This window comes from Salmo salar, chromosome 17, assembly GCF_965601325.2.
Source record: "Salmo salar chromosome 17, fSalSal1, whole genome shotgun sequence".
NCBI classification, from domain to species: Eukaryota; Metazoa; Chordata; class Actinopteri; order Salmoniformes; family Salmonidae; genus Salmo; species Salmo salar.
In genome coordinates this window covers 86,929,119-87,046,618 of record NC_138307.1, presented here as the reverse complement: position 1 = coordinate 87,046,618, position 117,500 = coordinate 86,929,119, and the positions used below count along the sequence as shown (strand labels likewise).

General features: G+C 48.4%; 2 protein-coding genes across 4 annotated transcripts in view; one reads left to right on the top strand and one right to left on the bottom strand.

Annotated features, from left to right (window-relative positions):
• The first annotated feature begins 18,519 nt into the window (after positions 1 to 18,519).
• On the top strand, positions 18,520 to 88,730 carry LOC106609832 (stimulated by retinoic acid gene 8 protein homolog). Of its 2 annotated transcripts, XM_082964351.1 has the most exons (9): positions 18,520 to 19,120; positions 19,343 to 19,517; positions 59,112 to 59,187; positions 59,261 to 59,342; positions 60,599 to 60,763; positions 68,911 to 69,205; positions 76,118 to 76,179; positions 86,757 to 86,868; positions 88,059 to 88,730. In XM_082964351.1, exons 2-9 carry the CDS (start codon positions 19,344 to 19,346, stop codon positions 88,137 to 88,139), a joined length of 1,047 nt encoding a protein of 348 aa, XP_082820477.1. In that variant the 5' UTR covers positions 18,520 to 19,120; position 19,343; the 3' UTR covers positions 88,140 to 88,730. The 2 variants fall into 2 exon arrangements, with proteins under 2 accessions (XP_082820477.1, XP_082820478.1); XM_082964352.1 differs by lacking the exon at positions 18,520 to 19,120 and having other exon boundaries at positions 19,192 to 19,517.
• Positions 88,731 to 103,981: 15,251 nt separating this feature from the next.
• The window catches only part of large1 (LARGE xylosyl- and glucuronyltransferase 1), a 188,860-nt gene continuing 175,341 nt past the window's right edge, over positions 103,982 to 117,500 (bottom strand). For both annotated transcript variants that reach the window (XM_082964349.1, XM_082964350.1), the window contains exons 13-15: positions 110,582 to 110,728; positions 107,934 to 108,129; positions 103,982 to 104,749 (exon numbers count right to left, since the gene is read on the bottom strand). In XM_082964349.1, coding sequence (XP_082820475.1) covers positions 104,552 to 104,749; positions 107,934 to 108,129; positions 110,582 to 110,728 — 541 coding nt within the window. In that variant the 3' untranslated portion in view covers positions 103,982 to 104,551. The remainder of the gene's footprint in view (positions 104,750 to 107,933; positions 108,130 to 110,581; positions 110,729 to 117,500) is intronic.

Below are 117,500 nucleotides of genomic sequence, written 5' to 3'. Positions count from 1 at the left end.
ATTCATCACACAGCTCCCTCCTCTGTCTCTTCCTCTCTCTGCTCCAAGGGGTTAGACGTTCTCATCATCCCAGACCAGATGGGGCTCTAAAGGCCCTGGGTTTGTCTCCCAAACGGCACCCTATTCCCTATGTAGTGCACTACTTTAGACCAGAGCCCTATTCCCTATATAGTGCACTATTTTAGACCAGAGCCCTATTCCCTATGTAGTGCACTACTTTAGACCAGAGACCTATTCCCTATATAGTGCACTACTTTAGACCAGAGCCCTATTCCCTATGTAGTGCACTACTTTAGACCAGAGCCCTATGGCACCCTATTCCCTATATATAGTGCACTACTTTTGACCAGAGCCCTATGGCACCCTATTCCCTATGTAGCGCACTACTTTAGACCAGATCCCTATGGCACCCTATTCCCTATGTAGTGCACTACTTTTGACCAGATCCTATAGGGTGTCATTTGGGAAGCAGATCTCTAGTGTTGTGCTCCTGGGACTTCTAGCTGTAAATAAGGAGGGAAGAGTGTAGAGGTTGGAGGTCACAGCAAGACACACACACACACACACACACACACACACACACACACACACACACACACACACACACACACACACACACACACACACACACAGGACATAAAGGAGCTAACATGTAGGAAGCTTTTGTTTCGCTGTGTGGGGAGGGGATTTATGGCCAAGTGCTTTTAGGGGAGAGAGGACAGCAGAGCCTTGTCCTGCATGGTGGACTGATTTGATCCGGGATCCGATGCATATGATGCTCTGCAATGGATTGGACTGATCCTACTCAATGACTCATTCATAACTACAGGAGATTGGGCTGGGGGTATAGGACTGGGGTATAGGGCTGGGGTATAGGGCTGGGGTATAGGGCTGGGGTATAGGGCTGGGGTATAGGGCTGGGGGTATAGGACTGGGGTATAGGGCTGGGGTATAGGACTGGGGCTATTATATGGCTGGGGTATAGGGCTGGGGTATAGGGCTGGGGTTAGGGCCGGGGTATAGGACTGGGGCTATTATAGGGCTGGGGTATAGGGCTGGGGTATAGGGCCGGGGTATAGGACTGGGGCTATAGGGCTGGGGTATAGGGCTGGGGTATAGGGCTGGGGTATAGGACTGGGGCTATTATAGGGCTGGGGTATAGGGCTGGGGTATAGGGCTGGGGCTATCCTAGGGCTGGGGTTATCATAGGGCTGGGGTATAGGGCTGGGGTATAGGGCTGGGGTATAGGACTGGGGCTATTATAGGGCTGGGGTATAGGGCTGGGGTATAGGGCTGGGGTATAGGGCTGGGGTATAGGGCTGGGGTATAGGGCTGGGGTATAGGGCTGGGGTATAGGGCTGGGGTATAGGGCTGGGGTATAGGGCTGGGGTTATCCTAGGGCTGGGGTATAGGGCTGGGGTTATCCTAGGGCTGGGGTATAGGGCTGGGGTATAGGGCTGGGGTATAGGGCTGGGGCTATCATAGGGCTGGGGTATAGGGCTGGGGTATAGGGCTGGGGCTATCCTAGGGCTGGGGTTATCATAGGGCTGGGGTATAGGGCTGGGGTATAGGACTGGGGTATAGGGCTGGGGTATAGGGCTGGGGTATAGGGCTGGGGTATAGAGCTAGGGTATAGGGCTGGGGTATAGGGCTGGGGTATAGGGCTGGGGTATAGGGCTGGGGTTATCCTAGGGCTGGGGTATAGGGCTGGGGTATAGGGCTGGGGTATAGGGCTGGGGTATTGGGCTGGGGTATAGGGCTGGGGCTATCCTAGGGCTGGGGTTATCATAGGGCTGGGGTATAGGGCTGGGGTATAGGGCTGGGGTATAGGGCTGGGGCTATCCTAGGGCTGGGGTATAGGGCTGGGGTATAGAGCTAGGGTATAGGGCTGGGGTATAGGGCTGGGGCTATCCTAGGGCTGGGGCTATCCTAGGGCTGGGGTATAGGGCTGGGGTATAGGGCTGGGGTTATCCTAGGGCTGGGGTATAGGGGTGGGGTATAGGGCTGGGGTATAGGGCTGGGGCTATCCTAGGGCTGGGGTATAGGGCTGGGGATATCCTAGGGCTGGGGTATAGGGGTTGGGTATAGGGCTGGGGCTATCATAGGGCTGGGGTATAAGGCTGGGGTGATCCTAGGGCTGGGGTATGGGGTGGGGTATAGGGCTGGGGTTATCCTAGGGCTGGGGTATAGGGGTGGGGCTAGACTAGGGCTGGGATGATACAGGGCTGGTGCTAGTGTGCCACTGTCTGGCCCCAGCTGCAGCACTACATCCCCTTCCCCACCACCTCACCATCACCCCTCCCTCCCTCCATCACCCCCCATTCTCACACTTCCCCTCCCCTCCATCACCCCTCCTCTCCATCACCCCTCCCTCCATCACCCCCCATTCCTCACACTTCTCCTCCCCTCCATCACCCCTCCCTCCATCACCTCCATTCCTCACACTTCCCCTCCCCTCCGTCACCCCTCCATCACCCCTCCCCTCTAACACCCCTCCCCTCCATCACCCCTCCCCTCCAACACCCCTCCCCTTCATCACCCCTCCATCACCCCTCCCCTCCATCACCCCTCCATCACCCATCCCCTCCAACACCACTCCATCACCCCTCCCCTCCATCACCCATCCATCCCCCCTCCATCACCCCTCCATCACCCCTCCCCTCCATCACCCCTCCATCACCCCTCCCCTCCCCTCCATCACCCCTCCCCCATTACCCAACTGTTTTTACACTCAGCGGCCATTATCTCAGAAACGGCCTTCCGTTTCTAGGGTTTACTGAGAATGGTGCGACAAACTAGAAACATCCAGTCTGCTCAGTCCTGCGGGTGAAAACAGCTCGTTGATGAGAGGTCCGAGGAGAAGGGCAAGAATCATGCAAGCTGACAGGCAACTAACGGCACAGTACAAATCTAATCAAATGTTATTTGTCACATTCGCCGGATAAAACAGGTGTAGGTGCCTTACCATGAAATGCTTACCTACAAGCCCTTAACCAACAATGCAGGTTTGAGAAAATAGACTTATATATTTACAAAATAAACAAAAGTAAAATTTAAAAAATGACAATAAAGAGGCTATTTACAGGGGATACAGAGTCAATGTGCGGGTGTACAGGTTAGTGGAGGTAATCTGTACATGTAGGTAGAGGTAAAGTGACTATGCATAGATAATAAACAGCGGGTATCAGCAGTGTAAAAACGAAGGGGGGGGGGGGGGGGGTCAATGTAAATAGTCTGGGTGGCCATTTGATTAGCTGTTCAGGAGTCTTATGGCTTGGGGGTAGAAGCTGTTAAGGAGTCTTTTGGACCTAGACTTGGTGCTCCGGTACTGCTTGCAGTGCGGTAGCAGAGAGAACAGTCTATGAATGGAGTCTCTGACAATTTTTAGGGCCTTCCTCTGACACCGCCTGGTATAGAGGTCCTGGATGGCAGGAAGCTTGGCCCCAGTGATGTACTGGGCCGTACTCACTACCCTCTGTAGCGCCTTACGGTCAGATGCAGAGCAGTTGCCATACCAGGTGGTGATGCAACCAGTCAGGATGCTCTCGATGGTGCAGCTGTAGAACTTTTTGAGGATCTGTGGACCCATGCCAAATCTTTTCAGTCTCTTGAGGGGGAAAAGGTTTTGTCATGCCCTCTTCACGACTGTCTTGGTGTGTTTGGACCATGATAGTTCGTTGGTGATGTGGATGCCAAGGAACTTGAAACTCTCGACCCGCTCCACTACAGCCTCGTTGATGTGAATGGGGGCGTGTTCAGCCCTCCTTTTCCTGTAGTCCAGGATCACCTGGTTTGTCTTGATCACGTTGAGGGAGAGGTTGTTTTCCTGGCACCACCCGGCCAGGTCTCTGACCTCCTCCCTATAGGCTGGTATCATCGTTGTCGGTGAACAGGCCTTCCACTGTTGTGTTGTCAGCAAACTTAATGATGGTGTTGGAGTCGTGTTTGGCCATGAAATCGTAGGTGAACAGGGAGTACAGGAGGGGTCTAAGTACACACCCCTGAGGGGCCCCCGTGATGAGGATCAACGTGGCAGATGTGTTGTTACCTACCCTTACCATCTGGGGGCGGCCCGTCAGGAAGTCCAGGATCCAGTTGCAGAGGGAGGTGTTTAGTCCCAGGGTCCTTAGCTTAGTGACGAGCTTTGTGGGCACTATGGTGTTGAACGCTGAGCTGTAGTCAATGAATAGCATTCTCACATAGGTGTTCCTTTTGTCCTGGTAGGGAAAGGGCAGTGTGGAGTGGCAATAGAGATTGTGTCATCTGTGGATCTGTTGGGGCGGTGTGCGAATTGAAGTGGGTCTAGGGTTTCCGGGATGATGGTATTGATGTGAGCCATGACCCGCCTTTCAAAGCACTTCATGGCTACAGACGTGAGTGCTACGAGGCGGTAGTCATTAAGGCAGGTTACCTTCGCTTTCTTGGGCACAGGGACTACGGTGGTCTGCTTGAAACATGTAGGTATTACACAACGGTACAATCTCGGGATGAACAACTCGTCGGTCGTTGTTATGGATAAGCTATTGCAGCAGACGACCACAATCAATATCTGCGTGAAATATACAGTGTCTGACCATCTATCAGATAATAATCAGTCATCTCTTTCTCTCTCTCTCTCTCGTCCTAACAGAGGCAGCCCAGAATCCCCACGTCAGGACATGCCAAGAAGGCTCCTCTCGACCTGGACAGACAAGACAACCATGTATTCTGCAACAGCAGTATTGGATCAGGACAGACAGACAGACGGACGGCCTAAGGATCTGCCCCGACCACCACCCTTCTGATCAGGACAGACAGACAGACAGACGGACGGCCCAAGGATCTGATCAGGACAGACAGACAGACGGCCTAAGGATCTGATCAGGACAGACAGACAGATGGCTGTCCCAACCACCACCCTTCTGGAAACCTGTGCCTTTAACCAACTCCATCACATCCATTTTGCTTTTGTTTTCTGATTGTTGTCCAATTTTGGGTTGGAGCTCTGCTACTGGATGCATCTCCCGTACTGTCCTGCCCTCTAGTGGACAACTGGATACATCTTCCGTACTGTCCTGCCCTCTAGTGGACAACTGGATACATCTTCCGTACTGTCCTGCCCCCTGGTGGACAAGAGGATACATCTCCCGTACTGTCCTGCCCTCTAGTGGACAACAGGATACATCTCCCGTACTGTCCTGCCCCCTAGTGGACAACTGGATACATCTCCCGTACTGTCCTGCCCCCTGGTGGACAACTGGATACATCTCCCGTACTGTCCTGCCCCCTGGTGGACAACAGGATACATCTCCCGTACTGTCCTGCCCCCTAGTGGACAACTGGATACATCTCCCGTACTGTCCTGCCCCCTAGTGGACAACTGGATACATCTCCCGTACTGTCCTGCCCCCTAGTGGACAACTGGATACATCTCCCGTACTGTCCTGCCCCCTAGTGGACAACTGGATACATCTCCCGTACTGTCCTGCCCCCTAGTGGACAACTGGATACATCTCCCGTACTGTCCTGCCCCCTAGTGGACAACTGGATACATCTCCCGTACTGTCCTGCCCCCTAGTGGACAACTGGATACATCTCCCGTACTGTCCTGCCCCCTAGTGGACAACTGGATACATCTCCCGTACTGTCCTGCCCCCTGGTGGACAACTGGATACATCTCCCGTACTGTCCTGCCCTATGGTGGACAACTGGATACATCTCCCGTACTGTCCTGCCCCCTGGTGGACAACAGGATACATCTCCCGTACTGTCCTGCCCCCTGGTGGACAACTGGATACATCTCCCGTACTGTCCTGCCCCCTGGTGGACAACTGGATACATCTCCCGTACTGTCCTGCCCCCTGGTGGACAACAGGATACATCTCCCGTACTGTCCTGCCCCCTAGTGGACAACTGGATACATCTCCCGTACTGTCCTGCCCCCTAGTGGACAACTGGATACATCTCCCGTACTGTCCTGCCCCCTAGTGGACAACTGGATACATCTCCCGTACTGTCCTGCCCCCTAGTGGACAACTGGATACATCTCCCGTACTGTCCTGCCCCCTAGTGGACAACTGGATACATCTCCCGTACTGTCCTGCCCCCTAGTGGACAACTGGATACATCTCCCGTACTGTCCTGCCCCCTAGTGGACAACTGGATACATCTCCCGTACTGTCCTGCCCCCTAGTGGACAACTGGATACATCTCCCGTACTGTCCTGCCCCCTAGTGGACAACTGGATACATCTCCCGTACTGTCCTGCCCCCTGGTGGACAACAGGATACATCTCCCGTACTGTCCTGCCCCCTGGTGGACAACTGGATACATCTCCCGTACTGTCCTGCCCCCTAGTGGACAACTGGATACATCTCCCGTACTGTCCTGCCCCCTAGTGGACAACTGGATACATCTCCCGTACTGTCCTGCCCCCTAGTGGACAACTGGATACATCTCCCGTACTGTCCTGCCCCCTAGTGGACAACTGGATACATCTCCCGTACTGTCCTGCCCCCTAGTGGACAACTGGATACATCTCCCGTACTGTCCTGCCCCCTAGTGGACAACTGGATACATCTCCCGTACTGTCCTGCCCCCTAGTGGACAACAGGATACATCTCCCGTACTGTCCTGCCCCCTAGTGGACAACAGGACTACCACTACTGCCATATGCTGTTGTTGACGGCTTGGGATCAAACCGTTCTCTCTCTCTCTCTCTCTCTCTCGGGAGAAACACTCAACTCTTAACAGGATCATGTCACCTTGAATCATCATTCTGAAGTCCTAAACATGTGTGTTTTGAAACATTTCAACAAAAACTTGCTTCATATCGGAAGGAGGAATCGCTCTATGTTCAATACCAGTCAGTCCATCCATACTAACACTGTGTAAAATTGTCACGTGGAAATAGAACATTTTGTTTATTTTTTTTGTAATGCAGTTTATTTTTTACATTTTTTGTTGTGGTTGATCTTCTGATTTATATTTTTCTAAAATGATCATGTTAAAGAAAAAGCAACTGTAATATAAAATATAAAAATATGACTGGTGTAAAATAAAATCAGGGCCAAAAGCTATAGTCTATCTCAGATATACGTCAAGTCAAGGGGTGTTAGGGTCATACTGTCTGGTCAGGAACACACCCATGTCCCTAACAGGAAATACTTTTGTGATGTTTTATCACCTCTGGTAATTTCCCTTAAAAAAGGCGATGGAGGACCTGTTTGTTTCTACGTCAGGGGATTTAAATATGAAGGAGTAATTTATCCCTTCTCTAACTTCCTGTGGCCTGTTCTTCTTACAAAGCATCAAGTAATCCTGTACGTATTCCTGCATAACAAGGCATTATGTGGTGTGTGTGTGTGTGTGTGTGTGTGTGTGTGTGTGTGTGTGTGTGTGTGTGTGTGTGTGTTTTGATCCGAAGGAAGGTTTACAGGTAGACTGTTTGGATCCTGTTTCTGCAGTGTTGAGTTGTGATACCTGTAATATAATTTAAGGTGCTATCCTTGTACATTGCAGACTGGGCCTGATGTTATCCAGCCTTATTCCTTAGCGATGTAATCCCACCGATGCCCTTAAATTAGCAATCCATAGTCCATATCACTCCATACTGTACCCCAGTCAGATTATAGTCCATATCACTCCATACTGTACCCTAGTCAGATTATAGTCCATATCACTCCATACTGTACCCCAGTCAGATTATAGTCCATATCACTCCATACTGTACCCCAGTCAGATTATAGTCCATATCACTCCATACTGTACCCCAGTCAGATTATAGTCCATATCACTCCATACTGTACCCCAGTCAGATTATAGTCCATATACTCCATACTGTACCCCGGGTCAGATTATAGTCCATATCACTCCATACTGTACCCCAGTCAGATTATAGTCCATATCACTCCATACTGTACCCCAGTCAGATTATAGTCCATATCACTCCATACTGTACCCCAGTCAGATCACTCTTCAGAGGTACAGGCTTCTCTGCAGGCAGTATTTACTCAGTACTATATCTTCAGAGGTACAGGCTTCTCTGTGCTCCAGTAGTTGGTACCAACATGTAGTAATAACATAGTACAAACAAAGTACAAATATATGGTGTATTGTAACTGAGTAAATATTACTGTGGAAGGGTTGATTGAATATGGTCCCTCCTCGTCCTTCACCATCTCACCCAGGCCAGAGATGATGAGTGTGTATGATCTCGTAAGCCATAATGCCATTGTTACACGTCAGGGGTAGGTGGGAGAAGAGATGCCCAAACACCTCCAAAATGAAGGTACACATTGTATTTCAGGGTGCTTCATAGTATCTGAGTTAACGTTTGCTTGGCTCTTCTCAGTTTAATTCCATAAGTGTAACACCGACGTTCACTGAGGTAGTGTTCTCCCTGTGAGCCAGTCAGCCGTCCTGTCCCAATCCGTTAGTAGAGTATTCAGCCAGCCGTCCTGTCCCAGTCCGTTAGTAGAGTATTCAGTCAGCCGTCCTGTCCCAATCCGTTAGTAGAGTATTCAGCCAGCCGTCCTGTCCCAATCCGTTAGTAGAGTATTCAGCCAGCCGTCCTGTCCCAGTCCGTTAGTAGAGTATTCAGCCAGCCGTCCTGTCCCAGTCCGTTAGTAGAGTATTCAGCCAGCCGTCCTGTCCCAGTCCGTTAGTAGAGTATTCAGCCAGCCGTCCTGTCCCAGTCCGTTAGTAGAGTATTCAGCCAGCCGTCCTGTCCCAGTCCGTTAGTAGAGTATTCAGCCAGCCGTCCTGTCCCAGTCCGTTAGTAGAGTATTCAGTCAGCCGTCCTGTCCCAATCCGTTAGTAGAGTATTCAGCCAGCCGTCCTGTCCCAGTCCGTTAGTAGAGTATTCAGCCAGCCGTCCTGTCCCAGTCCGTTAGTAGAGTATTCAGCCAGCCGTCCTGTCCCAGTCCGTTAGTAGAGTATTCAGCCAGCCGTCCTGTCCCAGTCCGTTAGTAGAGTATTCAGCCAGCCGTCCTGTCCCAGTCCGTTAGTAGAGTATTCAGCCAGCCGTCCTGTCCCAATCCGTTAGTAGAGTATTCAGCCAGCCGTCCTGTCCCAGTCCGTTAGTAGAGTATTCAGCCAGCTGTCCTGTCCCAGTCTGTTAGTAGAGTATTCAGCCAGCCGTCCTGTCCCAGTCCGTTAGTAGAGTATTCAGCCAGCCGTCCTGTCCCAGTCCGTTAGTAGAGTATTCAGCCAGCCGTCCTGTCCCAATCCGTTAGTAAAGTATTCAGCCAGCAGTCCTGTCCCAATCCGTTAGTAGAGTATTCAGTCAGCCGTCCTGTCCCAGTCCGTTAGTAGAGTATTCAGTCAGCCGTCCTGTCCCAGTCCGTTAGTAGAGTATTCAGCCAGCCGTCCTGTCCCAGTCCGTTAGTAGAGTATTCAGCCAGCCGTCCTGTCCCAGTCCGTTAGTAGAGTATTCAGCCAGCCGTCCTGTCCCAATCCGTTAGTAGAGTATTCAGCCAGCTGTCCTGTCCCAGTCCGTTAGTAGAGTATTCAGCCAGCCGTCCTGTCCCAGTCCGTTAGTAGAGTATTCAGCCAGCCGTCCTGTCCCAGTCCGTTAGTAGAGTATTCAGCCAGCCGTCCTGTCCCAATCCGTTAGTAGAGTATTCAGCCAGCCGTCCTGTCCCAGTCCGTTAGTAGAGTATTCAGCCAGCCGTCCTGTCCCAGTCCGTTAGTAGAGTATTCAGCCAGCCGTCCTGTCCCAGTCCGTTAGTAGAGTATTCAGCCAGCCGTCCTGTCCCAATCCGTTAGTAGAGTATTCAGCCAGCCGTCCTGTCCCAGTCCGTTAGTAGAGTATTCAGCCAGCCGTCCTGTCCCAGTCCGTTAGTAGAGTATTCAGCCAGCCGTCCTGTCCCAGTCCGTTAGTAGAGTATTCAGCCAGCCGTCCTGTCCCAGTCCGTTAGTAGAGTATTCAGCCAGCCGTCCTGTCCCAGTCCGTTAGTAGAGTATTCAGCCAGCCGTCCTGTCCCAATCCGTTAGTAGAGTATTCAGCCAGCCGTCCTGTCCCAATCCGTTAGTAGAGTATTCAGCCAGCCGTCCTGTCCCAGTCCGTTAGTAGAGTATTCAGCCAGCCGTCCTGTCCCAGTCCGTTAGTAGAGTATTCAGCCAGCCGTCCTGTCCCAGTCCGTTAGTAGAGTATTCAGCCAGCCGTCCTGTCCCAGTCCGTTAGTAGAGTATTCAGCCAGCCGTCCTGTCCCAATCCGTTAGTAGAGTATTCAGCCAGCCGTCCTGTCCCAGTCCGTTAGTAGAGTATTCAGCCAGCCGTCCTGTCCCAGTCCGTTAGTAGAGTATTCAGCCAGCCGTCCTGTCCCAATCCGTTAGTAGAGTATTCAGTCAGCCGTCCTGTCCCAATCCGTTAGTAGAGTATTCAGCCAGCCGTCCTGTCCCAGTCCGTTAGTATAGTATTCAGCCAGCCGTCCTGTCCCAGTCCGTTAGTAGAGTATTCAGCCAGCCGTCCTGTCCCAGTCTGTTAGTAGAGTATTCAGCCAGCTGTCCTGTCCCAGTCTGTTAGTAGAGTATTCAGCCAGCTGTCCTGTCCCAGTCTGTTAGTAGAGTATTCAGCCAGCCGTCCTGTCCCAGTCCGTTAGTAGAGTATTCAGCCAGCCGTCCTGTCCCAGTCCGTTAGTAGAGTATTCAGCCAGCCGTCCTGTCCCAGTCCGTTAGTAGAGTATTCAGCCAGCCGTCCTGTCCCAATCCGTTAGTAGAGTATTCAGCCAGCCGTCCTGTCCCAATCCGTTAGTAGAGTATTCAGCCAGCCGTCCTGTCCCAGTCCGTTAGTAGAGTATTCAGCCAGCCGTCCTGTCCCAATCCGTTAGTAGAGTATTCAGCCAGCCGTCCTGTCCCAGTCCGTTAGTAGAGTATTCAGCCAGCCGTCCTGTCCCAGTCTGTTAGTAGAGTATTCAGCCAGCCGTCCTGTCCCAATCCGTTAGTAGAGTATTCAGCCAGCCGTCCTGTCCCAATCCGTTAGTAGAGTATTCAGCCAGCCGTCCTGTCCCAATCCGTTAGTAGAGTATTCAGCCAGCCGTCCTGTCCCAGTCCGTTAGTAGAGTATTCAGCCAGCCGTCCTGTCCCAGTCCGTTAGTAGAGTATTCAGCCAGCCGTCCTGTCCCAGTCCGTTAGTAGAGTATTCAGCCAGCCGTCCTGTCCCAGTCCGTTAGTAGAGTATTCAGCCAGCCGTCCTGTCCCAGTCCGTTAGTAGAGTATTCAGCCAGCCGTCCTGTCCCAGTCCGTTAGTAGAGTATTCAGCCCATCTCTCTGTGTGTCTGTGAGAGTGGATTAACGTCATGTCTGTCACCATACATCCCTAAAGGCACCCTATTCCCTATGTAGTGCACTGGGATTTACTTTGACCAGTAGGGCTCTGGTCAAAAGTAGTGCACTATATAGGGAATAGGGTGCCAATTGGGATAAAAGCTTGATCATCATCCATCCAGTACCTTTGTTGAAACGTTCCTCCTAAAACAAAGCTGCCAAATTGGTTTGAAGCCAAAAGTTGTGTTTCTCTGTGTGTTTAACTGGTTTAAGTGTTTCAGTTTAAACCTCGTCCCTTTACAATGTTACATTGTTGTTTTTATTGGAAAATGATATTTGTTTAATTGTTGATATCTTCAGAAGATCATAAGAGTTGTGGAATAAACTGAAAACCAGATGTAGTTGTTTTGTTGATGGTTGAATGTTGCTACATGGACATTGGCCTTTTCTCATTTGGGAAAAAGTCCGTCCCCCGTCCCTTCTCCTACGCCCACCCTCCTCCGTCCTGTCCCCTCTCTCCCCCTCCCTCCTGTCCCCTCTCATCTGTCCCCCCCCCTCCCTCCGTCCTGTCCCCTCTCCTCTGTCCCCCCCCCCTCCGTCCTGTCCCCTCTCCTCTGTCCCCCCCTCCGTCCTGTCCCCTCTCCTCTGCCCCCCCCCTCCGTCCTGTCCCCTCTCCGTTCTGTCCCCTCTCCTCTGCCCCCCCCCTCCCTCCGTCCTGTCCCCTCTCTCCCCCTCCCTCCTGTCCCCTCTCATCTGTCCCCCCCCTCCCTCCGTCCTGTCCCCTCTCCTCTGTCCCCCCCCTCCCTCCGTCCTGTCCCCTCTCATCTGTCCCCCCCCTCCCTCCGTCCTGTCCCCTCTCCTCTGTCCCCCCCCCCCCGTCCTGTCCCCTCTCCTCTGTCCCCCCCCCTCCGTCCTGTCCCCTCTCCTCTGCCCCCCCCCTCCCTCCGTCCTGTCCCCTCTCCTCTGTCCCCCCCCTCCCTCCGTCCTGTCCCCTCTCCCTCCCCTCCTCCGTCCTGTCCCCTCTCCTCCCCTCCCTCCGTCCTGTCTTCTCTCCCCGTCCCCTCCGTCCTGTCTTCTCTCCCCCGTCCCCTCTCCTCTGTCCCCTCCCTCCGTCCTGTCCCCCCCTCCCCCCCTCCTGTCCCCTCCCTCCGTCCTGCCTTCTCTCCCCGTCCCCTCCGTCCTGTCTTCTCTCCCCCGTCCCCTCTCCTCTGCCCCCCCTCCCGTCCTGTCTTCTCTCCCAGTCCCTTCTCCTCCGTCCTGTCTTCTCTCCCCGTCCCTGGAGAGAGGATGCAGGAGAGAGAGGATGGAGGAGAGAGACGATGGAGGAGACAGAGGATGCAGGAGAAAATCTAATTGAGATAAGGCCATTGACATTATAAATGACATGTGTCTCAGCTGCCTCTGGGTGGCGACATTTACCACCGTTTCATATGAACAGCACGGAAAGAGGAAGACATGACCAACCAAACACTATCACACCGCCATACTAAATCAATGGAATCTCAATGGAGAATTCAAAACTGTCTGCTTTTATCATTCGAAGCAGTCTTTATCATAAGCCTTATAGTAAAGGGACTAGGGCCTTGGTAAAACAGTCTTTATTATAAGCCTTATAGTAAAGGGACTAGGGCCTTGGTAAAACAGTCTTTATTATAAGCCTTATAGTAAAGGGACTAGAGGCCTTGGTAAAACAGTCTTTATTATAAGCCTTATAGTAAAGGGACTAAGGCCTTGGTAAAACAGTCTTTATTATAAGCCTTATAGTAAAGGGACTAGGCCTTGGTAAAACAGTCTTTATTATAAGCCTTATAGTAAAGGGACTAGGGCCTTGGTAAAACAGTCTTTATTATAAGCCTTATAGTAAAGGTGACTAGAGGCCTTGGTAAAACAGTCTTTATTATAAGCCTTATAGTAAAGGGTTTAGGGCCTTGGTGATAATACAAAAACGATAGTTAATTTAGGGTAAAAAGTGTAGACTGATTCCATAATATTAACTCTGAAAATTAGTCAAGGCATTTTGATGTAGATATAATTGTGAAAGACATAACGTGGGCAGTGCTCAGGCTGGGCAGAATAAAGTTACTCTCTCCTTCCTGACTGGACATCAACCACTTTTAAAATACCGGTAAGTAAATACGGTGGATCAGCTAAGAATATGACCAAACACCATTTTTTTTTTTTTACCGTTTTAAATAAAAGTGTGACTTTCGATATCACAAACAATGTCGCTAGCTAGCTAAATGATCGACCTGGCAGAGTTGTTTCAACACGACAACACGACAACTTACTGACCTCTGCTACCCTGCTTCTGCTACCCTGCTTCTTCTACCCTACTACTCCTACCCTACTTCTGCTACCCTACTGCTTCTACCCTACTGCTTCTACCCTGCTTCTGCTACCCTGCTGCTTCTACCCTACTGCTTCTACCCTACTGCTTCTACCCTACTGCTGCTACCCTGCTGCTATCTACTGTGCTACCCTGCTTCTTCTAACCCTACCTCTGCTACCCTGCTGCTTCTACCCTGCTGCTTCTACCCTACTGCTGCTACCCTACTTCTGCTACCCTACTGCTGCTACCTACCTACCACTGCTTCTACCCCTACTGCTGCTACCCTACTGCTGCTACCCTAGCTGCTACTGCTTCTAACCCTACTGCTGCTACCCTGACTTCTGCTACCCTACTGCTGCTACCTACTGCTGCTACCTACTGCTGCTACCCTACTGCTGCTACCTACTGCTGCTACCCTACTGCTGCTACCGACTGCTGCTACCCTACTGCTGCTACCTACTGCTGCTACCCTACTGCTGCTACCTACTGCTGCTACCTACTGCTGCTACCCTACTGCTTCTACCCTACAGCTGCTACCGTACTGCTGCTACCTACCGCTTCTACCTACCGCTGCTACCCTACTGCTGCTACCCTACTGCTGCTACCCTACTGCTGCTACCCTACTGCTGCTACCCTACCGCTGCTACCCTACTGCTGCTACCTACTTCTGCTACCCTACTGCTACTACCCTACTGCTGCTACCCTACTGCTGCTACCTACTGCTGCTACCTACTGCTTCTACCCTACTGCTTCTACCCTACCACTGCTACCCTACCGCTCTCTACCCTACTGCTGCTACCTACCTGCTTGCTACCCTACCCTTCTACCCTACCGCTCTACCCTACTGCTGCTACCCTACTGCTGCTATTTACTGCTGCTACCTACAGCTGCTACCTACTGCTTCTACCCTACCGCTGCTACCCTACTGCTGCTACCTACTGCTGCTACCTACTGCTGCTACCCTATCACTGCTACCAACTGCTTGTACCCTACTGCTGCTACCTACCGCTGCTACCCTACCCTACTACCCTATCCCTGCTACCAACTGCTTCTACCCTACCTGCTTCTACCCTACCGCTGCTACCCTACAACTGCTACCCTACTGCTGCTACCCTACTGCTGCTACCTACCGCTGCTACCCTACTGCTGCTACCCTACTCCTGCTACCCTACTGTCTCGCTACCCTACCTGCTCCTACCCTACTCGCTGCTATCTACTGCTTCTACCCTACCGCTGCTACCTGACGCTGCTACCTACTGCTGCTACCTTACCCCTGCTACCTATCGCTGCTACCCTACTCGCTGCTACCTACTGCCGCTTCTACCCTACCTCTGCTACCCTACTGCTGCTGCCTACTGCTGCTACCTACTGCTTCTACCCTACCGCTTCTACCTGGCGCTGCTACCCTAACGCTTCTACCCTACCGCTTCTACCTACCGCTGCTACCTACTGCTTCTACCCTACTGCTTCCTACCCTACCGCTGCCTACCCTACTGCTTCTACCTACCGCTGCTACCTCTACTGCTTCTACCCTACTGCTGCTACCCTACCGCTGCTACCCTACTGCTGCTACCTGCCGCTTCTACCTGCCGCTGCTACCCTACTGCTTCCACCCAATCTCTGCCTACCCTACTGCTGCTACCTACCGCTGCTACCTGCTGCTGCTACCCTACCGCTGCTACCCTACCTGCTGCTTCTACCCTACCGCTTCTACCTGGCGCTGCTACCCTACTGCTGCTACCCTACTGCTTCTACCTACCGCTGCTACCCTACTGCTGCTACCCTACCGCTGCTACCCTACTGCTGCTACCTACTGCTGCCTACACCTACCGCTGCTGCTACCCTACCACGCACTCGCTGCTACCTGCCGCTGCTACCCTACCACTGCTACCAACCGCTGCTTCTACCCTACCGCTTCTACCTGGCGCTGCTACCCTAACGCTACTACCCTACCGCTTCTACCTGCCGCTGCTACCTACTGACTGCTGCTACCCTACTGCTGCTACCTACTGCTGCCTCTACCCTACCGCTGCTGCTACCCTACCACTGCTACCAACCGCTTCTACCTACCGCTGCTCCTACCCTACCGCTTCTACCTGCCGTTTCTACCCTACCACTGCTGCTCTACCGCTGCTACCCTACTGCTGCTACCTACTGCTTCTACCCTACTGCTGCTACCTACCGCTGCTACCCTACTGCTTCTACCCTACCTGCTTCTACCTACCGCTGCTACCTACTGCTTCTACCCTAGCTGCTTCTACCTGCCGCTGCTACCCTACTGCTGTGCTACCCTACCGCTGCTACCCTACCGCTGCTACCTACTGCTTCTACCCTGCCTGCTTCTACGCTACCGCTGCTACCCTACTGCTGCTACCTACCGCTGCTACCCTACCGCTGCTACCCTACCGCTGCTACCCTACCGCTGCTACCCTACTGCTGCTACCGGCCGGTGCTACCTGCCGCTGCTACCCTACCGCTGCTACCTACCGCTTCCACCCTATCTCTGCTACCTACCGCTGCTACCCTACCGCTGCTACCAACCGCTGCTCCTACCCTACCGCTGTCTACCTGGCCGCTGCTACCCTACCGCTGCTACCCTACCGCTGCTACCTGCCGCTGCTACCTACTGCTGCTGCTACCCTACTCGCTGCTACCCTCTACTCGCTGCTACCTACTCGCTGCCTCTACCCTACCGCTGCTGCTACGCCTACCACTGCTACTTGCCGCTGCTACCTGCCGCTGCTACCTACCACTGCTACCTACCGCTGCTCCTACCCTGACCACTTGCTACCTGCCGCTGCTACCCTACACGCTACTACCCTACCGCTTGCTACCTCGCCGCTGCTACCTACTGCTGCTGCTACCCTGTACTGCTGCTACCTACTGCTGCCTCTACCCTACCCTGCTGCTACCCTACCATTGCTACCAACCGTTCTACCTACTGCTGCTCCTACCCTACCGCTGCTACCTGCCGTTTCATACCCTACCACTGCTACCCTACTACTGCTACTCTACCGCTGCTACCCTACCAGCTGCTACCGCCGCTCCTACTGCTGCTTCTACCCTACTGCTGCTACCTACCGCTGCTACCCTACCGCTGCTATCCCTACCGCTGCTACCTACTGACTGCTACCGCAGCTCCTACCTGCCGCTGCTACTCTACTGCTGCTACCTGCCTGCTGCTACCCTACCTGCTGCTACACTACTACTGCTGCTACCTACCGCTTCTACCCTACCGCTCCTACCTACCGCTGCTACTCTACCGCTGCTACCCTACCGCTGCTACCTGCCGGTGCTACCTGCCGCTCCTACCCTACCGCTGCTACCTACCGCTGCTACCTACCGCTGCTCACCCTACCGCTGCTACCTACCGCTGCTATCCCTTCCGTTGCTACCTACCGCTGCTACCTACCGCTGCTACCTGCCACTGCTACCTACGCTGCTACCTGCCGCTGCTACCCTACCGCTGCTACCTACCGCTGCTACCTGCCGCTGCTACCTACTGCTGCTACCTACTGCTGCTACCTACTGCTGCTCTACTACCTGCTGCTACCCTACTGCTGTCTACCTACTGCTGCTGCTACCTACTACTGCTACCTACCGCTGCTACCTACTACTGCCTCTACCCTACTGCTGCTACCTACTGCCGCTGCTACCTACTGCTGCTACCTACCGCTGCTACCTACCGCTGCTCCCTACCGCTGCTACCTACTGATGCTAACCTACCTGCTGCTACCTACTGCTGCTATCTCCCCTACTGCTGCTACCTACTGCTGCTGCTACCTACCGCTTCTACCCTACCGCTGCTACCTAGCTGCTATCTCCATACCGCTGCTACCTACTGTATCGCCATACCGCTGCTACCTAGCTGCTATCTACCATACCGCTGCTACCTACCTGCTACTCTCCATCCCCGCTGCTACCTACTGTATCGCCATACTGCTGCTACCTACTGTATCTGCATACTGCTGCTACCTACTGCTATCGCGCATTACTGCTGCTACCTACTGATCTCCATGCGCTGCTACCCTACTGTACTCTCCATACTGCTCTACCTACTGCTATCGCCATACTGCTGCTACCTACTGTATCGCCATACCGCTGCTACCTACTGCCTACTCTCCATACTGCTGCTACCTACTGCTCTACCATGCTGCTGCTACCTACCGCTTCTACCCTACTGCTGCTACCTACTGTATCTCCATACCGCTGCTACCTACTGTATCTCCATACCGCTGCTACCCTACCAGCTGCCACCTACTGTATCTCCATACCGCTGCTACCTACTGTATCGCCATACTGCTGCTACCTACTGTATCTCCATGCTGCTACCTACTGTATCGCCATACTGCTGCTACCTACTGTATCGCCTACCGCTCTCTACCTGCCGCTGCTACCTACCGCTTGCTACCCTACCTGCTGTACCTGCAACGCTGCTACCTCTACTGCTGCTACCTACCCTACTGCTGCACAACTACTGCTGCTACCTACTGACTGCTCTGCTACCCTACCCTGCTGCTACCCTACCACTGCTACCCATACCTGCTTCTACCCTACCGCTTACTACCTGCCTCCTCTACCCTACTGCTGCTACCCTACCCTATCTACCTGCCGCTGCTACCTACCGCTTCTACCCTACCGCTGGTACCTGCCGCTTCTACCTGCCGCTACTACCTGCCGCTGCAACCTACCGCTGCTACCTACTGCTGCTACTACTACCGCTGCTACCTACCACTGCTACCTACCGCTGCTAACTACTACTGTCTGCTACCCTACTGCTGCTACCTACTCGCTGCTACCTACCGCTGCTACCTACTGCTGCTCCTACCCTACTGCCGCTACTACCTACCGCTGCTACCTACTACTGCTGCTACCTACTGCCGCTGCTACCTACTACTGCTAACTACCGCTGCTAACTACTACTGTTCTACCCTACTGCTGCAACCTACTGCTGCTACCTACTGCTGCTACCTACCGCTGCTAACTACCGCTGCTACTTACTGCTGCTGCTACCTACTGCTACCCTACCACTGCTACCTACCTCCATACTGCTGCTACCTGCTGCTGCTACCTACCGCTGCTACCTACTACTGCTAACTACCGCTGCCATCTACTACTGCTTCTACCCTACTGCTGCTACCTACTGCTGCTGCTACCTACCGCTTCTACCCTACCGCTGCTACCTACTGCTGCTACCTACTGTATCTCCATACTGCTGCTACCTACTGTATCTCCATACCGCTGCTACCTACTGTATCGCCATACTGCTGCTACCTACTGTATCGCCATACTGCTGCTACCTACTGTATCTCCATACTGCTGCTACCTACTGTATCTCCATACCGCTGCTACCTACTGTATCTCCATACTGCTGCTACCTACTGTATCTCCATACTGCCGGTTGAGGAGACGGTTAGAGTCTACCGCGGTTCATGTAGCTACATCCTGCATGAAAAATAACACACACACACAAGATCATTTGCCATAACAATTAACAGAAAACGTGGGCAGTTTTATAACATACATTTATAAAGGATTTCAAAGGTAAGGAAGTAACATATTAAGGTCTTTGGCTATATTTTCGAAATCTATACTAACAGTAGCTAAAACGTTAGCTAGTTAACCATTAGCATCTAACGTGACCGTTAGCCATCAGTGCTAGGTCGCCATCTTGTTTTCCCCCCTCCCGATCGATATATAACCCTAACAACGGGAAGAGAAACAACTCGATTAACCAGTGTGGTGTCGCATTTTACCGTCCATCAGGATGTCCAGTCGAGGTTGTGCGGGTCCGTCTGGGCTCCGGAGGAAGCGGGACACCGAGGAGCACCAGAAGGAGAGGAGACGGGCTCTGCAGGCCCGACACCGAGCCAACCTAGCCACTCTGTTCGAGACGCTCAAAACCGTCGTCTGTCCCACATCCAACAAGATGCCTGCTAAGGTAGCTAACTAGATGGCTAGCAATCTGAACTATCATCCTGTCCTCTCCTTCATGTGTAGCTACTGGTGTCAAAACATTTTTGGTCAGTTACTATGGAGCAACTAGTTAGCTAGCTAACTGTTGCTGGGTAGAGAGGGTGTGATTTGGGGCTAGCTAACTAACTGTTGCTGGGTAGAGAGAGTGTGATTTGGGGCTAGCTAACTAACTGTTGCTGGGTAGAGAGAGTGTGATTTGGGACTAGCTAGCTAACTGTTGCTGGGTAGAGAGGGTGTGATTTGGGGCTAACTGTTGCTGGGTAGAGAGAGTGTGATTTGGGGCTAGCTAGCTGTTGCTGGGTAGAGAGGGTGTGATTTGGGGCTAGCTAACTAACTGTTGCTGGGTAGAGAGGGTGTGATTTGGAGCTAGCTAACTAACTGTTGCTGGGTAGAGAGGGTGTGATTTGGGGCTAGCTAACTAACTGTTGCTGGGTAGAGAGGGTGTGATTTGGGGCTAGCTAACTAACTGTTGCTGGGTAGAGAGGGTGTGATTTGGAGCTAGCTAACTAACTGTTGCTGGGTAGAGAGGGTGTGATTTGGGGCTAGCTAACTAACTGTTGCTGGGTAGAGAGGGTGTGATTTGGAGCTAGCTAACTAACTGTTGCTGGGTAGAGAGGGTGTGATTTGGAGCTAGCTAACTAACTGTTGCTGGGTAGGGAGAGAGTGTGATTTGGGGCTAGCTAACTAACTGTTGCTGGGTAGAGAGAGTGTGATTTGGGGCTAGCTAACTAACTGTTGCTGGGTAGAGAGAGTGTGATTTGGGGCTAGCTAACTAACTGTTGCTGGGTAGAGGGTGTGATTTGGAGCTAGCTAACTAACTGTTGCTGGGTAGAGAGAGTGTGATTTGGGGCTAGCTAACTAACTGTTGCTGGGTAGAGAGGGTGTGATTTGGGCCTAGCTAACTAACTGTTGCTGGGTAGAGAGAGTGTGATTTGGGGCTAGCTAACTAACTGTTGCTGGGTAGAGAGGGTGTGATTTGGGGCTAGCTAGCTAACTGTTGCTGGGTAGAGAGAGTGTGATTTGGGGCTAACTGTTGCTGGGTAGAGAGAGTGTGATTTGGGACTAGCTAGCTAACTGTTGCTGGGTAGAGAGGGTGTGATTTGGGGCTAACTGTTGCTGGGTAGAGAGAGTGTGATTTGGGGCTAGCTAGCTGTTGCTGGGTAGAGAGGGTGTGATTTGGGGCTAGCTAACTAACTGTTGCTGGGTAGAGAGGGTGTGATTTGGAGCTAGCTAACTAACTGTTGCTGGGTAGAGAGGGTGTGATTTGGGGCTAGCTAACTAACTGTTGCTGGGTAGAGAGGGTGTGATTTGGGGCTAGCTAACTAACTGTTGCTGGGTAGAGAGGGTGTGATTTGGAGCTAGCTAACTAACTGTTGCTGGGTAGAGAGGGTGTGATTTGGGGCTAGCTAACTAACTGTTGCTGGGTAGAGAGGGTGTGATTTGGAGCTAGCTAACTAACTGTTGCTGGGTAGAGAGGGTGTGATTTGGAGCTAGCTAACTAACTGTTGCTGGGTAGGGAGAGAGTGTGATTTGGGGCTAGCTAACTAACTGTTGCTGGGTAGAGAGAGTGTGATTTGGGGCTAGCTAACTAACTGTTGCTGGGTAGAGAGGGTGTGATTTGGAGCTAGCTAACTAACTGTTGCTGGGTAGAGAGGGTGTGATTTGGGGCTAGCTAGCTAACTGTTGCTGGGTAGAGAGGGTGTGATTTGGGGCTAGCTAACTAACTGTTGCTGGGTAGAGAGGGTGTGATTTGGAGCTAGCTAACTAACTGTTGCTGGGTAGAGAGGGTGTGATTTGGGGCTAGCTAACTAACTGTTGCTGGGTAGGGAGAGAGTGTGATTTGGGGCTAGCTAGCTAACTGTTGCTGGGTAGAGAGGGTGTGATTTGGAGCTAGCTAACTAACTGTTGCTGGGTATAGAGAGTGTGATTTGGGGCTAGCTAACTAACTGTTGCTGGGTAGAGAGAGATTTGGGGCTAACTGTTGCTGGGTAGAGAGGGTGTGATTTGGGGCTAGCTAACTAACTGTTTCTAGGTAGAGAGAGTGTGATTTGGGGCTAGCTAACTAACTGTTGCTGGGTGGAGAGGGTGTGATTTGGGGCTAGCTAACTAACTGTTGCTGGGTAGAGAGAGTGTGATTTGGGGCTAGCTAACTAACTGTTGCTGGGTAGAGAGAGTGTGATTTGGGGCTAGCTAACTAACTGTTGCTGGATAGAGAGAGTGTGATTTGGGGCTAGCTAGCTAACTGTTGCTGGGTAGAGAGGGTGTGATTTGGGGCTAGCTAGCTAACTGTTGCTGGGTAGGGAGGGTGTGATTTGGAGCTAGCTAACTAACTGTTGCTGGGTAGAGAGAGTGTGATTTGGGGCTAGCTAACTAACTGTTGCTGGGTAGAGAGAGTGTGATTTGGGGCTAGCTAACTAACTGTTGCTGGGTAGAGAGGGTGTGATTTGGAGCTAGCTAACTAACTGTTGCTGGGTAGAGAGGGTGTGATTTGGGGCTAGCTAGCTAACTGTTGCTGGGTAGAGAGGGTGTGATTTGGGGCTAGCTAACTAACTGTTGCTGGGTAGAGAGGGTGTGATTTGGAGCTAGCTAACTAACTGTTGCTGGGTAGAGAGGGTGTGATTTGGGGCTAGCTAACTAACTGTTGCTGGGTAGAGAGGGTGTGATTTGGAGCTAGCTAACTAACTGTTGCTGGGTAGAGAGGGTGTGATTTGGAGCTAGCTAACTAACTGTTGCTGGGTAGGGAGAGAGTGTGATTTGGGGCTAGCTAACTAACTGTTGCTGGGTAGAGAGAGTGTGATTTGGGGCTAGCTAACTAACTGTTGCTGGGTAGAGAGAGTGTGATTTGGGGCTAGCTAACTAACTGTTGCTGGGTAGAGGGTGTGATTTGGAGCTAGCTAACTAACTGTTGCTGGGTAGAGAGAGTGTGATTTGGGGCTAGCTAACTAACTGTTGCTGGGTAGAGAGTGTGATTTGGGGCTAGCTAGCTAACTGTTGCTGGGTAGAGAGGGTGTGATTTGGGGCTAGCTAACTAACTGTTGCTGGGTAGAGAGGGTGTGATTTGGAGCTAGCTAACTAACTGTTGCTGGGTAGAGAGGGTGTGATTTGGGGCTAGCTAACTAACTGTTGCTGGGTAGGGAGAGAGTGTGATTTGGGGCTAGCTAGCTAACTGTTGCTGGGTAGAGAGGGTGTGATTTGGAGCTAGCTAACTAACTGTTGCTGGGTAGAGAGAGTGTGATTTGGGGCTAGCTAACTAACTGTTGCTGGGTAGAGAGAGATTTGGGGCTAACTGTTTCTGGGTAGAGAGGGTGTGATTTGGGGCTAGCTAACTAACTGTTTCTAGGTAGAGAGAGTGTGATTTGGGGCTAGCTAACTAACTGTTGCTGGGTGGAGAGGGTGTGATTTGGGGCTAGCTAACTAACTGTTGCTGGGTAGAGAGAGTGTGATTTGGGGCTAGCTAACTAACTGTTGCTGGGTAGAGAGAGTGTGATTTGGGGCTAGCTAACTAACTGTTGCTGGATAGAGAGAGTGTGATTTGGGGCTAGCTAGCTAACTGTTGCTGGGTAGAGAGGGTGTGATTTGGGGCTAGCTAGCTAACTGTTGCTGGGTAGAGAGGGTGTGATTTGGAGCTAGCTAACTAACTGTTGCTGGGTAGAGAGAGTGTGATTTGGGGCTAGCTAACTAACTGTTGCTGGGTAGAGAGTGTGATTTGGGGCTAGCTAACTAACTGTTGCTGGGTAGAGAGGGTGTGATTTGTAGCTAGCTAACTAACTGTTGCTGGGTAGAGAGGGTGTTATTTGGGGCTAGCTAGCTAACTGTTGCTGGGTAGAGAGGGTGTGATTTGGGGCTAGCTAACTAACTGTTGCTGGGTAGAGAGGGTGTGATTTGGAGCTAGCTAACTAACTGTTGCTGGGTAGAGAGGGTGTGATTTGGGGCTAGCTAACTAACTGTTGCTGGGTAGAGAGGGTGTGATTTGGAGCTAGCTAACTAACTGTTGCTGGGTAGAGAGGGTGTGATTTGGAGCTAGCTAACTAACTGTTGCTGGGTAGAGAGAGTGTGATTTGGGGCTAGCTAACTAACTGTTGCTGGGTAGAGAGAGTGTGATTTGGGGCTAGCTAACTAACTGTTGCTGGGTAGAGAGAGTGTGATTTGGGGCTAGCTAACTAACTGTTGCTGGGTAGAGGGTGTGATTTGGAGCTAGCTAACTAACTGTTGCTGGGTAGAGAGAGTGTGATTTGGGGCTAGCTAACTAACTGTTGCTGGGTAGAGAGAGTGTGATTTGGGGCTAGCTAACTAACTGTTGCTGGTAGAGAGGGTGTGATTTGGAGCTACCTAACTAACTGTTGCTGGGTAGAGAGTGTGATTTGGGGCTAGCTAACTAACTGTTGCTGGGTAGAGAGAGTGTGATTTGGGGCTAGCTAACTAACTGTTGCTGGGTAGAGAGTGTGATTTGGGGCTAGCTAACTAACTGTTGCTGGGTAGAGAGGGTGTGATTTGGAGCTAGCTAACTAACTGTTGCTGGGTAGAGAGGGTGTGATTTGGGGCTAGCTAGCTAACTGTTGCTGGGTAGAGAGGGTGTGATTTGGGGCTAGCTAACTAACTGTTGCTGGGTAGAGAGGGTGTGATTTGGAGCTAGCTAACTAACTGTTGCTGGGTAGAGAGGGTGTGATTTGGGGCTAGCTAACTAACTGTTGCTGGGTAGGGAGAGAGTGTGATTTGGGGCTAGCTAGCTAACTGTTGCTGGGTAGAGAGGGTGTGATTTGGAGCTAGCTAACTAACTGTTGCTGGGTAGAGAGAGTGTGATTTGGGGCTAGCTAACTAACTGTTGCTGGGTAGAGAGAGACTTGGGGCTAACTGTTGCTGGGTAGAGAGGGTGTGATTTGGGGCTAGCTAACTAACTGTTGCTGGGTAGAGAGAGTGTGATTTGGGGCTAGCTAACTAACTGTTGCTGGGTGGAGAGGGTGTGATTTGGGGCTAGCTAACTAACTGTTGCTGGGTAGAGAGAGTGTGATTTGGGGCTAGCTAACTAACTGTTGCTGGGTAGAGAGAGTGTGATTTGGGGCTAGCTAACTAACTGTTGCTGGATAGAGAGAGTGTGATTTGGGGCTAGCTAGCTAACTGTTGCTGGGTAGAGAGGGTGTGATTTGGGGCTAGCTAGCTAACTGTTGCTGGGTAGAGAGGGTGTGATTTGGAGCTAGCTAACTAACTGTTGCTGGGTAGAGAGAGTGTGATTTGGGGCTAGCTAACTAACTGTTGCTGGGTAGAGAGAGTGTGATTTGGGGCTAGCTAACTAACTGTTGCTGGGTAGAGAGGGTGTGATTTGGGGCTAGCTAACTAACTGTTGCTGGGTAGAGAGAGTGTGATTTGGGGCTAGCTAACTAACTGTTGCTGGGTAGAGAGGGTGTGATTTGGGGCTAGCTAGCTAACTGTTGCTGGGTAGAGAGAGTGTGATTTGGGGCTAACTGTTGCTGGGTAGAGAGAGTGTGATTTGGGACTAGCTAGCTAACTGTTGCTGGGTAGAGAGGGTGTGATTTGGGGCTAACTGTTGCTGGGTAGAGAGAGAGTGTGATTTGGGGCTAGCTAGCTGTTGCTGGGTAGAGAGGGTGTGATTTGGGGCTAGCTAACTAACTGTTGCTGGGTAGAGAGGGTGTGATTTGGAGCTAGCTAACTAACTGTTGCTGGGTAGAGAGGGTGTGATTTGGGGCTAGCTAACTAACTGTTGCTGGGTAGAGAGGGTGTGATTTGGAGCTAGCTAACTAACTGTTGCTGGGTAGAGAGGGTGTGATTTGGAGCTAGCTAACTAACTGTTGCTGGGTAGGGAGAGAGTGTGATTTGGGGCTAGCTAACTAACTGTTGCTGGGTAGAGAGAGTGTGATTTGGGGCTAGCTAACTAACTGTTGCTGGGTAGAGAGAGTGTGATTTGGGGCTAGCTAACTAACTGTTGCTGGGTAGAGAGAGTGTGATTTGGGGCTAGCTAACTAACTGTTGCTGGGTAGAGAGAGTGTGATTTGGGGCTAGCTAACTAACTGTTGCTGGGTAGAGAGAGTGTGATTTGGGGCTAGCTAACTAACTGTTGCTGGGTAGAGAGGGTGTGATTTGGGGCTAGCTAACTAACTGTTGCTGGGTAGAGAGAGTGTGATTTGGGGCTAGCTAACTAACTGTTGCTGGGTAGAGAGGGTGTGATTTGGGGCTAGCTAACTAACTGTTGCTGGGTAGAGAGGGTGTGATTTGGGGCTAGCTAACTAACTGTTGCTGGGTAGAGAGAGTGTGATTTGGGGCTAGCTAACTAACTGTTGCTGGGTAGAGAGGGTGTGATTTGGGGCTAGCTAGCTAACTGTTGCTGGGTAGAGAGAGTGTGATTTGGGGCTAACTGTTGCTGGGTAGAGAGAGTGTGATTTGGGACTAGCTAGCTAACTGTTGCTGGGTAGAGAGGGTGTGATTTGGGGCTAACTGTTGCTGGGTAGAGAGAGGTGTGATTTGGGGCTAGCTAGCTGTTGCTGGGTAGAGAGGGTGTGATTTGGGGCTAGCTAACTAACTGTTGCTGGGTAGAGAGGGTGTGATTTGGGGCTAGCTAACTAACTGTTGCTGGGTAGAGAGGGTGTGATTTGGGGCTAGCTAACTAACTGTTGCTGGGTAGAGAGGGTGTGATTTGGGGCTAGCTAACTAACTGTTGCTGGGTAGAGAGGGTGTGATTTGGAGCTAGCTAACTAACTGTTGCTGGGTAGAGAGGGTGTGATTTGGGGCTAGCTAACTAACTGTTGCTGGGTAGAGAGGGTGTGATTTGGAGCTAGCTAACTAACTGTTGCTGGGTAGAGAGGGTGTGATTTGGGGCTAGCTAACTAACTGTTGCTGGGTAGAGAGAGTGTGATTTGGGGCTAGCTAACTAACTGTTGCTGGGTAGAGAGAGTGTGATTTGGGGCTAGCTAACTAACTGTTGCTGGGTAGAGAGAGTGTGATTTGGGGCTAGCTAACTAACTGTTGCTGGGTAGAGAGGGTGTGATTTGGGGCTAGCTAACTAACTGTTGCTGGGTAGAGAGAGTGTGATTTGGGGCTAGCTAACTAACTGTTGCTGGGTAGAGAGAGTGTGATTTGGGGCTAGCTAACTAACTGTTGCTGGGTAGAGAGAGTGTGATTTGGGGCTAGCTAACTAACTGTTGCTGGGTAGAGAGGGTGTGATTTGGGGCTAGCTAACTAACTGTTGCTGGGTAGAGAGGGTGTGATTTGGAGCTAGCTAACTAACTGTTGCTGGGTAGAGAGGGTGTGATTTGGGGCTAGCTAACTAACTGTTGCTGGGTAGAGAGGGTGTGATTTGGGGCTAGCTAACTAACTGTTGCTGGGTAGAGAGAGTGTGATTTGGGGCTAGCTAACTAACTGTTGCTGGGTAGAGAGGGTGTGATTTGGGGCTAGCTAACTAACTGTTGCTGGGTAGAGAGAGTGTGATTTGGGGCTAGCTAACTAACTGTTGCTGGGTAGAGAGAGTGTGATTTGGGGCTAGCTAACTAACTGTTGCTGGGTAGAGAGAGTGTGATTTGGGGCTAGCTAACTAACTGTTGCTGGGTAGAGAGAGTGTGATTTGGGGCTAGCTAACTAACTGTTGCTGGGTAGAGAGGGTGTGATTTGGAGCTAGCTAACTAACTGTTGCTGGGTAGAGAGAGTGTGATTTGGGGCTAGCTAACTAACTGTTGCTGGGTAGAGAGAGTGTGATTTGGGGCTAGCTAACTAACTGTTGCTGGGTAGAGAGAGTGTGATTTGGGGCTAGCTAACTAACTGTTGCTGGGTAGAGAGGGTGTGATTTGGGGCTAGCTAACTAACTGTTGCTGGGTAGAGAGAGTGTGATTTGGGGCTAGCTAGCTAACTGTTGCTGGGTAGAGAGGGTGTGATTTGGGGCTAGCTAACTAACTGTTGCTGGGTAGAGAGGGTGTGATTTGGGGCTAGCTAACTAACTGTTGCTGGGTAGAGAGGGTGTGATTTGGGGCTAGCTAACTAACTGTTGCTGGGTAGAGAGAGTGTGATTTGGGGCTAGCTAACTAACTGTTGCTGGGTAGAGAGGGATTTGGGGCTAACTGTTGCTGGGTAGAGAGGGTGTGATTTGGGGCTAGCTAACTAACTGTTTCTAGGTAGAGAGAGTGTGATTTGGGGCTAGCTAACTAACTGTTGCTGGGTGGAGAGGGTGTGATTTGGGGCTAGCTAACTAACTGTTGCTGGGTAGAGAGAGTGTGATTTGGGGCTAGCTAACTAACTGTTGCTGGGTAGAGAGAGTGTGATTTGGGGCTAGCTAACTAACTGTTGCTGGATAGAGAGAGTGTGATTTGGGGCTAGCTAGCTAACTGTTGCTGGGTAGAGAGGGTGTGATTTGGGGCTAGCTAGCTAACTGTTGCTGGGTAGAGAGGGTGTGATTTGGAGCTAGCTAACTAACTGTTGCTGGGTAGAGAGAGTGTGATTTGGGGCTAGCTAACTAACTGTTGCTGGGTAGAGAGTGTGATTTGGGGCTAGCTAACTAACTGTTGCTGGGTAGAGAGGGTGTGATTTGTAGCTAGCTAACTAACTGTTGCTGGGTAGAGAGGGTGTTATTTGGGGCTAGCTAGCTAACTGTTGCTGGGTAGAGAGGGTGTGATTTGGGGCTAGCTAACTAACTGTTGCTGGGTAGAGAGGGTGTGATTTGGAGCTAGCTAACTAACTGTTGCTGGGTAGAGAGGGTGTGATTTGGGGCTAGCTAACTAACTGTTGCTGGGTAGAGAGGGTGTGATTTGGAGCTAGCTAACTAACTGTTGCTGGGTAGAGAGGGTGTGATTTGGAGCTAGCTAACTAACTGTTGCTGGGTAGAGAGAGTGTGATTTGGGGCTAGCTAACTAACTGTTGCTGGGTAGAGAGAGTGTGATTTGGGGCTAGCTAACTAACTGTTGCTGGGTAGAGAGAGTGTGATTTGGGGCTAGCTAACTAACTGTTGCTGGGTAGAGGGTGTGATTTGGAGCTAGCTAACTAACTGTTGCTGGGTAGAGAGAGTGTGATTTGGGGCTAGCTAACTAACTGTTGCTGGGTAGAGAGAGTGTGATTTGGGGCTAGCTAACTAACTGTTGCTGGTAGAGAGGGTGTGATTTGGAGCTACCTAACTAACTGTTGCTGGGTAGAGAGTGTGATTTGGGGCTAGCTAACTAACTGTTGCTGGGTAGAGAGAGTGTGATTTGGGGCTAGCTAACTAACTGTTGCTGGGTAGAGAGTGTGATTTGGGGCTAGCTAACTAACTGTTGCTGGGTAGAGAGGGTGTGATTTGGAGCTAGCTAACTAACTGTTGCTGGGTAGAGAGGGTGTGATTTGGGGCTAGCTAGCTAACTGTTGCTGGGTAGAGAGGGTGTGATTTGGGGCTAGCTAACTAACTGTTGCTGGGTAGAGAGGGTGTGATTTGGAGCTAGCTAACTAACTGTTGCTGGGTAGAGAGGGTGTGATTTGGGGCTAGCTAACTAACTGTTGCTGGGTAGGGAGAGAGTGTGATTTGGGGCTAGCTAGCTAACTGTTGCTGGGTAGAGAGGGTGTGATTTGGAGCTAGCTAACTAACTGTTGCTGGGTAGAGAGAGTGTGATTTGGGGCTAGCTAACTAACTGTTGCTGGGTAGAGAGAGATTTGGGGCTAACTGTTGCTGGGTAGAGAGGGTGTGATTTGGGGCTAGCTAACTAACTGTTGCTGGGTAGAGAGAGTGTGATTTGGGGCTAGCTAACTAACTGTTGCTGGGTGGAGAGGGTGTGATTTGGGGCTAGCTAACTAACTGTTGCTGGGTAGAGAGAGTGTGATTTGGGGCTAGCTAACTAACTGTTGCTGGGTAGAGAGAGTGTGATTTGGGGCTAGCTAACTAACTGTTGCTGGATAGAGAGAGTGTGATTTGGGGCTAGCTAGCTAACTGTTGCTGGGTAGAGAGGGTGTGATTTGGGGCTAGCTAGCTAACTGTTGCTGGGTAGAGAGGGTGTGATTTGGAGCTAGCTAACTAACTGTTGCTGGGTAGAGAGAGTGTGATTTGGGGCTAGCTAACTAACTGTTGCTGGGTAGAGAGAGTGTGATTTGGGGCTAGCTAACTAACTGTTGCTGGGTAGAGAGGGTGTGATTTGGGGCTAGCTAACTAACTGTTGCTGGGTAGAGAGAGTGTGATTTGGGGCTAGCTAACTAACTGTTGCTGGGTAGAGAGGGTGTGATTTGGGGCTAGCTAGCTAACTGTTGCTGGGTAGAGAGAGTGTGATTTGGGGCTAACTGTTGCTGGGTAGAGAGAGTGTGATTTGGGACTAGCTAGCTAACTGTTGCTGGGTAGAGAGGGTGTGATTTGGGGCTAACTGTTGCTGGGTAGAGAGAGAGTGTGATTTGGGGCTAGCTAGCTGTTGCTGGGTAGAGAGGGTGTGATTTGGGGCTAGCTAACTAACTGTTGCTGGGTAGAGAGGGTGTGATTTGGAGCTAGCTAACTAACTGTTGCTGGGTAGAGAGGGTGTGATTTGGGGCTAGCTAACTAACTGTTGCTGGGTAGAGAGGGTGTGATTTGGGGCTAGCTAACTAACTGTTGCTGGGTAGAGAGGGTGTGATTTGGAGCTAGCTAACTAACTGTTGCTGGGTAGAGAGGGTGTGATTTGGGGCTAGCTAACTAACTGTTGCTGGGTAGAGAGAGTGTGATTTGGGGCTAGCTAACTAACTGTTGCTGGGTAGAGAGAGTGTGATTTGGGGCTAGCTAACTAACTGTTGCTGGGTAGAGAGAGTGTGATTTGGGGCTAGCTAACTAACTGTTGCTGGGTAGAGAGAGTGTGATTTGGGGCTAGCTAACTAACTGTTGCTGGGTAGAGAGAGTGTGATTTGGGGCTAGCTAACTAACTGTTGCTGGGTGAGAGGGTGTGATTTGGAGCTAGCTAACTAACTGTTGCTGGGTAGAGAGAGTGTGATTTGGGGCTAGCTAACTAACTGTTGCTGGGTAGAGAGAGTGTGATTTGGGGCTAGCTAACTAACTGTTGCTGGGTAGAGAGGGTGTGATTTGGAGCTACCTAACTAACTGTTGCTGGGTAGAGAGGTGTGATTTGGGGCTAGCTAGCTAACTGTTGCTGGGTAGAGAGGGTGTGATTTGGGGCTAGCTAGCTAACTGTTGCTGGGTAGAGAGGGTGTGATTTGGAGCTAGCTAACTAACTGTTGCTGGGTAGAGAGAGTGTGATTTGGGGCTAGCTAGCTAACTGTTGCTGGGTAGAGAGAGTGTGATTTGGGGCTAGCTAACTAACTGTTGCTGGGTAGAGAGGGTGTGATTTGGGGCTAGCTAACTAACTGTTGCTGGGTAGAGAGAGTGTGATTTGGGGCTAGCTAACTAACTGTTGCTGGGTAGAGAGGGTGTGATTTGGGGCTAGCTAGCTAACTGTTGCTGGGTAGAGAGAGTGTGATTTGGGGCTAACTGTTGCTGGGTAGAGAGAGTGTGATTTGGGACTAGCTAGCTAACTGTTGCTGGGTAGAGAGGGTGTGATTTGGGGCTAACTGTTGCTGGGTAGAGAGGAGTGTGATTTGGGGCTAGCTAGCTGTTGCTGGGTAGAGAGGGTGTGATTTGGGGCTAGCTAACTAACTGTTGCTGGGTAGAGAGGGTGTGATTTGGAGCTAGCTAACTAACTGTTGCTGGGTAGAGAGGGTGTGATTTGGGGCTAGCTAACTAACTGTTGCTGGGTAGAGAGGGTGTGATTTGGGGCTAGCTAACTAACTGTTGCTGGGTAGAGAGGGTGTGATTTGGAGCTAGCTAACTAACTGTTGCTGGGTAGAGAGGGTGTGATTTGGGGCTAGCTAACTAACTGTTGCTGGGTAGAGAGGGTGTGATTTGGAGCTAGCTAACTAACTGTTGCTGGGTAGAGAGGGTGTGATTTGGAGCTAGCTAACTAACTGTTGCTGGGTAGGGAGAGAGTGTGATTTGGGGCTAGCTAACTAACTGTTGCTGGGTAGAGAGAGTGTGATTTGGGGCTAGCTAACTAACTGTTGCTGGGTAGAGAGAGTGTGATTTGGGGCTAGCTAACTAACTGTTGCTGGGTAGAGAGGGTGTGATTTGGAGCTAGCTAACTAACTGTTGCTGGGTAGAGAGAGTGTGATTTGGGGCTAGCTAACTAACTGTTGCTGGGTAGAGAGGGTGTGATTTGGGGCTAGCTAACTAACTGTTGCTGGGTAGAGAGTGTGATTTGGGGCTAGCTAACTAACTGTTGCTGGGTAGAGAGGGTGTGATTTGGGGCTAGCTAACTAACTGTTGCTGGGTAGAGAGGGATTTGGGGCTAGCACTCGTTGCTGGGTAGAGAGGGTGTGATTTGGGCTAGCTAACTAACTGTTGCTGGGTAGAGAGGTGTGATTTGGGGCTAGCTAACTAACTGTTGCTGGGTAGAGAGGGTGTGATTTGGGGCTAGCTAACTAACTGTTGCTGGGTAGAGAGGGTGTGATTTGGGGCTAGCTAACTAACTGTTGCTGGGTAGAGAGAGTGTGATTTGGGGCTAGCTAACTAACTGTTGCTGGGTAGAGAGGGTGTGATTTGGGGCTAGCTAGCTAACTGTTGCTGGGTAGAGAGAGTGTGATTTGGGGCTAACTGTTGCTGGGTAGAGAGGGTGTGATTTGGGACTAGCTAGCTAACTGTTGCTGGGTAGAGAGGGTGTGATTTGGGGCTAACTGTTGCTGGGTAGAGAGAGTGTGATTTGGGGCTAGCTAGCTGTTGCTGGGTAGAGAGGGTGTGATTTGGGGCTAGCTAACTAACTGTTGCTGGGTAGAGAGGGTGTGATTTGGAGCTAGCTAACTAACTGTTGCTGGGTAGAGAGGGTGTGATTTGGGGCTAGCTAACTAACTGTTGCTGGGTAGAGAGGGTGTGATTTGGGGCTAGCTAACTAACTGTTGCTGGGTAGAGAGGGTGTGATTTGGAGCTAGCTAACTAACTGTTGCTGGGTAGAGAGGGTGTGATTTGGGGCTAGCTAGCTAACTGTTGCTGGGTAGAGAGGGTGTGATTTGGGGCTAGCTAACTAACTGTTGCTGGGTAGAGAGGGTGTGATTTGGAGCTAGCTAACTAACTGTTGCTGGGTAGAGAGAGTGTGATTTGGGGCTAGCTAACTAACTGTTGCTGGGTAGGAGGGTGTGATTTGGGGCTAGCTAGCTAACTGTTGCTGGGTAGAGAGAGTGTGATTTGGGGCTAGCTAACTAACTGTTGCTGGGTAGAGAGAGTGTGATTTGGGGCTAGCTAACTAACTGTTGCTGGGTAGAGAGGGTGTGATTTGGGGCTAGCTAACTAACTGTTGCTGGGTAGAGAGGTGTGATTTGGGGCTAGCTAACTAACTGTTGCTGGGTAGAGAGAGTGTGATTTGGGGCTAGCTAACTAACTGTTGCTGGGTAGAGAGGTGTGATTTGGGGCTAGCTAACTAACTGTTGCTGGGTAGAGAGAGTGTGATTTGGGGCTAGCTAGCTGTTGCTGGGTAGAGAGGGTGTGATTTGGGGCTAGCTAACTAACTGTTGCTGGGTAGGGAGTGGGTAGAGAGAGTGTGATTTGGGGCTAGCTAACTAACTGTTGCTGGGTAGAGAGGGTGTGATTTGGGGCTAGCTAACTAACTGTTGCTGGGTAGAGAGGGTGTGATTTGGGGCTAGCTAACTAACTGTTGCTGGGTAGAGAGGGTGTGATTTGGGGCTAGCTAACTAACTGTTGCTGGGTAGAGAGGGTGTGATTTGGAGCTAGCTAACTAACTGTTGCTGGGTAGAGAGGGTGTGATTTGGGGCTAGCTAACTAACTGTTGCTGGGTAGAGAGGGTGTGATTTGGAGCTAGCTAACTAACTGTTGCTGGGTAGAGAGAGTGATTTGGGGCCTAACTGTTGCTGGGTAGAGAGGGTGTGATTTGGGGCTAGCTAACTAACTGTTGCTGGGTAGAGAGGTGTGATTTGGGGCTAGCTAACTAACTGTTGCTGGGTAGAGAGGGTGTGATTTGGGGCTAGCTAACTAACTGTTGCTGGGTAGAGAGAGTGTGATTTGGGGCTAGCTAACTAACTGTTGCTGGGTAGAGAGAGTGTGATTTGGGGCTAGCTAACTAACTGTTGCTGGGTAGAGAGAGTGTGATTTGGGGCTAGCTAACTAACTGTTGCTGGGTAGAGAGAGTGTGATTTGGGGCTAGCTAACTAACTGTTGCTGGGTAGAGAGGGTGTGATTTGGGGCTAGCTAACTAACTGTTGCTGGGTAGAGAGAGTGTGATTTGGGGCTAGCTAACTAACTGTTGCTGGGTAGAGAGAGTGTGATTTGGGGCTAGCTAACTAACTGTTGCTGGGTAGAGAGGGTGTGATTTGGGGCTAGCTAACTAACTGTTGCTGGGTAGAGAGGGTGTGATTTGGAGCTAGCTAACTAACTGTTGCTGGGTAGAGAAGGTGTGATTTGGGGCTAGCTAGCTAACTGTTGCTGGGTAGAGAGAGTGTGATTTGGGGCTAGCTAACTAACTGTTGCTGGGTAGAGAGGGTGTGATTTGGGGCTAGCTAACTAACTGTTGCTGGGTAGAGAGAGTGTGATTTGGGGCTAGCTAACTAACTGTTGCTGGGTAGAGAGGGTGTGATTTGGGGCTAGCTAGCCAACTGTTGCTGGGTAGAGAGAGTGTGATTTGGGGCTAACTGTTGCTGGGTAGAGAGAGAGTGTGATTTGGGACTAGCTAGCTAACTGTTGCTGGGTAGAGAGGGTGTGATTTGGGGCTAACTGTTGCTGGGTAGAGAGAGTGTGATTTGGGGCTAGCTAGCTGTTGCTGGGTAGAGAGGGTGTGATTTGGGGCTAGCTAACTAACTGTTGCTGGGTAGAGAGGGTGTGATTTGGGGCTAGCTAACTAACTGTTGCTGGGTAGAGAGGGTGTGATTTGGAGCTAGCTAACTAACTGTTGCTGGGTAGAGAGGGTGTGATTTGGGGCTAGCTAACTAACTGTTGCTGGGTAGAGAGGGTGTGATTTGGAGCTAGCTAACTAACTGTTGCTGGGTAGAGAGGGTGTGATTTGGAGCTAGCTAACTAACTGTTGCTGGGTAGGGAGAGAGTGTGATTTGGGGCTAGCTAACTAACTGTTGCTGGGTAGAGAGAGTGTGATTTGGGGCTAGCTAACTAACTGTTGCTGGGTAGAGAGAGTGTGATTTGGGGCTAGCTAACTAACTGTTGCTGGGTAGAGAGGGTGTGATTTGGAGCTACCTAACTAACTGTTGCTGGGTAGAGAGTGTGATTTGGGGCTAGCTAACTAACTGTTGCTGGGTAGAGAGAGTGTGATTTGGGGCTAGCTAACTAACTGTTGCTGGGTAGAGAGTGTGATTTGGGGCTAGCTAACTAACTGTTGCTGGGTAGAGAGGGTGTGATTTGGAGCTAGCTAACTAACTGTTGCTGGGTAGAGAGGGTGTGATTTGGGGCTAGCTAGCTAACTGTTGCTGGGTAGAGAGGGTGTGATTTGGGGCTAGCTAACTAACTGTTGCTGGGTAGAGAGGGTGTGATTTGGAGCTAGCTAACTAACTGTTGCTGGGTAGAGAGGGTGTGATTTGGGGCTAGCTAACTAACTGTTGCTGGGTAGGGAGAGAGTGTGATTTGGGGTTAGCTAGCTAACTGCTGCTGGGTAGAGATGGTGTGATTTGGAGCTAGCTAACTAACTGTTGCTGGGTAGAGAGAGTTTGATTTGGGGCTAGCTAACTAACTGTTGCTGGGTAGAGAGAGATTTGGGGCTAACTGTTGCTGGGTAGAGAGGGTGTGATTTGGGGCTAGCTAACTAACTGTTGCTGGGTAGAGAGAGATTTGGGGCTAACTGTTGCTGGGTAGAGAGGGTGTGATTTGTGGCTAGCTAACTAACTGTTGCTGGGTAGAGAGAGTGTGATTTGGGGATAGCTAACTAACTGTTGCTGGGTGGAGAGGGTGTGATTTGGGGCTAGCTAACTAACTGTTGCTGGGTAGAGAGGGTGTGATTTGGGGCTAGCTAACTAACTGTTGCTGGGTAGAGAGAGTGTGATTTGGGGCTAGCTAACTAACTGTTGCTGGGTAGAGAGGGTGTGATTTGGGGCTAGCTAGCTAACTGTTGCTGGGTAGAGAGAGTGTGATTTGGGGCTAACTGTTGCTGGGTAGAGAGAGTGTGATTTGGGACTAGCTAGCTAACTGTTGCTGGGTAGAGAGGGTGTGATTTGGGGCTAACTGTTGCTGGGTAGAGAGAGTGTGATTTGGGGCTAGCTAGCTGTTGCTGGGTAGAGAGGGTGTGATTTGGGGCTAGCTAACTAACTGTTGCTGGGTATAGAGGGTGTGATTTGGAGCTAGCTAACTAACTGTTGCTGGGTAGAGAGGGTGTGATTTGGGGCTAGCTAACTAACTGTTGCTGGGTAGAGAGGGTGTGATTTGGGGCTAGCTAACTAACTGTTGCTGGGTAGAGAGGGTGTGATTTGGAGCTAGCTAACTAACTGTTGCTGGGTAGAGAGGGTGTGATTTGGGGCTAGCTAACTAACTGTTGCTGGGTAGAGAGGGTGTGATTTGGAGCTAGCTAACTAACTGTTGCTGGGTAGTGAGAGATTTGGGGCTAACTGTTGCTGGGTAGAGAGGGTGTGATTTGGGGCTAGCTAGCTAACTGTTGCTGGGTAGAGAGGGTGTGATTTGGGGCTAGCTAACTAACTGTTGCTGGGTAGAGAGGGTGTGATTTGGAGCTAGCTAACTAACTGTTGCTGGGTAGAGAGGGTGTGATTTGGGGCTAGCTAACTAACTGTTGCTGGGTAGGGAGAGAGTGTGATTTGGGGCTAGCTAGCTAACTGTTGCTGGGTAGAGATGGTGTGATTTGGAGCTAGCTAACTAACTGTTGCTGGGTAGAGAGAGTGTGATTTGGGGCTAGCTAACTAACTGTTGCTGGGTAGAGAGAGATTTGGGGCTAACTGTTGCTGGGTAGAGAGGTTGTGATTTGGAGCTAGCTAACTAACTGTTGCTGGGTAGAGAGGGTGTGATTTGGGGCTAGCTAACTAACTGTTGCTGGGTAGAGAGAGATTTGGGGCTAACTGTTGCTGGGTAGAGAGGGTGTGATTTGGGGCTAGCTAACTAACTGTTGCTGGGTAGAGAGAGTGTGATTTGGGGCTAGCTAACTAACTGTTGCTGGGTGGAGAGGGTGTGATTTGGGGCTAGCTAACTAACTGTTGCTGGGTAGAGAGGGTGTGATTTGGGGCTAGCTAACTAACTGTTGCTGGGTAGAGAGAGTGTGATTTGGGGCTAGCTAACTAACTGTTGCTGGGTAGAGAGGGTGTGATTTGGGGCTAGCTAGCTAACTGTTGCTGGGTAGAGAGAGTGTGATTTGGGGCTAACTGTTGCTGGGTAGAGAGAGTGTGATTTGGGACTAGCTAGCTAACTGTTGCTGGGTAGAGAGGGTGTGATTTGGGGCTAACTGTTGCTGGGTAGAGAGAGTGTGATTTGGGGCTAGCTAGCTGTTGCTGGGTAGAGAGGGTGTGATTTGGGGCTAGCTAACTAACTGTTGCTGGGTAGGGAGAGAGTGTGATTTGGGGCTAGCTAACTAACTGTTGCTGGGTGGAGAGGGTGTGATTTGGGGCTAGCTAACTAACTGTTGCTGGGTGGAGAGGGTGTGATTTGGGGCTAGCTAACTAACTGTTTCTGGGTAGAGAGGGTGTGATTTGGGGCTAGCTAACTAACTGTTGCTGGGTAGAGAGGGTGTGATTTGGAGCTAGCTAACTAACTGTTGCTGGGTAGAGAGGGTGTGATTTGGGGCTAGCTAACTAACTGTTGCTGGGTAGAGAGGGTGTGATTTGGAGCTAGCTAACTAACTGTTGCTGGGTAGAGAGAGATTTGGGGCTAACTGTTGCTGGGTAGAGAGGGTGTGATTTGGGGCTAGCTAACTAACTGTTGCTGGGTAGAGAGAGTGTGATTTGGGGCTAGCTAACTAACTGTTGCTGGGTGGAGAGGGTGTGATTTGGGGCTAGCTAACTAACTGTTGCTGGATAGAGAGAGTGTGATTTGGGGCTAGCTAGCTAACTGTTGCTGGGTAGAGAGGGTGTGATTTGGGGCTAGCTAGCTAACTGTTGCTGGGTAGAGAGGGTGTGATTTGGAGCTAGCTAACTAACTGTTGCTGGGTAGAGAGAGTGTGATTTGGGGCTAGCTAACTAACTGTTGCTGGGTAGAGAGAGTGTGATTTGGGGATAGCTAACTAACTGTTGCTGGGTAGAGAGGGTGTGATTTGGGGCTAGCTAACTAACTGTTGCTGGGTAGAGAGAGTGTGATTTGGGGCTAGCTAACTAACTGTTGCTGGGTAGAGAGGGTGTGATTTGGGGCTAGCTAGCTAACTGTTGCTGGGTAGAGAGAGTGTGATTTGGGGCTAGCTAACTAACTGTTGCTGGGTAGAGAGGGTGTGATTTGGGGCTAGCTAGCTAACTGTTGCTGGGTAGAGAGAGATTTGGGGCTAACTGTTGCTGGGTTGAGAGAGTGTGATTTGGGGCTAGCTAACTAACTGTTGCTGGGTAGAGAGAGATTTGGGGCTAACTGTTGCTGGGTAGAGAGGGTGTGATTTGTGGCTAGCTAACTAACTGTTGCTGGGTAGAGAGGGTGTGATTTGGGGCTAGCTAGCTAACTGTTGCTGGGTAGAGAGAGTGTGATTTGGGGCTAACTGTTGCTGGGTAGAGAGAGTGTGATTTGGGACTAGCTAGCTAACTGTTGCTGGGTAGAGAGGGTGTGATTTGGGGCTAACTGTTGCTGGGTAGAGAGAGTGTGATTTGGGGCTAGCTAGCTGTTGCTGGGTAGAGAGGGTGTGATTTGGGGCTAGCTAACTAACTGTTGCTGGGTAGAGAGGGTGTGATTTGGAGCTAGCTAACTAACTGTTGCTGGGTAGAGAGGGTGTGATTTGGGGCTAGCTAACTAACTGTTGCTGGGTAGAGAGGGTGTGATTTGGGGCTAGCTAACTAACTGTTGCTGGGTAGAGAGGGTGTGATTTGGAGCTAGCTAACTAACTGTTGCTGGGTAGAGAGGGTGTGATTTGGGGCTAGCTAACTAACTGTTGCTGGGTAGAGAGGGTGTGATTTGGAGCTAGCTAACTAACTGTTGCTGGGTAGTGAGAGATTTGGGGCTAACTGTTGCTGGGTAGAGAGGGTGTGATTTGGGGCTAGCTAGCTAACTGTTGCTGGGTAGAGAGGGTGTGATTTGGGGCTAGCTAACTAACTGTTGCTGGGTAGAGAGGGTGTGATTTGGAGCTAGCTAACTAACTGTTGCTGGGTAGAGAGGGTGTGATTTGGGGCTAGCTAACTAACTGTTGCTGGGTAGGGAGAGAGTGTGATTTGGGGCTAGCTAGCTAACTGTTGCTGGGTAGAGATGGTGTGATTTGGAGCTAGCTAACTAACTGTTGCTGGGTAGAGAGAGTGTGATTTGGGGCTAGCTAACTAACTGTTGCTGGGTAGAGAGAGTGTGATTTGGGGCTAGCTAACTAACTGTTGCTGGGTAGAGAGAGTGTGATTTGGGGCTAGCTAACTAACTGTTGCTGGGTAGAGGGTGTGATTTGGAGCTAGCTAACTAACTGTTGCTGGGTAGAGAGAGTGTGATTTGGGGCTAGCTAACTAACTGTTGCTGGGTAGAGAGAGTGTGATTTGGGGCTAGCTAACTAACTGTTGCTGGGTAGAGAGGGTGTGATTTGGAGCTACCTAACTAACTGTTGCTGGGTAGAGAGTGTGATTTGGGGCTAGCTAACTAACTGTTGCTGGGTAGAGAGGGTGTGATTTGGAGCTAGCTAACTAACTGTTGCTGGGTAGAGAGGGTGTGATTTGGGGCTAGCTAGCTAACTGTTGCTGGGTAGAGAGAGTGTGATTTGGGGCTAGCTAACTAACTGTTGCTGGGTAGAGAGGGTGTGATTTGGGGCTAGCTAACTAACTGTTGCTGGGTAGAGAGAGTGTGATTTGGGGCTAGCTAACTAACTGTTGCTGGGTAGAGAGGGTGTGATTTGGGGCTAGCTAGCCAACTGTTGCTGGGTAGAGAGAGTGTGATTTGGGGCTAACTGTTGCTGGGTAGAGAGAGAGTGTGATTTGGGACTAGCTAGCTAACTGTTGCTGGGTAGAGAGGGTGTGATTTGGGGCTAACTGTTGCTGGGTAGAGAGAGTGTGATTTGGGGCTAGCTAGCTGTTGCTGGGTAGAGAGGGTGTGATTTGGGGCTAGCTAACTAACTGTTGCTGGGTAGAGAGGGTGTGATTTGGAGCTAGCTAACTAACTGTTGCTGGGTAGAGAGGGTGTGATTTGGGGCTAGCTAACTAACTGTTGCTGGGTAGAGAGGGTGTGATTTGGGGCTAGCTAACTAACTGTTGCTGGGTAGAGAGGGTGTGATTTGGAGCTAGCTAACTAACTGTTGCTGGGTAGAGAGGGTGTGATTTGGGGCTAGCTAACTAACTGTTGCTGGGTAGAGAGGGTGTGATTTGGAGCTAGCTAACTAACTGTTGCTGGGTAGAGAGGGTGTGATTTGGAGCTAGCTAACTAACTGTTGTTGGGTAGGGAGAGAGTGTGATTTGGGGCTAGCTAACTAACTGTTGCTGGGTAGAGAGAGTGTGATTTGGGGCTAGATAACTAACTGTTGCTGGGTTGAGAGAGTGTGATTTGGGGCTAGCTAACTAACTGTTGCTGGGTGGAGAGAGTGTGATTTGGGGCTAGCTAACTAACTGTTGCTGGGTAGAGAGAGTGTGATTTGGGGCTAGCTAACTAACTGTTGCTGGGTAGAGAGGGTGTGATTTGGAGCTACCTAACTAACTGTTGCTGGGTAGAGAGTGTGATTTGGGGCTAGCTAACTAACTGTTGCTGGGTAGAGAGAGTGTGATTTGGGGCTAGCTAACTAACTGTTGCTGGGTAGAGAGTGTGATTTGGGGCTAGCTAACTAACTGTTGCTGGGTAGAGAGGGTGTGATTTGGGGCTAGCTAGCTAACTGTTGCTGGGTAGAGAGGGTGTGATTTGGGGCTAGCTAGCTAACTGTTGCTGGGTAGAGAGGGTGTGATTTGGGGCTAGCTAACTAACTGTTGCTGGGTAGAGAGGGTGTGATTTGGAGCTAGCTAACTAACTGTTGCTGGGTAGAGAGATGGTGTGATTTGGGGCTAGCTAACTAACTGTTGCTGGGTAGAGAGTGTGATTTGGGGCTAGCTAACTAACTGTTGCTGGGTAGAGAGGGTGTGATTTGGGGCTAGCTAGCTAACTGTTGCTGGGTAGAGAGGGTGTGATTTGGGGCTAGCTAACTAACTGTTGCTGGGTAGAGAGGGTGTGATTTGGAGCTAGCTAACTAACTGTTGCTGGGTAGAGAGATGGTGTGATTTGGGGCTAGCTAACTAACTGTTGCTGGGTAGGGAGAGAGTGTGATTTGGGGCTAGCTAGCTAACTGTTGCTGGGTAGAGATGGTGTGATTTGGAGCTAGCTAACTAACTGTTGCTGGGTAGAGAGAGTGTGATTTGGGGCTAGCTAACTAACTGTTGCTGGGTAGAGAGAGATTTGGGGCTAACTGTTGCTGGGTAGAGAGGGTGTGATTTGGGGCTAGCTAACTAACTGTTGCTGGGTAGAGAGGGTGTGATTTGGGGCTAGCTAACTAACTGTTGCTGGGTAGAGAGAGATTTTGGGCTAACTGTTGCTGGGTAGAGAGGGTGTGATTTGGGGCTAGCTAACTAACTGTTGCTGGGTAGAGAGAGTGTGATTTGGGGCTAGCTAACTAACTGTTGCTGGGTGGAGAGGGTGTGATTTGGGGCTAGCTAACTAACTGTTGCTGGGTAGAGAGGGTGTGATTTGGGGCTAGCTAACTAACTGTTGCTGGGTAGAGAGAGTGTGATTTGGGGCTAGCTAACTAACTGTTGCTGGGTAGAGAGGGTGTGATTTGGGGCTAGCTAGCTAACTGTTGCTGGGTAGAGAGAGTGTGATTTGGGGCTAACTGTTGCTGGGTAGAGAGAGTGTGATTTGGGACTAGTTAGCTAACTGTTGCTGGGTAGAGAGGGTGTGATTTGGGGCTAACTGTTGCTGGGTAGAGAGAGTGTGATTTGGGGCTAGCTAGCTGTTGCTGGGTAGAGAGGGTGTGATTTGGGGCTAGCTAACTAACTGTTGCTGGGTAGGGAGAGAGTGTGATTTGGGGCTAGCTAACTAACTGTTGCTGGGTGGAGAGGGTGTGATTTGGGGCTAGCTAACTAACTGTTGCTGGGTGGAGAGGGTGTAATTTGGGGCTAGCTAACTAACTGTTGCTGGGTGGAGAGGGTGTGATTTGGGGCTAGCTAACTAACTGTTGCTGGGTAGAGAGGGTGTGATTTGGGGCTAGCTAACTAACTGTTGCTGGGTAGAGAGGGTGTGATTTGGAGCTAGCTAACTAACTGTTGCTGGGTAGAGAGGGTGTGATTTGGGGCTAGCTAACTAACTGTTGCTGGGTAGAGAGGGTGTGATTTGGAGCTAGCTAACTAACTGTTGCTCTGTAGAGAGAGATTTGGGGCTAACTGTTGCTGGGTAGAGAGGATGTGATTTGGGGCTAGGTAACTAACTGTTGCTGGGTAGAGAGAGTGTGATTTGGGGCTAGCTAACTAACTGTTGCTGGGTGGAGAGGGTGTGATTTGGGGCTAGCTAACTAACTGTTGCTGGGTAGAGAGAGTGTGATTTGGGGCTAGCTAACTAACTGTTGCTGGGTAGAGAGAGTGTGATTTGGGGCTAGCTAACTAACTGTTGCTGGATAGAGAGAGTGTGATTTGGGGCTAGCTAGCTAACTGTTGCTGGGTAGAGAGGGTGTGATTTGGGGCTAGCTAGCTAACTGTTGCTGGGTAGAGAGGGTGTGATTTGGAGCTAGCTAACTAACTGTTGCTGGGTAGAGAGAGTGTGATTTGGTGCTAGCTAACTAACTGTTGCTGGGTGGAGAGGGTGTGATTTGGGGCTAGCTAACTAACTGTTGCTGGGTAGAGAGAGTGTGATTTGGGGCTAGCTAACTAACTGTTGCTGGGTGGAGAGGGTGTGATTTGGGGCTAGCTAACTAACTGTTGCTGGGTAGAGAGGGTGTGATTTGGGGCTAGCTAACTAACTGTTGCTGGGTAGAGAGAGTGTGATTTGGGGCTAGCTAACTAACTGTTGCTGGGTAGAGAGGGTGTGATTTGGGGCTAGCTAGCTAACTGTTGCTGGGTAGAGAGAGTGTGATTTGGGGCTAACTGTTGCTGGGTAGAGAGAGTGTGATTTGGGACTAGTTAGCTAACTGTTGCTGGGTAGAGAGGGTGTGATTTGGGGCTAACTGTTGCTGGGTAGAGAGAGTGTGATTTGGGGCTAGCTAGCTGTTGCTGGGTAGAGAGGGTGTGATTTGGGGCTAGCTAACTAACTGTTGCTGGGTAGGGAGAGAGTGTGATTTGGGGCTAGCTAACTAACTGTTGCTGGGTGGAGAGGGTGTGATTTGGGGCTAGCTAACTAACTGTTGCTGGGTGGAGAGGGTGTAATTTGGGGCTAGCTAACTAACTGTTGCTGGGTGGAGAGGGTGTGATTTGGGGCTAGCTAACTAACTGTTGCTGGGTAGAGAGGGTGTGATTTGGGGCTAGCTAACTAACTGTTGCTGGGTAGAGAGGGTGTGATTTGGAGCTAGCTAACTAACTGTTGCTGGGTAGAGAGGGTGTGATTTGGGGCTAGCTAACTAACTGTTGCTGGGTAGAGAGGGTGTGATTTGGAGCTAGCTAACTAACTGTTGCTCTGTAGAGAGAGATTTGGGGCTAACTGTTGCTGGGTAGAGAGGATGTGATTTGGGGCTAGGTAACTAACTGTTGCTGGGTAGAGAGAGTGTGATTTGGGGCTAGCTAACTAACTGTTGCTGGGTGGAGAGGGTGTGATTTGGGGCTAGCTAACTAACTGTTGCTGGGTAGAGAGAGTGTGATTTGGGGCTAGCTAACTAACTGTTGCTGGGTAGAGAGAGTGTGATTTGGGGCTAGCTAACTAACTGTTGCTGGATAGAGAGAGTGTGATTTGGGGCTAGCTAGCTAACTGTTGCTGGGTAGAGAGGGTGTGATTTGGGGCTAGCTAGCTAACTGTTGCTGGGTAGAGAGGGTGTGATTTGGAGCTAGCTAACTAACTGTTGCTGGGTAGAGAGAGTGTGATTTGGTGCTAGCTAACTAACTGTTGCTGGGTAGAGAGAGTGTGATTTGGGGCTAGCTAACTAACTGTTGCTGGGTAGAGAGTGTGATTTGGGGCTAGCTAACTAACTGTTGCTGGGTAGAGAGGGTGTGATTTGGGGCTAGCTAACTAACTGTTGCTGGGTAGAGAGAGTGTGATTTGGGGCTAGCTAACTAACTGTTGCTGGGTAGAGAGAGTGTGATTTGGGGCTAGCTAACTAACTGTTGCTGGGTAGAGAGAGTGTGATTTGGGGCTAGCTAACTAACTGTTGCTGGGTAGAGAGAGTGTGATTTGGGGCTAGCTAACTAACTGTTGCTGGGTAGAGATGGTGTGATTTGGAGCTAGCTAACTAACTGTTGCTGGGTAGAGAGGGTGTGATTTGGGGCTAGCTAGCTAACTGTTGCTGGGTAGAGAGGGTGTGATTTGGGGCTAGCTAACTAACTGTTACTGGGTAGAGAGGGTGTGATTTGGAGCTAGCTAACTAACTGTTGCTGGGTAGAGAGGGTGTGATTTGGGGCTAGCTAACTAACTGTTGCTGGGTAGGGAGAGAGTGTGATTTGGGGCTAGCTAGCTAACTGTTGCTGGGTAGAGAGGGTGTGATTTGGAGCTAGCTAACTAACTGTTGCTGGGTAGAGAGAGTGTGATTTGGGGCTAGCTAACTAACTGTTGCTGGGTAGAGAGTGATTTGGGGCTAACTGTTGCTGGGTAGAGAGGGTGTGATTTGGGGCTAGCTAACTAACTGTTGCTGGGTAGAGAGAGTGTGATTTGGAGCTAGCTAACTAACTGTTGCTGGGTATAGAGGGTGTGATTTGGGGCTAGCTAACTAACTGTTGCTGGGTAGAGAGGGTGTGATTTGGAGCTAGCTAACTAACTGTTGCTGGGTAGAGAGAGTGTGATTTGGGGCTAGCTAACTAACTGTTGCTGGGTAGAGAGTGATTTGGGGCTAACTGTTGCTGGGTAGAGAGGGTGTGATTTGGGGCTAGCTAACTAACTGTTGCTGGGTAGAGAGAGTGTGATTTGGAGCTAGCTAACTAACTGTTGCTGGGTATAGAGGGTGTGATTTGGGGCTAGCTAACTAACTGTTGCTGGGTAGAGAGGGTGTGATTTGGAGCTACCTAACTAACTGTTGCTGGGTAGAGAGTGTGATTTGGGGCTAGCTAACTAACTGTTGCTGGGTAGAGAGGGTGTGATTTGGGGCTAGCTAACTAACTGTTGCTGGGTGGAGAGGGTGTGATTTGGGGCTAGCTAACTAACTGTTTCTGGGTAGAGAGGGTGTGATTTGGGGCTAGCTAACTAACTGTTGCTGGGTAGAGAGGGTGTGATTTGGGGCTAGCTAACTTACTGTTGCTGGGTAGAGAGGGTGTGATTTGGAGCTAGCTAACTAACTGTTGCTGGGTAGAGAGAGATTTGGGGCTAACTGTTGCTGGGTAGAGAGGGTGTGATTTGGGGCTAGCTAGCTAACTGTTGCTGGGTAGAGAGGGTGTGATTTGGGGCTAGCTAACTAACTGTTGCTGGGTAGAGAGGGTGTGATTTGGAGCTAGCTAACTAACTGTTGCTGGGTAGAGAGGGTGTGATTTGGGGCTAGCTAACTAACTGTTGCTGGGTAGGGAGAGAGTGTGATTTGGGGCTAGCTAGCTAACTGTTGCTGGGTAGAGATGGTGTGATTTGGAGCTAGCTAACTAACTGTTGCTGGGTAGAGAGAGTGTGATTTGGGGCTAGCTAACTAACTGTTGCTGGGTAGAGAGAGATTTGGGGCTAACTGTTGCTGGGTAGAGAGGGTGTGATTTGGGGCTAGCTAACTAACTGTTGCTGGGTAGAGAGGGTGTGATTTGGGGCTAGCTAACTAACTGTTGCTGGGTAGAGAGAGATTTTGGGCTAACTGTTGCTGGGTAGAGAGGGTGTGATTTGGGGCTAGCTAACTAACTGTTGCTGGGTAGAGAGAGTGTGATTTGTTGCTAGCTAACTAACTGTTGCTGGGTGGAGAGGGTGTGATTTGGGGCTAGCTAACTAACTGTTGCTGGGTAGAGAGGGTGTGATTTGGGGCTAGCTAACTAACTGTTGCTGGGTAGAGAGAGTGTGATTTGGGGCTAGCTAACTAACTGTTGCTGGGTAGAGAGGGTGTGATTTGGGGCTAGCTAGCTAACTGTTGCTGGGTAGAGAGAGTGTGATTTGGGGCTAACTGTTGCTGGGTAGAGAGAGTGTGATTTGGGACTAGCTAGCTAACTGTTGCTGGGTAGAGAGGGTGTGATTTGGGGCTAACTGTTGCTGGGTAGAGAGAGTGTGATTTGGGGCTAGCTAGCTGTTGCTGGGTAGAGAGGGTGTGATTTGGGGCTAGCTAACTAACTGTTGCTGGGTAGGGAGAGAGTGTGATTTGGGGCTAGCTAACTAACTGTTGCTGGGTGGAGAGGGTGTGATTTGGGGCTAGCTAACTAACTGTTGCTGGGTGGAGAGGGTGTAATTTGGGGCTAGCTAACTAACTGTTGCTGGGTGGAGAGGGTGTGATTTGGGGCTAGCTAACTAACTGTTGCTGGGTAGAGAGGGTGTGATTTGGGGCTAGCTAACTAACTGTTGCTGGGTAGAGAGGGTGTGATTTGGAGCTAGCTAACTAACTGTTGCTGGGTAGAGAGGGTGTGATTTGGGGCTAGCTAACTAACTGTTGCTGGGTAGAGAGGGTGTGATTTGGAGCTAGCTAACTAACTGTTGCTCTGTAGAGAGAGATTTGGGGCTAACTGTTGCTGGGTAGAGAGAGTGTGATTTGGTGCTAGCTAACTAACTGTTGCTGGGTAGAGAGAGTGTGATTTGGGGCTAGCTAACTAACTGTTGCTGGGTAGAGAGTGTGATTTGGGGCTAGCTAACTAACTGTTGCTGGGTAGAGAGGGTGTGATTTGGGGCTAGCTAACTAACTGTTGCTGGGTAGAGAGAGTGTGATTTGGGGCTAGCTAACTAACTGTTGCTGGGTAGAGAGAGTGTGATTTGGGGCTAGCTAACTAACTGTTGCTGGGTAGAGAGAGTGTGATTTGGGGCTAGCTAATTAACTGTTGCTGGGTAGAGAGAGTGTGATTTGGGGCTAGCTAACTAACTGTTGCTGGGTAGAGATGGTGTGATTTGGAGCTAGCTAACTAACTGTTGCTGGGTAGAGAGGGTGTGATTTGGGGCTAGCTAGCTAACTGTTGCTGGGTAGAGAGGGTGTGATTTGGGGCTAGCTAACTAACTGTTACTGGGTAGAGAGGGTGTGATTTGGAGCTAGCTAACTAACTGTTGCTGGGTAGAGAGGGTGTGATTTGGGGCTAGCTAACTAACTGTTGCTGGGTAGGGAGAGAGTGTGATTTGGGGCTAGCTAGCTAACTGTTGCTGGGTAGAGAGGGTGTGATTTGGAGCTAGCTAACTAACTGTTGCTGGGTAGAGAGAGTGTGATTTGGGGCTAGCTAACTAACTGTTGCTGGGTAGAGAGTGATTTGGGGCTAACTGTTGCTGGGTAGAGAGGGTGTGATTTGGGGCTAGCTAACTAACTGTTGCTGGGTAGAGAGAGTGTGATTTGGAGCTAGCTAACTAACTGTTGCTGGGTATAGAGGGTGTGATTTGGGGCTAGCTAACTAACTGTTGCTGGGTAGAGAGGGTGTGATTTGGAGCTACCTAACTAACTGTTGCTGGGTAGAGAGTGTGATTTGGGGCTAGCTAACTAACTGTTGCTGGGTAGAGAGAGTGTGATTTGGGGCTAGCTAACTAACTGTTGCTGGGTAGAGAGTGTGATTTGGGGCTAGCTAACTAACTGTTGCTGGGTAGAGAGGGTGTGATTTGGAGCTAGCTAACTAACTGTTGCTGGGTAGAGAGGGTGTGATTTGGGGCTAGCTAACTAACTGTTGCTGGGTAGAGAAGGTGTGATTTGGAGCTACCTAACTAACTGTTGCTGGGTAGAGAGTGTGATTTGGGGCTAGCTAACTAACTTGCTGGGTAGAGAGAGTGTGATTTGGAGCTATCTAACTAACTGTTGCTGGGTAGAGAGAGTGTGATTTGGGGCTAGCTAACTAACTGTTGCTGGGTAGAGAGAGTGTGATTTGGGGCTAGCTAACTAACTGTTGCTGGGAAGAGAGGGTGTGATTTGGAGCTACCTAACTAACTGTTGCTGGGTAGAGAGTGTGATTTGGGGCTAGCTAACTAACTGTTGCTGGGTAGAGAGAGTGTGATTTGGGGCTAGCTAACTATCTGTTGCTGGGTAGAGAGGGTGATTTGGGGCTAGCTAACTAACTGTTGCTGGGTGGAGAGGGTGTGATTTGGAGCTAGCTAACTAACTGTTGCTGGGTAGAGAGGGTGTGATTTGGGGCTAGCTAGCTAACTGTTGCTGGGTAGGGAGAGAGTGTGATTTGGGGCTAGCTAACTAACTGTTGCTGGGTAGAGAGGGTGTGATTTGGGGCTAGCTAACTAACTGTTGCTGGGTAGAGAGGGTGTGATTTGGAGCTAGCTAACTAACTGTTGCTGGGTAGAGAGGGTGTGATTTGGGGCTAGCTAACTAACTGTTGCTGGGTAGAGAGGTTGTGATTTGGAGCTAGCTAACTAACTGTTGCTGGGTAGAGAGGGTGTGATTTGGAGCTAGCTAACTAACTGTTGCTGGGTAGGGAGAGAGTGTGATTTGGGGCTAGCTAACTAACTGTTGCTGGGTAGAGAGAGTGTGATTTGGGGCTAGCTAACTAACTGTTGCTGGGTAGAGAGAGTGTGATTTGGGGCTAGCTAACTAACTGTTGCTGGGTAGAGGGTGTGATTTGGAGCTAGCTAACTAACTGTTGCTGGGTAGAGAGAGTGTGATTTGGGGCTAGCTAACTAACTGTTGCTGGGTAGAGAGAGTGTGATTTGGGGCTAGCTAACTAACTGTTGCTGGGTAGAGAGGGTGTGATTTGGAGCTACCTAACTAACTGTTGCTGGGTAGAGAGGGTGTGATTTGGGGCTAGCTAGCTAACTGTTGCTGGGTAGAGAGGGTGTGATTTGGGGCTAGCTAACTAACTGTTGCTGGGTAGAGAGGGTGTGATTTGGAGCTAGCTAACTAACTGTTGCTGGGTAGAGAGGGTGTGATTTGGGGCTAGCTAACTAACTGTTGCTGGGTAGGGAGAGAGTGTGATTTGGGGCTAGCTAGCTAACTGTTGCTGGGTAGAGAGAGGGTGTGATTTGGAGCTAGCTAACTAACTGTTGCTGGGTAGAGAGAGTGTGATTTGGGGCTAGCTAGCTAACTGTTGCTGGGTAGAGCGTGTGATTTGCGGCTAACTAACTAACTGTTGCTGGGTAGAGAGGGTGTGATTTGGGGCTAGCTAACTAACTGTTGCTGGGTAGAGAGAGTGTGATTTGGAGCTAGCTAACTAACTGTTGCTGGGTAGAGGGTGTGATTTGGAGCTAGCTAACTAACTGTTGCTGGGTAGAGGGTGTGATTTGGAGCTAGCTAACTAACTGTTGCTGGGTAGAGAGTGTGATTTGGGGCTAGCTAGCTAGCTGTTGCTGGGTAGAGAGTGTGATTTTGGGCTAGCTAGCTAACTGTTGCTGGGTAGAGAGAGTGTGATTTGGGGCTAGCTAACTAACTGTTGCTGGGTAGAGCGTGTGATTTGGAGCTAGCTAACTAACTGTTGCTGGGTAGAGAGTGTGATTTGGGGCTAGCTAACTAACTGTTGCTGGGTAGAGAGTGTGATTTGGGGCTAGCTGTTGCTGGGTAGAGAGTGTGATTTGGGGCTAGCTGTTGCTGGGTAGAGAGTGTGATTTGGGGCTAGCTAACTAACTGTTGCTGGGTAGAGAGTGTGATTTGGGGCTAACTGTTGCTGGGTAAAGCGTGTGATTTGGGGCTAGCTAACTAACTGTTGCTGGGTAAAGCGTGTGATTTGGGGCTAGCTAACTAACTGTTGCTGGGTAAAGCGTGTGATTTGGGGCTAGCTGTTGCTGGGTAAAGCGTGTGATTTGGGGCTAGCTAACTAACTGTTGCTGGGTAAAGCGTGTGATTTGGGGCTAGCTGTTGCTGGGTAAAGCGTGTGATTTGGGGCTAGCTGTTGCTGGGTAAAGCGTGTGATTTGGGGCTAGCTGTTGCTGGGTAAAGCGTGTGATTTGGGGCTAGCTGTTGCTGGGTGAAGCGTGTGATTTGGGGCTAGCTAGCTAACTGTTGCTGGGTAGAGGGTGTGATTTGGGGCTAGCTGTTGCTGGGTAGAGAGTGTGATTTGGGGCTAGCTGTTGCTGGGTAAAGCGTGTGATTTGGGGCTAGCTGTTGCTGGGTAAGCGTGTGATTTGGGGCTAGCTGTTGCTGGGTAGAGAGTGTGATTTGGGGCTAGCTGTTGCTGGGTAAAGCGTGTGATTTGGGGCTAGCTGTTGCTGGGTAGAGAGTGTGATTTGGGGCTAGCTGTTGCTGGGTAAAGCGTGTGATTTGGGGCTAGCTGTTGCTGGGTAGAGAGTGTGATTTGGGGCTAGCTGTTGCTGGGTAAAGCGTGTGATTTGGGGCTAGCTAACTAACTGTTGCTGGGTAGAGAGGGTGTGATTTGGGGCTAGCTGTTGCTGGGTAAAGCGTGTGATTTGGGGCTAGCTGTTGCTGGGTAAAGCGTGTGATTTGGGGCTAGCTGTTGCTGGGTAAAGCGTGTGATTTGGGGCTAGCTGTTGCTGGGTAAAGCGTGTGATTTGGGGCTAGCTGTTGCTGGGTAAAGCGTGTGATTTGGGGCTAGCTGTTGCTGGGTAAAGCGTGTGATTTGGGGCTAGCTGTTGCTGGGTAAAGCGTGTGATTTGGGGCTAGCTGTTGCTGGGTAAAGCGTGTGATTTGGGGCTGGCTGTTGCTGGGTAAAGCGTGTGATTTGGGGCTAGCTGTTGCTGGGTAAAGCGTGTGATTTGGGGCTAGCTGTTGCTGGGTAAAGCGTGTGATTTGGGGCTAGCTGTTGCTGGGTAAAGCGTGTGATTTGGGGCTAGCTGTTGCTGGGTAAAGCGTGTGATTTGGGGCTAGCTGTTGCTGGGTAGAGAGAGTGTGATTTGGGGCTAGCTGTTGCTGGGTAAAGCGTGTGATTTGGGGCTAGCTGTTGCTGGGTAAAGCGTGTGATTTGGGGCTAGCTGTTGCTGGGTAAAGCGTGTGATTTGGGGCTAGCTGTTGCTGGGTAAAGCGTGTGATTTGGGGCTAGCTAGCTAACTGTTGCTGGGTAAAGCGTGTGATTTTGGGCTAGCTAGCTAACTGTTGCTGGGTAGAGAGTGTGATTTGGGGCTAGCTGTTGCTGGGTAAAGCGTGTGATTTTGGGCTAGCTGTTGCTGGGTAAAGCGTGTGATTTGGGGCTAGCTGTTGCTGGGTAAAGCGTGTGATTTGGGGCTAGCTAACTAGCTGTTGCTGGGTAAAGCGTGTGATTTGGGGCTAGCTGTTGCTGGGTAAAGCGTGTGATTTGGGGCTAGCTAACTAACTGTTGCTGGGTAGAGGGTGTGATTTGGAGCTAGCTAACTAACTGTTGCTGGGTAGAGGGTGTGATTTGGAGCTAGCTAACTAACTGTTGCTGGGTAGAGAGAGTGTGATTTGGGGCTAGCTAGCTAGCTGTTGCTGGGTAGAGAGTGTGATTTTGGGCTAGCTAGCTAACTGTTGCTGGGTAGAGAGAGTGTGATTTGGGGCTAGCTAACTAACTGTTGCTGGGTAGAGCGTGTGATTTGGAGCTAGCTAACTAACTGTTGCTGGGTAGAGAGTGTGATTTGGGGCTAGCTAACTAACTGTTGCTGGGTAGAGAGTGTGATTTGGGGCTAGCTGTTGCTGGGTAGAGAGTGTGATTTGGGGCTAGCTGTTGCTGGGTAGAGAGTGTGATTTGGGGCTAGCTAACTAACTGTTGCTGGGTAGAGAGTGTGATTTGGGGCTAACTGTTGCTGGGTAAAGCGTGTGATTTGGGGCTAGCTAACTAACTGTTGCTGGGTAGAGAGAGTGTGATTTGGGGCTAGCTAACTATCTGTTGCTGGGTAGAGAGGGTGATTTGGGGCTAGCTAACTAACTGTTGCTGGGTGGAGAGGGTGTGATTTGGAGCTAGCTAACTAACTGTTGCTGGGTAGAGAGGGTGTGATTTGGGGCTAGCTAGCTAACTGTTGCTGGGTAGGGAGAGAGTGTGATTTGGGGCTAGCTAACTAACTGTTGCTGGGTAGAGAGGGTGTGATTTGGGGCTAGCTAACTAACTGTTGCTGGGTAGAGAGGGTGTGATTTGGAGCTAGCTAACTAACTGTTGCTGGGTAGAGAGGGTGTGATTTGGGGCTAGCTAACTAACTGTTGCTGGGTAGAGAGGTTGTGATTTGGAGCTAGCTAACTAACTGTTGCTGGGTAGAGAGGGTGTGATTTGGAGCTAGCTAACTAACTGTTGCTGGGTAGGGAGAGAGTGTGATTTGGGGCTAGCTAACTAACTGTTGCTGGGTAGAGAGAGTGTGATTTGGGGCTAGCTAACTAACTGTTGCTGGGTAGAGAGAGTGTGATTTGGGGCTAGCTAACTAACTGTTGCTGGGTAGAGGGTGTGATTTGGAGCTAGCTAACTAACTGTTGCTGGGTAGAGAGAGTGTGATTTGGGGCTAGCTAACTAACTGTTGCTGGGTAGAGAGAGTGTGATTTGGGGCTAGCTAACTAACTGTTGCTGGGTAGAGAGGGTGTGATTTGGAGCTACCTAACTAACTGTTGCTGGGTAGAGAGGGTGTGATTTGGGGCTAGCTAGCTAACTGTTGCTGGGTAGAGAGGGTGTGATTTGGGGCTAGCTAACTAACTGTTGCTGGGTAGAGAGGGTGTGATTTGGAGCTAGCTAACTAACTGTTGCTGGGTAGAGAGGGTGTGATTTGGGGCTAGCTAACTAACTGTTGCTGGGTAGGGAGAGAGTGTGATTTGGGGCTAGCTAGCTAACTGTTGCTGGGTAGAGAGAGGGTGTGATTTGGAGCTAGCTAACTAACTGTTGCTGGGTAGAGAGAGTGTGATTTGGGGCTAGCTAGCTAACTGTTGCTGGGTAGAGCGTGTGATTTGCGGCTAACTAACTAACTGTTGCTGGGTAGAGAGGGTGTGATTTGGGGCTAGCTAACTAACTGTTGCTGGGTAGAGAGAGTGTGATTTGGAGCTAGCTAACTAACTGTTGCTGGGTAGAGGGTGTGATTTGGAGCTAGCTAACTAACTGTTGCTGGGTAGAGGGTGTGATTTGGAGCTAGCTAACTAACTGTTGCTGGGTAGAGAGTGTGATTTGGGGCTAGCTAGCTAGCTGTTGCTGGGTAGAGAGTGTGATTTTGGGCTAGCTAGCTAACTGTTGCTGGGTAGAGAGAGTGTGATTTGGGGCTAGCTAACTAACTGTTGCTGGGTAGAGCGTGTGATTTGGAGCTAGCTAACTAACTGTTGCTGGGTAGAGAGTGTGATTTGGGGCTAGCTAACTAACTGTTGCTGGGTAGAGAGTGTGATTTGGGGCTAGCTGTTGCTGGGTAGAGAGTGTGATTTGGGGCTAGCTGTTGCTGGGTAGAGAGTGTGATTTGGGGCTAGCTAACTAACTGTTGCTGGGTAGAGAGTGTGATTTGGGGCTAACTGTTGCTGGGTAAAGCGTGTGATTTGGGGCTAGCTAACTAACTGTTGCTGGGTAAAGCGTGTGATTTGGGGCTAGCTAACTAACTGTTGCTGGGTAAAGCGTGTGATTTGGGGCTAGCTGTTGCTGGGTAAAGCGTGTGATTTGGGGCTAGCTAACTAACTGTTGCTGGGTAAAGCGTGTGATTTGGGGCTAGCTGTTGCTGGGTAAAGCGTGTGATTTGGGGCTAGCTGTTGCTGGGTAAAGCGTGTGATTTGGGGCTAGCTGTTGCTGGGTAAAGCGTGTGATTTGGGGCTAGCTGTTGCTGGGTAAAGCGTGTGATTTGGGGCTAGCTAGCTAACTGTTGCTGGGTAGAGGGTGTGATTTGGGGCTAGCTGTTGCTGGGTAGAGAGTGTGATTTGGGGCTAGCTGTTGCTGGGTAAAGCGTGTGATTTGGGGCTAGCTGTTGCTGGGTAAGCGTGTGATTTGGGGCTAGCTGTTGCTGGGTAGAGAGTGTGATTTGGGGCTAGCTGTTGCTGGGTAAAGCGTGTGATTTGGGGCTAGCTGTTGCTGGGTAGAGAGTGTGATTTGGGGCTAGCTGTTGCTGGGTAAAGCGTGTGATTTGGGGCTAGCTGTTGCTGGGTAGAGAGTGTGATTTGGGGCTAGCTGTTGCTGGGTAAAGCGTGTGATTTGGGGCTAGCTAACTAACTGTTGCTGGGTAGAGAGGGTGTGATTTGGGGCTAGCTGTTGCTGGGTAAAGCGTGTGATTTGGGGCTAGCTGTTGCTGGGTAAAGCGTGTGATTTGGGGCTAGCTGTTGCTGGGTAAAGCGTGTGATTTGGGGCTAGCTGTTGCTGGGTAAAGCGTGTGATTTGGGGCTAGCTGTTGCTGGGTAAAGCGTGTGATTTGGGGCTAGCTGTTGCTGGGTAAAGCGTGTGATTTGGGGCTAGCTGTTGCTGGGTAAAGCGTGTGATTTGGGGCTAGCTGTTGCTGGGTAAAGCGTGTGATTTGGGGCTGGCTGTTGCTGGGTAAAGCGTGTGATTTGGGGCTAGCTGTTGCTGGGTAAAGCGTGTGATTTGGGGCTAGCTGTTGCTGGGTAAAGCGTGTGATTTGGGGCTAGCTGTTGCTGGGTAAAGCGTGTGATTTGGGGCTAGCTGTTGCTGGGTAAAGCGTGTGATTTGGGGCTAGCTGTTGCTGGGTAGAGAGAGTGTGATTTGGGGCTAGCTGTTGCTGGGTAAAGCGTGTGATTTGGGGCTAGCTGTTGCTGGGTAAAGCGTGTGATTTGGGGCTAGCTGTTGCTGGGTAAAGCGTGTGATTTGGGGCTAGCTGTTGCTGGGTAAAGCGTGTGATTTGGGGCTAGCTAGCTAACTGTTGCTGGGTAAAGCGTGTGATTTTGGGCTAGCTAGCTAACTGTTGCTGGGTAGAGAGTGTGATTTGGGGCTAGCTGTTGCTGGGTAAAGCGTGTGATTTTGGGCTAGCTGTTGCTGGGTAAAGCGTGTGATTTGGGGCTAGCTGTTGCTGGGTAAAGCGTGTGATTTGGGGCTAGCTAACTAGCTGTTGCTGGGTAAAGCGTGTGATTTGGGGCTAGCTGTTGCTGGGTAAAGCGTGTGATTTGGGGCTAGCTAACTAACTGTTGCTGGGTAGAGGGTGTGATTTGGAGCTAGCTAACTAACTGTTGCTGGGTAGAGGGTGTGATTTGGAGCTAGCTAACTAACTGTTGCTGGGTAGAGAGAGTGTGATTTGGGGCTAGCTAGCTAGCTGTTGCTGGGTAGAGAGTGTGATTTTGGGCTAGCTAGCTAACTGTTGCTGGGTAGAGAGAGTGTGATTTGGGGCTAGCTAACTAACTGTTGCTGGGTAGAGCGTGTGATTTGGAGCTAGCTAACTAACTGTTGCTGGGTAGAGAGTGTGATTTGGGGCTAGCTAACTAACTGTTGCTGGGTAGAGAGTGTGATTTGGGGCTAGCTGTTGCTGGGTAGAGAGTGTGATTTGGGGCTAGCTGTTGCTGGGTAGAGAGTGTGATTTGGGGCTAGCTAACTAACTGTTGCTGGGTAGAGAGTGTGATTTGGGGCTAACTGTTGCTGGGTAAAGCGTGTGATTTGGGGCTAGCTAACTAACTGTTGCTGGGTAAAGCGTGTGATTTGGGGCTAGCTAACTAACTGTTGCTGGGTAAAGCGTGTGATTTGGGGCTAGCTGTTGCTGGGTAAGCGTGTGATTTGGGGCTAGCTAACTAACTGTTGCTGGGTAAAGCGTGTGATTTGGGGCTAGCTGTTGCTGGGTAAAGCGTGTGATTTGGGGCTAGCTGTTGCTGGGTAAAGCGTGTGATTTGGGGCTAGCTAGCTAACTGTTGCTGGGTAGAGGGTGTGATTTGGGGCTAGCTGTTGCTGGGTAGAGAGTGTGATTTGGGGCTAGCTGTTGCTGGGTAAAGCGTGTGATTTGGGGCTAGCTGTTGCTGGGTAAAGCGTGTGATTTGGGGCTAGCTGTTGCTGGGTAGAGAGTGATTTGGGGCTAGCTGTTGCTGGGTAAAGCGTGTGATTTGGGGCTAGCTGTTGCTGGGTAGAGAGTGTGATTTGGGGCTAGCTAGCTAACTGTTGCTGGGTAGAGAGTGTGATTTGGGGCTAGCTGTTGCTGGGTAGAGCGTGTGATTTGGGGCTAGCTGTTGCTGGGTAACGCGTGTGATTTGGGGCTAGCTGTTGCTGGGTAAAGCGTGTGATTTGGGGCTAGCTGTTGCTGGGTAGAGAGTGTGATTTGGGGCTAGCTGTTGCTGGGTAAAGCGTGTGATTTGGGGCTAGCTAACTAACTGTTGCTGGGTAGAGAGGGTGTGATTTGGGGCTAGCTGTTGCTGGGTAAAGCGTGTGATTTGGGGCTAGCTGTTGCTGGGTAAAGCGTGTGATTTGGGGCTAGCTGTTGCTGGGTAAAGCGTGTGATTTGGGGCTAGCTGTTGCTGGGTAAAGCGTGTGATTTGGGGCTAGCTGTTGCTGGGTAAAGCGTGTGATTTGGGGCTAGCTGTTGCTGGGTAAAGCGTGTGATTTGGGGCTGGCTGTTGCTGGGTAAAGCGTGTGATTTGGGGCTAGCTGTTGCTGGGTAAAGCGTGTGATTTGGGGCTAGCTGTTGCTGGGTAAAGCGTGTGATTTGGGGCTAGCTGTTGCTGGGTAAAGCGTGTGATTTGGGGCTAGCTGTTGCTGGGTAGAGAGAGTGTGATTTGGGGCTAGCTGTTGCTGGGTAAAGCGTGTGATTTGGGGCTAGCTGTTGCTGGGTTAAGCGTGTGATTTGGGGCTAGCTGTTGCTGGGTAAAGCGTGTGATTTGGGGCTAGCTGTTGCTGGGTAAAGCGTGTGATTTGGGGCTAGCTGTTGCTGGGTAAAGCGTGTGATTTGGGGCTAGCTAGCTAACTGTTGCTGGGTAAAGCGTGTGATTTTGGGCTAGCTAGCTAACTGTTGCTGGGTAGAGAGTGTGATTTGGGGCTAGCTGTTGCTGGGTAGAGAGGGTGTGATTTGGGGCTAGCTGTTGCTGGGTAAAGCGTGTGATTTTGGGCTAGCTGTTGCTGGGTAAAGCGTGTGATTTGGGGCTAGCTGTTGCTGGGTAGAGAGGGTGTGATTTGGGGCTAGCTGTTGCTGGGTAAAGCGTGTGATTTTGGGCTAGCTGTTGCTGGGTAAAGCGTGTGATTTGGGGCTAGCTGTTGCTGGGTAAAGCGTGTGATTTGGGGCTAGCTAACTAGCTGTTGCTGGGTAAAGCGTGTGATTTGGGGCTAGCTGTTGCTGGGTTAAGCGTGTGATTTGGGGCTAGCTGTTGCTGGGTAAAGCGTGTGATTTGGGGCTAGCTGTTGCTGGGTAAAGCGTGTGATTTGGGGCTAGCTAGCTAACTGTTGCTGGGTAAAGCGTGTGATTTGGGGCTAGCTGTTGCTGGGTAGAGAGGGTGTGATTTGGGGCTAGCTATCTAGCTGTTGCTGGGTAAAGCGTGTGATTTGGGGCTAGCTAACTAACTGTTGCTGGGTAGAGAGGGTGTGATTTGGGGCTAGCTGTTGCTGGGTAAAGCGTGTGATTTTGGGCTAGCTGTTGCTGGGTAAAGCGTGTGATTTGGGGCTAGCTGTTGCTGGGTAGAGAGGGTGTGATTTGGGGCTAGCTGTTGCTGGGTAAAGCGTGTGATTTTGGGCTAGCTGTTGCTGGGTAAAGCGTGTGATTTGGGGCTAGCTGTTGCTGGGTAGAGCGTGTGATTTGGGGCTAGCTAACTAGCTGTTGCTGGGTAAAGCGTGTGATTTGGGGCTAGCTGTTGCTGGGTAAAGCGTGTGATTTGGGGCTAGCTGTTGCTGGGTAAAGCGTGTGATTTGGGGCTAGCTGTTGCTGGGTAAAGCGTGTGATTTGGGGCTAGCTGTTGCTGGGTAGAGAGAGTGTGATTTGGGGCTAGCTGTTGCTGGGTAAAGCGTGTGATTTGGGGCTAGCTGTTGCTGGGTTAAGCGTGTGATTTTGGGCTAGCTGTTGCTGGGTAAAGCGTGTGATTTGGGGCTAGCTGTTGCTGGGTAAAGCGTGTGATTTGGGGCTAGCTGTTGCTGGGTAAAGCGTGTGATTTGGGGCTAGCTAGCTAACTGTTGCTGGGTAAAGCGTGTGATTTTGGGCTAGCTAGCTAACTGTTGCTGGGTAGAGAGTGTGATTTGGGGCTAGCTGTTGCTGGGTAGAGAGGGTGTGATTTGGGGCTAGCTGTTGCTGGGTAAAGCGTGTGATTTTGGGCTAGCTGTTGCTGGGTAAAGCGTGTGATTTGGGGCTAGCTGTTGCTGGGTAGAGAGGGTGTGATTTGGGGCTAGCTGTTGCTGGGTAAAGCGTGTGATTTTGGGCTAGCTGTTGCTGGGTAAAGCGTGTGATTTGGGGCTAGCTGTTGCTGGGTAAAGCGTGTGATTTGGGGCTAGCTAACTAGCTGTTGCTGGGTAAAGCGTGTGATTTGGGGCTAGCTGTTGCTGGGTAAAGCGTGTGATTTGGGGCTAGCTGTTGCTGGGTAAAGCGTGTGATTTGGGGCTAGCTAACTAACTGTTGCTGGGTAGAGAGTGTGATTTGGGGCTAGCTGTTGCTGGGTAAAGCGTGTGATTTGGGGCTAGCTGTTGCTGGGTAAAGCGTGTGATTTGGGGCTAGCTGTTGCTGGGTAAAGCGTGTGATTTGGGGCTAGCTGTTGCTGGGTAAAGCGTGTGATTTGGGGCTAGCTAACTAACTGTTGCTGGGTAAAGCGTGTGATTTGGGGCTAGCTGTTGCTAACTGCTCACAGTGGATTTTTAGGGTGAACACTTTTCCCGCATTTTGGCCCTCTGTCACGTGTCCCACAACCAAGCAGTCTTGTCCCGCTTTTTATCAACAAATTCAAACGCCGCTAATTTAGATTTTTTGTTGTTGATTTTTCCGTATTTCAGTCTGTTGCTAGTAAGATTTAAAAGCTGTTCAGGGTCATGATGGGGCGGCAGGTAGTCTAGTGGTTAGAGCATTGGGCCAGTAACCAAAAGGTTGCCGGATCGAATCCCTGAGCTGACAAGGTACAAATCTGTCCTTCTGAACAAGGCAGTTAACCCACTGTTGCCCTGTTAGGTCGTCATTGTAAATAAGAATTTGTTCTTAATTTAAAAAATGTTGGTTCCAGACTTGGTGCATTGGTCAGTCCCTCCAGGATAGATCTTCACCTACCTGGCCATGCAGGTATACTTCACCTACCTGGCCATGCAGGTAGATCTTCACCTACCTGGTGCTGCAGGTAGATATCACCTACCTGGCCATGCAGGTAGATATTCACCTACCTGGCCATGCAGGTAGATCTTCACCTACCTGGCCATGCAGGTAGATCTTCACCTACCTGGTGCTGCAGGTAGATTTCACCTACCTGGCCATGCAGGTAGATATTCACCTACCTGGTTCTGCAGGTAGATTTCACCTACCTGGCCATGCAGGTAGATCTTTACCTACCTGGTGATAAATTGGTATTATGGATCAGATAAAAAGTGGAAACTTCAGTTGAATGTTTTGTATTGTAAAGTGTCATTGTAATGTTGTCCTGTCGGTCAGTGGAAGATCTTGGACCATGCCAAAGGATTTCTCAAAGAGCAGGAAGCCTACCTGAGCAGACTGATGCTACTGAAAGGTGAGAGGAACCCAGAATAAAAACATGTCCTGTGATTTAAGTGAGCAGTTTCTATTCACCGACGTGTGTTTAGGGATATTCCTCGGTAATGAAGGCGGGCCGTGCAGCTTGGATGAAGTAAGGGCAGAGTACCGGAGGCTGCAGTCACACAGCAGGTACACTACCGTTGACATACACTAGATTGTTATTTAACTAGGCAAGTCAGTTAAGAACAAATTCTTATTTACAATGACGGCCTAGGAACAGTGGGTTAACTGCCTTGTTCAGGGGGCAGAACGACAGATTTGTACCTTGTCAGCTCGGGGGATTCGATCTAGCAACCTTTTGGTTACTGGCCCAACGCTCTAACTACTGGACTACCTGCCGCCCCCATAGATACTGGTGCAAAGCCTAGGTGGCAGGTAGCCTAGCGGGTTAAGAGCTGTGGTTCAGTAACTGAAAGGTTACTGGTTTGAATCCCCGAGCTGGCAAGGTGGGGGAAAAAAATCTTCCGTTCTGCCCTTGATCAAGGCAGTTAACAACAGCAGCTCCCGCAGCCCCACTGCCCCTCTCTGAGTCAGAGGGGTTAAATGCTGATGACACATTTCAGTTGAACAACTGCCTAGGTCTCCCCTTTCCCTGAGTACAGCGTGCCACCTGCAGTTAGTAGAGATTACCACTGGGGGGCAGCATCTACCCATGTTATTGAACTACTGCCTAGGTCTCCCCTTTCCCTGAGTACAGCGTGCCACCTGCAGTTAGTAGAGATTACCACTGGGGGGCAGCATCTACCCATGTTATTGAACAACTGCCTAGGTATCCCCTTTCCCTGAGTACAGCGTGCCACCTGCAGTTAGTAGAGATTACCACTGGGGGGCAGCATCTACCCATGTTATTGAACTACTGCCTAGGTCTCCCCTTTCCCTGAGTACAGCGTGCCACCTGCAGTTAGTAGAGATTACCACTGGGGGGCAGCATCTACCCATGTTATTGAACAACTGCCTAGGTATCCCCTTTCCCTGAGTACAGCGTGCCACCTGCAGTTAGTAGAGATTACCACTGGGGGGCAGCATCTACCCATGTTATTGAACAACTGCCTAGGTATCCCCTTTCCCTGAGTACAGCGTGCCACCTGCAGTTAGTACAGATTACCACTGGGGGGCAGCATCTACCCATGTTATTGAACAACTGCCTAGGTATCCCCTTTCCCTGAGTACAGCGTGCCACCTGCAGTTAGTAGAGATTACCACTGGGGGGCAGCATCTACCCATGTTACTGAACAACTGCCTAGGTATCCCCTTTCCCTGAGTACAGCGTGCCACCTGCAGTTAGTAGAGATTACCACTGGGGGGCAGCATCAATTAGCTTCTTTTTTTCAGTCTTATATTAAAAACCTGTCCCCTCCCTCCCCCCCTTTCCCCCCTCCCCTCAGCTCCATGCGCTCCAGAAGACCTGGTGGTCCCAGACGTCGTGGCGCAGCTGACAGAGAGGACCTGACTGAGACCAGTGAGGAAGACTCTGCGGAGGAGACTCTGGATGACTCCGTCCCCTCTCAGACCTCCATCAGCTCTCTAACCAACATCCTGGAGTTTGAAGGGTGGGGGCTCGTTCCAGGGTTTCCGTGTCGCCGGGGAGATTTTCATTTACGGGACATTTTGAGAAATTTACCAGACCTATATGTATTGGGTGCGTTATCTGATTAGGACGTACCACCCACGGTGCTCAGAATGACAGAAATAACATTTAGAATATGGTAATTCATATTAGCAGAACATTTAGAATATGGTAATTCACATTAGCAGAACATTTAGAATATGGTAATTCATATTACCAGAACATTTAGAATATGGTAATTCATATTACCAGAACATTTAGAATATGGTAATTCATATTAGCAGAACATTTAGAATATGGTAATTCATATTAACAGAACCTTTAGAATATGGTAAATCACATTAACAGAACCTTTAGAATATGGTAATTCATATTACCAGAACATTTAGAATATGGTAATTCATATTAGCAGAACATTTAGAATATGGTAATTCATATTAGCAGAACATTTAGAATATGGTAATTCATATTAACAGAACCTTTAGAATATGGTAAATCACATTAACAGAACCTTTAGAATATGGTAAATCACATTAGCAGAACATTTAGAATATGGTAATTCATATTAGCAGAACATTTAGAATATGGTAATTCACATTAGCAGAACATTTAGAATATGGTAATTCATATTACCAGAACATTTAGAATATGGTAATTCATATTACCAGAACATTTAGAATATGGTAATTCATATTAGCAGAACATTTAGAATATGGTCATTCATATTAACAGAACCTTTAGAATATGGTAAATCACATTAACAGAACCTTTAGAATATGGTAATTCATATTAGCAGAACATTTAGAATATGGTAATTCATATTAGCAGAACATTTAGAATATGGTAATTCACATTAGCAGAACATTTAGAATATGGTAATTCATATTAACAGAACATTTAGAATATGGTAATTCATATTAACAGAACATTTAGAATATGGTAATTCATATTAGCAGAACATTTAGAATATGGTAATTCATATTAACAGAACCTTTAGAATATGGTAATTCATATTAACAGAACATTTAGAATATGGTAATTCATATTAACAGAACATTTAGAATATAGTAATTCATATTAACAGAACATTTAGAATATGGTAATTCCTATTAACATGCAAATCAAGGATGCAACAACGATGTGCGTTTGTTCTTACTGAATTCTGACGTTCACTTTGAAGAAGTTAACAAGACGAGCAACGAACAGCAACATCGCTAGCCGATGTCAATCTACTATAGTAGAAACGTGTAGGCTACCTATTCTATTGGTCAGCTTGTCGAGGAAGAAATAGCCTGGTCCAAACAGACTCTGGGACAGTTTTGGGACGATGGATCCCAGATTCATACAACCAGTAGGCCTAGGATATATAGGAATTGTGATATAGTGAATTATAAGTGAAATAATCTGTCTGTAAACAATAGTTGGAAAAATGACTTGTGTCATGCACAAAGTAGATGTCCTAACCGACTTGCCAAAACTATAGTTTGTTAACAAGAAATTTGTGGAGTGGTTGAAAAAACGAGTTTTAATGACTCCAACCTTGGTGTATGTAAACTTCCCACTGACTTCAACTGTAGATATTTTAAAGCAATGAGTCTGATGCAACAGATCAGAACGTTTTAGCTTAAAAATATTGCTAAACTATTATTTCTTCACATTGTAACTGCAGCATTGTGCACAAGGCGGTAGGCTGTGAGCCACGAACGTTCGTTCCATAACGCAGTTAGTGCAAAAAACACCGTTGTCAAAAGGCCACTGCGACATGCTAGCGATTTCATGTGACCGAGATTAAAACCCTCCGTTAGAAACGTAGAACGAGAAGGAGATCTAATAGGCAAGATAAGAACATTGTCTCATAATATGTAGTAAAACGTTACAACTTTCAACCAATTCAGTATGTGTTTTTTTTTCAAAATGCATACTGCCTCCAGCTCATTGCAAAGTGGTGTGTCGTCACGCTTCCAACAGTTTGACGCCGCGTTCAAGACAACTCGGGGAAAATCTCTTGACTTCAGTGCGTTCAAGGGAACTGGGAAACAAGCAAGCTCCGACTGGGGGGAAAAATAGTTTTGAATGGTCATCCAACTCGCAAACTCTGGAACTCTCAGACCTCTTTCTAGAGCTCCGACCTTTTTGGACCTGAAGGTCACCGACGTCGTGATTTGATCTGGTATTTTTCAGAGTTCTCCGTTGTCTTGAAGGCACCAGAAGATGCATCACCAGTAGCAGCTATTGCCTGTCGTGACAGATGATCCACTCAGAGACTCTGTATCTGTATGCTCTAGGGTGTGTATCAGCGTCGAGGCTATACAGCTGACCAGTCATCTGGTATTTCCATCAGCGTAGAGGCTATACAGCTGACCAGTCCACTGGTATTTCCATCAGCGTAGAGGCTATACAGCTGACCAGTCATCTGGTATTTCCATCAGCGTAGAGGCTATACAGCTGACCAGTCATCTGGTATTTCCATCAGCGTAGAGGCTATACAGCTGACCAGTCATCTGGTATTTCCATCAGCGTAGAGGCTATACAGCTGACCAGTCCACTGGTATTTCCATCAGCGTAGAGGCTATACAGCTGACCAGTCCACTGGTATTTCCATCAGCGTAGAGGCTATACAGCTGACCAGTCATCTGGTATTTCCATCAGCGTAGAGGCTATACAGCTGACCAGTCATCTGGTATTTCCATCAGCGTAGAGGCTATACAGCTGACCAGTCATCTGGTATTTCCATCAGCGTAGAGGCTATACAGCTGACCAGTCAACTGGTATTTCCATCAGCGTAGAGGCTATACAGCTGACCAGTCATCTGGTATTTCCATCAGCGTAGAGGCTATACAGCTGACCAGTCCACTGGTATTTCCATCAGCGTAGAGGCTATACAGCTGACCAGTCCACTGGTATCTCCATCAGTGTTGAGGCTATACAGCTGACCAGTCATCTGGTATTTCCATCAGCGTAGAGGCTATACAGCTGACCAGTCATCTGGTATTTCCATCAGCGTAGAGGCTATACAGCTGACCAGTCAACTGGTATTTCCATCAGCGTAGAGGCTATACAGCTGACCAGTCCACTGGTATTTCCATCAGCGTAGAGGCTATACAGCTGACCAGTCATCTGGTATTTCCATCAGCGTAGAGGCTATACAGCTGACCAGTCATCTGGTATTTCCATCAGCGTAGAGGCTATACAGCTGACCAGTCATCTGGTATTTCCATCAGCGTAGAGGCTATACAGCTGACCAGTCATCTGGTATTTCCATCAGCGTAGAGGCTATACAGCTGACCAGTCCACTGGTATTTCCATCAGCGTAGAGGCTATACAGCTGACCAGTCCACTGGTATTTCCATCAGCGTAGAGGCTATACAGCTGACCAGTCCACTGGTATTTCCATCAGCGTAGAGGCTATACAGCTGACCAGTCCACTGGTATTTCCATCAGCGTAGAGGCTATACAGCTGACCAGTCATCTGGTATTTCCATCAGCGTAGAGGCTATACAGCTGACCAGTCCACTGGTATTTCCATCAGCGTAGAGGCTATACAGCTGACCAGTCATCTGGTATTTCCATCAGCGTAGAGGCTATACAGCTGACCAGTCCACTGGTATTTCCATCAGCGTAGAGGCTATACAGCTGACCAGTCCACTGGTATTTCCATCAGCGTAGAGGCTATACAGCTGACCAGTCCACTGGTATTTCCATCAGCGTAGAGGCTATACAGCTGACCAGTCATCTGGTATTTCCATCAGCGTAGAGGCTATACAGCTGACCAGTCATCTGGTATTTCCATCAGCGTAGAGGCTATACAGCTGACCAGTCATCTGGTATTTCCATCAGCGTAGAGGCTATACAGCTGACCAGTCCACTGGTATTTCCATCAGCGTAGAGGCTATACAGCTGACCAGTCCACTGGTATTTCCATCAGCGTAGAGGCTATACAGCTGACCAGTCCACTGGTATTTCCATCAGCGTAGAGGCTATACAGCTGACCAGTCATCTGGTATTTCCATCAGCGTAGAGGCTATACAGCTGACCAGTCATCTGGTATTTCCATCAGCGTAGAGGCTATACAGCTGACCAGTCATCTGGTATTTCCATCAGCGTAGAGGCTATACAGCTGACCAGTCATCTGGTATTTCCATCAGCGTAGAGGCTATACAGCTGACCAGTCATCTGGTATTTCCATCAGCGTAGAGGCTATACAGCTGACCAGTCATCTGGTATTTCCATCAGCGTAGAGGCTATACAGCTGACCAGTCATCTGGTATTTCCATCAGCGTAGAGGCTATACAGCTGACCAGTCATCTGGTATTTCCATCAGCGTAGAGGCTATACAGCTGACCAGTCATCTGGTATTTCCATCAGCGTAGAGGCTATACAGCTGACCAGTCATCTGGTATTTCCATCAGCGTAGAGGCTATACAGCTGACCAGTCATCTGGTATTTCCATCAGCGTAGAGGCTATACAGCTGACCAGTCATCTGGTATTTCCATCAGCGTAGAGGCTATACAGCTGACCAGTCATCTGGTATTTCCATCAGCGTAGAGGCTATACAGCTGACCAGTCATCTGGTATTTCCATCAGCGTAGAGGCTATACAGCTGACCAGTCATCTGGTATTTCCATCAGCGTAGAGGCTATACAGCTGACCAGTCATCTGGTATTTCCATCAGCGTAGAGGCTATACAGCTGACCAGTCATCTGGTATTTCCATCAGCGTAGAGGCTATACAGCTGACCAGTCATCTGGTATTTCCATCAGCGTAGAGGCTATACAGCTGACCAGTCATCTGGTATTTCCATCAGCGTAGAGGCTATACAGCTGACCAGTCATCTGGTATTTCCATCAGCGTAGAGGCTATACAGCTGACCAGTCATCTGGTATTTCCATGACATTAACAGAACCTTTAGAATATGGTAATTCATATTAGCAGAACATTTAGAATATGGTAATTCATATTACCAGAACATTTAGAATATGGTAATTCATATTAACAGAACCTTTAGAATATGGTAAATCACATTAACAGAACCTTTAGAATATGGTAAATCACATTAACAGAACATTTATAATATGGTAATTCATAATTTACTGACAGTCTGATTATAGACCAATTTATTGACAGTCTGATTATAGACCAATTTATTGACAGATTATAGACCAATTTACTGACAGTCTGATTATAGACCAATTTACTGACAGTCTGATTATAGACCAATTTACTGACAGTCTGATTATAGACCAATTTACTGACAGTCTGATTATAGACCAATTTACTGACAGGCAGATTATAGACCAATTTATTGACAGGCAGATTATAGACCAATTTACTGACAGTCTGATTATAGACCAATTTACTGACAGATTATAGACCAATTTACTGACAGTCTGATTATAGACCAATTTATTGACAGTCTGATTATAGACCAATTTACTGACAGTCTGATTATAGACCAATTTACTGACAGTCTGATTATAGACCAATTTACTGACAGTCTGATTATAGACCAATTTACTGACAGTCAGATTATAGACCAATTTACTGACAGAATGAGTGACAACAGAAGATACATCTCAAGGGCCAATTCTGTCTCTGCCTTAGTCTCAGTTGAACCTATTCCCCCAAAATCCAAATTAATCTGAAGTCCTTTTTTTATTAACAATCTGTCCTGCCAGAATTTCACCCTTGGCTGGTTGCTTCTATTAGATGTCCTGTCTCCGTTGAGATGTTTTAACTGTCCGTAGTGCGTTGAGTTAGTGCTCTCCTGGCCTGTGACTGAGGATCAAGGATTTATCACGAGGGGATTTATAGCTGGTGGCACCGTGGGGCACCTCTGACCATGGAGAGTGATTTTAAAAAGGGCTCATTCATTTCACCAATGGCAAATTAATGTATAACCTCCATAAAACAGCGATGATGGTTCCCCTCCTGAGCTTGGTATTAGAATTTAAACTCCACAATGTTGTTATCTATAGTAGAATACAGTAATGTTGTTATCTATAGTAGAATACAGTAATGTTGTTATCTATAGTAGACTACAGTAATGTTGTTATCTATAGTAGAATACAGTAATGTTGTTATCTATAGTAGACTACAGTAATGTTGTTATCTATAGTAGAATACAGTAATGTTATTATCTATAGTAGAATACAGTAATGTTGTTATCTATAGTAGAATACAGTAATGTTGTTATCCATAGTAGAATACAGTAATGTTGTTATCTATAGTAGAATACAGTAATGTTGTTATCTATAGTAGACTACAGTAATGTTGTTATCTATAGTAGACTACAGTAATGTTGTTATCCATAGTAGAATACAGTAATGTTGTTATCCATAGTAGAATACAGTAATGTTGTTATCCATAGTAGACTACAGTAATGTTGTTATCTATAGTAGACTACAGTAATGTTGTTATCCATAGTAGAATACAGTAATGTTATCTATAGTAGACTACAGTAATGTTGTTATCTATAGTAGACTACAGTAATGTTGTTATCTATAGTAGACTACAGTAATGTTGTTATCTATAGTAGAATACAGTAATGTTGTTATCTATAGTAGACTACAGTAATGTTGTTATCCATAGTAGAATACAGTAATGTTGTTATCTATAGTAGACTACAGTAATGTTGTTATCCATAGTAGACTACAGTAATGTTGTTATCTATAGTAGACTACAGTAATGTTGTTATCCATAGTAGACTACAGTAATGTTGTTATCCATAGTAGACTACAGTAATGTTATCTATAGTAGACTACAGTAATGTTGTTATCATAGTAGACTACAGTAATGTTGTTATCATAGTAGACTACAGTAATGTTATCATAGTAGACTACAGTAATGTTGTTATCTATAGTAGATACAGTAATGTTGTTATCATAGTAGACTACAGTAATGTTGTTATCATAGTAGACTACAGTAATGTTGTTATCTATAGTAGATACAGTAATGTTGTTATCCATAGTAGACTACAGTAATGTTGTTATCCATAGTAGAATACAGTAATGTTGTATCATAGTAGTACAGTAATCCATAGTAGACTACAGTAATGTTGTTATCTATAGTAGAATACAGTAATGTTATTATCTATAGTAGAATACAGTAATGTTGTTATCCATAGTAGACTACAGTAATGTTATCTATAGTAGACTACAGTAATGTTGTTATCTATAGTAGAATACAGTAATGTTGTAATCTATAGTAGTCTACAGTAATGTTGTTATCCATAGTAGACTACAGTAATGTTGTTATCTATAGTAGAATACAGTAATGTTATCTATAGTAGACTACAGTAATGTTGTTATCATAGTAGACTACAGTAATGTTGTTATCTATAGTAGTCTACAGTAATGTTGTTATCTATAGTAGAATACAGTAATGTTGTTATCTATAGTAGACTACAGTAATGTTGTTATCCATAGTAGACTACAGTAATGTTGTTATCTATAGTAGACTACAGTAATGTTGTTATCTATAGTAGACTACAGTAATGTTGTTATCCATAGTAGACTACAGTAATGTTGTTATCTATAGTAGAATACAGTAATGTTGTTATCCATAGTAGACTACAGTAATGTTGTTATCTATAGTAGAATACAGTAATGTTGTTATCATAGTAGACTACAGTAATGTTGTTATCTATAGTAGACTACAGTAATGTTGTTGTTATCATAGTAGACTACAGTAATGTTGTTATCATAGTAGACTACAGTAATGTTATCATAGTAGACTACAGTAATGTTGCTACTACAGTAATGTTGTTATCTATAGTAGAATACAGTAATGTTGTTATCTATAGTAGAATACAGTAATAATGGACAGTACACACAGCTCTATGCCTTACCTCTATCTCTCTCTCTCTCCCCCATCCCTCTCTCTATCCCTCTCTCCCCATCCCTCTCTCTATCCCTCTCTCCCCATCCCTCTCTCTCTCTCTCTCTCTCTCTCTCTGCCCCATCCCTTTATTTTTCTCTCTCTCTCTCCCCCATCCCCCTCTCTCTCCCCCTCTCCCCCATCCCTCTCTCTCTCTCCCTCTCTCTCTCTCCCATCCCTCTCTCCCTCTCTCTCTCCCCCATCCCTCTCTCCCCATCCCTCTCTCTCTCTCCCCCATCTCTCTCTCTCCCCAGGTACTTGTTGTTCTACAGACAGACACTAGAGAAGTTGGTTTGTAGCGGTGTGCTGAGCCCGGGACAGACTGGTCTGGCTGTAGTATCTGAAGCTATCTCAGGCCTGTGGGATAGCTTCTCTCCAGAGCGCCGGGCAGCCTACCAGACCTGTACCCCCCAGCAGAGCACCCTGGGCTGGGAAGGGCCGGCAGAGAGACCCCCTAATCCTGGTCCTGACACCCACCTCCACCTCGCGCTCCAGCCCTCCACTCAGGCAAACAGCCAGGGAGGCTCTTCTCCTTCTACCTATGAAGAGGTGAGTACAGCTTTCCTTAAAGTGTGGGTCGGACCTGTTTTTAATGAATTATAATCAATTATTTCATTGATTACTGGATTCGAATTGATTTGGCCAAGTGGCGCAGCGGTCGAAGGCATTGCATCTCAGTGCTAGAGGCGTCACTACAGACCCTGCTTCGATCCCGGGCTGTATCACAACCCGACAGTGATCGGGAGTCCTATAGGGCGACGCACCGTTGGCCCAGCGTCGTCCGGGTTTGGCCGGGGGAGGCCGTCAGTGCAAAATATTTTTTTCTTACCTGACTTGCCTCGTTAAATCATTTATTTAACTCTAAATAATTTATTTATTCAGTCACACAGCAGGTACACTACCGTTGACATACACTAGATTGTTATTTAACTCGGCAAGTCAGTTAAGAACAAATTCTTATTTACAATGACGGTCTACACCGGCCAAACCCGGACGACGCTGGGCCAATTGCGCACCGCCCTATGGGACTCGCAATCACAGCCAAAAGCGATACAGCCTGGATTCGAACCAGGGACTGTAGTGACACCTCTTACACTTAGATGCGGTGCCTTAGACCGCTGCACCACTCGGGAGCCCAAATAAAGGTTAAATACATTAAAAAGTGTGACTGCACTCACTGTTCAGTGCGCTGTCAGCTTAGCACCGGTCTCTGCTCAGTTTGGCCCCTGTCTGCTTAGCACCGGTCTCTGCTCAGTTTGGCCCCTGTCTGCTCAGCACCGGTCTCTGCTCAGTTTGGCCCCTGTCTGCTCAGCACCGGTCTCTGCTCAGTTTGGCCCCTGTCTGCTCAGCACCGGTCTCTGCTCAGTTTGGCCCCTGTCAGCTCAGCACCGGTCTCTGCTCAGTTTGGCCCCTGTCAGCTTAGCACCGGTCTCTGCTTAGCACCGGTCTCTGCTCAGTTTGGCCGCTGCGCGAGGGGGAGATGCCTGTGTGCTTCGCGGTTTACCGGATATATTTTCAGCAGGTTTCTTGAAGATCAACTCCGAGACCCCAAACGCTGCAGCGCTGTCAGCCGCTGACTTGTCATTCCCACAAGCCATCACAAACCACTGTCAACCAAATGGACTCATGGTAGCGACAAGTTCTGACTGAGCTCAATCGTCATGAAACGCCAATACAGCGATGAGTTTCTCTCTCTTAGTTTCAGTTTGGCCCCTGTCTGCTCAGCACCGGTCTTTCAGAACAGGGCAGAATAATGCTTCAGGAAATGGTGCTTCTGGAAACAGTGATTCGTGAAACAGGGTTGATCATCTACAACAGGAAGTGGTCTCCTGCCTGACTGAGATCCCACTCACACAGTTCTGGGTTGTTCATCTACAACAGGAAGTGGTCTCCTTCCTGACTGAGAACCCACTCACACAGTTCTGGGTTGTTCATCTACAACAGGAAGTGGTCTCCTGCCTGACTGAGATCCCAATCACACAGTTCTGGGTTGTTCATCTACAACAGGAAGTGGTCTCCTGCCTGACTGAGAACCCACTCACACAGTTCTGGGTTGATCATCTACAACAGGAAGTGGTCTCCTGTCTGACTGAGAACCCACTCACACAGTTCTGGGTTGTTCATCTACAACAGGAAGTGGTCTCCTGCCTGACTGAGAACCCACTCACACAGTTCTGGGTTGTTCATCTACAACAGGAAGTGCTCTCCTGCCTGACTGAGAACCCACTCACACAGTTCTGGGTTGATCATCTACAACAGGAAGTGGTCTCCTGCCTGACTGAGAACCCACTCACACAGTTCTGGGTTGTTCATCTACAACAGGAAGTGGTCTCCTGCCTGACTGAGAACCCACTCACACAGTTCTGGGTTGATCATCTACAACAGGAAGTGGTCTCCTGTCTGACTGAGAACCCACTCACACAGTTCTGGGTTGTTCATCTACAACAGGAAGTGGTCTCCTGCCTGACTGAGAACCCACTCACACAGTTCTGGGTTGTTCATCTACAACAGGAAGTGGTCTCCTGCCTGACTGAGAACCCACTCACACAGTTCTGGGTTGTTCATCTACAAAAGGAAGTGGTCTCCTGCCTGACTGAGAACCCACTCACACAGTTCTGGGTTGTTCATCTACAACAGGAAGTGGTCTCCTGCCTGACTGAGAACCCACTCACACAGTTCTGGGTTGTTCATCTACAACAGGAAGTGGTCTCCTGCCTGACTGAGAACCCACTCACACAGTTCTGGGTTGATCATCTACAACAGGAAGTGCTCTCCTGCCTGACTGAGGAAGCAGTAGATGTTCTGGTTACATTTACATTTTACATTTTAGTCATTTAGCAGACGCTCTTATCCAGAGCGACTTACAGTAGTGAATTCATACATTTCATTTCATGCATTTTTTTGTACTGGCCCCCCGTGGGAATCGAACCCACAACCCTGGCGTTGCAAACACCATGCTCTACCAACTGGTCCAGGTTGTGTCAGTCCGGGTTCTCAACTCTGGCGTCCTTTTAAAAAACAAGGTACAGAAACAGACTCAGTGCTGAGTATGACCTCTGTGTTGCTCTAAAATAGACAATGCCAGAATAGACATGCCTGTTGAAAACTTCAACCTGTGTGATGTGATCAATCAGTTTATTCATGTTCAGAATAAAACATATTATTGAATAAAACCAGTTCAAACCTATAGTTGTTTCTTTCCCAACAATACTTTCTACAGTGAAGATGTACAGTAGACCTGATCGTTTTTCATCTGTACTGTTATGGTTACACTATCACAAAATGGAGCCTGTGTGTTTGTGTTCTGTTGATCAATCATTTTATTCCAGTTCAGAATTTAAAAAAAAAATATTGTATTTTTAACAGCACCAGTTCCAACCTAGACAGATATGTAAGAGTGTTTTTTAAATGAGGAGCAATGCTGCCCTACCAAGCAAAACAGGCAGTAACTGCTCGGTTGGTCTAAAATGAGTTAGTCATTTTTTGCTACATTAACTACGTGCTTAATCATGTGGACAAGTATCCTGCCTCGTATTGTGAGAAAATGGGGGTCATGTTAACAGTAACTGCATAAAGTTACTGTGAAACCAAAAGGTAAATAAAAGCCATTTTTCCTCAGTTTAACGCTGTGAGAAGTTACTGCCTTTTTGCTTGGTAGGGCAGAATAAACATTAGATATTTAAATGGATATTTTATGGCATTATTATATGTTTTTGTCTATTGCATTTGTTTTAGGCATAAGGGTAATGAAATGTACCAATATTTACATATAGTTGCATATTTCCATGAGCTTGGGTCCCAGGCTGAAAAAGTTAAAGAACTCCTGGGTCAGAGGTCACACCGTCCTATGGAGAGGTCAGGGGTCACACCGTCCTATGGAGAGGTCAGGGGTCACACCGTCTCACGGCCTCGTCTCCTTCCTATGGAGAGGTCAGGGGTCACACCGTCTCACGGCCTCGTCTCCTTCCTATGGAGAGGTCAGGGGTCACACCGTCTCACAGCCTCGTCTCCTTCCTATGGAGAGGTCAGGGGTCACACCGTCTCACGGCCTCGTCTCCTTCCTATGGAGAGGTCAGGGGTCACACCGTCTCACGGCCTCGTCTCCTTCCTATGGAGAGGTCAGGGGTCACACCGTCTCACAGCCTCGTCTCCTTCCTATGGAGAGGTCAGGGGTCACACCGTCCTATGGAGAGGTCAGGGGTCACACCGTCTCACGGCCTCGTCTCCTTCCTATGGAGAGGTCAGGGGTCACACCGTCTCACGGCCTCGTCTCCTTCCTATGGAGAGGTCAGGGGTCACACCGTCTCACGGCCTCGTCTCCTTCCTATGGAGAGGTCAGGGGTCACACCGTCTCACGGCCTCGTCTCCTTCCTATGGAGAGGTCAGGGGTCACACCGTCTCACAGCCTCGTCTCCTTCCTATGGAGAGGTCAGGGGTCACACCGTCTCACGGCCTCGTCTCCTTCCTATGGAGAGGTCAGGGGTCACACCGTCTCACGGCCTCGTCTCCTTCCTATGGAGAGGTCAGGGGTCACACCGTCCTATGGAGAGGTCAGGGGTCACACCGTCTCACGGCCTCGTCTCCTTCCTATGGAGAGGTCAGGGGTCACACCGTCTCACGGCCTCGTCTCCTTCCTATGGAGAGGTCAGGGGTCACACCGTCTCACGGCCTCGTCTCCTTCCTATGGAGAGGTCAGGGGTCACACCGTCTCACGGCCTCGTCTCCTTCCTATGGAGAGGTCAGGGGTCACACCGTCTCACGGCCTCGTCTCCTTCCTATGGAGAGGACAGGGGTCACACCGTCTCACGGCCTCGTCTCCTTCCTATGGAGAGGTCAGGGGTCACACCGTCTCACGGCCTCGTCTCCTTCCTATGGAGAGGTCAGGGGTCACACCGTCTCACGGCCTCGTCTCCTTCCTATGGAGAGGTCAGGGGTCACACCGTCTCACAGCCTCGTCTCCTTCCTATGGAGAGGTCAGGGGTCACACCGTCTCACAGCCTCGTCTCCTTCCTATGGAGAGGTCAGGGGTCACACCGTCTCACGGCCTCGTCTCCTTCCTATGGAGAGGTCAGGGGTCACACCGTCTCACGGCCTCGTCTCCTTCCTATGGAGAGGTCAGGGGTCACACCGTCTCACGGCCTCGTCTCCTTCCTATGGAGAGGTCAGGGGTCACACCGTCTCACGGCCTCGTCTCCTTCCTATGGAGAGGTCAGGGGTCACACCGTCTCACAGCCTCGTCTCCTTCCTATGGAGAGGTCAGGGGTCACACCGTCTCACAGCCTCGTCTCCTTCCTATGGAGAGGTCAGGGGTCACACCGTCTCACGGCCTCGTCTCCTTCCTATGGAGAGGTCAGGGGTCACACCGTCTCACGGCCTCGTCTCCTTCCTATGGAGAGGTCAGGGGTCACACCGTCTCACAGCCTCGTCTCCTTCCTATGGAGAGGTCAGGGGTCACACCGTCTCACGGCCTCGTCTCCTTCCTATGGAGAGGTCAGGGGTCACACCGTCTCACAGCCTCGTCTCCTTCCTATGGAGAGGTCAGGGGTCACACCGTCTCACAGCCTCGTCTCCTTCCTATGGAGAGGTCAGGGGTCACACCGTCTCACAGCCTCGTCTCCTTCCTATGGAGAGGTCAGGGGTCACACCGTCTCACAGCCTCGTCTCCTTCCTATGGAGAGGTCAGGGGTCACACCGTCTCACGGCCTCGTCTCCTTCCTATGGAGAGGTCAGGGGTCACACCGTCTCACAGCCTCGTCTCCTTCCTATGGAGAGGTCAGGGGTCACACCGTCTCACGGCCTCGTCTCCTTCCTATGGAGAGGTCAGGGGTCACACCGTCTCACAGCCTCGTCTCCTTCCTATGGAGAGGTCAGGGGTCACACCGTCTCACGGCCTCGTCTCCTTCCTATGGAGAGGTCAGGGGTCACACCGTCCTATGGAGAGGTCAGGGGTCACACCGTCTCCCAGCGTCCAGCTACCACGTTCTGTTCCAGCTGTTTATCCAGTCAGTGAGCTGCTCTGTTTCTCCAGACAGTGAGCAGTTTTACTAGCGAGTTTCCGCTCTCTCCCTCTCCGTCTGTCTCTCCCTCTCCGTCTGTCTCTCCATCCCTCTGGCTCTCTCTCTCTCTCCTTCGTTTCATCCCTCTCTCCCAGTAGGCTTCTCCCAGGACAAGATGCCACTACTAATCCGTCTGAAAGGGGGAGGAAGGGAGGAAGAGATGGTCTCTCTAGCACCTTGCTTTAGTCTTTAGGGGGTAAAAGACAGTAGACAACAGGGTTAGCCGTTTTAAGAGCTTTGGTGGTTTGGCTCCCTGTCTAGAAGTCACCCCTCGTCTCTCTATTGTACTGACACACTACCCACAGTCATACCGCTGGAGAAATGACCCCATAGTGATGGATGGTAGACAGTCATACCACTGGAGAAATGGGAACAGTGACCCCATAGTGATGGATGGTAGACAGTCATACCACTGGAGAAATGGGAACAGTGACCCCATAGTGATGGATGGTAGACAGTCATACCACTGGAGAAATGGGAACAGTGACCCCATAGTGATGGATGGTAGACAGTCATACCACTGGAGAAATGGGAACAGTGACCCCATAGTGATGGATGGTAGACAGTCATACCACTGGAGAAATGGGAACAGTGACCCCATAGTGATGGATGGTAGACAGTCATACCACTGGAGAAATGGGAACAGTGACCCCATAGTGATGGATGGTAGACAGTCATACCACTGGAGAAATGGGAACAGTGACCCCATAGTGATGGATGGTAGACAGTCATACCACTGGAGAAATGGGAACAGTGACCCCATAGTGATGGATGGTAGACAGACAGTCATACCACTGGAGAAATGGGAACAGTGACCCCATAGTGATGGATGGTAGACAGTCATACCACTGGAGAAATGGGAACAGTGACCCCATAGTGATGGATGGTAGACAGTCATACCACTGGAGAAATGGGAACAGTGACCCCATAGTGATGGATGGTAGACAGTCATACCACTGGAGAAATGGGAACAGTGACCCCATAGTGATGGATGGTAGACAGTCATACCACTGGAGAAATGGGAACAGTGACCCCATAGTGATGGATGGTAGACAGTCATACCACTGGAGAAATGGGAACAGTGACCCCATAGTGATGGATGGTAGACAGTCATACCACTGGAGAAATGGGAACAGTGACCCCATAGTGATGGATGGTAGACAGTCATACCACTGGAGAAATGGGAACAGTGACCCCATAGTGATGGATGGTAGACAGTCATACCACTGGAGAAATGGGAACAGTGACCCCATAGTGATGGATGGTAGACAGTCATACCACTGGAGAAATGGGAACAGTGACCCCATAGTGATGGATGGTAGACAGACAGTCATCTTGTTTCAGCCGTGTTGTTACAACCGTTCCAGAATGTTGTTTGTTTGTTTGTTTGTTTGTTTGTTGTCAGGACCTGCTTCAGGATGCCTATGATGTGGTGAAGAAAGAGATGGACTCCACTTCAGACGACAGGTAGATTCACATATTACATTACACTGATGTAATTACACAGCTTTCAATACAGTAAGATGTCACCTGTAATCACCTAGAATGGTGTCCTTCAGTCTCATCAAATATCAATCAAATTTATTTATAAAGACCTTCCTTACATCAGCTGATGTCACAAAGTGCTGTACAGAAACCCCCAGCCTAAAACCCCCCAAACAGCAAGCAATGCAGGTGTAGAAGCACGGTGGCTAGGAAAAACCTCCCCTAGAAAGGCCAAAAACCTAGGAAGAAACCTAGAGAGGAACCAGGCTATGAGGGGTGGCCAGTCCTCTTCTGGCTGTGCAGGGTGGAGATTATAACAGAACATGGCCAAGATGTTCAAATGTTCATAAATGACCAGCATGGTCAAATAATAATAATCATAGTGGTTGTAAAGGGTGTAACAGGTCAGCACCTTTTTATAGGCGAGCATTCAGAGTTAAAGACAGCAGGTGAGAGAGAGAGAGAGTTGAAAACAGCAGATCTGGGACAATGTAGCACGTCCAGTGAAACAGGTCAGGGTTCCATAGCCGCAGGCAGAACAGTTGAAACTGGTGCAGCAGCACGGTCAGGTGGACTGGGGACAGTAAGAAGTCGTCAGACCAGGTAGTCCTGAGGCATGGTCCAGGGCCCCAGGGCTCAGGTCCTCTGGGAGGGGAGGAAGCAGGACAGAGGGAGAATTAGAGAAAGAGAGAGCACACTTAAATTCACACAGAACACCGGATAAGACAGGAGAAATACTCCAGATATAACAGACTGACCCTAGCCCCCCGACACATAAACTACTGCAGCATAAATACTGGAGGCTGAGACAGGAGGGGTCAGGAGACACTGTGGCCCCATCCGATGATACCCCCGGACAGGGCCAAACAGGCAGGATATAACCCCATCCACTTTGCCAAAGCACAGCCCCCACACCACTAGAGGGATATCTTCAACCACCAACTTACCATCCTGAGACAAGGCCGAGTATAGCCCACGAAGATGTCCCCCACGGCACAACCCAAGGGGGGGCGCCAACCCAGACAGGAAGACCACGTCAGTGACTCAACCCACTCAAGTGACGCACCCCTCCCATGGACGGCATGGAAGAACACCAGTAAGCCAGTGACTCAGCCCCTGTAAAAGGGTTAGAGGCAGAGAATCCCAGTGGAAAGAGGGGCAGAGACAGCAAGGGCGGTTCGTTGCTCCAGCCTTTCCGTTCACCTTCACACTCCTGGGCCAGACTATACTCAATCATAGGACCTACTGAAGAGATAAGTCTTCAATAAAGACTTAAAGGTTGAGACTGAGTCTGCGTCTCTCACATGGGTAGGCAGACCATTCCATAAAAATGGAGCTCTATAGGAGAAAGCCCTACCTCCAGCCGTTTGCTTAGAAATTCTAGGGACAATTAGGAGGCCTGCGTTTTGTGACCGTAGCGTACGTGTAGGTATGTACGGCAGGACCAAATCGGAAAGATAGGTAGGAGCAACCCCATGTAATGAATTGTAGGTTAGCAGTAAAACCTTGAAATCAGCCCTTGCCTTAACAGGAAGCCAGTGTAGGGAGGCTAGCACTGGAGTAATATGATCAAATTTTTTGGTTCTAGTCAAGATTCTAGCAGCCGTATTTAGCACTAACTGAAGTTTATTTAGTGCTTTATCCGGGTAGCCGGAAAGTAGAGCATTGCAGTAATGTAATCTAGAAGTGACAAAAGCATGGATTAATTTTTCTATATCATTTTTGGACAGAAAGTTTCTGATTTTTGCAATGTTACGTAGATGGAAAAAAGCTGTCCTTGAAACAGTCTTGATATGTTCTTCAAAAGAGAGATCAGGGTCCAGAGTAACGCCGAGGTCCTTCACAGTTTTTTTTTTGAGACGACTGTACAACCATCCAGATGTAACGGCTGTCGGAAAAGAGAGTAGACCAAGGTGCAGCGGAGTTAGTGTTCATCTTGAAATTTAATTAGAACAAAGAGAACACTACAAAAATGAACAAAACACGACGGCAAAACAGTCCTGTTAGGAAACACTCTAAACAGAAACAATTACCCACAAAACCCAAAGGAAAAACAGTCCTGTTAGGAAACACTCTGAACAGAAACAATCACCCACAAAACCCCAAAGGAAAAACAGGCTCCTTTATGTGTGACTCCCAATCAGCAACAACGAACTACAGCTGTGCCTGATTGGGAGCCACACACGGCCCAAAACAAAGAACTACAAAAACATAGAAAAATGAACATAGAACGCCCACCCAATGTAACACCCTGGCCTAACCAAAATAAAGAACAAAAAACCCCTCTCTATGGTCAGGGCGTTACACCAGATTAATTGTCAGATTCAACAGAAGATCTCTCTGTTTCTTGGGACCTAGAACTAGCATCTGTGTTTTGTCCGAGTTTAAAAGTAGAACGTTTGCCGCCATCCACTTCCTTATGTCTGAAACACAGGCTTCTAGGCGAGGGCAATTTTGGGGCTTCACCATGTTTCATGGAAATGTACAGCTGTGTGTCGTCCGCATAGCAGTGGAAGTTAAGATTATGTTTCCGAATGACATCCCCAAGAGGTAAAATGAATATATATATATATATATAGTAAATAATAATCTCTGTAATTTATTAACTCAGCAAAAAAAGAAACGCCCCCTTTTCAGGACCCTGTCTTTCAAAGATAATTTGTAAAAATCCAAATAACTTCACAGATCTTCATTGTAAAGGGTTTAAACACCGTTTCCCATGCTTGTTCAATGAACCGTAAAGAATTAATGAACATGCACCTGTGGATCGGTCGTTAAGACACTAACAGCTTACAGACGGTAGGCAATTAAGGTCACAGTTATGAAAACTTAGGACACTAAAGAGGCCTTTCTACTGACTCTGAAAAACACCAAAAGAAAGATGCCCAGGGTCCCTGCTCATCTGCGTGAACGTGCCTTAGGCATGCTGCAAGGAAGCATGAGGACTGCAGATGTGGCCAGGGCAATAAATTGCAATGTCCGTACTGTGAGGTGCCTAGGACAGTGCAACAGGGAGACAGGATGGACAGCTGATCGTCCTCGCAGTGGCAGACCTCGTGTAACAACACCTGCACAGGATCGGTACATCCGAACATCACACCTGCGGGACAGGTACAGGATGGCAACAACAACTGCCCGAGTTACACCAGGAACGCACAATCCCTCCATCAATGCTCAGACTGTCCGCAATAGGCTAAGAGAGGATGGACTGAGGGCTTGTAGGCCTGTTGTAAGGCAGGTCCTCACCAGACATCACCGGCAACAACGTCGCCTATGGGCACAAACCCACTGTCACTGGACCAGACAGGACTGGCAAAAAGTGCTCTTCACTGACGAGTCACGGTTTTGTCTCACCAGGGGTGATGGTCGGATTCGCGTTTATCGTTGAAGGAATGAGCGTTACACCGAGGCCTGTACTCTGGAGCGGGATCGATTTGGAGGTGGAGGGTCCGTCATGGTCTGGGGCGGTGTACCACAGCATCATCGGACTGAGCTTGTTGTCATTGCAGGCAATCTCAACGCTGTGCGTTACAGGGAAGACATCCTCCTCCCTCATGTGGTACCCATCCTGCAGGCTCATCCTGACATGACCCTCCAGCATGACAATGCCTCCAGCCATACTGCTCGTTCTGTGCGTGAATTCCTGCAAGACAGGAATGTCAGTGTTCTGCCATGGCCAGCGAAGAGCCCGGATCTCAATCCCATTGAGCAGGTCTGGGACCTGTTGGATCGGAGGGTGAGGACTATGGCCATTCCCCCCAGAAATGTCTTGGAACTTGCAGGCGCCTTGGTGGAAGAGTGGTGTAACATCTCACAGCAAGAACTGGCAAATCTGGTGCAGTCCATGAGGAGGAGATGCACTGCAGTACTTAATGCAGCTGGTGGCCACACCGGATACTGACTGTTACTTTTGATTTTGACCCCCCCCCCTTTGTTCAGGGACACATTATTCCATTTCTGTTAGTCACATGTCTGTGGAACTTTGTTCAGTTTATGTCTCAGTTGTTGAATCTTGTTATGTTCATAGAAATATTTACACATGTTAAGTTTGCAGAAAATAAACGCAGTTGACAGTGAGAGGACGTTTTCTTTTTTTTGCTGAGTGTATATAGTGAAAACAGTAGTGATCCTATAACGGAACCTTGATTTTGTCAGAGGACAAACCATCTACAGAGACAAACTGATATCTTTCCGGCATATAAGATCTAAACCAGGCCAGAACTTGTCCATGTAGACCAATTTGGGTTTCCAATCTCTCCAAAAGAATGTGGTGATCGACGGTATCAAAAGCGGCACTAAGATCTAGGAGCACGAGGACAGATGCAGAGCCTCGGTCTGACGCCATTAAAAAGGTCATTTACCACCTTCACAAGTGCAGTCTCAGTGCTATGGTGGGGTCTAAAACCAGACTGAAACATTTCGTGTACATTGTTTGTCTTAAGGAAGGCAGTGAGTTACTGAGCAATATATTTTTCAAAATGTTTTGAGAGGAATGGGAGATTCGATACAGGCCTCCGACTCCTCAACACCAGAAAACACATACACATACATTAGTTGAACATATTCATGAAGTCACATTCACATAATCCTGCCAACCAGCCTTGGGCACTGTCCTGCTATCTATTCCAGTATGGCAGCGACGTTACCAATCTATAATGTATTCAACAACACCAAATGAGTCATTGGGCCAGTATTAAACATTCAGTAAAGTAGGTCCCATACAGACAGAATATTCTGCCATCGGTGACAACTGACAAGTGTATATTAACGCCCTAATGAGTCACTGTAATTAGACTTTATTCAGAGTGAAAACCGGAGAAGAGAGAGAGACAACCATAGCTATACAGCTACTCAGCCCAGGAGTCTGGTAGAGAGAGAGAGAGAGAGAGAGAGAGAGAGAACCATAGCTATACAGCTACTCAGCCCAGGCTTCCACAGCAGGACTGGGAACCTGGTAGAGAGAGACAAGCATGCACAGACTGCAGCAGTAGGACTGGGAGTCTGGGCTGAGGAGCAGTAGGACTGGGAGTCTGGGCTGAGGAGCAGTAGGACTGGGAGTCTGGGCTGAGGAGCAGTAGGACTGGGAGTCTGGGCTGAGGAGCAGTAGGACTGGGAGTCTGGGCTGAGGAGCAGTAGGACTGGGAGTCTGGGCTGAGGAGCAGTAGGACTGGGAGTCTGGGCTGAGTAGCAGTAGGACTGGGAGTCTGGGCTGAGTAACAGTATAGCAGTAGGACTGGGAGTCTGGGCTGAGGAGCAGTAGGACTGGGAGTCTGGGCTGAGTAACAGTAGGACTGGGAGTCTGGGCTGAGGAGCAGTAGGACTGGGAGTCTGGGCTGAGTAGCAGTAGGACTGGGAGTCTGGGCTGAGTAGCAGTAGGACTGGGAGTCTGGGCTGAGTAGCAGTATAGCAGTAGGACTGGGAGTCTGGGCTGAGTAGCAGTAGGACTGGGAGTCTGGGCTGAGTAGCAGTAGGACTGGGAGTCTGGCTGAGTAGCAGTATAGCAGTAGGACTGGGAGTCTGGGCTGAGTAGCAGTAGGACTGGGAGTCTGGGCTGAGTAGCAGTATAGCAGTAGGACTGGGAGCCTGGCTGAGTAGCAGTAGGACTGGGAGTCTGGGCTGAGTAGCAGTATAGCAGTAGGACTGGGAGTCTGGGCTGAGTAACAGTAGGACTGGGAGTCTGGGCTGAGTAACAGTAGGACTGGGAGTCTGGGCTGAGTAACAGTATAGCAGTAGGACTGGGAGTCTGGGCTGAGTAGCAGTATTGCAGTAGGACTGGGAGTCTGGGCTGAGGAGCAGTAGGACTGGGAGTCTGGGCTGAGTAGCAGTAGGACTGGGAGTCTGGGCTGAGTAGCAGTAGGACTGGGAGTCTGGGCTGAGTAGCAGTAGGACTGGGAGTCTGGGCTGAGTAACAGTATAGCAGTAGGACTGGGAGTCTGGGCTGAGTAGCAGTAGGACTTGGAGTCTGGGCTGAGTAGCAGTAGGACTGGGAGTCTGGGCTGAGTAGCAGTAGGACTGGGAGTCTGGGCTGAGTAGCAGTAGGACTGGGAGTCTGGGCTGAGTAACAGTATAGCAGTAGGACTGGGAGTCTGGGCTGAGTAGCAGTAGGACTTGGAGTCTGGGCTGAGTAGCAGTAGGACTGGGAATCTGGGCTGAGTAGCAGTAGGACTGGGAATCTGGGCTGAGTAGCAGTATAGCAGTAGGACTGGGAGTCTGGGCTGAGTAGCAGTAGGACTGGGAGTCTGGGCTGAGTAGCAGTAGGACTGGGAGTCTGGGCTGAGTAGCAGTAGGACTGGGAATCTGGGCTGAGTAGCAGTAGGACTGGGAGTCTGGGCTGAGTAACAGTAGGACTGGGAATCTGGGCTGAGTAGCAGTATAGCAGTAGGACTGGCCCCTTCTTGCCTTGTCTCTCAGATGGTTCACAGCTTTGTGGAAGTTATCTGTCGTGCTGATGTTTAGGCTGAGGTATGTATCGGTTTTTCTGTGTACTTTTGGGAAACTGTGTCTACATGGAATTTGTATTTGTGGTCCTGGCAACTGGACCTTTTTTGGAACACTGTTATTTTTGTCTTAGTGAGATTTACTGTCAGGGCCCAGGTCTGTCAGGGCCCAGGTCTGTCAGGGCCCTGGTCTGTCAGGGCCCAGGTCTGTCAGGGCCCAGGTCTGTCAGGGCCCAGGTCTGTCAGGGCCCAGGTCTGTCAGGGCCCTGGTCTGTCAGATCTAGGTGCTGCTGTAGGACCTCCTTGGTTGGGGACAGAAGCACCAGATCATCAGCAAACAGTAGACATTTGACTTCAGATTCTAGTAGGGTGAGGGCCGGGTGCTGCAGACTGTTCTAGTGCCCTCGGCAATTCATTGATATATATGTTAAAGAGGGTGGGGCTCAAGCTGCATCCCTGTCTCGCCCCACGGCCCTATGGGAAGAAATCTTTGTTTATATTGTTCATTTTAACTGCTCACTTGGTGTTTGGGAGATAAACATACAATATTATAAAATCCATGTACACAAACAACGTTTTTCATCCATTTGTATAGCAGACCCTTTTGCCAAATTGAATCAAAAGCTTTATTTTATTTTTTAAATCAACAAATCAAATCAAATGTATTTATATAGCCCTTCGTACATCAGCTGATATCTCAAAGTGCTGTACAGAAACCCAGCCTAAAACCCCCAAATAGCAAGCAATGCATGTGAAAGAAGCACGGTGGCTAGGAAAAACTCCCTAGGAAAAACTCCCTAGAAAGGCCAAAACCTAGGAAGAAACCTAGAGAGGAACCAGGCTATGAGGGGTGGCCAGTCCTCTTCTGGCTGTGCAGGGTGGAGATTATAACAGAACATGGTCAAGATGTTAAAATGTTAAAATGTTCATAAATGACCAGCATGGTCAAATAATAATAATCATAGTAGTTGTCGAGGGTGCAACAAGCACGTCCGGTGAACAGGTCAGGGTTCCATAGCCGCAGGCAGAACAGTTGAAACTGGAGCAGCAGCACGGCCAGGTGGACTGGGGACAGCAAGGAGTCATCATACCAGGTAGTCCTGAGGCATGGTCCTAGGGCTCAGGTCCTCCGAGAGAAAGACAGAAAGAGAGGAAGAGAGAGAGCATATTTAAATTCACACAGGACACCGGATAAGACAAGAGAAATACTCCAGATGTAACAGACTGACCCTAGCCCCCCCGACACATAAACTACTGCAGCATAAATACTGGAGGCTGAGACAGGAGGGGTCAGGAGACAAAAAACAAAACATGGGAAGACTTTGTTTTTGTTTCGTCTGTTTGTCAATAAGGCTGTGCAGGGATACATGGTCTGTCTGTTTTCCACTGAGGAAAGGCTGGAGTCTGATGTTGATGATACTGCAGAGGATTTATCAGAGAAGGCCGTCCCGTTGGGGCAGCCCACGGCGGGGGGGGGGGGGGGCAGGCCGGCCATTGGGGGGCCAGGCGAGGTAAGAGTATTGCCATTTTAATTTATGGTCTGTATATTTTATCATTGTGTTTAGTATACCATCAACACCACAGACCTGTTTGGGTTGGAGGGTTTGTACTTGGTCCTGGAGAGAGAGAGACAGGATAGAGGAGAGAGAGGGAGAGAGAGAGAGAGAGGGTAGAAGGTAGAGGAGAGAGAGGAGAGAGAGAGGGTAGAAGGTAGAGGAGAGAGAGAGAGACAGGATAGAGGAGAGAGAGGGGAGAGAGAGAGAGAGAGGGTAGAAGGTAGAGGAGAGAGAGAGACAGGATAGAGGAGAGAGGGGGAGAAGAGAGAGAGAGAGAGGGTAGAAGGATAGAGGAGAGAGGGAGAGAGAGGGAGAAGGTAGAGGAGAGAGAGGGGAGAGGAGAGAGGGTAGAGGAGAGAGAGGGGAGAGGGTAGAAGGTAGAGGAGAGAGAGAGAGAAGAGAGACAGGGTAGAGGAGAGAGGGGGAGAAGAGAGAGAGAGACAGGGTAGAGGAGAGAGGGGGAGAAGAGAGAGAGGGTAGAGGAGAGAGGGGGAGAAGAGAGAGAGAGAGACAGGGTAGAGGAGAGAGGGGGAGAAGAGAGAGAGGGTAGAGGAGAGAGGGTAGAGGATAGAGAGAGAGAGAGAGAGGGTGGGAGAGGAGAGAGGGGGAGAGGAGAGAGAGGGAGAGAGAGAGGGTAGAGGATAGAGGAGAGAGAGAGGGTAGAGAAGAGAGAGAGAGAGAGAGAGAGAGAGAGGGGGAGGGGAGAGGGGGGTAGAGAGAGAGAGAGGGTAGAGAAGAGAGAGGAGAGAGAGAGAGAGAGGGTAAAGGTGGTGGCTTTGGAGCAGCGCTCATTAAGAATTCACTTTTAATTAGGTCTCCCTCAACTAAGGACTGGACCCTGACGTGCCCTGGATAACACACACACACACACACACACACACACACACACACACACACACACACACACACACACACACCACACACCGATGTAATGGCAGGGAACGAGGTTCACATGAAGTCCCTCTGCCTCCATCTTCCCTAATGTTAATACTGGCAGGAAGAAGCTATCCCCTCCCTCCCTCCCTCCCTGATCTAGTACCTGGTGAGAACCTATTCCCTCCCTCCCTCCTCCTTCCTTCCTTCCCTCCCTCCCTCCCTCTCCATCCTCCCTCCCTCCCTCTCTCTCCATCCTCCCTCCCTCCTCCCTCCCTCTCTCTCTCTCCATCCTTCCTTCCTCCCTCCCTCTCCATCCTTCCTCCCTCATCTAGTCCCTGGTGAGAACCTCCAGGGGCAGGAACAGGAGGAACAGGGGCAGGAACAGGAGGAACAGGGCAGGAACAGGGGCAGGAACAGAGGCAGGAACAGGCAGGAACAGGGGCAGGAACAGCAGGAACAGGGGCAGGAACAGGAGGAACAGGGCAGGAACAGGAGGCAGGAACAGGAGGCAGGAACAGGAACAGGAGGAACAGGGGAAAAACATGTGATCTGTTTCCACTCAATAGTGAGTACGCCACGAAAGTCAGAAATAGCGACATAATAAATGCCTTACCTTTGATGATCTTCTTCTGTTTGCACTCCAAAAGGTCCCAGATACATCACAAATGGTATTTTTGTTCGATAATGTCCTTTATATCCATAAAAACTCAAAATAATCCACCCAGTTTCCCTCCATCAAAATGCATACAAAATGAATCCCAAACGTTACTAATAAACTTTTCCAAACAAGCCAAACAACGTTTAGAATCAAACCTCAGGTACCCGAATACGTAAATAAACAATACAATTTTAAGACGGAGAATCGTTATTGTCTTTACCGGTGAAAAATACCAAAGAACGCGTTCTCTCTTCCACGCGCTTGGAAACACTACAGCCAAAATGGGATCCACGTAGAAAAACTACAATTTCTGTCTCATTTTCCCAAAAACCAGCATGAAACTCTTTCTAAAGACTGTTGACATCTAGTGGAAGCTCTAGGAACTGCAATCTGGGAGGATTTCGCCTTATAATAAAAGTGAGAGCCATTGAAAACAGTGGTAGGCTGAATTTTGTTTTGTTCTGTTATTCCCACAGACATTATTTTAACAGTTTTAGAAACTTTAGAGTGTTTTCTATCCAAATCTACCAATTATATGCATATCTTAGCTTCTGGGCCTGAGTAACAGGCAGTTTACTTTGGGCACGTTTTTCATCCGGATGTGAAAATACCTACCCAAGAGAGGTTAATAATCCCCCCTGCTCTGTGTTCTTCCAGTCCTACACCTCTGTCATGCCTTACTGTAGGAATACTCCATTAGGATAACAATGGGGGAATCTCAATGGCTTTCTTCTCTCCTCACCTCCTTCTCGAAACCCATTGGAGGAGAAGGTCAGAGGGGAGGGACCTCCTGGCTTTCTCATCCAATGTGATTTAAGAAGGAGGCGAGGAGAAAAGGACTCAAGGAGTATGTTCTTGAGACTGTCCCAATTCTCTCTCTCTCTCTCTCTTATTAACAATCACCTTCCCTACTCAGGCTCCTTTCCCTGCTCCTCTGTCCTCTGATGTACTGTAGGACTGGTGTGACAGGAGAATAATGGTTGCTACCTGCTGTTGATTCATTACCAACCACTTCTCTCTGTGTGTCTCCAGTCCTGTCCTGGCCCCTCCTCAGTGTGGGGACTTTGAGAAGCTCCGGGAGATCTATAAGGACATCATGTGTTTCGTCAAGACTCAGATGGTGGAGAAACCAGGACATAACCAGGTAGGAACCAGGACATAACCAGGTAGGAACCAGGACATAACCAGGTAGGAACCAGGACATAACCAGGTAGGAACCAGAACATAACCAGGTAGGAACCAGAACATAACCAGGTAGGAACCAGGACATAACCAGGTAGGAACCAGGACATAACCAGGTAGGAACCAGGACATAACCAGGTAGGAACCAGGACATAACCAGGTATGGTAGAAACCAGGACATAACCAGGTATGGTAGAAACCAGGACATAACCAGGTAGGAACCAGGACATAACCAGGTAGGATCCAGGACATAACCAGGTATGGTAGGAACCAGGACATAACCAGGTAGGACACAGAACATAACCAGGTATGGTAGGAACCAGAACATAACCAGGTATGGTAGGAACCAGGACATAACCAGGTAGGAACCAGGACATAACCAGGTAGGAACCAGGACATAACCAGGTAGGAACCAGAACATAACCAGGTAGGAACCAGGACATAACCAGGTAGAAACCAGGACATAACCAGGTATGGTAGAAACCAGGACATAACCAGGTATGGTAGAAACCAGGACATAACCAGGTAGGAACCAGAACATAACCAGGTATGGTAGGAACCAGGACATAACCAGGTAGGAACCAGAACATAACCAGGTAGGAACCAGGACATAACCAGGTAGGAACCAGGACATAACCAGGTAGGAACCAGGACATAACCAGGTAGGAACCAGAACATAACCAGGTAGGATCCAGAACATAACCAGGTATGGTAGGAACCAGGACATAACCAGGTAGGAACCAGGACATAACCAGGTAGGAACCAGGACATAACCAGGTAGGAACCAGGACATAACCAGGTAGGAACCAGGACATAACCAGGTAGGAACCAGAACATAACCAGGTAGGAACCAGGACATAACCAGGTAGGATCCAGGACATAACCAGGTAGGAACCAGGACATAACCAGGTAGGAACCAGGACATAACCAGGTAGGAACCAGGACATAACCAGGTAGGAACCAGAACATAACCAGGTAGGAACCAGGACATAACCAGGTATGGTAGGAACCAGAACATAACCAGGTATGAACCAGGACATAACCAGGTATGTCTCTGTCTGTCTGCCTGCCTGTCTGTCTGTCTGTCTGTCTGCCTGTCTGTCTGTCTGTCTGTCTGTCCACCAGATAACAGGTTCTTCTCTCTCCATATAGGACCTGTGTCTGTCTGCTGTGAGGGACTATGAGGAGATCTTTCTCCAGTGTTCAGAGTCCTTCGACAGTGAGGACATGTGATCCACAGGAGGCTGCTGTCCGGAATGACATCAAACACCTGGAAACCGTGGAAACCAATGTATTTAACACCGTCCCACTGATTCAGCTCCAGCCAATACCAACGAGCCTGTTCCCCCCGATTAAAACCCCAACTTCCTGTCATGTCAGCACCTATTTGTTGTGTTTGTTCCTGGTGAAATGAAAGACACATTGTGTTACTTATTATTACTTGTTAAATGATCACTATTTGTGATTTGTTTTATAAATGTTCAGCTTTTTAAAAAAATACAATTATTGTTCCGGGCTTTTCTACCCGTTTATTATTATTATAGACATGTTTTATACTCTGTACATTCCTGTTCAGTTTTATATGTGATGTGATGATGAGGCGAATCATTCAGCAGTTTCTATTTGATGTGTATCATTGTTCAGCCTTTTTAAACCGTTCAGAATCAGCATTTTGTCCAGACAGTCTTTCTCTGTGTATTAAACCCTCAGCCTCAGAGTGTGATAGAGAGGGGGTGGTTGGGACGTGGAAGAATTTATAAAATGTAAAAAAAAATAAAACATTTTATTTTTTTTAAATATATCGCCTTTGTATCTTTATATCATTGTAATGTGGTTAACCTTAAAAAATGTAAATGAACATGATTTAAAATCTTAAAATGCAACCAGAGTGGCCCTTCGATCGTGGGGAAAAGGTCTGCACTTGAATCTGAAGGATTCTAGTGTGGCCTTTTGAGCCGCTCTGCAATACCCATAAAACCTAGCGGTCAAACAGGGAAATGGTTCCAATGGTTTTTCCACCGTTCAGTTTTATGGAACCGCTGGTCTACAGGCTTCTGAGTTTCACGGTCACTGGTTACATTCTAGAAATACAGATCACGTGTGGCAGTGTTTGTCTGTCTGGCTGGCTGGCTGGCTGGCTGGCTGTCTGTCTCCAGCCCCAGGCTTGGTCCCTCTCTTCTACCTTATAGTGAGGAGACCAGTCCCCAGCTGCCCCCAGCCCCAGGCTTGTCCCCTCTCTTCTACCTTATAGTGAGACCAGTCCCCAGCTGTCCCCAGCCCCAGGCTTGGTCCCTCTCTTCTGCCTTATAGTGAGACCAGTCCCCAGCTGCCCCCAGCCCCAGGCTTGTCCCCTCTCTTCTGCCTTATAGTGAGACCAGTCCCCAGCTGTCCCCAGCCCCAGGCTTGGTCCCTCTCTTCTGCCTTATAGTGAGACCAGTCCCCAGCTGTCCCCAGCCCCAGGCTTGGTCCCTCTCTTCTACCTTATAGTGAGACCAGTCCCCAGCTGTCCCCAGCCCCAGGCTTGTCCCCTCTCTTCTGCCTTATAGTGAACAGACCAGTCCCCAGCTGTCCCCAGCCCCAGGCTTGTCCCCTCTCTTCTGCCTTATAGTGAGACCAGTCCCCAGCTGTCCCCAGCCCCAGGCTTGTCCCCTCTCTTCTGCCTTATAGTGAGACCTGTCCCCAGCTGTCCCCAGCCCCAGGCTTGTCCCCTCTCTTCTGCCTTATAGTGAGACCAGTCCCCAGCTGTCCCCAGCCCCAGGCTTGTCCCCTCTCTTCTGCCTTATAGTGAGACCTGTCCCCAGCTGTCCCCAGCCCCAGGCTTGTCCCCTCTCTTCTGCCTTATAGTGAGACCTGTCCCCAGCCCCAGGCTTGTCCCCTCTCTTCTACCTTATAGTGAGACCAGTCCCCAGCTGTGCCTAAAGCCCCAGTCTCCACCTCACACTGCCTGATGATGTCCATGGTTGTCTGTCTGTCTGTCTGTCTGTCTGTCTGTCTGTCTCTTCCTCCAGCCCCAGCCCAGTCCTCTTTCTGCATAATGAGCAATCATTTCCTAGCTTCAACCCCATCCTAACACAGCCTGCGGGGCCATGTCTCCCCAGCCTGGTACCCTCTGCCTTAGTGAGAAACAGTCCACAGTATCGTCCTATCAGTGCCTGAGGACAGTATCGTCCTAACAGTGAGGACAGTATCATCCTAACAGTGAGGACAGTATCATCCTAACAGTGAGGACAGTATCATCTAACAGTGAGGACAGTATCATCCTAACAGTGAGGACAGTATCATCCTAACAGTGAGGACAGTATCATCCTAACAGTGAGGACAGTATCATCCTAACAGTGAGGACAGTATCATCCTAACAGTGAGGACAGTATCGTCCTAACAGTGAGGACAGTATCATCCTAACAGTGAGGACAGTATCATTCTAACAGTTCCTGAGGACAGTATCATCCTAACAGTGAGGACAGTATCATCCTAACAGTTCCTGAGGACAGTATCATCCTAACAGTGAGGACAGTATCATCCTAACAGTGAGGACAGTATTATCCTAACAGTGAGGACAGTATCATCCTAACAGTGAGGACAGTATCATCCTAACAGTGAGGACAGTATCATCCTAACAGTGAGGACAGTATCGTCCTAACAGTGAGGACAGTATCATCCTAACAGTGAGGACAGTATCGTCCTAACAGTGAGGACAGTATCATCCTAACAGTGAGGACAGTATCATCCTAACAGTGAGGACAGTATCGTCCTAACAGTGAGGACAGTATCATCCTAACAGTGAGGACAGTATCATTCTAACAGTTCCCGAGGACAGTATCATCCTAACAGTGAGGACAGTATCATTCTAACAGTTCCCGAGGACAGTATCATCCTAACAGTGAGGACAGTATCATTCTAACAGTTCCCGAGGACAGTATCATCCTAACAGTGAGGACAGTATCATTCTAACAGTTCCGAGGACAGTATCATCCTAACAGTGAGGACAGTATCATCCTAACAGTGAGGACAGTATCATCCTAACAGTGAGGACAGTATCATCCTAACAGTGAGGACAGTATCATCCTAACAGTGAGGACAGTATCATCCTAACAGTGAGGACAGTATCATCCTAACAGTGAGGACAGTATCATCCTAACAGTGAGGACAGTATCATCCTAACAGTGAGGACAGTATCATCCTAACAGTGAGGACAGTATCATCCTAACAGTGAGGACAGTATCATCCTAACAGTGAGGACAGTATCATTCTAACAGTTCCTGAGGACAGTATCATCCTAACAGTGAGGACAGTATCATCCTAACAGTGAGGACAGTATCATCCTAACAGTGAGGACAGTATCATCTAAAAGTCCTGAGGACAGTATCATCCTAACAGTGAGGACAGTATCATCCTAACAGTGAGGACAGTATTATCCTAACAGTGAGGACAGTATCATCCTAACAGTGAGGACAGTATCAGTCCTAACAGTGAGGACAGTATCGTCCTAACAGTGAGGACAGTATCATCCTAACAGTGAGGACAGTATCATCCTAACAGTGAGGACAGTATCGTCCTAACAGTGAGGACAGTATCTATCCCTAACAGTGAGGACAGTATCAGTCCTAATCAGTGAGGACAGTATCATCCTAACAGTGAGGACAGTATCATCCTAACAGTGAGGACAGTATCATCCTAACAGTGAGGACAGTATCATCCTATCAGTGCCTGAGGACAGTATCATCCTAACAGTGAGGACAGTATCATCCTAACAGTGAGGACAGTATCATCCTATCAGTGCCTGAGGACAGTATCATCCTAACAGTGAGGACAGTATCATCCTATACAGTGCCTGAGGACAGTATCATCCTAACAGTGAGGACAGTATCATCCTAACAGTGAGGACAGTATCCATTATTGTCTAAACATGCAGAGTCATCTAGAGTTCAACTTCCATTTAGCCATTTTGTTTGTCTGTGTGCTTCCTCCCAGACCTTCATATATCTGTCTGTGTGCTTCCTCCCAGACCTTCATATATCTGTCTGTGTGCTGCCTCCCAGACCTTCATATATCTGTCTGTGTGCTGCCTCCCAGCCTTCATATATCTGTCTGTGTGCTGCCTCCCAGACCTTCATATATCTGTCTGTGTGCTGCCTCCCAGACCTTCATATATCTGTCTGTGTGCTGCCTCCCAGACCTTCATATATCTGTCTGTGTGCTGCCTCCCAGACCTTCATATATCTGTCTGTGTGCTGCCTCCCAGACCTTCATATATCTGTCTGTGTGCTGCCTCCCAGACCTTCATATATCTGTCTGTGTGCTGCCTCCCAGACCTTCATATATCTGTCTGTGTGCTGCCTCCCAGACCTTCATATATCTGTCTGTGTGCTGCCTCCCAGACCTTCATATATCTGTCTGTGTGCTGCCTCCCAGACCTTCATATATCTGTCTGTGTGCTGCCTCCCAGACCTTCATATATCTGTCTGTGTGCTGCCTCCCAGACCTTCATATATCTGTCTGTGTGCTGCCTCCCAGACCTTCATATATCTGTCTGTGTGCTGCCTCCCAGACCTTCATATATCTGTCTGTGTGCTGCCTCCCAGACCTTCATATATCTGTCTGTGTGCTGCCTCCCAGACCTTCATATATCTGTCTGTGTGCTGCCTCCCAGACCTTCATATATCTGTCTGTGTGCTGCCTCCCAGCTTCATATATCTGTCTGTGTGCTGCCTCCAGCCTTCATATATCTGTCTGTGTGCTGCCTCCCAGACCTTCATATATCTGTCTGTGTGCTGCCTCCCAGACCTTCATATATCTGTCTGTGTGCTGCCTCCCAGACCTTCATATATCTGTCTGTGTGCTGCCTCCCAGACCTTCATATATCTGTCTGTGTGCTGCCTCCCAGACCTTCATATATCTGTCTGTGTGCTGCTCCCAGACCTTCATATATCTGTCTGTGTGCTGCCTCCCAGCTTCATATATCTGTCTGTGTGCTGCTCCCAGACTTCAGGTGTTGCTTCATTTCTGTAACTTATTAGATGCAGCAATTATTGTATTTCACTTACAAGGTCTTTGTTTCAGTTTGTCGTTGGATAATCTGCCCTTTTTAACCCCCCCCCCCCCCCCCCAACTCTTCTGTCCAGAACAGTTTACCGGAGACCCCACTCCCTCCCTGCACCAGCCACCAGGGCCGCACTACATCAACACGAGGCAAACACATCCCTGATGTACTCTCTATTAATTCATTACTGGAAGCCCGGCCCAGGCCTAATTCATGCATTGCATTTTAAATGAATGAGCTGCTCCTTTAAATGTTTTAATAACCAATCAGATAAGAGAAATGGTGTCCAGGGATGGATGGATGGATGTGTGTGTGTGTGTGTGTGTGTGTGTGTGTATGTGTGTGTGTGTGTGTGTGTGTGTGTGTGTGTGTGTGTGTGTGTGTGTGTGTGTGTGTGTGTGTGTGTGTGTGTGTGTGTGTGTGTGTGTGTGTGTGTGTGTGTGTGTGTGTGGCATGCGGGACAGTAGTTAAGGAATGGCTTGACGCTGGAGGGAGCAGAGCTGATAAACAGGGTGCTGCCTAAAGTCTAATTTCATTTAGAGGTCACACATTTTGTCCTGCTACTTTCAGATATTCTCAGAGAGACCAGGGAAGCCTGTGGGAAAGAGAACAGGGTAATGTATTTCCCGCAAAATAAAGTTGAGCTCGATCTTTGATTGATAGCATAGAGTTAGCATCTTTTACATAAACTATACAAAAGTGTGTGGACACCCCTTCAAATTAGTGGATTTGGCTATTTCAGCCACACCCGTTGCTGACAGGTTTTATAAAATCAACCACACAGCCATGCAATCTCCATAGACAAACAATGGCAGTAGAATGGCCCGTACTGAAGAGCTCAGTGACTTTCAACATGGCACCGCCATAAGGTGCCAGGAGAACGCCACCTGTCCCAATGCATAGTGCCAACTGTAAAGTTTGGTGGAGGAGGAATAATGGTCTGGGGCTGTTTTTCACGGTTCAGGCCCCTTAGTTCCAGTGTAGGGAAATCTTAACACTACAGCATACAATGACATTCTAGACTATTCTGTGCTTCCAACTTTAAGGCAACAGTTTGGGCAAGGCCCTTTCCTGTTTCAGCATGACAATGCCTCCGTGCACAAAGCGAGGTCCATGCAGAAATGGTTTGTCGAGATCGGTGTGGAAGAACTTGACTGACCTGCGTTAGAAGTTCACCTAGGGGTCATGATTGGGGCTGTACCAAATGTTTGATGTATTAGAATAATTGATTACGCTTATGTTGTATTAATAGAAGGGGAGGGGTTATAAGACCCCTCCCTCTTTATTTTTATAGGGTCCTGGACTACAGATTAACAATATATATACACATTATGAGGTTTACACATTGTTCCACAGTTCTCTCTCTCTCTCTCTCTCTCTCTCTCCTCTCCTCTCTCTCTCTCTCTTCTCTCTCTCTTCTCTCTCTCTCTCTCTCTCTCTCTCTCTCTCTCTCTCTCTCTCTCTCTCTCTCTCTCTGAGACAGAACTCTACAGGGGAGTGTAGGAGATCAGGCTACTCAGACATTCCACTATAAATCAACTTGGACATTTACTGCTAAGCTTTTAGATAGCACACTAAAGGCCTTGTTTATACAGCTTTGTAGACATGGTTTTAAAGGCCTTGTTTATACAGCTTTGTAGACATGGTTCTAAAGGCCTTGTTTATACAGCTTTGTAGACATGGTTCTAAAGGCCTTGTTTATACAGCTTTGTAGACATGGTTCTAAAGGCCTTGTTTATACAGCTTTGTAGACATGGTTTTAAAGGCCTTGTTTATACAGCTTTGTAGACATGGTTTTAAAGGCCTTGTTTATACAGCTTTGTAGACATGGTTCTAAAGGCCTTGTTTATACAGCTTTGTAGACATGGTTTTAAAGGCCTTGTTTATACAGCTTTGTGGACATGGTTTTAAAGGCCTTGTTTATACAGCTTTGTAGACATGGTTCTAAAGGCCTTGTTTATACAGCTTTGTAGACATGGTTTAAGTCTCAGGAGTGAAAAGGTAATGACGTAGTCAGTGACATCATCAGGGCGAGACTTAGGGTTTAACAAAACAACTTGAAACTCTTTTTCTTTGATGCGGAACTTCCTGGGAAACATGCGCCATGTTCCTGGTTGTCAACTTCTGTCTGCAGCTGCATTAATAAAGGTTTTTGAACGATTTAATTAAAGATATTGTCCTAATGCTAATTTCACCAATGAGCCAATGATTGACAAGGACGAAAAGGAATGAACCCTTAAACACTTGCACAGAGACCTGACCTCTAACCCCATCGAACACCTTTTGGGATGAATTGGAACGCCGACTGCGAGCCAGGCCTAATCGCCCAACATCAGTGCCCGACCTCACTAACGCTCTTGTGTACTGGTCCCGTGTGGCTCAGTTGGTAGAACATGGTGTTTGCAACGCCAGGGTTGTGGGTTCGATTCCCACGGGGGACCAGTACATCATTTTTTTTTAATGAAATGTATGCATTCACTACTGTAAGTCGCTCTGGATAAGAGCGTCTGCTAAATGACGTAAATGTAGAATGGAAGCAAGTCCCCCTGCAGCAATGTACCAACATCTAGTGGAAAGCCTTCCCAGAAGAGTGGAGGCTGTTATAGCAGCAATGTACCAACATCTAGTGGAAAGCCTTCCCAGAAGAGTGGAGGCTGTTATAGCAGCAATGTTCCAACATCTAGTGGAAAGCCTTCCCAGAAGAGTGGAGGCTGTTATAGCAGCAATGTTCCAACATCTAGTGGAAAGCCTTCCCAGAAGAGTGGAGGCTGTTATAGCAGCAATGTTCCAACATCTAGTGGAAAGCCTTCCCAGAAGAGTGGAGGCTGTTATAGCAGCAATGTTCCAACATCTAGTGGAAAGCCTTCCCAGAAGAGAGGAGGCTGTTATAGCAGCAATGTTCCAACATCTAGTGGAAAGCCTTCCCAGAAGAGAGGAGGCTGTTATAGCAGCAATGTTCCAACATCTAGTGGAAAGCCTTCCCAGAAGAGTGGAGGCTGTTATAGCAGCAATGTACCAACATCTAGTGGAAAGCCTTCCCTGAAGAGTGGAGGCTGTTATAGCAGCAATGTTCCAACATCTAGTGGAAAGCCTTCCCAGAAGAGTGGAGGCTGTTATAGCAGCAATGTTCCAACATCTAGTGGAAAGCCTTCCCAGAAGAGTGGAGGCTGTTATAGCAGCAATGTTCCAACATCTAGTGGAAAGCCTTCCCAGAAGAGAGGAGGCTGTTATAGCAGCAATGTTCCAACATCTAGTGGAAAGCCTTCCCAGAAGAGTGGAGGCTGTTATAGCAGCAATGTTCCAACATCTAGTGGAAAGCCTTCCCAGAAGAGTGGAGGCTGTTATAGCAGCAATGTCCCAACATCTAGTGGAAAGCCTTCCCAGAAGAGTGGAGGCTGTTATAGCAGCAAAGAGGGAACCAACTCCATATTAATAACCATGATTATTGACGAGCAGGTGTCCACATACTTTTGATGATGTTGTGTCTTTCTAGACCAGCGATGGGCCACTTTGATGGGATGGGGGCAACGAAAAATCTGAACGGCCGCAGGCGTGACAGAAAAAAACAACACTGATCCACTCATTAGTTTTAATCCAGGAAGCAGCAGCATCATGTCTGTCTGGCCGTCTGTCTGGCAGCTCCCCACCTAGTTACACATCTCTAGATCTGACTGGCTTCCCAAGGGGATGGAGCTCCATCCGGCAAGCCACTCACACAGTCCTCATATACACACAGTCACTCCTCATAAACACACACAGTCACTCCTCATATACACACACACAGTCACTCCTCATAAACACACACAGTCACTCCTCATATACACACAGTCACTCCTCATAAACACACACAGTCACACCTCATATACACACACAGTCACTCCTCATAAACACACAGTCACTCCTCATAAACACACACAGTCACTCCTCATAAACACACAGTCACTCCTCATATACACACACACAGTCACTCCTCATATACACACACACACAGTCACTCCTCACTCTCTAATTCTCTCTTTCTGTCTTTCTCTCGGAGGACCTGAGCCCTAGGACCATGCCTCAGGACTACCTGGTATGATGACTCCTTGCTGTCCCCAGTCCACCTGGCCGTGCTGCTGCTCCAGTTTCAACTGTTCTGCCTGCGGCTATGGAACCCTGACCTGTTCACCGGACGTGCTTGTTGCACCCTCGACAACTACTATGATTATTATTATTTGACCATGCTGGTCATTTATGAACATTTTAACATCTTGACCATGTTCTGTTATAATATCCACCCTGCACAGCCAGAAGAGGACTGGCCACCCCTCATAGCCTGGTTCCTCTCTAGGTTTATTTCTAGGTTTTTGGCCTTTCTAGGGAGTTTTTCCTAGGGAGTTTTTCCTAGCCACCGTGCTTCTTTCACATGCATTGCTTGCTGTTTGGGTTTTTAGGCTGGGTTTCTGTACAGCACTTTGAGAATATCAGCTGATGTACGAAGGGCTATATAAAAATACATTTGATTTGATAAACACACACAGTCACTCCTCATAAACACACACAGTCAAACCTCATACACACACAGTCACACCTCATACACACACAGTCACACCTCATAAACACACACAGTCACTCCTCATAAACACACACAGTCACTCCTCATAAACACACACAGTCACTCCTCATAAACACACACAGTCACACCTCATAAACACACACAGTCACTCCTCATAAACACACACAGTCAATCCTCATAAACACACACAGTCACACCGCATAAACACACACAGTCACTCCTCATAAACACAGCGTTACACCTCATAAACACACACAGTCACACCTCATAAACACACACAGTCAGTCCTCATAAACACACACAGTCACTCCTCATAAACACACACAGTCACACCGCATAAACACACACAGTCACTCCTCATAAACACACAGTTACACCTCATAAACACACACAGTCACTCCTCATAAACACACAGTCACTCCTCATAAACACACACAGTCACTCCTCGTAAACAACACAGTCACACCTCATAAACACACACAGTCAGTCCTCGTAAACACACACAATCAGTCCTCGTAAACACACACAGTCACACCTCATAAACACACACAGTCACACCTCATAAACACACACAGTCACACCTCATAAAGACACACAGTCACACCTCATAAACACACACAGTCACACCTCATAAACACACACAGTCACACCTCATAAACACACACAGTCACACCTCATAAACAGACACAGTCACTCCTCATAAACACACACAGTCACTCCTCATAAACACACAGTCACTCCTCATAAATACACACAGTCACACCTCATAAACACACACAGTCACTCCTCATAAACACACACAGTCACTCCTCATAAACACACACAGTCACACCGCATAAACACACACAGTCACTCCTCATAAACACACAGAGTTACACCTCATAAACACACACAGTCACTCCTCATAAACACACAGTCACTCCTCATAAACACACAGTCACTCCTCATAAACACACAGTCACTCCTTGTAAACACACAGTCACACCTCGTAAACACACACAGTCAGTCATCATAAACACACACAGTCACTCGTCGTAAACACACACAGTCACACCTCATAAACACACACAGTCACACCTCATAAAGACACACAGTCACACCTCATAAACACACACAGTCACACCTCATAAACAGACACAGTCACTCCTCATAAACACACACAGTCACACCTCAAACACACACAGTCACACCTCAAACACACACAGTCACACCTCATAAACACACACAGACACACCTCATAAACACACAGTCACACCTCATAAACACACACAGTCACACCTCATAAACACACACAGTCACTCCTCATAAACACACACAGTCACTCCTCATAAACACACACAGTCACTCCTCATAAGCACACACAGTCACTCCTCATAAACACACACAGTCACACCTCAAACACACACAGTCACACCTCATAAACACACACAGTCACACCTCAAACACACACAGTCACTCCTCATAAACACACAGTCACACCTCATAAACACACACAGTCACACCTCATAAACACACACAGTCACACCTCATAAACACACACAGTCACACCTCATAAACACACACAGTCACACCTCATAAACACACACAGTCACACCTCATAAACACACAGTCACTCCTCATAAACACACACAGTCACTCCTCATAAACACACAGTCACTCCTCATAAACACACACAGTCACTCCTCATAAACACACACAGTCACTCCTCATAAACACACACAGTCACACCTCATAAACACACACAGTCACACCTCATAAACAGACACAGTCACTCCTCATAAACACACACAGTCACTCCTCATAAACACACAGTCAAACCTCATAAACACACACAGTCACTCCTCATAAACACACACAGTCACTCCTCATAAGCACACACAGTCACTCCTCATAAACACACACAGTCAATCCTCATAAACACACAGTCACTCCTCATAAACACACACAGTCACACCGCATAAACACACACAGTCACTCCTCATAAACACACAGTCACACATCATAAACACACAGTCACACTGCATAAACACACACAGTCACTCCTCATAAACACACACAGTCCAGTCACTCCTCATAAACACACACAGTCACTCCTCATAAACACACACAGTCACTCCTCAAACACACACAGTCACTCCTCATAAACACACACAGTCACACCTCATAAACACACACAGTCACACCTCATAAAGACACACAGTCACACCTCATAAACACACACAGTCACACCTCATAAACACACACAGTCACACCTCATAAACAGACACAGTCACTCCTCATAAACACACACAGTCACTCCTCATAAACACACACAGTCACACCTCAAACACACACAGTCACACCTCAAACACACACAGTCACACCTCAAACACACACAGTCACACCTCATAAACACACACAGTCACACCTCATAAACACACAGTCACACCTCATAAACACACACAGTCACACCTCATAAACACACACAGTCACTCCTCATAAACACACACAGTCACTCCTCATAAACACACAGTCACACCTCATAAACACACAGTCACGCCTCATAAACACACACAGTCACACCTCATAAACACACACAGTCACACTTCATAAACACACACAGTCACTCCTCATAAACACACACAGTCACTCCTCATAAACACACACAGTCAGTCCTCATAAACACACACAGTCACTCCTCATAAACACACACAGTCAGTCCTCATAAACACACAGTCACTCCTCATAAACACACACAGTCACACCTCATAAACACACACAGTCACTCCTCATAAACACACACAGTCACTCCTCATAAACACACAGTCACTCCTAGTAAACACACATAGTCACTCCTCATAAACACACACAGTCACGCCTCATAAACACACACAGTCACACCTGATAAACACACACAGTCACTCCTCATAAACACACACAGTCACTCCTCATAAACACACAGAGTCACTCCTCATAAGCACACACAGTCACTCCTCATAAACACACACAGTCACACCTCAAACACACAGTCACACCTCATAAACACACACAGTCACACCTCAAACACACACAGTCACTCCTCATAAACACACACAGTCACTCCTCATAAACACACACAGTCACTCCTCATAAACACACACAGTCACACCTCAAACACACACAGTCACACCTCATAAACAGACACAGTCACTCCTCATAAACACACACAGTCACTCCTCATAAACATACAGTCACTCCTCATAAACACACACAGTCACTCCTCATAAACACACACAGTCACACCTCATAAACACACACAGTCACACCTCATAAACACACACAGTCACACCTCAAACACACACAGTCACACCTCAAACACACACAGTCACACCTCAAACACACACAGTCACACCTCATAAACACACACAGTCACTCCTCATAAACACACACAGTCACTCCTCATAAACACACACAGTCACACCTCATAAACACACAGTCACGCCTCATAAACACACACAGTCACGCCTCATAAACACACACAGTCACACCTCATAAACACACACAGTCACACCTCATAAACACACACAGTCACTCCTCATAAACACACACAGTCAGTCCTCATAAACACACACAGTCACTCCTCATAAACACACAGTCAGTCCTCATAAACACACACAGTCACTCCTCATAAACACACACAGTCACACCTCATAAACACACACAGTCACTCCTCATAAACACACACAGTCACTCCTCATAAACACACACAGTCACTCCTCGTAAACACACATAGTCACTCCTCATAAACACACACAGTCACGCCTCATAAACACACACAGTCACACCTGATAAACACACACAGTCACTCCTCATAAACACACACAGTCACTCCTCATAAACACACAGTCACTCCTCATAAGCACACACAGTCACTCCTCATAAACACACACAGTCACACCTCAAACACACACAGTCACACCTCATAAACACACACAGTCACACCTCAAACACACACAGTCACTCCTCATAAACACACACAGTCACACCTCATAAACACACAGTCACTCCTCATCAGGGCACAGCGCCGTCTCAGTTCCTCTGGCGGGTCCGTTTCCCACCTTACGACTGTCAACACACTCTGATACGGAACCAACGGAATAACCGACAACAGAAAAAGGTCAAACACGAGCTGATTGGTTTATGCTCCACTTCCTGCTTGGTGAGAGGGGTGGAGTCAGAATCAAGGATAGTAACAGAGGTTTCATGAAGGCAAGATGTTTGAGTGTGTGTGTGTGTGTGTGTGTGTGTGTGTAAAACAGTCTTTCTGCATCCGTCAGAAACACACTTCCTTGTTGTGTGTGTTGATAAATCCTGAATACAGAACAGCTGGATGACCTTGTACTGACATATGGGCTCTGGTCAATAGTAGTGCACTATATAGGGAATAGGGCTCTGGTCAATAGTAGTGCACTATATAGGGAATAGGGCTCTGGTCTATAGTAGTGCACTATATAGGGAATAGTGCTCTGGTCTATAGTAGTGCACTATATAGGGAATAGGGCTCTGGTCTATAGTAGTGCACTATATAGGGAATAGGGCTCTGGTCTATAGTAGTGCACTATATAGGGAATAGGGCTCTGGTCAATAGTAGTGCACTATATAGGGAATAGGGCTCTGGTCTATAGTAGTGTACTATATAGGGAATAGGGCTCTGGTCTATAGTAGTGCACTATATAGGAATAGGGCTCTGGTCTATAGTAGTGTACTATATAGGGAATAGGGCTCTGGTCTAAAGTAGGGCACTATATAGGGAATAGGGCTCTGGTCTATAGTAGTGCACTATATAGGGAATAGGGCTCTGGTCTATAGTAGTGCACTATATAGGGAATAGGGCTCTGGTCTAAGGTAGTGCACTATATAGGGAATAGGGCTCTGGTCTATAGTAGTGCACTATATAGGGAATAGGGCTCTGGTCTATAGTAGTGCACTATATAGGGAATAGGGCTCTGGTCTATAGTAGTGCACTATATAGGGAATAGGGCTCTGGTCTATAGTAGTGCACTATATAGGGAATAGGGCTCTGGTCTATAGTAGTGTACTATATAGGGAATAGGGCTCTGGTCTATAGTAGTGCACTATATAGGGAATAGGGCTCTGGTCTATAGTAGTGTACTATATAGGGAATAGGGCTCTGGTCTAAAGTAGGGCACTATATAGGGAATAGGGCTCTGGTCTATAGTAGTGCACTATATAGGGAATAGGGCCCTGGTCTATAGTAGTGCACTATATAGGGAATAGGGCTCTGGTCTAAAGTAGTGCACTATATAGGGAATAGGGCTCTGGTCTATAGTAGTGCACTATATAGGGAATAGGGCTCTGGTCTATAGTAGTGTACTATATAGGGAATAGGGCTCTGGTCTATAGTAGTGCACTATATAGGGAATAGTGCTCTGGTCTATAGTAGTGCACTATATAGGGAATAGTGCTCTGGTCTAAAGTAGTGTACTATATAGGGAATAGGGCCCTGGTCTATAGTAGTGCACTATATAGGGAATAGTGCTCTGGTCTATAGTAGTGCACTATATAGGGAATAGGGCTCTGGTCTATAGTAGTGCACTATATAGGGAATAGGGCCCTGGTCTATAGTAGTGTACCATATAAGGAATAGGGAGCCATTTGGGACCCAGTCCATGTGTCAGTCATCCAGAGGAGGTGTGCAGAATGTTCTCCGACGTTTTCTGATTCTGTTGAGGCTCTGATGTTTCCGTCACTCTTATCGCTGAGCAACAGAATTAGCATTTTTATGAGAGTGAAACTTGGATACGCTGTCTGTCAGTTAAATTGTTTATTTTTTATTTTTACGGCACATGGAGAGAAGAAAAAAAATAGTTGTGATTTGCAGTGTACGGACATAATGTAAAGCACACAATGCTTGAAAGCTTCCTGTTCCCTCTCCTCAGTTCTCGCTGAGCATTTATCCTGGAGGCAGACACATACCACATTACATTTAGCCCAACAAATAGCAGCTGGGAATGAGCTGCTGGTCTTCCACATTTGGCACAGAGACAGAACTAATGTCTGTCTGCTTTCCAAGTCCAAGGCTACAGTCAGTCTCTCTCTCCCGCTCTCTCTCTCCCTCTCTCCCTCCTCTCCCTCCCTCCCTCCTCTCTCCCTCCCTCTCCCTCCTTCCTTCTCTCCCTCCTTCCTCTCTCCCTCCTTCCTCTCTCCCTCCCTCCCTCTCCCTCCTTCCTTCTCTCCCTCCTTCCCTCCTTCCCTCTCTCCCTCCTTCCCTCTCTCCCTCCTTCCCTCTCTCCCTCCCTCTCCCTCCTTCCTTCTCTCCCTCCTTCCCTCTCTCCCTCCTTCCCTCTCTCCCTCCCTCTCCCTCCTTCCTTCTCTCCCTCCTTCCCTCTCTCCCTCCTTCCCTCTCTCCCTCCCTCTCCCTCCTTCCTTCTCTCCCTCCTTCCCTCTCTCTCCCTCCCTCCCTCCCTCCCTCCCTCCTTCTCCCTCCCTCCCTCCCTCCCTCCCTCCCATAGTGATGTCCAGTTCTGTTGTTAGAGAAGAACGGAGAGTTGTAAGAGTCCAAACCAGCCTGTACAGACTCATCCATCACAGCAACAGCTTCCTCGCCCAGCCAGAAACCAGCCAGAAACCAGGTCAGCAACTCCTGGACCGGTTGCTCCACCCGGTCCTCGGAGGGGTTAAACAATGGCACACAACGACCTTACGGTTACCCCCGGTTACCCTTCAGTTGGTTAACGCTGGTTTGTCTCAAACCAGGTCATAAACCCCAAAACTAAAAAGGTGAGAGTTCACAAGAATCAGAGCTCAAAATTTAAACCTCATGGATTGGTCGGCACAAAGGTCAGAGTTCGTGGTAAGAGTCTTTAGTAACCATTCTGTCCACTCCTGACTCCCTACATCGACTGTCCTTCGAATCCACCGCTCTTTCCCTCTCCTCTGCCCAGCCCAGAGGGATCCTGGGTAGTAGTGTAGTCCTAGACAGCCTTAGAGGAGGAGGGGGGGGGGGGGGGGGGGGGGTTATGGGTAGTGTAGTCAATAACGGGTCAGAGTGTCCTGGCTCATCAGTGTTGGCTAGCTGTTGTTCTCTGCAGTCATGTATTTGAGGGCAGCGAAGCCGTATCGTCGAGACATGTTCTGTTGGAACTCCTCTTTCAGGGTCTTCAGGCAGACGCGATACTGCTTGTTGGAGCGGAACTTAGTGATGTCGAAACTGGGAGCATGAGGCATGTGGATCATATAGGCGTTGGGCAGAACCACAAACTCATACTCCTGGGACAGAGGAGAGAGGACAGAGTTAGAAACACTAAGACAGCACCACTAACTCATACTGCTGGAAGAGAGGACAGAGGACAGAGTTAGAAACACTAAGACAGCATCACTAACTCATACTGCTGGAAGAGAGGACAGAGGACAGAGTTAGAAACACTAAGACAGCATCACTAACTCATACTGCTGGAAGAGAGGACAGAGGACAGAGTTAGAAACACTAAGACAACATCAGTAACTCATACTGCTGGAAGAGAGGACAGAGGACAGAGTTAGAAACACTAAGACAGCATCACTAACTCATACTGCTGGTAGAGAGGACAGAGGACAGAGTTAGAAACACTAAGACAGCATCACTAACTCATACTGCTGGAAGAGAGGACAGAGGACAGAGTTAGAAACACTAAGACAGCATCACTAACTCATACTGCTGGAAGAGAGGACAGAGGACAGAGTTAGAAACACTAAGACAGCATCAGTAACTCATACTGCTGGTAGAGAGGACAGAGGACAGAGTTAGAAACACTAAGACAACACCACTAACTCATACTCCTGGGACAGAGTTAGAAACACTAAGACAGCATCACTAACTCATACTGCTGGAAGAGAGGACAGAGGACAGAGGAGGTGGAGAGAGGTGAACTGGGTGGAGAGAGAAATTGATGGATGGAGAGAGTGGAGGTGTGGACACACGGAGAGAGGGTGGAGGTGTACAGAGGGTGGAGGTGGAGGTGAGTGATGGGTAAAGGTGTGTCCAGTACCTGTGAGTGACAGAGTGATGGGTAAAGGTGTGTCCAGTACCTGTGAGTGATGGGTAAAGGTGTGTCCAGTACCTGTGAGTGACAGAGTGATGGGTAAAGGTGTGTCCAGTACCTGTGAGTGACAGAGTGATAGCTAAAGGTGTGTCCAGTACCTGTGAGTGACAGAGTGATGGGTAAAGGTGTGTCCAGTACCTGTGAGTGACAGAGTGATAGGTAAAGGTGTGTCCAGTACCTGTGAGTGACAGAGTGATAGGTAAAGGTGTGTCCAGTACCTGTGAGTGACAGAGTGATAGGTAAAGGTGTGTAGTACCTGTGAGTGACAGAGTGATGGGTAAAGGTGTGTCCAGTACCTGTGAGTGACAGAGTGATAGCTAAAGGTGTGTCCAGTACCTGTGAGTGACAGAGTGATGGGTAAAGGTGTGTCCAGTACCTGTGAGTGACAGAGTGATAGCTAAAGGTGTGTCCAGTACCTGTGAGTGACAGAGTGATAGCTAAAGGTGTGTCCAGTACCTGTGAGTGACAGAGTGATGGGTAAAGGTGTGTCCAGTACCTGTGAGTGACAGAGTGATAGCTAAAGGTGTGTCCAGTACCTGTGAGTGACAGAGTGATAGCTAAAGGTGTGTCCAGTACCTGTGAGTGACAGAGTGATAGCTAAAGGTGTGTCCAGTACCTGTGAGTGACAGAGTGATAGCTAAAGGTGTGTCCAGTACCTGTGAGTGACAGAGTGATAGCTAAAGGTGTGTCCAGTACCTGTGAGTGACAGAGTGATGGGTAAAGGTGTGTCCAGTACCTGTGAGTGACAGAGTGATAGCTAAAGGTGTGTCCAGTACCTGTGAGTGACAGAGTGATGGGTAAAGGTGTGTCCAGTACCTGTGAGTGACAGAGTGATAGCTAAAGGTGTGTCCAGTACCTGTGAGTGACAGAGTGATAGCTAAAGGTGTGTCCAGTACCTGTGAGTGACAGAGTGATAGGTAAAGGTGTGTAGTACCTGTGAGTGACAGAGTGATGGGTAAAGGTGTGTCCAGTACCTGTGAGTGACAGAGTGATAGGTAAAGGTGTGTCCAGTACCTGTGAGTGACAGAGTGATAGCTAAAGGTGTGTCCAGTACCTGTGAGTGACAGAGTGATAGCTAAAGGTGTGTCCAGTACCTGTGAGTGACAGAGTGATAGCTAAAGGTGTGTCCAGTACCTGTGAGTGACAGAGTGAATGCTAAAGGTGTGTCCAGTACCTGTGAGTGACAGAGTGATAGCTAAAGGTGTGTCCAGTACCTGTGAGTGACAGAGTGATGGGTAAAGGTGTGTCCAGTACCTGTGAGTGACAGAGTGATAGCTAAAGGTGTGTCCAGTACCTGTGAGTGACAGAGTGATAGCTAAAGGTGTGTCCAGTACCTGTGAGTGACAGAGTGATGGGTAAAGGTGTGTCCAGTACCTGTGAGTGACAGAGTGATAGCTAAAGGTGTGTCCAGTACCTGTGAGTGACAGAGTGATGGGTAAAGGTGTGTCCAGTACCTGTGAGTGACAGAGTGATAGCTAAAGGTGTGTCCAGTACCTGTGAGTGACAGAGTGATAGCTAAAGGTGTGTCCAGTACCTGTGAGTGACAGAGTGATAGGTAAAGGTGTGTAGTACCTGTGAGTGACAGAGTGATGGGTAAAGGTGTGTCCAGTACCTGTGAGTGACAGAGTGATAGGTAAAGGTGTGTCCAGTACCTGTGAGTGACAGAGTGATAGCTAAAGGTGTGTCCAGTACCTGTGAGTGACAGAGTGATAGCTAAAGGTGTGTCCAGTACCTGTGAGTGACAGAGTGATAGCTAAAGGTGTGTCCAGTACCTGTGAGTGACAGAGTGAATGCTAAAGGTGTGTCCAGTACCTGTGAGTGACAGAGTGATAGCTAAAGGTGTGTCCAGTACCTGTGAGTGACAGAGTGATGGGTAAAGGTGTGTCCAGTACCTGTGAGTGACAGAGTGATAGCTAAAGGTGTGTCCAGTACCTGTGAGTGACAGAGTGATGGCTAAAGGTGTGTCCAGTACCTGTGAGTGACAGAGTGATAGCTAAAGGTGTGTCCAGTACCTGTGAGTGACAGAGTGATGGCTAAAGGTGTGTCCAGTACCTGTGAGTGACAGAGTGATAGCTAAAGGTGTGTCCAGTACCTGTGAGTGACAGAGTGATAGCTAAAGGTGTGTCCAGTACCTGTGAGTGACAGAGTGATAGCTAAAGGTGTGTCCAGTACCTGTGAGTGACAGAGTGATGGGTAAAGGTGTGTCCAGTACCTGTGAGTGACAGAGTGATAGCTAAAGGTGTGTCCAGTACCTGTGAGTGACAGAGTGATAGCTAAAGGTGTGTCCAGTACCTGTGAGTGACAGAGTGATAGCTAAAGGTGTGTCCAGTACCTGTGAGTGACAGAGTGATAGCTAAAGGTGTGTCCAGTACCTGTGCATCCAACTCCATGACATGAGCCACTTTATTCCACCCAAAGCCAACGAAGCGTCTGTCGTACTCTGGACTGTCCCGTCTCACCATCACGTAGGGTTCAAAGTCCGCTTCCCACTGGACCCTGTACGGCGTGGTGGCAGTCCTCCACTTAGCGAAGTTAGTGGGAGCGTGACCCTTCGTCCAGACATGGTACCTAGCAGGGAGAACCGGTAGATACAATCAATACTTTATTGCCAAGGAGGGTGAGGAGGGATTGTGGGGCGGCAGGTATTCTAGTGGTTAGAGTGTTGGACTAGTAACTGAAAGGTTGCTGGATCGAATCCCCCCGAGCTGACAAGGTAAAAAATCTGTCGTTCTGCCCCCTGAACAAGACAGTTAACCCACTGTTCCCCGGTAGGCCGTCAGTGTAAATAAGAATTTGTTGTTAACTGACTTGCCGAGTTAAATAAAGGTTGAATAAATAAATAAAAAATGGCATTCAAACCTACTTGGAGATAGTGTGACACCTTTTGATTAGAGTTTACATCTGGGAGTCCTTCTAGCTGAGTAGTGATTGAACCCATCTGGGAGTCCTTCTAGCTGAGTACTGATTGAACCCATCTGGGAGTCCATCTAGCTGAGTACTGATTGAACCCATCTGGGAGTCCATCTAGCTGAGTCCTGATTGAACCCATCTGGGAGTCCTTCTAGCTGAGTACTGATTGAACCCATCTGGGAGTCCTTCTAGCTGAGTACTGATTGAACCCATCTGGGAGTCCTTCTAGCCGAGTAGTGATTGAACCCATCTGGGAGTCCTTCTAGCTGAGGAGGGATTGAACCCATCTGGGAGTCCTTCTAGCTGAGTACTGATTGAACCCATCTGGGAGTCCATCTAGCTGAGTACTGATTGAACCCATCTGGGAGTCCTTCTAGCTGAGTAGTGATTGAACCCATCTGGGAGTCCATCTAGCTGAGTACTGATTGAACCCATCTGGGAGTCCTTCTAGCCGAGTAGTGATTGAACCCATCTGGGAGTCCTTCTAGCCGAGTAGTGATTGAACCCATCTGGGAGTCCTTCTAGCTGAGTACTGATTGAACCCATCTGGGAGTCCATCTAGCTGAGTACTGATTGAACCCATCTGGGAGTCCATCTAGCTGAGGAGGGATTGAACCCATCTGGGAGTCCTTCTAGCTGAGTAGTGATTGAACCCATCTGGGAGTCCTTCTAGCTGAGTAGTGATTGAACCCATCTGGGAGTCCTTCTAGCTGAGTAGGGATTGAACCCATCTGGGAGTCCATCTAGCTGAGTACTGATTGAACCCATCTGGGAGTCCATCTAGCTGAGTACTGATTGAACCCATCTGGGAGTCCTTCTAGCTGAGTAGTGATTGAACCCATCTGGGAGTCCTTCTAGCTGAGTACTGATTGAACCCATCTGGGAGTCCTTCTAGCTGAGTAGGGATTGAACCCATCTGGGAGTCCATCTAGCTGAGTACTGATTGAACCCATCTGGGAGTCCATCTAGCTGAGTACTGATTGAACCCATCTGGGAGTCCTTCTAGCTGAGTAGTGATTGAACCCATCTGGGAGTCCTTCTAGCTGAGTACTGATTGAACCCATCTGGGAGTCCTTCTAGCTGAGTAGTGATTGAACCCATCTGGGAGTCCTTCTAGCTGAGTACTGATTGAACCCATCTGGGAGTCCTTCTAGCCGAGTAGTGATTGAACCCATCTGGGAGTCCATCTAGCTGAGTAGTGATTGAACCCATCTGGGAGTCCATCTAGCTGAGTAGTGATTGAACCCATCTGGGAGTCCATCTAGCTGAGTACTGATTGAACCCATCTGGGAGTCCTTCTAGCTGAGTAGTGATTGAACCCATCTGGGAGTCCTTCTAGCTGAGTACTGATTGAACCCAACTTTCTGGGCTCTGTGTTTCAATCTGTCATGTTAATGATCAAAAACGATCTCTGTGTTGAGAGACAAATAAACATCTACACTGCTGCTTGGGATTTAAACACTTTATTTTGTTTATTTATTTTATTGAACCTTTATTTAACTAGGCATCCCTTTATCCCTTAGAGACAGAGTAAGATTAATGTTGTACCTTTAAATGATCATTTCAGTCGCTGGCAGGCAAATGGCAAAATAACATCTGTGCTGCTGCTTACTAATGAGAATGTGTCCCAGCCTTTAAGTGTTTTGTGTTTTTAATAACGCGAAGGTATTTCTAAAGATGGGAGTACAGGTGGAGGGGAACAGAGGTTCAGAAACTGTCCCAGTGCGGCCATCCCTTTAAGTGCTTTGTGTTTTTAATAACGCGAAGGTATTTCTAAAGATGGGAGTACAGGTGGAGGGGAACAGAAGTTCAGAAACTGTCCCAGTGCGACCATCCCTTTAAGTGTTTTGTGTTTTTAATAACGTGAAGGTATTTCTAAAGATGGGAGTACAGGTGGAGGGGAACAGAAGTTCAGAAACTGTCCCAGTGCGACCATCCCTTTAAGTGCTTTGTGTTTTTAATAACGTGAAGGTATTTCTAAAGATGGGAGTACAGGTGGAGGGGAACAGAAGTTCAGAAACTGTCCCAGCGGTGATTCCAACCCCCTTGCAGCTGAGGGACATGTGTGTATGTAGTGTAATGCTGAGACGGAGGCTGAATGTGTTTATACCTGAAGGTGAACAGAGTCCCCATGTCCAGCTGGGACAACAGCTCAGCCTTGGACTTGGGGTAAGACAGACGGTAACGGAGCGTCTCGAAGGCCGGCACCACCAACGCTTTCTTATTGTTAGCCATGTCCAGCTGAACCACAGACTTCCTGTAGAGACGTTACAGAGACGTTACAGGGACGTTACAGAGACGTTACAGGGACGTTACAGGGACGTTATTATAATGTTACAGAGACGTTACAGAGACGTTACAGGGACGTTACAGGGACGTTACAGAGACGTTACAGAGACGTTATTATAATGTTACAGAGACGTTACAGGGACGTTACAGAGACGTTACAGGGACGTTACAGAGCTTTCATATTGTTAGCCATGTCCAGCTGAACCACAGACTTCCTGTAGAGACGTTACAGAGACGTTACAGGGACGTTACAGGGACGTTACAGAGACGTTACAGAGACGTTATTATAATGTTACAGAGACGTTACAGAGACGTTACAGGGACGTTACAGGGACGTTATTATAATGTTACAGAGACGTTACAGAGACGTTACAGGGACGTTACAGGGACGTTATAGAGACGTTACAGGGACGTTACAGGGACGTTACAGAGACGTTACAGGGACGTTACAGAGCTTTCTTATTGTTAGCCATGTCCAGCTGAACCACAGACTTCCTATAGAGACGTTACAGAGACGTTACAGGGACGTTACAGAGACGTTACAGGGACGTTACAGGGACGTTACAGAGCTTTCTTATTGTTAGCCATGTCCAGCTGAACCACAGACTTCCTATAGAGACGTTACAGAGACGTCACAGAGACGTCACAGAGACGTTACAGGGACGTTACAGGGACGTTACAGAGACGTTACAGGGACGTTACAGAGACGTTACAGGGACGTTACAGGGACGTTATAGGGACGTTATTAGAACATTACAGAGCTTTCTTATTGTTAGCCATGTCCAGCTGAACCACAGACTTCCTGTAGAGACGTTACAGAGACGTCACAGAGACGTTACAGGGACGTTACAGGGACGTTACAGAGCTTTCTTATTGTTAGCCATGTCCAGCTGAACCACAGACTTCCTGTAGAGACGTTACAGAGACGTTACAGGGACGTTACAGGGACGTTACAGGGACGTTACATAGACGTTATTAGAACGTTACAGAGCTTTCTTATTGTTAGCCATGTCCAGCTGAACCACAGACTTCCTATAGAGACGTTACAGAGACGTTACAGGGACGTTACAGGGACGTTACAGGGACGTTACATAGACGTTATTAGAACGTTACAGAGCTTTCTTATTGTTAGCCATGTCCAGCTGAACCACAGACTTCCTATAGAGACGTTACAGAGACGTTACAGGGACGTTACAGGGACGTTACAGAGACGTTACATAGACGTTATTAGAACGTTACAGAGCTTTCTTATTGTTAGCCATGTCCAGCTGAACCACAGACTTCCTATAGAGACGTTACAGAGACGTTACAGGGACGTTACAGGGACGTTACAGGGACGTTACATAGACGTTATTAGAACGTTACAGAGCTTTCTTATTGTTAGCCATGTCCAGCTGAACCACAGACTTCCTATAGAGACGTTACAGAGACGTTACAGGGACGTTACAGGGACGTTACAGAGACGTTACATAGACGTTATTAGAACGTTACAGAGCTTTCTTATTGTTAGCCATGTCCAGCTGAACCACAGACTTCCTATAGAGACGTTACAGAGACGTTACAGGGACGTTACAGAGACGTTACAGGGATGTTACAGGGACGTTACAGAGACGTTACAGGGACGTTACAGGGACGTTACAGAGATGTTACAGGGCTTTCTTATTGTTAGCCATGTCCAGCTGTACCACAGACTTCCTATAGAGACGTTATTAGAACGTTCCAGAGCTTTCTTATTGTTAGCCATGTCCAGCTGTACCACAGACTTGTTACAGGGGACAGAGATGGAGTCATTCTAACATTACGGGGACTTAACGATCCTGACGTTATTACAGTATAACACAACAGACAGACAGACAGACAGACAGACAGACAGACAGACAGACAGACAGACAGACAGACAGATAAAAAGACAGACAGATAGATAAACAGACAGACAGACAGATAGATAAACAGACAGACAGACAGATAGATAAACAGACAGACAGATAAACAGGCAGACAGACAGATAGATAAACAGACAGACAGATAAACAGGCAGACAGACAGATAGATAAACAGACAGACAGACAGACAGACAGATAAACAGACAGACAGATAGATAAACAGACAGACAGACAGATAAACAGGCAGACAGACAGATAGATAAACAGACAGACAGACAGACAGATAAACAGGCAGACAGATAAACAGACAGACAGATAAACAGACAGACAGACAGACAGACAGACAGATAAACAGGCAGGCAGACAGACAGACAGACAGACAGACAGACAGACAGACAGACAGATAAAAAGACAGATAGATAAACAGACAGACAGACAGATAGATAAACAGACAGACAGATAGATAAACAGACAGACAGACAGATAGATAAACAGACAGACAGATAAACAGGCAGACAGACAGATAGATAAACAGACAGACAGATAAACAGGCAGACAGACAGACAGACAGACAGACAGACAGACAGACAGACAGACAGATAAAAAGACAGACAGATAAAAAGACAGATAGATAAACAGACAGACAGACAGATAGATAAACAGACAGACAGATAGATAAACAGACAGACAGACAGATAGATAAACAGACAGACAGATAAACAGGCAGACAGACAGATAGATAAACAGACAGACAGACAGACAGATAAACAGGCAGACAGATAAACAGACAGACAGATAAAAAGACAGACAGATAAACAGACAGACAGATAAACAGACAGACAGACAGACAGACAGATAAACAGACAGATAGATAAACAGGCAGACAGACAGATAGATAAACAGACAGACAGACAGACAGATAAACAGGCAGACAGATAAACAGACAGACAGATAAAAAGACAGACAGATAAAAAGACAGATAGATAAACAGACAGACAGACAGATAGATAAACAGACAGACAGATAGATAAACAGACAGACAGACAGATAGATAAACAGACAGACAGATAAACAGGCAGACAGACAGATAGATAAACAGACAGACAGATAAACAGGCAGACAGACAGACAGACAGACAGACAGACAGACAGACAGACAGACAGACAGACAGACAGACAGACAGACAGACAGACAGACAGACAGATAAAAAGACAGATAGATAAACAGACAGACAGACAGATAGATAAACAGACAGACAGATAGATAAACAGACAGACAGATAAACAGGCAGACAGACAGATAGATAAACAGACAGACAGACAGACAGATAAACAGACAGACAGATAAAAAGACAGACAGATAAACAGACAGACAGATAAACAGACAGACAGATAAACAGACAGACAGACAGACAGACAGATAAACAGACAGATAGATAAACAGGCAGACAGACAGATAGATAAACAGACAGACAGACAGACAGATAAACAGGCAGACAGATAAACAGACAGACAGATAAAAAGACAGACAGATAAAAAGACAGATAGATAAACAGACAGACAGACAGATAGATAAACAGACAGACAGATAGATAAACAGACAGACAGACAGATAGATAAACAGACAGACAGATAAACAGGCAGACAGACAGATAGATAAACAGACAGACAGATAAACAGGCAGACAGACAGACAGACAGACAGACAGACAGACAGACAGACAGATAAAAAGACAGACAGATAAAAAGACAGATAGATAAACAGACAGACAGACAGATAGATAAACAGACAGACAGATAGATAAACAGACAGACAGACAGATAGATAAACAGACAGACAGATAAACAGGCAGACAGACAGATAGATAAACAGACAGACAGACAGACAGATAAACAGACAGACAGATAAAAAGACAGACAGATAAACAGACAGACAGATAAACAGACAGACAGATAAACAGACAGACAGACAGACAGACAGACAGACAGATAAACAGACAGATAGATAAACAGGCAGACAGACAGATAGATAAACAGACAGACAGACAGACAGATAAACAGGCAGACAGATAAACAGACAGACAGATAAAAAGACAGACAGATAAAAAGACAGATAGATAAACAGACAGACAGACAGATAGATAAACAGACAGACAGATAGATAAACAGACAGACAGACAGATAGATAAACAGACAGACAGATAAACAGGCAGACAGATAAACAGACAGACAGATAAACAGACAGACAGATAAACAGACAGACAGGCAACAAAGCCAAATACAATACTGTAGGTCTGAAAAGAAAAAGTGAGAACTAAATAACCTTTATCAAACAGTGTTTCCCCAGCAATGATACCTGATACCTGAGATACATACCCCTCTGTTTCCCCAGCAATGATACCTGATACCTGAGATACATACCCCTCTGTTTCCCCAGCAATGATACCTGATACCTGAGATACATACCCCTCTGTTTCCCCAGCAATGATACCTGATACCTGAGATACATACCCCTCTGTTTCCCCAGCAATGATACCTGATACCTGAGATACATACCCCTCTGTTTCCCCAGCAATGATACCTGATACCTGAGATACATACCCCTCTGTTTCCCCAGCAATGATACCTGATACCTGAGATACATACCCCTCTGTTTCCCCAGCAATGATACCTGATACCTGAGATACATACCCCTCTGTTTCCCCAGCAATGATACCTGATACCTGAGATACATACCCCTCTGTTTCCCCAGCAATGATACCTGATACCTGAGATACATACCCCTCTGTTTCCCCAGCAATGATACCTGATACCTGAGATACATACCCCTCTGTTTCCCCAGCAATGATACCTGATACCTGAGATACATACCCCTCTGTTTCCCCAGCAATGATACCTGATACCTGAGATACATACCCCTCTGTTTCCCCAGCAATGATACCTGATACCTGAGATACATACCCCTCTGTTTCCCCAGCAATGATACCTGATACCTGAGATACATACCCCTCTGTTTCCCCAGCAATGATACCTGATACCTGAGATACATACCCCTCTGTTTCCCCAGCAATGATACCTGATACCTGAGATACATACCCCTCTGTTTCCCCAGCAATGATACCTGATACCTGAGATACATACCCCTCTGTTTCCCCAGCAATGATACCTGATACCTGAGATACATACCCCTCTGTTTCCCCAGCAATGATACCTGATACCTGAGATACATACCCCTCTGTTTCCCCAGCAATGATACCTGATACCTGAGATACATACCCCTCTGTTTCCCCAGCAATGATACCTGATACCTGAGATACATACCCCTCTGTTTCCCCAGCAATGATACCTGATACCTGAGATACATACCCCTCTGTTTCCCCAGCAATGATACCTGATACCTGAGATACATACCCCTCTGTTTCCCCAGCAATGATACCTGATACCTGAGATACATACCCCTCTGTTTCCCCAGCAATGATACCTGATACCTGAGATACATACCCCTCTGTTTCCCCAGCAATGATACCTGATACCTGAGATACATACCCCTCTGTTTCCCCAGCAATGATACCTGATACCTGAGATACATACCCCTCTGTTTCCCCAGCAATGATACCTGATACCTGAGATACATACCCCTCTGTTTCCCCAGCAATGATACCTGATACCTGAGATACATACCCCTCTGTTTCCCCAGCAATGATACCTGATACCTGAGATACATACCCCTCTGTTTCCCCAGCAATGATACCTGATACCTGAGATACATACCCCTCTGTTTCCCCAGCAATGATACCTGATACCTGAGATACATACCCCTCTGTTTCCCCAGCAATGATACCTGATACCTGAGATACATACCCCTCTGTTTCCCCAGCAATGATACCTGATACCTGAGATACATACCCCTCTGTTTCCCCAGCAATGATACCTGATACCTGAGATACATACCCCTCTGTTTCCCCAGCAATGATACCTGATACCTGAGATACATACCCCTCTGTTTCCCCAGCAATGATACCTGATACCTGAGATACATACCCCTCTGTTTCCCCAGCAATGATACCTGATACCTGAGATACATACCCCTCTGTTTCCCCAGCAATGATACCTGATACCTGAGATACATACCCCTCTGTTTCCCCAGCAATGATACCTGATACCTGAGATACATACCCCTCTGTTTCCCCAGCAATGATACCTGATACCTGAGATACATACCCCTCTGTTTCCCCAGCAATGATACCTGATACCTGAGATACATACCCCTCTGTTTCCCCAGCAATGATACCTGATACCTGAGATACATACCCCTCTGTGACCTAGACGTTTCCCCAGCAATGATACCTGATACCTGAGATACATACCCCTCTGTGACCTAGACGTTTCCCCAGCAATGTGACCCCAGAATTAGAAGAACATATTAAACGTTACAGTATCTCTACGGCTGATACCTGATACCTGAGATACATACCCCTCTGTGACCTAGACGTTTCCCCAGCAATGTGACCCCAGAATTAGAAGAACATATTAAACGTTACAGTATCTCTACGGCTGTGACGGCCTCCCTCACCTGAGGTACTCGTAGAGGACATTATACGTTACAGTATCTCTACGGCTGTGACGGCCTCCCTCACCTGAGGTACTCGTAGAGGACATTATACGTTACAGTATCTCTACGGCTGTGACGGCCTCCCTCACCTGAGATACTCGTAGAGGACAGTATACGTTACAGTATCTCTACGGCTGTGACCGTCTCCCTCACCTGAGATACTCGTAGAGGACATTATATGTTACAGTATCTCTACGGCTGTGACGGCCTCCCTCACCTGAGGTACTCGTAGAGTACATTATATGTTA

What these genes read in the sequence shown, in the direction of transcription:
- LOC106609832 (XM_082964351.1), top strand. Translation starts at nt 19,344, where the DNA reads ATGTCCAGTCGAGGTTGTGCGGGTCCGTCTGGGCTCCGGAGGAAGCGG. An exon ending in AACATCCTGGAGTTTGAAGG is followed by an intron (nt 60,764 to 68,910) that starts GTGGGGGCTCGT and finishes CTCTCTCCCCAG; the next exon opens with GTACTTGTTGTTCTACAGAC. An exon ending in GACTCCACTTCAGACGACAG is followed by an intron (nt 76,180 to 86,756) that starts GTAGATTCACAT and finishes GTGTGTCTCCAG; the next exon opens with TCCTGTCCTGGCCCCTCCTC.